Consider the following 144,179-nt stretch of genomic DNA (forward strand, 5'->3'; position numbering starts at 1 on the left):
ATCCATGGCCTGAGTGGTGACAACAGTTGGTTAGAGGTATAGAAAGCAGCAGTCAGCCCTGGGAGAACCGTCCCAGCGGGGCACAGGAAGTCAGCTAATGAAAGGGTGAGCAGCAGAACTGCCTCATAGGCCACGTAAAAAGCCACTATTTTTACTCCTCAAGATATTTTCCACTTCAGGATTGTTGACTTTTCTTCCTTGATCTATCTCTTATTTCCCAGTTCAGTCTCAGGCTTGCTTTCTTCCAGTTTCAAACCAAAATTCCCTCCCCAGAGATATCTCTCCAAACATGGTTTTATGAGGAAGGCTAACAGACCCGGGCTGTGGGCATCTTTGATACGGATGAGAGCACAAACAGCCCTCTCGCCTCCAAGGAGGGCTGCCAAACAGGCTGCCGCTTTAAATAGACAGAACTCCAGCTCTGCCGGCCTTGCCCTCCTCCCGTTCATCAGGCCCCACATCCGAAATCTCTATCCATCATTCACACTCCTGTTTGGTCTGGACAAGGGAGTGACTTTGGCAAGGCTCTGAGAATATTCCTCATGACCTCCGGCATTCCTCTTTGCGGTCTAGCCAACCACAGTGGATTCGTTCAGTTTCCCATTTTAACAGAATTTCAGGAGTTAGTGGACCAATTTCAAGACTCCTGTCTTGAGAGATCAGATTACTTAGAGCGGCAGAATCAAAAGAATAAGGAGAGAAAAGCTCCATGGGGGGGGGAAAGGCATTTGAGCAAGAGCTGAAGGAAGTGGGGAAGACATCCATGGGGACAGGGAGAAGCAGAAACAAGGATAGAGAAGGTGGGAGGTAGCTATGGGCATACCAAGGACCTCAGTTTGAGTAAAGTGTGACAAATATAACTGGGTGAATGAAGATGAGGAAGAAAAAATCATGTTAATAAGTTGGTTGGGGTCAGAGGTGAAGGTGGGAGAAGTACAAAGTTATTTTATGGCAATCCCCAAACCACAACCATTTCACTATCAGCTATGCGCCAAGTTCTACCATAGGCACTGAGGTTACACAATGTCTCAGACACAGCCCTCGAAGTCCCCTCTAGGAACCTACAGTCTACTATCTAGTCAGGAGACTCTTGGGAAACACACATTACAGAATAAGGCTATTTTAACCTGCAAGGAACAAAGTGCCTCAGGAAGCCAGAGGTACAGGGAAAGTGGGCATGGGGGGTGGGGGAGCAAGTTCAATGTCCCTAAAGGAGGAGGTGAATTTTGTTTTGGCTTTTATATTTTGACCGCCTTCACTCATTTTCCCTACCCCCACCAATCTGTTCTCTGTTTCTATGAATTCAGGCTTATTTGTTTGTTTGTTTGTTTGTTTAGATTTCACATATAAGTGAGATCACACAGTCTTTGTCTTTCTCTGCCTGACTTATTTCTCCCAGCATAATGCCCTCAGTGTCCACTCATGTCATTGCAAATGGCAAGTTTTGTTTCTTTTTTATGGCTGAATAATATTTCATTGCATATAGATACCATGTTTTCTTTATTTCTTTATCCATTAATGGACACTTAGGCTGTTTCCATGTCTTGGCTAATATAAATAATGCTGCATTCAATGTGGAGGTGCAGATTTCCCTTCAAGATAGTGATTTTATTTCCTTTGGATATATATCCAGAAGGGGGATTGCTAGCTCATATGATAGTTTTATTGGTAATTTTTTGAGGAACCTCCATACTCTTTTCCATAATGGCTGTACCAACTTACATTTCCACCAATAGGGCAGAGAGTTTCCCTTTTCTCCACATCTTCACCAATACTTACTATCTTGTCTTTTTGATGATAGTCTTCTAAAAGGTGTAAGGTTTTCATGTTGTTTGTGGTTTTGGTTTGCATTTCCCTGATGATTAGTGATGTTGAACACATTTTCATATACCTGTTGAATGTCTTTTTTTTTTTTAAGATTTTATTTATTTATTTGACAGGCAGAGATCACAAGCAGGCGGGGGGGGGGGGGAGCAGGCCCCCCGCTGAGCAAAGAGTCCGATGTGGGACTCCAACCCAGGACCCTGGGATTATGACCTGAGCCAAAGGCAGAGGCTTTAACCCACTGAGCCACCCAGGTACCCCTGTTGAATGTCCTTTAGATAAATGTCTACTCAGTTCCTTTGCCCATTTTAAAATTCAATTATTATTGTTATTAAGTTTTCTGGGATCCTTATATATTTTGGATATGAACCCCTTTCAGACATATGGTTTGAAAATATGTGAGTTCCTTATTTATTTTGGATATTGATCCTTTATAAGATATATGGTGTACAAACATTTTTTTTCTATTCTATAGATTGCTTTTTTATTTTAACAATCATTTCTTTGTTGTGCAGAAGCTTTTTTTTTAAGATTTTATTTATTTATTTGACACAGAGAGAGAGAGATCACAAGTAGGCGGAGAGGCAGGCAGAGAGAGAAGGGGAAGAGAGAGAAGGGGAAGAGAGAGAAGGGGAAGAGAGAGAAGGCTCTCCACTGTGCAGAGAGCCCGATGTAGGTCTCGATCCCAGGATCCTGAGATCATGACCTGAGCCAAAGGCAGAGGTAACCCACTGAGTGACCCAGGTGCCCCCGTGCAGAAACTTTTTAGTTGATATAGTCTCACTCACTTATTTTTGCTTTTGTTGCTTTGTGCTTTCAGTGTCGTAGCCGAAATATCTTTGCCAAGACCCATGTCAAGAAGATTTACTCCTAGGTTTTCCTCTAAGCATTTAATGGTGTCAGGTCTTACATTTAAGTTTTCAATTTGATTTTGAGTTTAATTTAGTGAGTGGTATAAAATAGGGATCCAGTGTCATTCTTTTATATGTGAACATCCCATTTTCCTGCACTATTTACTAAAGAGACTGTCTTTTCTCCATTGAATATTCTTGGATAATATTAGTTGACCATGGGAGGAGATAAATTTGAACAGGGCTTTGGAGAGTGAGATAACCAGAGGTTTGGGAATTAATAGGACACTTAAGTAGGAGAAGAGGTATAGTTAAGGGACAAAGCAACCATGTCTGAATTAGTGGAATACAGGTAAATATTCAACAGCCAGCTGAAAGAGGTGGAAGGTCCTGGTTTACAGCAACAGAAAATTTCTAGTGCAAATGCAGCCATGAAAGCCAATTTCAAACAACCAATGTGAAGTCCATCAACTTGCCAAATCCCTGACAAATTATCACTTGGCTCTGTTGAACCCCTAGAGGCTGGCCCCATCACACCCTTGCCTAGTTTGAACACACTGAATTTGAGATGATTGTCAGACATCTAGATGAAGGTGTCTGGTAAGAACTACAAGTCTTTTGTTCCTCTGAGAAGCTGAGCTAAGGCGGGGTCTTCAAAGTCTCAAGGGTCTGCTATATTTGGGAAAAGGGGTACTGAGAAGTGAAGCTCTAAGCCTCATGTGCCTATTCAAGGAAAGTAGATGTGTTCTAAATCTGTTTTATGCTTAAAGAGTAAGTATCACTTCGCCAATTTAGAGGCACCAAATAGAAGAGTATTTCCGATTATACTCACATGGAAAGCTAACTGCAGATCAGCACCATGTCCAATATGCTTTTGGAATTACCATTCCAAATGCCCTGGCTCCTAAATTCTGTACCTAGATGCCTGTTACAGATTTTCCATGATCACTTACTGCCACCTGGTGGGTGAAGAGGTGCAGCACTCAAGGTCAAATGACCTCAAGCATCTGTTGAACTATCTACATAGTTACAACTTCCGGGCTACACAACGAGGTACTCTAGTGTCATTGCTATTGTTAAAGGGAAAGCCATTTGGAAAAAGATAGTCCCCCGCAGTTCAGAGGAATGTACCCAGTGGCAATTTCAACTATTGCTGGCCGTTCTCAGAATTTTGACATGGCTGGTGAAGATCTCCCCTGATTTGCCCAGACTTCAGTGACCTTTGAGATAAAAGGGAAGGCACTTCTTGCATAGGATGCTCCTGTGAATAGCTCCTCTTAGTGGTCAGTGTTCTGGATGGATACTCAAGCCGACACACCATGGTTCCCAAGGAATTTCTATGGTATCTGTACATTTAGTTCATATGCCCCTAGTATTTCTTAAATTTAAAGATATCCTATGGTGATATATCACTGAGATCTAATGATATTTTTAAAAGTTTGGGGTTTTTTTTTGTTTTGTTTTTTTATTTTTATTTATTTGACAGAGAGAAATCACAACTAGGCAGAGAGGCAGGCAGAGAGAGAGGAGAAAGCAGGCTCCCTGCGGAGCAGAGAGCCTGATGTGGGGCTCGATCCCAGGACCCTGGGATCATGACCTGAGCCGCAGGCAGAGAGGCTTAACCCACTGAGCCACCCAGGCGCCCCTAAAAGTTCGTTTTATCCACTTTATTCTATCAATAAGATGAGAGTCTTTTTTGGCAAAGTCATTATGCAAAATGAAAACAAACAAACAAAACAAAACAAAATAAAAAACCAAAACCAAGAAACAAAACCCCACGCCAATTTTATATATACCTAGTTATAAGGGCCAACTAACCTGTTACTGACTTATTTTATTTTCTTTAATTCATAAGGATGAGAACTTCCTTATGAAAAGAAAAACAAGAGAAGACACAAAAGATATTTCAAGTTAATTGGTTAGGTAACTAAAAATGTAATCACTGCTTTTTATATAATTACTGCAAGGTGAAATTTAAAATTATTTATGAATATGCCCAAATGGTTACTATAAAATCTGACTAGGAATGCCAGTTTACGGTATTATTTATTTTTCCCATTTTTTTAAACTTACTGTTTTTACACACAAAAAATGAATACTCATCTTAAACACAGCAACTAATGTTCATATTTAATTTGAGCAAAATTAAATATCATTTCTTGCATTTTAGATAAATGATTACATATGTTCCTATCAAGAGAAAACACCAACATTTACCAGAAAGACTACAACAAACATCATTGTTAAGGGTAAAAGACAATGTTTCGGGGTGCCTGCGTGGCTCAGTTTGTTAAGCAACTGCTTTTGGCTCAGGTCATGATCCTGGAGTCCCGGGATCGAGTCCCACATCAGGCTCCCTGCTCACCGGGGAGTCCGCTTCTCCCACTGACCTCTCTCCTCTCATGCTCTCTCTCTCTCATTCTCTCTCTCTCAAATAAATAAATAAAATCTTTAAAAAAAAAAAAAAAAGAAGAAGGAAAGAAATACAATGTTTCCCTGCTAGGAATGGGAACAGGTAAAAATTCCACTCACCACTATTACTCCCTGTGATCCTCTAAATTCCAGCCGGTGAAATAGAACAAGAAAGGAAATAAAAGAAAGACAGATTGGATACAAGGAAAAACTGCCCTCATTTGCAGGTGTTATGATGGCCTACATAAAAAACCCCAAGGAATGTGTCCCAAAAGTCAGACACAAATTGTGATGTATTTCTACAAAGTTCCACCAAGTGTACCTGCCTCTCTTGCCTCCCTCCACCTCCTTCTCTGCGGCCTCTGCCACCCCTGAGACAGCAGGACTTCAACTCCTCTTACTCCTTCTTTATGATGTTCCACTTCCACGTAATGAATAGTAAATAATAATCATGCCATATAGTTCAGCAACCCATCTGTTGCATATGTATGAGTGCCTTCATGTGAAAATCTAAGAACTATGGCAAGAACTGAGATGTTTTTGTGTCTTCCTTATTATCAACTAAGTCATTGTATAGAACACTATGTGTAAGACTGGTATGGAAGTGGATAGCCTATCCTCAAGCAGGCATCAGGTGAGTGATATTTAACATAGAATAACTAATGTGAAAGTTTTCTTCCTGTTTTATAACTTTGCTTTTAAAGAATTATCTTGTCGTACGGTATCTTCTCTCATAATTGGAGAAATGGTAGGTCAGCCTCCTATCACACACAAGCTTTTTTTTTTTTTTAAGACCATAACAATGTTTCCAATGACTGTATGGTAAATAGGACTGTAATGTTGTATGCTATGAAATTTTATGATGATCTATTACTGTAGAAGCTAGGCTACTGGGAAGCAATCGTGTTGATTGTACAAGGCTACCATAAAGCAATCATATTGTTACTTCTTCATTTTTGCTGCATGAATCATTACACCTGTAAACAAATATGAATTTCTTCCTCACATTATCTTTTCATTTTTTTATGTCTAGTGTTAGTAGTATGTGTAACATCTACACATATGATACAAATAAGAATATTTACGCCTGGGTGGCTCAGTGGTTAAAGCCTCTGCCTTCGGCTCAGGTCATGATCTCAGGGTCCTGGGATCAAGCCCCGCATCGGGCTCTCTGCTCAGTGGGGAGCCTGCTTCCCCCTCTCTCTCTGCCTGCCTCTCTGCCTACTTGTGATCTGTCAAATAAATAAATAAAATCTTTAAAAAAAAAAAAGAATATTTATGTAGGTAGGGCAGAAATTTATCCTGTAAATGGATGACAAATCCTTGCAGTATGAATAAGTACATACTACCCTGTAAGTGTATATTCTCTTCCTTATGATTTTATTAATAACATTAATAACATTTTCTTTTCTTTCGCTTACTTTATTCCAAGAATACAGTGTGCGATACATAACAGATGAAATATGCATTAACTATTTATGCTTACTGATAAGGCTTCTGGTCAACCGTAGGCTATCAGTAGGTAAGTTTTGGGGAAGTCAAAAGCTTTCTGAGGACTTTTTGATTATACTGGGGTTGGCACCACTAACCCCCACACTGTTCAAGGGTCGACTGTAATTATTTAAAAATAAAAAACTGCTTTAAAAAATCCAACTAAAAAAAAAATCCAACTAAAAAATGGTAATTGACAATTAATATGAATATGTACCAATGTATGGTCTGATAACCTCTTATTACTGAATTCTAAGGGCAAGAATCCAATGTACAAATTATACCTCTGCTGAACTGTTTTACTGCCCTGTTTATGCCCCAATTCTCATACTCCAGTTCACGAGCAACTTCTTAACTCCTTAATGCCTTTGATTTAATGATTCACATGTGTATATCATTCTATTAGGTGTCAAACCCAGGTCCACACCAATGTCATCTTTGAAACCTCAGAGTTTATAGTACAGTGCCTGGCCTGTATTAGGGTTTTATAAAGGTCAGTGAATGAAGGAGCTAGAGCCAAATAAATTGTACGTTAATTTGAAGAAATGGAAGAACGAATGCACGAAAATTTTCAGATAACGGCAACAAGAGTTTACAGGAAATATTGTGGTGAATGGAAAGGTAGACATTTTCACGACAGGAAAATCTTACAGGGAATGTTCCTCACTCTAGCTGCCCTGGTCTTTTCTAAAACGGAACAATTCGAAGATGGCCAGCAGGCGGAGAACTACTCCTTAGTTTAGAGTTAGAATCGGACCCACTTACAGATATCTCCAGCTTTTCGAAAGTTCACATTAGGCAACTTTGCTTTTACAAAATAAACCTACATGAGTACCTGTTTTCGCTAACCAAAAGAAATATGAAGAGGGTCTTTGGCTTAAAAAAAAAAAAAAAAGCAAAAGTAGCATTCAACATTTGTTTTGCAGTGCATCTTTACCAGGGCGGCACCCCCAGCAGCAAGAGGGGCTCACACACACACACACACACACACACACACACACACACACACACACAGACACACCCTGCCCCGCAGGGAGAGGGGCTCACACCTCCCAGCAGCAAGAGGAGCTCAGCCAAGTTCCTTCCCTGGAACTACCTTATCGTCATCAAACTGCCACAGCTTAGAACCGTATGCGAGCATCTGTGTTTTATCCCGATTTATTTTGTGCCTGTTAGCAAGAAGGGTCCTAAGGTATCAGAAAAGCCTAAGAGGGGTCACCTGGATGACTCAGTCGGTTAAGCGTCTGCTTTCAGCTCAGGGCATAATCTGAGGGTCTTTGGACCCAGTCCCATTTCAGGCTCCTTGCTCAGTGGGGAGTCTGCTTCTCCCTCTCCCTGCTTGTGCGCTCTCTCTCTGGCAAATAAATACATAAAATCTTAAAAAAAAAAAAAAAAGAGAGAGAGAGAGAAAGAAAGAAAAGAGAGAAAGAAAAGGAAGGAAGGAAGGAAGGAAGGAAGGAAGGAAGGAAGGAAGGAAGGAAGAAAAGCCTAAGAGAAGATATTTTTGGGGTCGGGCAATGCTAAAAACAATTTCCACATAAGTTAATGGTCATTGCTTCTTGTCTGTATGCCATTTCTACTTAGGAAAAGCTTCATAGGAACGTTCCACTATCAGGGAGTAGGGGAGAGCCAGATTTGTGGCTCTGGTAGTTTCTTATGTTCAGTTTTATCCAATGCCAGCATTTTGGGGCTAACAATGTTTCTAAAGTGGTTCTCTGGTATTTTTACTGCTGTTACACTTACTGCTGTGAAGCATAGTCATAAACTTGCTGATTCCCCCATCTACAATCAGGGCTTACCATCTATTCTGTCATCATGTCCTACTCCTTCCTCATTTTTTAAAAAATTATGGTAAAACAAATAAAAACATATAACACAAAAGTTGCCTTCTTAACCATTTAAGTGCACAGTTTCATAGAGGTAAGTATATTAATACTGCTGTTCAACAGATCTACAGAAATTTTCCATCTTGCAAAATTAAAGCTCTATACCTATTAAATAACTCACATATCCTTCCTCTTCACATCCCCTGGGAACTACCTTCTACCTTCTGTTTCTACGAGTTTGACTGCTCTTGATGGTTCATGTACATAGAACTGTACAATATTGGCTTTTTGTGTTTGTCATATTTTACTTAGCCTAATGTCCTCAAGGTTCATCTATGCTGTAGCATGTGATGGATTTTTCTTCCTTTTTAAGGCTATATAATATTGTATTGCATGTATAGACCACATTTTGTTTATCCATTCATCTGTCAATGTACATTTCAGTTGCTTTCACCTCTTGGCTATTGTGAATAGTTCTGCTACAAACATGGTTTGCATCAACACGGCTTTTTAAATATAACATCGATCCACACACACAAAAGACATGCATCTCAATTTTTAACTCAGCCTTGTTGTTTTCACAAACAACAGAAGATAGATTTTTGAAGCATCCCAACATTTTTAGCACATACTAACATAGGTAGTGCTTTCCTCTGCCTTCAACAGTCTTTGTACCATTTTCCAGCCTCTGCCCACTGCCCGGTCCCAAAGTCAATGCCACACATTTCAAGTTGCACATAGTACCACCTACTCTCAGGTATCAAATCTAATTTGTTGCATAAAAACACTCCAAGACACAGTAGCTTTAAAGAATGATTTAATAATTCTCATGATTCTATGGTTGTGCTCAGCAGGGTGGTTCTTCTGGTGGTTTCACTGGGGTCATTCACACCACTGCAGCCATCAGGCAGCTCTATTAGGGCTGGAGGGATAGAATGGCCTTATCCTCTCATCAGGGGCCTTGGTGCCAGCTGTGAACTGAGCCTCTCTTCCACACTGTCTCTTATCATCCAGTGGGTTGGCCCTGACTTCCTTAACTGGTAGTAGGAACATTTTCAGAGCCCAAAGCATAAGGTACAAGGACCCTTAAGGACAATCTCATAAGTGGAAAAATGTCACTTTGGCCACATTCTATAGGTCAGAGCAAGTGCCAAGGCTAGCCCACATTTGAAGTTTGAAGCAACAAGGTCACACTGAGAAGAAGCATGCAGGATAGAAAGAGCAAACAATGTATTCTGATGGTGAAATGGGGAATGCAAATGAGACTGTTCTAGGAGAAAACCCAGGGACATAGGGAAAAAGTGGTTGACAGAGATGTGCAATCTTTTGAGCATCATGCACTAAGTTGAGGAAATGAACCACAGTCCAAGAGTTTCCAACACAGGAACTGTTTATACCCCAACAAGGTGAACAGTTGTATGAGACACAAACTCAGAAGAGGGAAGGAAACAAAGTATCATAGAAAGTCGAAGATAACTTCAAGTCCTCTTTTCTCCCACCACTACTCTAACCTTGGGCTTCAAAAAAAAAAAAAAAAATGGATAGGAGGCAAAATATTTCTTCCTGAAACCATAGTTTAAAGGAATAAACAAATGACTCTCAGATACAATTGGAAGATGGTCACCAACTCCATCTCTGAGTAAAACAGAATGTTAAATAGGGGTGAGATAAAAAGAAATGGCATTAAACTCAGCAAATATACTCTGGACTAAAACAGGAGGAGGGGGGGAGGGAAGAAAGGAAGGAAGCAGGCAGAGTGGGAGGGGAAGAAGGAAAGTTTATTTCATCTATTCTGCCTAGACAAAAACACATGTCAAACAATAAAAAGAAAATAGACACGTGGATCCAATAAATAAAAAGAAGTTCAAAGAAAATATGATAAAACAATAAAAGATTTTTAAAAAATACTTTATTTATTTGAGAGAGAACACCCCAGCAAAAGTGGCACGGGGTGGGGGGCAGAGGGAGAAGCAGACTTCCCCGCTGAGCAGGGAGCCTGATGTGGAACCCCATCCCAGTACCTCGGGATCATGACCCGAACCAAAGGCAGATGTTTAACTGACTGAGCCACCCACATACTCCTAAAAGGAGATTTTAAAAGAGAGGATAGCATGCCTAAAGAAATAATACACAAATAATAAATTACAAATAGCAAAGAAGAAAATAAACATGCTGAAAAATGGAATCAGGGGTAGACGGGGATGCTTGAGCTAATCACAGTGATTAGAAATATATTTAAGAAAGATTAATGCAATAATAGAGAAGTTAATAAACGGATCCAGGATGTTAACAGTAAGAGGCTGTGTGGGATGATGGTTATTTTGCTCCTTATGCTTTACAGTACATTTTTACATTTCCAAAATAAAAATGAAATCTGTCAGTGAGGAAATCATTGTTCTTTTTTTAAAAAAGAGGTTAATAGAAGACGAGAAGGTGGTCAGAAACCAGATTATTGGAGTTTCAAACAAGGGGAGAAGTTAGTGAGGAAATAACATCAGGGAATGTAAGCCAGGCACCTGTTGGTCCTGTCTCACTGGACCCTGAACTCCAGGGACAGATGCAACAAGGCAGATGCTGTAGGGAAATGGAAGGACCAGGACGTACTCAAAGCAGAAAGATGGCAGCAGCGAGAGGCAGGAATCACAGATGTGTGGCTGAGGAAGAAGGGTTAATAACAAGGAAAACAAATCCCTGGAGGAAGTGAGAATTCAGGTCTGAGAAAATAAAAGGAAATCACACTTTCTCCATGAGAGACAAGAAGGAAGGTATGTAGGTGTGAACACAGAAGCTTGGAAGGGAAAGGAAGATGACAGAAGACAAATGTTTTGTGTAATCTGGAGGAATTCAAGTCCAAATGGGCACTGTGTTAACCTCATCACAGTGCACAGCACTGTGATGAGGGAATATCATTCACAAAGTGTCAATATGCATCTATTGATACCCGAGGTGCTGGACATTTTCTGCTCTTTGGATGCTTATCACATATACAGAAATGGGTGAAGACACTTCAAATACATTATAAGATTCAAGAGTATTTTTTAATCTAAACAAATTCTACTGATTTTTTTGCACATTATAAAAGTAGTGAATTATAGAAGAATAAAAAAAGTGAGAATCACAGTAAGCCCCAGCACTCAGATATAATCCTTATAAATATTTTACTGCATTAACTTCCAGAGACAACAAGAGGGGAGAAACTGAACAGGAAAGATATAGAAGAGGAAGGGAAGGAAGAGGAGATTTTAGTTTTCCTTTCACCAAAATGGATACATTATCATATGCTATTTTAGAAGCTCTCATCGTTGATTCCTGTATTGTGAAGTTTTTCTGCTTTAGTAGACTTAGATAAAGATCACATCTCTGAGAATATTCTATTGTAAGAATACATTATGCTATTACTATTTTCTCCAACAAGAGTCAACCATTTCAACTGAGCATCATTTGAGGTCTTTGTACAATTGTACAATGGCTTCCTCAGAATAATTTGAGGGAACTGATATGTGAGCCATAGTTTATGAACAGTTTTTAGACTTCTGGAGTGCAATTATCAAATTACCTTCATCTGGGCCATAACAACTTGTGTGGCCACCTCAAGGTGCCACTACTGCAGACTAACTGCAGCGCTGGAGATCCGCATCTTTTAAAGTTCCCACATGGTAAGCCCCAAAATAATGTCACTTGCATATTTTTTTTTTAATATTTTATTTATTTGACAGAGAGAAATCACAACTAGGCAGAGAGGCAGGCAGAGAGAGAGGAGGAAGCAGGCTCCCCGCGGAGCAGAGAGCCCGATGGGGGGCTCGATCCCAGGACCCTGGGATCATGACCTGAGCCGAAGGCAGAGGCTTTAACCCACTGAGCCACCCAGGTGCCCCGTCACTTGCATATTTTTAAGAGCTAAAACATTTTTATGTTTTTGTTTTTTACAGCTCTTTTCCTTATGAATGTTTTAATGCAGACTTTTGCCCACTTTTCACTTGAGAGTTAACATTTTTTGGTTTTGCTTTTAAGTGCTCTTTTTATTTATTTATTTTTTAAGATTTTATTTATTTATTTGACAGAGAGAGAGACCACAAGTAGGCAGAGAAGCAGGCAGAGAGAGAGGGGGAAGCAGGCTCCCTACTGAGCAGAGAGCCTGATACAAGACTCGATCCCAGGACCCTGAGATCATGACCTGAGCCAAAGGCAGAGGTTTAATCCACTGAGCCACCCAGACGCCCTTAAGTGCTCTTTTTAAATGGTCAAATTTCATGCTATTAATATGGTACTAATGAATTTAATTCTGACTTGGAATTCAGCTGCTGATGTAGTAGAACTTAACGAATCCGAACATTTTCAACATATTCTTCAAGGAGGCAGTGTGGCCTGCTGTTTAAGTATATGAGCCTAACTAAGACCTGGGCTCTAGTCCCTGCCAGTGATAACCCACCAGCCAGAGCTAGGATTAGTATTTTCACTTTACAGAACTGTTGAGAAAATTTCTATCAATCATTTAGCACAATGTCTGGAACCAAAGAAACACCCAATTAAGTAAGTTATTATTGTAATTATCACCATATTTGATCTAGTTTCAGAGATGTCTTTGTTATCATAATAATGTGACTGACTGATTCATTGGGTAAATGAATAATCAAATTTGTTTACGGTCAACCTTCCATGATGGGAAGGGAGGATTTCACATCACTAATACTTCTTTGTCCGTCACTATGTTAGCCAATGTGAGATACCATGGCCCTGAATTTCAAAGATGATGAGAAGAGGTAGGAAAATCTCTCTCCTCTGGAGTACAGCAAAGTTGCCTCAAAATGTTTGTTCTAGATGCTCCAGCAGGGTTGCTACCATCAGCTTATTTCATCCAGGCTGATGTGTTTTTCCTCACAGCAAAAGCTATTCCCTGACGTTGATGGATGTGAGGACTGAGAGATGCCCCCGTGTGTCTCCACATTTGCCAGTAAACGTTTACAACAGCTCTTTGTGGCTGGAAGGACACTACACACCTTGTAGAGAGGTTCTCATATGAGATGTCAAAACTCTGAGGAGTTCATTCTTCTCCTCTTCAGTTCACCACGCATGACACTTCCCACAGTAAAGTCAATGAAACTGTGAGTCGATGAAACTGTATAGCCCACAAAAGGCATTCTTTTTTTTTTTTTTAAGATTTTATTTATTAATTTGACAGAGATCAGAAGTAGGCAGAGAGGCAGGCAGAGAGAGAGAGGAGGAAGCAGGGTCCCCACGGAGCAGAGAGCCCGACGCGGGGCTCGATCCCAGGACCCTGGGACCATGACCTGAGCCGAAGGCAGAGGCCTCAACCCACTAAGCCACCCAGGTGCCCCCACAAAAGGCATTCTTGATCTTATATGTATTGCATTTTTATTTTTATATTCGTATTAATTTTTAAAATTCTACCTCATGTACTAGGAAGATATCTAGAGATGTACACCTTTTGAAACATACCCCAGGGAAAACACCGTCTGGTATTTAAAAACTGGGACGCAAAGAATAATTAATGTCAGTGTGGTTGTCCTCTAGCTGCATTTCAATAACCTGTGGTTCCTGAGCTGTCTTAAATGGATATTTTGGTAGGATCAGCTTATTGCGTTTTATTCAACTGGACATTGTCCTTATTAACCAACTACTATGTGTCAGGCACTGTTCTAGAAACACTGGCTAAAAGATTAAGTCTGTTCTCAATGACACATGACTTTGGAGACAAGACAAAGAAATTCCTGAAAAGGAATCTATCAATTTAAAAAACATATGCTTAAATGTCAAAAGAGAGTTACAACCACTGGGGGGAAAAAATCCCACAGGACTCAGTTGTGTATCTTATGAAACAGCAAACCCTTGACATAAATCTCATCAAAGTTATAGTTTTAGGGAAGAAACTCGAAGGGTATAGTCTTAGCAAATGTAACAAAAGATCACCTGCTGGAAATGCTTAGATAGTGCAGCTTCTTGGGATTTCTTAATTTCCTTATGAGGTTTGTGTAATGTGCTCTCTTTAGGATAAGATCCTGCCACATCCGGAAGCCCTAGGTGGAAGCAAATGATTCTCTTACACCCATAACCACATCACCCTGAAATGACTTCCTTGTATGGCTGCAGACTACCTTTAGCAAGCCATGTGTCTGGACCGAGTATCAGGGGCTGAGTACAATTTCTTACTAGATCACAGTGCCATCTAATAACATTTTGTGCAGGTTAAAGGACAATAAAATGCATCACACACAGGCAGTTGGTCGCAATTACAGAACAATGACTAGCCTGAAGTCCTGTGCTCTGTCATCCCCAGTGTCTGGGAGGGTCTGATCACATGACCATGCTTCAGGGGTAAAGAGAAGAGAACTAGTGTCAAAAGGATATGGGCCTTGGGCTAGATCTTGAAATCAAGGTAACATGTTGGTCAGTAAGCACCAAGGGGGCAAGGCATCTTGTCTGTTCTGTTCCCCAATTTAACCCTAACGTTCATTTCCTTGACACAGAGTTAACACAGCTTTGAAATCTGTTGTCAATCTTGATCTAATTGAACCTAACCTAGTTGAACGTGATAAAAGTGTCCTATTGAATCAAACAGTGGTGAGATCTTAAGAACACAAGTACACAAAGGCCTCACAGGTTAACCACTCTTTCTGTACCTTTATAAAAGTGAGTAACGCTTCAAAACAGTAACATCGTGTCAAGATCTTGAATAGTTTATGATAGAGAAAGCAAAATTGTAGGCTTCGATCTGAGATTTTTAGAGTGTAAAAATTTGAGCAGGCAGATCTGCTCATTGAACTGAGAAAATTTTGGTCTCATTTATTTAAGATAATCTCTAGTCTCTGTTAACTTATAAACCTTTAGTTCTGAAAGTTTCATTTGCTTTATATTACACTTAGCACAATGTCATTTAAGTGTAGGCATAAAAAATTTTGATAGTGAGAAATACCCAGATGTATTAGGGCAAAATTATTAAGAGATATAAAAACCTCATTATCTGGATATGTATTAAATTGTTTTGTATCTCTATCTGTGAAAGCGGAAGTCTATTCTGGGCCCTGAATTTAATATATAATGAAATTCTGTATGAGTTTTAAGTGAATGTGTTATTTTTATTAAAATCTCTCTCCCTGAGTTCAGGTTTTACGGGCAAGTATGAAGTTAAGCTTAAAACAATGACACTGGGATGGAATGAAAGGCACACTTATTTCTGTTGCTTCCTTTTGACATCTCATGAGGGTAATACAGATTCTTTAATTTCTAGCAGACTACAGTTTCTACCATGGCTACAATTCCTACTAAATATCTTTATTTTTCCTTTAATTGCTGTTTATGGAAAGGATAAGTACAAAAATTTCACGTTGAAATAAAATCTATGGAAGTTACAAATTAGATACTTTCCCTCTGGTTTCAGACCATTCTAAATACTGGAAGGATATTTATACATGCCTTTTTTTTTAACCTATTAGTATGATTGCAAATAATTAAAATGCCAAAAACAAGAATATAGGTCACAGATCAGAAATAGATGTTTACTCTGTGAACCTGACATGAACTTTGGATCTTTTTCCTCTTTCCAACAATACAGTTGTGGTTAATTGTCTACAGTCCCTGCATGCAGTATCATCCCTGGGAAAACACCAGCACCCCGTTCCCTGTCCCCACCCTACACACACACACACACACACACACACACACACACACACAAAAGCAGCAAAGATTCTGTATATAAAATTTTTATTGGTAAATCCACATTTCTTAGCTTAGATACATATTCTACAGACTTCCCCTCTCCCTTATAATATTTAGACTGCCAAAAATCAAGGAAAATGTCATTGGACTGTAGCCATGTTACAATTTTACCTAACGCTTATAAAAGCACCTGTGATAGGCTTTGGCATGAAGTGTAATCACCACATTTAGTTTCAAAGTTCAAATGCCTGTTCCTGATATAGATAAGCAGGTACCCACAGGGCAAGGCAGTACAGTTAATGCAGCTAATGACAGAAAAAAGCCAGTGTTGGGGCTGGTAACAGCCTTTTCTGGAGGACTGGGTGATCTTAGATACAATAATCTCATCCACCTTCTCTCCTGAAACAGGACAGGGCTAGCTGGCCTAACAGCCCTCTACACACTGACCTACCCTGCTGAACATTCGCCTTCCCCCCGCTAAGGTTTGCATTCTTTTCTCTGACACTTCTAAATAATTTTTAAGTTGCACTTGATTCTTTGCTTTGCCATGAATGGGCTGACTTAGCTATGAAATTTTATATGGAAGTTACTTACCTCATTTAAGAAGTACTGATCAGAGGCATGGCAATAAAATTAGGGGAAAATAAAGGTTTTGTGTTGCATATGAAAAGCAAAGAACAGCCTTTATTACAGACAGTAGGTTAAAGACATTTTCATATATAGCCATGTGAATTTACCATTCAAATTGGGGGACTGGAGGCCAGTCACATCTTTTAAATTGATCAAACAGTCAAAGGAGAGATCTGTTTCAAGACAAAAAAAGAAAAAGAACACTGTGTCTGAAGAAAACAAACTAAGTAGGAACAGATGTGGATGCTCTTTACTTTAGAGTCAGCACGGCATTAATAGTCTGGCTTTTAAGAGCAGGAGATGATTATAACAAAGCAGGAAAAATAAAGTAGTTGTATGTCATAAGTTGGTCACAGCAACACTTGTAGAAAATATCAGAAGAGTAAATGGGAAAATGCCAAAAAGTATCCATCCAAAGGATGTTAGGATGTCCTTTCCTTACCTGTTCACCTGAAGAGCTCCAATCCGCACCAAGTTCTAGCCCAAATGTCACCACCTCTGGGAGTCACTGCTGAGACCATCAAGCAAACACCCAGCGTCTCCTCTGTCCTCCCTGGCAGATGGCTCTGCCTATGGCTCCATTAAAACAATTACCACCCCTTAGGGATCATCTATACTTTTGCTCTGTCCTCTCCCTCTCTAGTTTTAGGATTATTAGTAAGGATTATTACTTGTCTTTCTTTGTATTCCTGGTGACTGGCGAAGGGGAGAGCCGTCTACCTATTTAATCAAGATCTGCTAAGAGGCTTTCCATAGAGGCAATCACGTGTCTGCATGCATTTTGAATACATAAAAATCAATGAGACACTTCTATAAAGTAGATAGCTTTCTGCCAAATGCAGATAAAAAGCTTAGATGTTAATATAAAACAAAAGGAAGATTCTGAAAGATGGAGAGAAGTCAGGCAGGCTAGGGACCTTGGGACCCAAGGGACAAAACTGTGATGAGTTCCCTTGTGTTTTCGCTTTTTAGCTCAGATGTCCCAGACTTGGAGCTGAAGAGGTGAAATGGCAAGAGAGCACACGTAAAGAAGTCCTAAAATAGGCCTGTTCTCCAGCCAAAGGATTGGAAGAATAATGGTCTAGCAAGAGAGAAAACAGGAAATGCTCCACTCTAGCAAACACTACTGGAAAGACCACAGACCCAACCAGGCCAGTAAAGGCCAAGTGGGGAGCCTAGACTTCCAGCCTTGACGGGCCGTCATGCAGTACCCTAACTCCCCTGACAGGGTGGGATCTGAGAGGGTTGAGTAAGCAACTGGTCAATTCATCCCCACCTGGTCAAAATGAAGCTTCCCCAGCATTCCTGCCCACAGTATCAGTGGACACCACAGGGGAGCAGTGACAAGGCCCCCTGCACACCCCAGGCAGGAAGGCATCAATGGAGGCCCAGTGGGGAACTGAATTCCCACCCTGCGCAGCAACGACATGGGTCCCATCTCGTTCCAAGTGTCACTGGAGGCTGAGTGGGAAACCTGGACTTGTAGCTACACCTTGGAGGAACTAGACAGTGCCCCTAAGTCCCCCACTAGATTGATGTCAAAGAAAGTCAGCTAAAACAGAAGGTTTAAATAAGATCCACAGTCATGTAACATCTAAAATATTCAGGTTTCCACCAAAAATCATTCATCATGCCAAGAACCAGGAAAATCTTTTTGAATGAAAAAAAGACAACAGATGCCAACCCTGAGACGACACAGATGCTGGCATTATTTGAAAAGAATTTTGCAGCAGCCATTGCAAAAATGCTTCAGTGAGTATCTATGAATTATACAGAATAAATGAAAAAATAAAAAATCTTAGCAAAAAAATAAAAATTCTCAGCAAAGAAATACACGATTTAAAGAAGAACCAAATGGAAATTTTAGGGAGAAAAAATAAAAAATAGAAAACGCAGTGGGGGAGTTCAACAACAAAACGAATTAGAGAAAGAAAATAACCAGTGAACTTAAAGACGGGACAATAGAAATGACCCAAACTGAACAACAGAGAGAAGACAGATAGGAAAAAAGCAATGTACAAACCCCCAGGACCCTATGGAACTAAAACAAAAACCAACAAAACTTCCTAAATTATTAAATAATTTTTAGTACAACTTATATTATCTAAAGGATTTTGTGGCCTATAGTCTGTTCAAGAATGATCATCATAGGAAGGACAAATAAAAAATTTTTGGTGGACTAATATAACACCTAAATCAAACATAGTCTACAAGTGAAGGAAGCCCTTGAAGGTTCACAGGTTATTGCCACTAAAAGGTATAGTCTATGTGAAGGAGAGGTCAGGTTCATTTATCATGACCACAAAGAAGATGTAAAGCAATGGTTATACATTCTTTCCAAACCCAAGAAACTTCAAGATAAACAGCTCAGCCCAGTTCTGCTGCTAGTGGGGTCATTTTGGGGCATAGAAGAAAACATTCCTGCCGTCTTGATGGAAAATGCTGCCGGGCATGCATTGGCAAGTTCTCTGAAGTTCCATGAAGACATTTTTAATAGTCTAAAATAACCACTTTCAAAGCTATTTTCAACCCATGTTTTACCAGTGAATGGGATGGGAATATCTTTCTTTTAGTACAAATACAGAATAAAATTTTATAGCAGGTAGACAGACTGAATTACTCAATTCACAGATCTTCCCTCGAAGTTTAACTTATTAAAAACATTAAATCCAAGGAAGCCCAATCACAATTTACAAAAAACCAAACCCACAGGATTACATATTTTGGTTTTGAATGTGTGTCGGCAAAGACAGAGAGCCTTAGAAATATTTTTGCTTCTGCTAATTTTTTTCAGTTAAAACTAAAATGAATGAAACTCCAAGTTGGAAAGAATCCAGAATCACCTTTAAATCCTTGTGAAAATACTAAGGTAAAACAGGCTATTCCAATCCTATCCATTAAAGCTGAGCTTGCCAGTTCCATAGAAGTTTGTTAGTGAAAACAAAATTCAAATATCGGGCATCCAGACAATGTTCACAGCTACTTTTGCCCTTAAGAGAAGAAGAAGAGCAGTTTTAGGTATGGTGTGTCTTTATTCCCCAAATTGGAACAATTCTTACACATTCAAACATGTGCGAGACTCAGTAAGAGTATTTTCCTACTGCCGGGCTGAGGCCGCGAGGTTCCCTGAGATGGTTGTTATCACAGAGGATTCTCAGCTCTAACTCTGGTCGGCAGTTTCCAAACAAGGCGACAGCGTGAATAGAGGACTGTATAAAACAAAGGTTCTTTCAAAAACATTTATGGTGTGTTTTTGGAATAAAAAAATATCAGTCTTCTTGGTCAAAGTTTGGCAACCGTGTTTTCAACTTTAGAATGTCTGCAACGGGCTCTTTTCGTTCTTGAAGGAAGCTGAGTCCAGTGATGAGCTCAATGTCGGTGATCCGAGCTCTGTGTAACTTCAGTAACTCTTCCACCCACGACGACTCGTGCTTCCCATTCTATGAAATTGGGGGAAAAGAAACGTCACTGGAGAACAATTCGCGTCCCCTAGCAGCACTCCTTCTTCCCATTTCAGTGAGTTCTGACCCTCTGGCTCCCAAATGGCAGATGCTCCGAGCTTTGTCGGCATGATCCCTGTTCTTGAATAGCTCACCATCTAATATATATGATGCGTCTTTGTTGAATTAGACGTGGGAATTCCTAAATTTCCCAGTTTGGGAAAAGGCAAGTATACGTGGAATCAGTGCTCACGTATTGCATTGGTGCAAGAAACGTCAACAGTGCGAGGTTAAAAAAGTGTTGGACAACAAAAGCAATGTGGTGTGGTGGAAAGAATATGGGGATGAGCGGAAAGAAACTCAGACTTAAGTCTGGGTCCTACCATTACTGTACCATGTAAACTGAGGCCATTTATTTAACACCTGAATCCTGATTCTCCTACCTGCTCCTTCCTTACAGGAGTGTTTTGAGGATCCAATGTGATGATGTGTGCAAATGCACTAAAAGAACACCCGTTCTTATCAGAACCAGTTACGTACATGGGTGCAATAAAGAGAGGGTTGGGGGGGTGTGGTAAAACGCAACTCCATTTCTGGGGAGGTAGTGAGGTCTCAGCGAATAGATCAAATGATAAGTAAAGGCACCTGCTCTGACACATGGAAGCAGAGCTGGTAGCTGAGGCAGGGAGCAGAGATGGAAATCATACATTCATGGTAAGTATGCGTTTCTCTGAATATGGCTCCTGGAGAAGGTCAGATGAAGAAGGTATCCACTGGTTGGTGGGCTGCGATTGTACATTAAAGACACCCTCCAATAAAGACTTCTGTACCCTTGGGACATTATTAGTTGGAAATGATAAATATAGACTTTCCACATAAAAGGGGAATGGACCAATAATCTCCCTTTTCCCATTAGCTTCCAATCATCCCTGTATCCAGGGATACTTACTATCCCATTCAGTCTCCTTCTCTGCAATAATCTTCACTCTGGCTCTTGGAGGAATAACCCTGACTCTGTGGACTACTTGGCCAGTAGATATTTTCCATCTGTCCCAACATACAAATGAACAGATAAAAAGTTGGCAAGGCATCTGACGTCTCAGGCCAATGTCCTGCTAATCATTAGTTGCTACTTCAGAGATGAAACAGAAGGAATCAGTCAGGATGTGTGATATACCTTCAAATAATCCTCTCCCTGGTTCACGTCCAATATTTAGTGTCTTCTAGGTACAATGCTATTATAGAATTTGACAAAATGTTTGCATTTAAGATAGTGGCACAATAGCTTCTGGAATGGTAGAGATGGTGAAAAGAACTCAGAGCCTCACTCATGATACCTGGCATCATTTGGGTCAGGGAGACGTAAGCATAAGTCTCTTGGGAAGGAGGGCCCAGAATTCAGACATGATATCTAGAGAAGAAACCATCTTTGGTCCATGTGTGCCATATGCTAAGAATAGTGGAGAAGGAAGACGGGAAAGGTCTGGGTCCCTCATAGTGTTATTGACCCAAGACTGTCTACTTCTGGGCATCCTGTCACCTGAGGTACCCGTTAATTGCTCAAGTCACTGTAAATGGGTTCTCCATTATTTGCTGCAGAACATAACACTAACTGATTACTTTAGTGACGATTCAATCTCTTGAGGAAGAGAAAGCAATGAAGAAGAGAACACTTAATATGTATCCCACAGTGTCCACAACAGTGACCAGCTGGCTGATGTAGATGCCCAAAGGGCATCCAAATAGGTAAAAACCTGTTATTCCTTCCTTAATTCTGAAGCATAAGGAACAAGAACTTAATGAGAAATATGTTCTATGAGGACTGGTCAATTCATTTTCAGTTTATCAGAGAAACAAATAAGTGAAATATCTTCATGAATTTTAATGAATGACACATAGGCTCTTAGATTAGGGATGACAATGGATCTCTGGGCCCACGGCAGGAGCCACTGTCTGCTTTGTTCACTGCTGTGTCCTCTGGACTAAGAGTACCTGGAAATATGTATTTATCAAAGGAATGAACGGCTGGATCCAAGAAGGGATCAGTGAATAAATGCAGGGAGGAATGAATGAGTGATGATAGCACTCTCTCCTGCTGAGCTCAGACTGGGGCCTCAACATCCTTTTGCCCAAAGGACTCCCAACTAAACCACCCATTCAAATGAGGCTGGTGAGAAAGCTACATTGCTTTGCCAACTTAGGTCTACACTTACGTTGTGTAACTTCGATGGACAAAAAAAGAAAAGTGGGAGGAAAAAAAAAACAACTAGGAAAAAACTAGAAAAAAACAACAACTAGAAAATCTGGGAGGTACTCTGAAAGAAAAAAAATTTGGCTCACTATGGGGAAAAAACTTCCCTAAAATTTTAACACGATCTTGATGTTCGAAGACTAGGTTTTTTTTTTTTTTGTTTATTTTTGTTTTGTTTTTTTTTTAAAATTCTGAGCAAGTAAGATAACATGAAACAATTATTTCCAAACACTAAATGACAAAAGAATAAGAAAAGATAATTAGGAACAAACATGACTTTTATAATAAAGTGATATAAAGAAAATTAATCTGAAATACTACCTAACCATAACTTTAGGACTAATTTATAACAGTGCTGACACTTTAGGAATTATAAATCCAGGTTTCAAACAAAAATAAATTCATAGTTCAAATAAACCTAGAATTTAGTGGCTAAGCCGTATGCAGGCACAAAGTTTTTACATTTTGATGTTTTTTGTGTTTTAATAGGCAAGGGTGGTCCTCTCCAAAGATATACCATCTCAGAGTATCAAATTTAAAATCATCTTGCCAAGCACATACATGTAAAAGCACACCCTTTCAAAATACATGCATATTCATATTCCGTTTTCACCTACAGTGATGTCAGACGTGACAAATGCAAATATATTTATATTCATATGGTCGTTTAAGGTGATACATGAACAAAGGCTACTTACCACACAGCTCTCACTATTGTCAGTCCTGTGAGGCAAAATGAAAGCTAAGGTGTCTAACTCATCACACTGGGAGGGAGTCTGGAATGTGTTTTTACAACTTGTCAGCACAATGAAGAAGTGAGTTGGGATCAGAATTTCTTGATTATGGATGAGTCTGCTGTTTCTGGAAAATATGACAATTTCACTTTAAGAAAGAAATAACTCGCTCCTTTTTAGTGAATATTTCGGTGAAGTATATTTTTAATACAATGAATCTAAAAATAAAATTCAGTCGAATAATTAAACATATTGTAAGAAGTTAGTAATCATAATACCTCAACATGTTCTGCTAAATTGAAAACAAATTAGAAGACAGGTAAACACAAGCCAAATAATTTTCATTTTCTACAAAAATTTACTGAACTTCAGATTTTTTTTTGTTGTTTTTTAGTTCTACTTAAGACACTGGAATTGAGACATGAAAGAAAAAAATACATCTTTCTAGAACACCTACAACCAAGATTCTGAAGCATTATTGATAGTCTTCTCAACTCTGTGCAGCTATGCAAAGACAGGAGACAGAAAGGAAAGTGGTGTAGGATTTTTTTCTATTCCAGCCCTTCTAGAGAAGTCATATTTCTGTGAACTCTCCTTTGTTTTAAAGGGATTTTGTTTCTTGGGGTGTCTGGGTGGCTCAGTGGATTAAAGCCTCTGCCTTCAGCTCAGGTCATGGTCCCAGGGTCCTGGGATCGAGCCGTGCAAGGGGGGAGCCTGCTTCCTCCTCTCTCTCTGCCTGCTCCTCTGCCTACTTGTGATCTCTGTCTGTCAAATAAATAAATAAAAATCTTTAAAAAAAAGGGGGGGGGGATTTCCTTGCTCATCCCAGTAACTTCTTTTAAATTGCAGCATATTCTTCAAGATGTCTCAAGTAATATTTTACCTCATCTTAATTCTATTTCCTTTGTTTTGAAATCTAGGTTTATTTATTTGTTTTTCAGCATCTTTCCAAATTTAGGGTAGTGGGAGCCTCATCTTCAATTGTAATCTTATGTGGAACCATAACATAGAAAATGGGTTAAAACGGAGAGCTCTGGTGGAATGCTAAAGATATGAAGCTCTCTCTCTCTCTCTCTTTTAAGATTTTATTTCTTTGAGAGAGAGAGACAGAGAGAGAGAGAGTGAGCAAACACAAGAAGGGAGAGTGTCAGAAGGAGAAGCAGACTCCTAGCTGAGCAGGGAGGTCGATGCAGGACTCGATTCTGGGACTTCAGGATCTTGACCTGAGCAGAAGGTGATCACTTAACCAACTGAGCCACCCAGGCGCCCCTGAAGTTCTCCTCTTTACCTACTCTACTGCTGTGATCTCAGGCAGTTATGGTAGGTCCCTTACGACTCAAGGGATATAGTAAAAAAAAAAAAAACCAAAAGCCTGTCATTTGACAAACTACATTACAAACTAACGTGTCACAGATAAAGGTGTGTGAAGAATCGTCCCTGAGCCTGCCTGAGAGAGAAGTTCTCAGGAACGAGCTGAAGCTCCTCTAACATCTCATTCTCGTTATCCTGTGCCTTAATAGTAATATTGCTTCAAAAAATCATGCTGTTACTGTTTTATGAAAGATCAAATGGTTTCTACAATGTCTGCTGCTGTACTTTACAAAAACAGCACCCACTGGTGGTTTCTTTCAAGATGGTTACTCAGGCTCCCCTTGAAGAAGGATAAAAAAGGGTAGGTCAAAGCTGCGACATTCGCCCAAGGCCCACCCTTGGACACTGGAGCTTTCTAATTCTGCTGATGCTTCCAGGCAGGATGCCTCTAGCCACACCACAAGGTTCCTTATCTTCTAACCAGCAGTAGTTAATGAAGACGGTATCTCAACAATTAGCTGCACACAGAGATTTTAAACACGGATGTTACCTTCTTAACAGATGGCAGAGTTCCGTGTTTAATCTGAGCTTAGGAATTACTCATCTAAGCAGAGTCGAAGAGAAACACTCCTTCTTTCCTCTAAAAAAATTTTTACTGAACACTGAGCAAAACATCATAAAATATTTCAAGGGGCTTCCGGTGTAAACAGAAATGTCTTGTCTGTCAACACTAACAATTTCAGACAGAAAAGGCTCCGCGGACTCAACTCAACTCCGCAGTAATCCCACACGATGGCTGTTTTTAAGAGTAAATGAAATATGTTCTTACTGCTTCAGCGTCTCTGAGGAATCATAACATCCATCGTAATCAGAGTCAAACACAGGCCCGCTGACCACATTGACGCCATTTCTTTCCTCTGCATACCGTTGCAGAAGGGTGCCGTGGAAGTAGCGCCATATTACTGGAACAAGGAGAGCGTCAGTATAGGTTCCAGAGAACAAGGTGCCATGCTGTCATGTGAAATAACTCAACAACCTTATTCAGAGTTAGCATTTGTAATAATTACAGACAAAGTCAAATGTGGCTTCAGGCTTAGTGTGAAGCCAAAACCCCACTGTTCAGCTCTGGCCTTTGGCCAGAAGAGATGAACGTTGAATTCAACACTATTTTAGGCATCCCTGACTATATGCCTCACCATGAATTGGGATCACAGATCATTCTGAGGCATAAAAAACCATGAACATAAAGAAACAAGGCAGGTTATTCAGATTTACTGTTAATATCTGAAATTCCCTTTGAAATACTCACAAGTATTCTACACGTAAATTAGAGTAAAAAATTTCTTTGTATACTCCATATTTTTAAATTCTATATGTCACCTGAAGAATAATTTAAATTTATTTTTGTAAGAGTTCCAAGTACAACGATAGTTAATAATGACACAAAAATCTATTCATTTCAAGGTCAAAAACAATTATCAACAACTCCCAAAAGTTAAATAGGAAAACAAACTGAAAGTTAATGTGTTAGGAGACTATATACACCAGATAACTTAGGAGGAATGTTACATACTTTTTCCATCAAAAATTGTTGTTTACAAACATGTAAATACAGAGTAGAATAATAGGTATTAGAATATATCATAATTCTAATAGCTGTAGAATTTTTGTGTACTGGTATCGTCAAAGTTAAGAATGTGTAAGAATGTATACCTCTAAGAACACACACCAAAAAGAACATGCTTGACAATCATTTAGTTTAAAGGAACAGTCTTAATAATATAAATTATTTCTATAAAATACAGAAATTCATTGAAACTGTGAGATACAGGGTTAAAATGTTTTACCTTGAAAACTCTGGTACATTGGCACTATATTAGTATTAAGCAATGCTTCAGAATATAGTTGATCTGAACCTTTATTTAGTTCTACAAAGAAAGCAAAAAAAGACAACTATTTCATTCTTCATGAATAACATTAGAAATCATACTTTCTCATGGGAGGGCACTTGAAAAATTAGATGAGTATCACCTTAAACATTCCTAAGTACAGGGTCAAGGGAAAGTGCAATGTGTTTGGTCAAGTCCCTTAAAAAAGTAAAATACTTAGATCTTTTCTTCTTCAAGATAAATTTATCAAAGAAACAAAATCTTACAGCCTAAATTAAACATATTCAAATTTTACCTTATTTGCCTATTTCAGCTAACACTGTATTGTTTTGACAACCTTCTTTCCTTAAACTCTTCCTGGCTAAGAAGGAAAAAGAGATTATCTGGCTTCAGAACAACACCTACTACCCAGAAAAAACATCACAGGATTTCTGCCTCGAAATGCTATACAAGGCTTCTTTGTAGGGATTTTCGTCTTAGAGTTGATCTATTTTCATAAAGTAATAGCCAAGTTCTGACTTCAGACACTTACTCTAGGGACTGGGCTGGATATGGAGAATATTTGAGCACCTGGAGCCTTCTGCTCTTTGCCTTTTAAGGACAGCCTGAAAATGTCTTCTCATTAACACACAAATGTGCCACATTTAAAAACAGAACACTTAATTTCAAAAAGGGAAAAAAAAAAGCTCTTCCCTAGAAGCTCCATTTCTGTGAAAGAGCGAGCACCCTTAGGCTCTGCCTATCTCTACTTCTTAGGTGAATTACATTTTTCCTTTTTTAAAAAAATTATTTATTGAGAGAGAGAGAGAGAGAATGACTGAAGAGCAGAGGTGAGGGGCTGGGAAGGGCAGAGCCCAGAGGGAGAAGCAGGCTCCCCGCTGAGCAGGGAGCCCATATCCCTGGACTCTGGGACCATGTCCTGAGCCAAAGGCAGATGCTGAATCATTCATCCAAGCAAAAGCTAAAAAGTTGTCTAAAAGTCAAGCTTCAGGGGTGCTTGGGTGGCTCAGTGGGTTAAAGCCTCTGCCTTCGGCTCCCAGGGTCCTGGAATCGAGCCCGCATGGGGCTCTCTGCTCCGTGGGGACCCTGTTTCCGCCCCCCCTCTGCTTGCCTCTCTGCCTATTTGTGATCTCTGTCAAATAAATAAATAAAATCTTTAAAAAAATTAAAAAAATAAAAAGTCAAGCTTCAGACACTTTAAAATTTTTCCCTAAGAATTATACTTCTCATTCACCATTTTCACCAATAAAAAAATAAGATGATATACCCAGCCTCATAAGGAAAAGAAAAGGAAGAAGAGAAAGAGGCCAAGAGAAAGGCAAGGTCGGGGAGGTAGAAACTTACGTGGTGGGTAGAGGAACCCATAGCTCAGTTCAGCGTTATTTTTATAAAAGGAACACTTATGGACAGGACTAAGAGAAATTCGAAGATCCTGATAAAGACAGTTGGAAAAGTCTTCTGCAGAGAAACTGTCCTGAAAAACAAAATGAAAAGAGCCATTAGGTGTCAGGCATCTAAAAGAAAAGAAGTAGCTTATACGAGTAGCTGAAGATGCATCACACCGTTTGAAAACAGAGCTCTGGCTGTCCACCACTTTCCCATTTTTCTAGTAGTATATTCATTTTTTTCCGAGATGCAAAAACTCTTTTATGATAGTAAGGATATTAGTCTTTATCACATATGTGCAAATATTTTCCTATTATGCTGGGCTAATTTAGTGTATTTTTTTTTTTTTTTTTTTTGGTTAACTGCAAGCTTTTATATACTGAAATACTGATTTGGGGGGATCTGAGCCTATCTATCTTCCAAACACAACTGCACAGACTCCAGCTGGGGGTGGGGAGCCACTGAAACAGTGTAGCACAAAAACCTCAGGAGCACTGAGGACTGAATTTATGCAGCTTTGATTACATAAGTCAATGGAACATTTGAACAGAATCAAAGAACACTGTAATTACAGCATGAAACAACAGTAAATCTGATGGGAACCTACAAAACACTGGGCAGACGCCTACATATCACAAAGTCAAGTAAAAAACGTGTTTACAGTGTTGGGAGACCATCTTCAAAATCAGAACAATCAAATTGATGGTAGAGACTTTACGGAATTATATGAATGTGTATGAGTGCATAATATATATATATTTTTTTAACAAAGAAATTACATATATACACACACATAGCCTTCTCTTTTTATTTGGCATTCTCAGTGACTATTAACAACAGTTTTATTTTTTAAATCCTGCTGCTACCCTCCATTAAGCGCTCTCAGATCCCCTTTCCACCCCTTAAGGGCATCCTGTAGCTTGCCAAACATTCAGTTTCTGAAAATCTGGTTGGTCTAGTTTAAAATTTCAATTTGATTAAAATCTCAATCTCATCCCCTCCCCCACTCTCTCTTTCAAGGTTTATCTTCTGTTTCTCTTTCCACCACAGCAGCCAGGGGGCAGGGGTGAGGGGGAATGGTGGTTTTATCCTGGGGTATTTGCCCCACCCCCAATCCCCAACTCTTTTCAAGGCCTTGTGTTCTGGGAGGTATGTAGATCCCTGGCCTCTCTCTGGTCTGGTCTGGGGTGGGGGCGGGGGGGGGGGGGGTCTTCCCGTAGGTGGTATATGCAGAGAGATGACTAAGCTTTTATGACCTTGCCCATCAGTGAGGACCTCCTAAGGTGAGCGCAGTGGAGGAAAATCCAGACAGGGAAAACACAGCTATGTATTTAGAGAAGAATCATTGCGCCTGACCGCAAAATTGATTTCATAAAATTATAAATTAGAATCCTAAAATATTAAATCAAACATAAAGCAAGGGAGAAACTTTTATTGCACGCACACCCCTCATTTCACACAAGAAGACATCCGCTTGGAGTCTTAGAGTCGCCCAGCGAGTTCGTGGTCAGGCTAGAACAAGAACTTAATCTTCTAACTCACAGTTCAGTGATCTTCTAATTCAGAAACTGATGAGAGAGCCAAGCTTAACTGACCCAAACTAACTCGGCTTTCAATGTTTTGCTTAATGATAATTTGAAATAATCACACATAGCTAAAGAGGCGACCAATACTTGCATTTCTGCGGACGGTGTAAGAGGTCCAAAGGGGCATCAGGATGTCATGGCTGTAAGCACTCACGAACTGGTGCTGGTAGAGGAGACAGACCGAGGTGTTCCTCTGCAGGACTCTGGGTCTTCCGTAAGGTAAAGTGCTGCGCTTAATAACCTTCTCTTGGGTTGTAGGGGAAAAGGACACCACCATTCAAACATACTTACTGTGAATATAACTCATATACATATACAGAATGTATATATATATATATATATATATATATATATAGTGAACATATAAGAACATACTTACTTATATACTCTATGAGAGTATATAAGGATCCATTCATCCAATTCTCCACTTAACCCTACTGAAAAGTTATTTTTAACTGTAAAATAAAACTAAATACAAAGAGCAGAACCATAAACAGTTAACAAAAGGGATTCACTGTAGTTTTTGCCTATGAAGATTCTGAAAGATGAATGTAATATCAAGATATCACAAGAGAACACTATGTGAGATTGCTACAAATTTCAGCATTAGGACTTTAAAAATACTGCTAAAATTCTTCAACAGTATTTTAATGATTAGTCTTCAAGGAAAACTCCAGACAAAGAAGTTTCTGGATGAGATGGGTGTTTGGAAAGCAAAAATTTACAACTAAAATTATGAGACTGAGCTGAATGAAACAGTAATAGTACAGGCCATTTAATGTACTTTTTCCAAGTGCTAAGTGCTTTGTAAAGTCCTTTGTATACATCATCTAATTTAAGTCTTATATAAGCCTACAAATTAAGGTTATATGCCCATTGTACAGATGAGAAAACAGTAGTTTACAGAGAATGAATATTTTTTCCATGGACATACAGTTCCTATGCTCATATTCAAACACAGATCGGTTCCAGAAATGCAATCCTTTACCACAAGGTTTTGTCATCACAAGGCCATCAAAGATATCTCTAAACACTTACAGAGATTTTAATTTTAATTTTATTTTATTTTTGAGAAAGAGAAAGAGGGAGAGCACATGTGAGTGGGGGGAGGAGCAGAAGGAGAGGGAGAGAGAGAGAATCCCAAGCAGACTCCACACCCAGTGTGGAGTTCGATGTGGGGCTCAATCTCAGGCCCCTAAGATCATGACCTGACCCGAAATCAAAGAGTCGGATGCTTAACTGACTGAGCCATCCCAGGTGCCCCACATTTACTGAGATTTTTATACAGGCAATTCAACTTAGGAATTATGCAGAATTTGCCTTCTTATTATAGAAGGAAAAAACTGAGCCAAGTAACAAGGATCAGAGACTATATCAAAGTGTATCAGACATTGTATCAAAGTGAGGCTGAACATCCCAGTCACGACTGAGAAATGTTAGCAGTTTTCTCTATATTAAGCATACTCTTCACTCAAAAGTTATAAAGAAATAACTTTAGATAAACAAGCCAATTTATTCTCTTATAATGAACTAAGAAGCAGATGAGATAGGTGTTTATAATGGAAATCTGAAGGTCTCTTATAAATCTATACAAATCTTCAAGATCTCAAACCACCCCCACTATGTTCATAAAGAGTAATTCAGCTTCCACTAAATATATGATGTGCTGTAAATATCCCTCCCTTCCGTATGATGAACAGTCTAGACCATCAAGCAAAGACATCTCCATGTTTCCTCAGGTGGTCTCCACTACCACCTTTAAGTTACTGATTGTTCTCAACTAATGCCCCCAAACCAATGTTCTGTGGTTAACCTGGCTGAGAAAAAGCCTGCTTTTACATTCCAAACTCAAGGGTAAACATGTCTTACCTTCTGCCACAGTCAAATTCAACTGTATCTCAAAATCCACAACTGGTAAGACCTAAAAAGTTAGTAATACGATTGTAAGCAATGAGAGACACGGTTTCGTTTCATTCTATTTTTGTTTTGAGACATGTTTCAATCTTGTAACAAACAACTTCTGCAGCATAATTATCCCATTATGGGAAGAAGATAAAGCCATCTTGTACAAGTCAAACTTATTTTTTTGACGAAGGGGATAAAAGTTCAGATGACAACTGCAACAAGACAGAACTGCCACCCAAGCACAGCACTATGAATCAAAAACAAGAGTCGCTCCTTTATCATTTTTATCACTGCTCTCAGAGTCTTTCTACGAATCTAGAACAAAATGGAAAGCATATCCCAACTATTCCCCAAATCTCTATCTTTTTTTTTTATTATTTTTTAAAGATTTTATTTATTTATTTGACAGAGAGAGATCACAAGTAGACAGAGAGGCAGGCAGAGAGAGAGAGAGGGAAGCAGACTCGCTGCTGAGCAGAGAGCCCGATGCGGGACTCGATCCCAGGACCCTGAGATCATGACCTGAGCCGAAGGCAGCGGCTTAACCCACTGAGCCACCCAGGCGACCCCCAAATCTCTATCTTTAGGGACACTATCAGTTTGGTTTTTTTTTAAGATTTTATTTATTATTTGAAAGCGAGAGAGAGAAAGAGATCACAAGTAGGCAGAGAAGCAGGCAAAGAGAAGGGGAAGCAGGCACCCTGCTGAGCAGAGAGCCTGATGTGGGACTCGATCCCAGAACCCTGAGATCATGACCTGAGCTGAAGGCAGAGGCTTAACCTACGAAGCCACTCAGGTGCCCCTAGGGTCAGTATCAGTTTTGTTCACTTGTCACATATTTTCATCTTCTTACAACTACATGTTAAGACAGGAATAAAAAAGAAAGAGTGCCATATATCCATTTCATAGCCCCCAAAAATGTGATTTTCCCTCTTAATTTAAAATTAATTGAGAGATATTTTAGAGAAGGAAAACTATGCTTGGTTGATAATCAAGCTCTCACTGCTAGGGTAACAGCACAGACTCCATGATTCAGGATGCTCCAGGACTTGGCTAGATTTCTCCCAACCTGCACCCAAGTCAAGTCACAGCACCAAGGGATAAAGACGGAGGTGAAAATGCAAAAACTAGGAAGAGGAAAAATAAACAATAAGAGGGCAGCATGTGTTCCATCAGAATTAAACATACTAGATATTTATGCCTACTCACAGATTTCAATTTGATCACTAAGTGTTTCTATGGCATAAGCTATGCAGAGGGCACCCTAAGATCCAACTGGGCTATGCTTTGGTCAGTACTTACTGAGGGACGGCATGAGCAGTCAAGGTTACGTCTGGGGCTTCTTGCGAAGGGGCACTGCCCCACAGGGTGGACTTCTCTGGGATTCTCTGGGGTGTAAATGGGATTCTTTAGAAGGTGGTTAAGACTCCCATGAGTTCCATTATTAGGAGCAGGTCTCAAATTCAGTAAATCTGCATGATTCCAAGAATGGTAAATGGTTACTTAGAGGTTCAAAAACAAATAAACAGAAGACTTAGCCCATGATTTTTGTTTTTTTTAAACCCTATCTATGCAAGAGTTCTTTACTTTCCACCTAAAATGAAACTATGAAATGCTCTTGAATTTTAGAGCATTTATGACTATGCTATTCTTAATAATGGGATTTTAATGGGATTATTGATATGTACACTGTACTTCTCTATGGAAACTTGTGAATTTCAGTGTGTATGACTATAGTAACTGCCATGCATGCTTATTATATATGCCAGTCACTGTGCTAATGTATTTTTCTTACTTAATCCTCAAAACAATTTAGTAAGTTACTACCGATATTTGGTAGATGAGTAATTACAGCGTTGTGCCTAAGGCCTCAAAGCTACTAACGGAGTAAGACCCAGGATTCAAAACCAGCTTTGTCTGAGTCTGATTCATGCTCTTGGCAATAACCACAGAAAACACTTCTATAGGAAAGCACTTAGGATATGCCAGGCACTGTTTTAAGTGCTTTAGGACATATGAATTCATTCAAGCATATAGGCTCCCACTAAAAGAATTACACTGAGGACATATTTAAGGTTTGCAAACTTCCAGTACCATTGTCAGGAAAAGGAAGTCATATTTAAAACACAATATCCCCCCCCCAAAAAAACCAAAACCAAAACAAAACAAACAAAAAAACCCCACAATATCCAACCATAGAAGTACTAATGAAGAAAGTACAGGGTAAACAAGGAATATATCTAATGGAACCTCCTCAATTTCTACAACCCCAACATTGTCATCCATGCAAGTATTACTGCCACCAGAGGTTCCGCCTGGTTTGGGTCCCCTTCACGGGGGACCAAACTCTTCCTCAGGCTTCCACCCCAGACCTGTTTCGACTGCCATATAATGAAGCCCATGGCCTGGCAAACTGGTAGGCATGGGTGACGGATGGCCCTCCTTCCTCTGAGTGCCCCACTTTACCTGTGTACAGCCTCGTGGAAGAAATATAAGTCATCAGATTGCACAACCCCATATTTTTTTTCAATGACTCTGGGTCAGTTAGAAGGAGGTCTGGCTCCCCTCCTCATCATCTCTACACAGATGCCCACCATTGAACTACTTTTGATTATCCCATTCCAGCTCTATTTTCAGAAGAAATGAAGGAAGCCTGTTCCCACTTACCACACATTAAATTATAGACTTCGATATTTTCAAAGGAATCAACTTCAAAGCGGTGCTTAAATCCAGGTCCGTAGCCAATAAAGAGGGCCTAGATGGGCCAGAAAAGTAACAGTGTGTCAATTCATTTCCCCTGTGTATGCAGCTGGTGACAAAAAAGTATTTTATATTATCCATGCTGTACATATATAAACTGGTTAACATAATGGGAAAACTACCGTGTCCATGGACTTGGTGGGATACTGACTGAATCCATGTTGTACATCTAATCTAAGGACATGTGGGATACTTCTCTCAGCTTTGACTTGACAGTCAGAATGGAATGGATGATGAAATAATGTTCATCTGTGAAATGTGATATAAATGTCATTCTGCCCATTTCACACAGTGCTACAGGCATCAAATTAAATCATTGTTATGAGTATATTCTGAAATTTTAAATTTATAGGTAACTGTAAGACATTATCTTCATTTAGAACAAAAATATACCTTTTCTCCTATTAAATCACTAGTTTTCATTCACAATGTGGCGATATTCTTAATGGAGCACAAGTATATACAAAATAACTACTGGAAATTTAGTATGAGGTAAAAGTCACATGTTCATGAAACATGAATATAAAATTTTAATGTAATGTAATGCTCAAAGTAAAACAGTTCTATAAAATTATAAGCTACATTAATTCTCATTCAACATATACAATCACACTCTATGTTTCTAAGTGCATAACTTTATATAGTTTTCTTCAGATATAGATAATTTTTTCAAGTATAACACGTTTACTTACTTGCATATTTGAAAATAAATTGTCAGAACCATGGAATCCAATTCCACAATGTTCCTTTTCTGAAGGAGCCCTAATTTTGATATAACATGAATTAATGATGCAAAGTCTACTCACAGTGTCAGATTTATAATCATGACATTATTTCTGTTCATAAAGAATAAGTTACTATTTGGTTAAACCAAAAAAAAAGGTAAAACCACTGGGCTTGGGAAGCATTAAGGGGTCACCCTTATCTTTTATTTTGTAGATAAATCAACTGCATAAGCAGTGTGGCATAGATGGGAAAAATCACTAGCATTAACACAGAACTAGTTCTGAACCCTGACAATGCTATTTACCAGCTGTGACTTTGGCAAGTTAGTTATCTTCTCCTGGTTTCAATTTCATCATGTTGGGTTGTTTGTACAAAATAAATGGCTTAGTCTAAAGAAATCTTTGGAATGAAAAAGATGTCTGTGAAATATTAGTATATTATTAATATGAGGTAAGGACAATCCTTTTTCTTCATATTTTTCTTCTGAACACTAAAAGCACAGCTCTCTAGCAAAAGGAGAGAGACAGTGAAATGTTGTTCACTGCTTAGGTTTTGCTTTACAGCATGGCTTCCTGGCAATCATCAAGAGTTAATTACCATGTTGTGAGATATTAACAATATTAAGCATCCAAATAATTTTCCAACACACCAAAAAACCGAGGTGAAAAAACAACTCTAAGGAAAAAATAATGGCTCGTTATTATAAAGAGCTTTCACCAATTGTTCACTGGATTTAAAAGTATTATTAGGATAGCTATCATGTGCAGAAGAGATACAATGGTTAAATGGTAATGCAAGTGTAGACCGTAAGAAATAATCAATATGGATGTGAGCAGAGCAGCAGTTCCTAGCTGGGGGTGGATGGCCCTCCCCCTAGGGAACTTCTGTCAAAGTCTGGAGCCATTTTGGTTGGCACAACTGTGAGAAGGGTGCTTTTTCATCTAATTGGTAGAAGCCAGGGATTGCTTTCAAACATCCTACAATGCACAGGACAGCTCTCCCCACAACAGAGAATTGGTAGAAGCCAGGGATTGCTTTCAAACATCCTACAATGCACAGGACAGCTCTCCCCACAACAGAGAATTATCTGACCCAAAAGGTCAACAGGCCAAGGTTGAGAAACCCTGGGATAGAGCGGAGAGAATCGCATTTGTACAGTTTTCATATGACAACATTGTTGGAAAGGGTCCAATGGGTACACTGAATTACTAACATATCAGGGCTACGTTTACCTGGAAACCATCAGAACTTACAATGCAAGTTGCCACTTAGGGTCCAAATAGAATGTCAAGGGCTCAATCCTGTCATTTTTGGCAAAGTGCAAACGTTTTGGTAAGAAATATTTCAGGTAAGGTTTGAAGTGCTGGTTTGGTTCCCGGCACTGAAATTATAGAAGGTAAAGAAAAACTCTTATTTCCATATTTTCTTACATGTAAACTTCTCTTGAAATTGCTTAATTCTATGTGAATTTTTTCTGATAAAAATTTTACCAGCCTGCGTAATAAGTCACAGATGCAAAAATAATTGTGTTCTTACTACTTATACAATGTACCAGCTGACCATTCCCAACAAGTTAATACTCACATTTTTTACAGGAAATTAGATCTGATGCATAAAAACCCCAAAACTCTTAGACTATGTTACTCAATTTTATATGATTTACCACTGATGATATTCTTTTCAAACACCTATAACTACGATGTTTAGAATTTTCTTTAACACTTAAAACATATCAAGTAAAAAAAATTGCACTATAGATAATTCATCACCAAGACAAAACTTATTTTTTAAGTGGGCATAAAAAAGACTGGTAGGAAATAGTTAATAATGCTAACAGTACCTATGGTGATGTAGCTATAAATTTTTTTCCTTCTGTTTTCTTCCAATTATTTCTTTATCTTCATAAAAATTAAACTACGACAATAAATGAATTCTTAAAAACTTTTTTTGGAAGATTTATTTATTTATTTGAGAAAGTAGGAGAGAGTGAGGGGGGAAGGGGCAAAGGGAAAGGAAGGAACAGATTCCCTGGTGTGCAGGGAGGCTGACATGGGCTCAATCCCAGGACTCAGATCATAACCTGAGCTGAAAGTGCACTTTAACCCTCTGAGCCACCAGCCATCCCCTTAAAAACTTTCAATGCCAGCTTATTGGGACATGTCTTTAAAGATCTTTAAAAACAACAGTGCATCTAAATTCTGGCCTACATACTCAAAAATTCTAATGCTAAAATCCCAAGAACAGATACTGAACCGCTTTTCTAATATATCTTAAACAAAACTAACAATAACTAGATCGTGAAAACATAAAGGTACTCACAGAAAGATTTCTGGCAAGGTCTTCATAATCAACTGAAGGGGGGCAAAGATAAAAATTAATTGTTGATGGTATGCTCCAATTAAAAATAAAACAAAAAAGCTGAAGTCAAACTCAAACTCTATTCTTTTTTTTTTTTTTTAAAGATTTTATTTATTTGACAGAGCGAGATCACAAATAGACAGAGAGGCAGGCAGAGAGAGAGAGAAGGAAGCAGGCTCCCGCTGAGCAAAGAGCCCGACGTGGGACTCGATCTCAGGACCCTGAGATCATGACCTGAGCCGAAGGCAGTGGCTTAACCCACTGAGCCACCCAGGCACCCTCAAACTCTATTCTTAACACCAAAACAAGTTTCAAACAGCTTATTGAAATCATTACATATTAGTTATTGGCAAGAATGAGAGAGATTGTTGGGAACCACTCCGTGCCTATGAAATTGTGTCATACTGTTAAATGAAAAGGCAAGTTACAGAGTATCTATCTATCCATCCATCTCTTCATCCATATGCGTGTCTATCCATCTGACCATCCATCTATCTGTCCATGCATCTAGATCTAGTATGATGGCCTGGTATAAAAATTAAAAAACAAACACGTCTTATATAAGCATACTAGATATCTGGGAAGAAATATTCCAAGCCTAGCAATGTTTATCTCTAGAAAGAGGAAATGAGTTGTGAATAACAGAGGTTTAGGGAAACTGCTACTTTTTACTTTACATATTTTGATATTCGATAATTCCAGAATTTTCAAATAAAAAGGACACAGGGGACCTTAGAAGAGAGGGCAAACAGACTAGTTTTGAAACTGAATTTGCATAGCAAGACCACAAATGTAGTGTACTCTGGACTACAAATCAATAAGCGTGTAGCTTTCCAAAGATGCTTCTAGCTGTACTTTACGTAAGTTTGAGAAAATTATTCAGATAAAAGAACATGTATTGTATATATATATATCTTTTATCTGCATATTGGTAAATAAATACAGGTACAGTTTTTGCTTTAATTTGGAAGACAGAGGCCTAATGAGGTAAGGGTGTCATCAAAGCTTAGCCATCCCATCCTAAACAGTTCTGGGCACTGACCCCACCTGTATAGTTCTTATGACAGGCTCTGTAACAACCGTATACTACTTTTATAAATTAAAATAAAATACTAATTAAAACTTGTCAGGCATATACAGAGTCTACGCTGAGTGTCACTATGTCAACCTACTGTTTAATATCTGCATGAACACTTTCCTGCAGTAAACTCTATTTCTCCCCGTGAATATTCAATAGTTCTACGGAAACATACAGCATGCAGTGCCCAAACCTAACCAGTTCCAATAAATGTCACACAAGCTTTTTTCTCTTTCTGTTTCAAAGTTAACTGTAACAGAAAGATAAATAAGACTTGCTGGTGGTATCTGAAAGTTACCAAAGACAGCAATCAGAAAGTAGGCAATAACAGAGGTGGAAACAGTTAGGAAATGGACCTCACTTGCAAAAGAATTAGTATTTTTAGAAAATTTCCTGGCAGTTGGGGTTCCATATGTAGTTAAGAAAGAATGTGAAATTTCTTCTTTTCTGTTTTCAAAACACATTCTTACTGTGTTTTGGAATGGTCAAGGAAAGTCATTTCTGAGGACAGAAACCAGTTGTTTATAGAATTTTAAGAACTACAGAAGTGCCAACATTCCTCCTCATAATATTATTCCTCCTCATAATATTATTCCATAACAACTCTAAGCTATTTTAATGGAATGTCATTAATTAAACTTGAATATATGTAGCTGAACTTTCCAGGTGTTTTTTTTTTTTTTTTAGTACAAGTAATCTCAAACCTAACACAAGTAAAACACACACTATAACATAAAATTGTACTAAGCTCATCAAATAATATGCTTAGCAATGAATAACAAAGATAAGTGGTTAGACCTGTGTCTTCACACCCAGTGCCTTTATAAAATCTTTCTGGCTGCAGAAGATCTGCACTGAAGAATTAATCATGAAGAGGAAATTAAGTTTAACTGTTGCAATTTAGTGTAGAGATAGAATAATTTAGAGGAATGTATTCTGAATGTAATCATATTCAAAGTTAGCAACCAAATATACTTACATGAAAAGTACTTATCTGGGACATCAGAGGGTCTCAATCGAGCTGCAGGTCCATATATAATTTTAATATCTTTAACATCTCCCAAATATTTATTCAGATACACAAATTTCTTGCAACTGCCTTGTTCCATGCCTGGGAGAAAAAAAATCTCAAACATGTTGGAACTTTCATAAGGAATTTTACATGTAGAAGACAATTTCTTTCACTTCCAGAATTTAATTCACCATGTGCTGAGTGCTCACATTAGTTAAATATCTAAGAGGTAAGTCACAGAATTTCAGCCATATATACCACTTCACTTCGCCCAACCCCCCAAAAAAACCTTTTTCCCTTCCTTCATCCACAATTAGTTTAGTATTTCTTATTTATGTATTATAGTATCTTTTTATGATGAAGAATATCACAGTTTCAAACTGAAGAGAAACTCCTACTCATTTTCCCCAGATCACCTAGAATATGAATGGTAGCATAAAATTCTCAGTCTCATTCCAGAACTATCGCTTCTTTGGAACAGAACTTCTTACAATCATTTCTAAAAATAGCTTTTAGGAATTATTTCTGAAGCAAACAATAACAACACGAAAAAAAACAAAAAGAAAATTGTTTCCTATTTTCTTATGCACTCATTGCTTTCACACTCCCAAGGCTGTTACACAAACATGTTCTAAAGGTCATAGTCAGAAAAAATGAAATTAACATAGTGCTAGAATTAATTTTATACTGCTTCTAAAATCAGATTTTTCATGCTAAAGAAAATAAGAAAAGCACATAATAATGCATACAAGTTAACTCTAGAACTGTTAGACTAGATTTACCAAAATTTAATATTGAATACTTTTTTTTTTAGCTATCTAAAATTCCTGGTGTAAACCTTCCCCAAATCAGGAGATGGGTCCACTGTTATTGACAGGCTCTTAGGTTTCTGTGAATTCTGTGTTTTACCTGTACTTTACGTTCAATATAATTTTTTCCTAAAAACTTTCCACAAAAAAACTACATAAAAAAATTAACTATAACAATTAAAAGAAATTAGGTCACAATAACTAATCAAGGAAGCTTTTTTGGGAGCACCATTTAACCTGAAGGGTAAATGATGCAAAGTCAGATTACCGTGATCTGAAACAAGGATAAGGTTCAGGCATCGATGCAAGTTCAGCTCTTTCAGACCATCCATCAGCATGCCAACCATGTTGTCAACCCTCTGCAATGCTCTGATGACCTATGAAAAGGAAGCGATTTCATGTGCTGGATTCCATACTAATGACTATTTCTACATAAAGCTATCTCTGTTAATACAGGGAAGGTTCAGTGGATGAAACTATTACGATGAACTGATTTACATTAGGCTAAGCCAGGGCAGGTAAGGCAATGCCCATTAACAGAAGAAGGGCCAAAAAAAGGTGGGGGGGACCCAAATCCCACACATGCTCAGTTATAAGTACTGGGAATGACACCAGGGGATCTGATTGTCTAACCTGTCAAAAATGTTAAAATTATTCATGAAATGATTTTTACAGTTCTTATATTGTATTTGATTTTTAAAATTACAACTAGGAAAACAACTCATTATTTCCTTACAAACTATATGTATTTTGCATATGTTGTATTGCAAGAACACAGAAGAGCAAATGGTTTTAGCAACTTGCATAACTTGCTTTTCTGCTCTCCTTGCAAAACCACCTGAGGAAAATTCTTGGCAGTTCTACGTGTGTTTTCTGTTGTGCATCAAATCTGTCTTGTCTCTATGGTCAATTAATTTCACTGTAATATGAAATAAGCTCCCTCAAGGCGGTCTTTCGTTTGCTCAAAGCTACCCAAGTAATTCAAATTGGAATTTTTAAGTATTAAAATAAAATGGGTTCCAATGTGCCAGTAATATTAGAATTTAACAGAGGTTACAAATTGGTGACTATGACATAAAAAGCAATGGGCTCAGTCTTGAATGCAGATGAATCAGAAAAGTAGTACTCTGGCAAATCTTCAGTGAAATTAGAAAAGGCAACACTGACTTTACAATTCATATGATCTGATAATCAGACAATTACAAAATGATCCTTAGACTTATTTGTAGCCAAACTGACCTGGACAGGTCACTAAGTTCCCTTAGTGAATGAATAAAAATTACACTAGCATCTAGCCAATTGTCAAACCGATGTAACGCTGACAAGAAGCTTTTCCCTTTCACCGATGATAATATGGTTGCGTTGTCCGCCATGCGTCTTCCTTTCCCTACGTCTAAGGAGCATTTGTGCTTAGTTGAAGGACAGAAGCAAAGCAAGGGCACATGGAATTACTAACTACATTAGAGCTGCTAGAGATGGATTTTGATGGAAAGATCTAGAGAGTAAATACAGACCTAGGTTGAAGGTCAACTTCCCTCTCTGTTCACGCTCTTTTAGCTGACAAGATGGCACCCAAAAGAACCTATGCTCTAAGGGTGCAAATCTGGAGTAAACCCAGGGAAAGGGAAACCAGGAGAAGATGGATTAAGCAGGTGTTTTAAACTCAAGTGAGTAAAATGAGCCTATGTTCTCCCCTCCTGCTGTTGCTGAAGCAAGAATTTAGAGCAAGTAGCACTCTCAAAACCAGAGCTCACAACAGACACATGAAGATAGGCTCTGTTCTAGACTCTGCACTAAAGAGTCCTTGAGGCTCACAAACGATCCAGCTTGGGGGTGAAATTCTAGCTATTCCTAGTCTTTTATCTCCTGGAGTCACATGGGGAAAAAGATAACAGAGTCTGAGATTAGGGACCGGCTACACTGATTCTCCTTTCCTTGTGACCAACAATACTCACAGATCCTTCTTGTTTCTTTTCAGATCTCAGGTCACAGATAAAATATACATCATAAGGAAAGTCGGCTTAGAAATACAAAGAAAGAAGCTCAAATCATTTTCTGTTCTAATGCTTCCTCTGCTCCAAGAAACAAAAATCATATGGCCACACAAACACTGAAAGCAGTATTTGATTTTTTAAAGCACTATACTGATTACAACATAGCCAGGAGTGAGCTAAGCGCCTTAAAGAGTGTCAGGTCAAATACACTGACAGCCTTAGTCCATGAGCTGTTTCCCCATCTCTAGCTTCCTAGGAACTGCTCAATAAAACCACAGTAATTTCAAATTCTCTATAGTTTTGACAAAATTTCCTATTTTTTGATGCCCAGGCTCTGTTGTGAACATGAGCTCAGACATTAGAGATATATCTCCTAGGGTAGAGAGGTCATGGGAGGCTTCTTGTGGCATCTGACTAATTCTCTTATATTAAATAGAAAATTAGAGTCTTTCCCATTTATAACATTTCCAAAGACCCCTTACTTTTTAGGTTGATGTAGGGAGAAACGGAGGCTTTGGAATTGAGAATATAGAATTTACCCTCAGTTTGAGTTAGCACTGTTGAAAGTACAGACGAGACAAATTCTCCCTACCATTATTTTTATGAAAGCTCATCCTCTGGTTTAGTAAAATTGTGTTTACTACTCATTCCAGAATCACGGAAACTTAGAGACTGGTCTAGAAACCTGCTTCAAAGCAAGGTGTAGTTAGAAGCAATCACTGATAAAACGATACTTACTTCACTGCTGACTGGTCCATATGAATGACCTGAAGAATCTGGTTCTTCTAAATACAGAGTGTAAAAGTGTGGTCTAAATCAAACAGCATCAAAATGTAATATTTTATAAACACATTGTAAAACAGAATGGAAAAATAACTTAACAATTGATAGTGATGAAATAGTCTACAACTGTGTGCCTGGGTGGCTCAGTGGGTTAAGCCTCTGTCTTCAGCTCAGGTCATGATCTCAGGGTCCTGGGCTTGAGTCCCACACTGGGCTCTCTGCTCAGCAGGGAGCCTTCTTTCCCCCCTTTCTCTGCCTGTCTCTCTGCCTACTGGTGATCTCTCTCTCTCTCTGTCAAATAAATAAATAAAATCTTTTTTTTTAAATAAATAATAAAAAATAAAAAGTCTACAACACTGGGTAACATTTCTAAACTTGCTGAGAAATTATTTACAGGTTTGGAGTTCCTCAAAATGCTCCGTAAAAAGAGTTCATTTGGATACAAAATGCCAGAGACAAGTGCAAAGCTTTCTTGCAGCTCATTTTAAAATATTGTGTAATTTCTATAAAACAAAGGAGTATTTCCCATAGAAATTAGGCCTCTACATACCTTTCATCTTCAGGAAGCTGCAACCACTTAAGAATAGTTAAAATCCTTTCTTCAAAAGGTATTGAACTAAAATTAAGAACAAGCAAAATGAAACAATTTGTGACAATTGTTGAGTTTAAAATATCAGTGATTTTCTTACGCAAAGTAGCACTGAAAGCCTAAAACAATCCCATGCGTTACCTGTGTTTGAAGCAATGCAGAAGTTTTATTTGAAAACTCAATAAAGGAACAAAGGTTAAGCTTTACACATAATTACACAAATTAATTCCTTAGCCCATGTTAATATAAGCTATGCTCAGACTCAACTAAAACAAAGTCTGTTCTACAGAAATGCTTTACTCAGCAATGCAAAAGAAAAATAGGACTTTTTTTTTTTCAGTTGGGGAGGCTGGGGGGCACCTGGGTGACTCAGTCATTAAGCGTCTGCCTTCAGCTCTGGTCATGATCCCAGGGTCCTGGGATCAAGCCCTGCATTGGGCTCCTTGCTCAGCAGGAAGCCTGCTTCTCCCTCTCCCTCTCCCTCTCCCGCTCCCCCTGCTTGTGTTCCCTCTCTTGCTGTGTCTCTGTCAAATAAATAAATAAAATCTTTAAAAAATTTAAAGTGCGCCTGGCTGGCTCAGTGGGTTAAGTCACTGCCTTCAGTTGGGATCATGATCTCAGGGTCCTGGGATTGAGCCCCGCATTGGGCTCTCTGCTCAGCAGGGAGACTACTTCCCCTCTTTCTCTCTCTGCTTGCCTCTCTGCCTATTTGTGATCTCTGTCCATCAAATAAATAAATAAAATCTCTCTAAAAAAAAAAAAAAGAAAGAAAGAAGAATTGGGGAGGCTGTAGGGGCGCCTGGGGGGCGCAGTCTGTTAAGCGTATGACTCTCGATTTCAGCTCAGCCATGATCTCAGAGACCTGAGACCAAGTCCGGTGCTTGGCTCCTCACTGGGTGAGAAGTCTGCTTGCGATTCTCTCTCTCCCTTTCCCTCTGCACCTCCCCCTGCTCACACATTCTCTCTCTCTCAAATAAGTAAATTTTTAAGGAATAAATAAATAAATATTTGCTTCTTCTATCTACTCGAGGATGTTATTCCTATATCTGAGAACAGCAATTGCTACCAGGTGAACAACCCCTGCGTCGATACATTCTATAAAGCGTACCTCTTGGACAGCTCATTTGCTCATGACTCTTAAAAAGCCACAGTCACCACAACTTCCTATTTTATTCCTGCCCAAAGATCTGAATGCAAACTCCAACATGTTACCAGCACTTCTTAGAAAACCTCTAGAAAAAACTCGGTCTAGTTTTGCTGTCCATCATCTATCCAAAACATACGTACCCTACATCTAAAAGGGAGCTGAGATCGAGTTCTTGTTCTGACTGTTCTCATGCTTCAGTCAACACATCACAGCAACGCTGGAGCTTAGCTCTTGATAAAAAGTAGAAGCTGAGATTTAGAACAAATGAGCTGTTCTGAAAAAAGTACGTGTATACATACCCATTATACATTTTATAGATGTCTGGGAAAATTCCATTAATTTCCACATCTGATCCTGGCCAAAAAAAGGTGCCACTTTTCAGGCCTTGATATTTCGTGGTGAGCCAAATCTGGGGAAGAGAGTGAACGCAAGTCAGAAAACTACACAACCGTGCATCTGTTAGGCAAGTATGTGCTCATGGGACATCAGAGCATTCCCCCCAAGTGCTACAGGATTTCTGAAGTGAAGAAGCTTCAGCAGTGAGACTACAGAATAATCAATAGGACACTGGACAGCAGTAACATGAAATGAAATAGAGAGTACTTAACCTAAAAACTATAGACGCCATCAGCTGGAAACCTCTGCAACTTTCAGAGCCCTAGCCTTTGATTTTAACAGGCTCCCCTGGCAAGAAAAAAATACTCCCAAACACACATGTGTTTAATTTGTTGACATTTTTGTTCTGTGACTAACACATATTAAGCACTTCTTGCCAATTACAATTCTAAATAGTATCCCCAGAAGCATCCCAATTATTAATTTGGTTAATCTTCATAATAACCCCCTGAGGTAGTTAACGGTATCATCCACAGGATAAATATAAGAAAACTGAGCCACTGAAAGAATAATTTGCCCAAAGTCACATAGTTTCAAATATCAGCACTAAAATATGAATTTATACCCTGCAAATTAAACATCATGCTTTTTTTTCCTTCTAAGAGGAATACTGAGACTATCCAAAAAGACCCCACAGAATTTTTGTGGCAGTTTTTTAAAAATACAAAGAACACATATAAATTATGTCCAGAAGGAATCTTCTCAGCATATACAAATGAAGTCAGAGTTTACCTCCTTCAGAAACTTAGTTTTGTATGGATCAAAATATGGCCCCCCGACTACGGCTACAAACTATTGGTACAAGAAGGTAGAATTAAGCAGAAAAGAAAAAAAGTTCAGAATTCCCCCAACCCGGCTATGAAATAAAACTACACCCACTGCACAATGATACAAGATTTAGGATTATCAGCATTCTCCTTCATGTACAAAAGGATGGCCACAGACAGGATCAATGATATCAGATATTAAAAGCTCCAGGGAATCTGTTATTTCACTCTGATTGAAAGAGATGAGAATAATTTAAAAAACAAACAATTTTAGTAGCTAAAACAAACAAACAACTCACTGGTTCTCCTTTGTACCATGCAGGATTAAATTTCTCCTTACTTTTAAGTCCAAACAAAGCGTTAATTTTGGGATCATATATTTTATTGTCAATTATGCCATGGGATTCTGGATAAAGTCCCTAAAAAATAGAAAAACAGGTTTTATGCAAGTTGTGAGGGTTTTTTTTATTTTTTATTTTTTATAAACATATAATGTATTATTAGCCCCAGGGATACAGGTCTGTGAATCGTCAGGTTTACACACTTCACAGCACTCACCATAGCACATGCCCTCCCCAGTGTCCATAACCCAACCACCCTCTCAAGTTGTCAGTTTTTTAACATGAAATAAGGTTCAAGAACAAAAGCATCAAAGAGAAAATAGGTAACTGAAGCTGCAAGAAACTTAACGTAGTTTAAGGAGAGAAGAACAAAACAACGCGAGTGTTAAAACACAACCAACCACTCAAGATTTTATAATACAGTATTTGCATTTTAAATTATGTAACAGGAGAAAATAAGTTAGGAATGGTATGGATGAGGAGCTATATAAATAGGCAGCCTCCCCAATTTTTTTAAAAGATTTTATTTTTATGTATTTATTTATTTGAGAAAGACAGAGTGCAAGTGGTGGGGGAGGAGCAGAGGGAGAGGGGCAGGAGGACTCCACACTGAGCCGAGTCCAACATGGCCCAGATTTCATAACCCTGACATCACGACCTGGGCCAAAATCAAGAGTCAAATGCTTAACCAACTGAGCTACCCAGGCACCCCTACAGAGCTACCCAGGCACCCCTACAGCCTCCCCAATTTTTTAAAAAAGTGTCCTATTTTCCTTTTGCATTGCTGAGTAAAGCATTTCTATAGAACAAACTTTTAGTTGAGTCTGAGCATAGCTTGTATTAACACAGGCTAAAGAATTAATTTCCGGGCTTCAACCATAATGCCTAATGAATTTGACTATTTTCCTGGACTCCAATTAAACTGGGAAACTTTGAAACAAAAACAGGGCTGCAATCCTATAGAGAGTCAGGCAAACTGGATTGCTTAAACTTATACATCAAGGTGATTGGAAAGACAAGTTGAGAACCCATAAATGTAGGACAAATTTGTACAAATAGAGCAAACTACAAAACTGTAAGAAGAAACAAGACACAAAAATTGGAGAATCTTAAACTGAAAGGAAACCAAGAAGAGTCTTTAGTCATTTCTTTTCAAGACGGAAAAACTGAGACCAGAAGGTAAAGTGACCTTCCCCAAATTACAGATAATTAGTGGCAAAGACTAAGTTTCCTTGCTTAACCACCTATTGGGAAAGAAGTGATCTAATGTCTATTGCCTCAAAAAATGCAACATTTACACCTCTCTTCTGTGAACATACAAAAGTTGAAACTTGGAGCTTACCGTGACAATGCTGTAGTGATTGGGAAAAGTTTTTGTTGGATATACTGGTCTCATGTTTTTGGCGTATGTTCCACAGTTTTCTATAAGGGAAACAAATTAAAGATTGTTATTAAATGCAACTGACAATCTGTTTACTTCATCTAGCTTTCCTACCAAATAAGTCTAAACAGCTTTAAAAAAATTAACCCAGGAGGGATTTATAACCATATATAAAAATTTAGACTTAATTATAAAGCAACATTGTAGAATCAAATTCAATGTTAAGAGTTAATTTTTCTCAAAAAAAAATTGAACAAAATAATTAAGCCAATGAAAGAATTATCCCATACTTATCAATAACATTAACTTCCAGAAGGAGCATGTACAATAATGACACCTACTATATCTCTGTCTGATATTACTTAATGGTCATATACCTTAGTTATAAGAGGTAATTAAAAAAAAACAAACTGCATTGATGCCAAAATCTGCAAAATTAAAACAAGGCTGAAGCAGCAGCTTGGGGGGTGGGGGGGCGTGTCGCAGTGTGAAAATCCAGAACCAGCTATGTCTGGACAAACTCAACACAGCTCTAAAGACAAAAGGCATCTTCTGGCTTCATGCTGGAGAAAACACAGAAGTCAGACTGCGCTGGATTTAGCCTTGGTGTTGTGCTCACAATGTCATTCTCCTTTTCTCCTGCCTCTACTACTGAGAAAAAAAAACCTCAAAAACTAATGACTCTAGCATTTCAATAAATCACTGCTGAAAACGTTCCTCCAATTAGCAAGTATCTCAATGCCTTCCAAACACTGCGGAATTATAGGGTATGTCCCCTAAGTATCCAAAGCTAGGGCTTAGGCTGATTGTGTGCTGATTTCTTTTAAAACCTCACATATAGTACCCACAACTCCTTAATTCTGAACCCGGGATGCCATGTGTGGTGCCATGGAAACAAACAGACCCCCTAAGGGTCACAAAGGACCAGATTCAGGCCTCAAAGCCCGTGGGCCTAACTGCTAAGAACAGAGCCTTCCTTGACCATGCCTGTTTTTTGGTAAAGATTTTTTTTCATGTCAATGATTACTTATAAAAATTATTTTCTTCGGGGTGCCTGGGTGGCTCAGTGGTTTAAGCCTCTGCCTTCGGCTCAGGTCATGATCTCAGGGTCCTGGGATCGAGCCCCGCATCAGGCTCTCTGCTCAGTGAGGAGCCTGTTTCTCCCTCTCTCTCTGCCTGCCTCTCTGCCTACTTGTGACCTCTCTCTCTGTCAAATAAATAAACAAAATATTTTAAAAAAAATTATTTTCTTCTAGGTAGAAATTAAAAAGAGAAATATTTAAAAAGTCTCCCCCAAATTATTTTGGTTCATCATAAAAGAAGTAAAATAAATGCACATGTTTACTGAGAGTGATTTTCATATTTAAACTAATCTCATATACTCAAGGCTAGTAAATAATATTTTAGAATTCCAGAACACTAAAATCATTGTATTAACTTCTATTTCAGCCTCGTATTACACTGTAACCACTTAACTACTGATCACTGATAATGAGCAAAGTTCTACAGTTTTTATGCCCATATGCAATTTTTTTCCTTTCTCAATAAACAGTGAAGATACAAGTGATACCCATATAACTGGGGCTTAATGTGATTTAAAACTTGAGCTTTAGTATTAAGACCACTCTACTACTGCATCACTAACTTATAGAATAATCATTCAATTAAGACCTTGTATGAGGCAAAAAAATTGGAAGGATGCTACATGATAGTATAGGATAACTAGCAAATATTCTACACTACTAGAATCATATCAGAAATACTTTCAGTTTTGAAAATCCCATTTTAAGATGTAATAAATATCAAATAAATGATTTTTCCACAAAAGGAATCCAAAATTCTAAGAAAAAATACATACATACATACGGGTATCTATTGTGTGTGTGTGTGTGTGTGTGTGTGTGTGTGTGTGTATAAACTGTATTACCTTAGAAGTATTTAAAAGGCAGCTTCAAAGTAATTATAATATTGCAGACTAATTCCTTATCATCAGGTTCAATTACTTCATTGTAGTGATGTTTGGTAAAACACATTCTGCCAGTATTTTTCCAAAGAAAGCCCGCATCCCTAGTCTATCTCACTGAAACAGTGACACTCCCAATAGCGAACTCCGAAGTTACTCACTTAGTTTGCTAATAACAGGAAGAAGGCCACCCCAAGTGTGTAAATATTCTGCCCTGAAGCCATCCAAGGAAAATAAGAGGGTCGGAGGCATTTCAAACCTGGATAATGAGAAAGGGGGGGGGGGGGAATGTTTAAAAAAGCAGATGGAAGACACACATCCAGTGAAGGTTCTTTTCCTTCCTTGGCACAGGTCCAGTGAAGATTTCTCACTTAGGTCAGCATGTGATCTAAAGTAAACTAACAAGTTCAGCAAGCATCCTTATAAAGGAGATTTCACATTGATATGCAATACACATGCTTTTATATTTCATTATCTGTATGATAAATACATATATCATCAAATAAGATTTCTCAAGCACTCAGACCATGTTGAGCCAATGTATGGAGACTAGCATTCATAGTCCCTGCTATTCCAAAAACTGGACCAAATGCTACTAAAATATAATAATATTTTCCCAGTTTGCAGAATGTTAATAAATAGCATTCTCTAAATTACATTTTTGTTTCCAGTAAGTTTTTTCCTGAACAACCACTTTCTGATATCATCTCTATGTGAATCTGCTAGATGGTAGCTCATATCACATAAACTATATATAAAATTTAGTTTTTAAATTTACTATATTGAAAAGACAGTACTATTTAGTAGAGATGTTTGAAATGTATTCATTACTTTTTAATAAATAAACAACAAGGAAATGACCCAAAGCTAGGAATAAACAATGAGGGTATGTGTGCGTGCACACATGCATGCACACACACACACACACACACACACACAGTGTACGTGGTGTGGAAATCCAAAGGAGGAAAAACATTTACAGTGATGTGCTCAGTCAAGGAGAACAACTATGGGCAGCTGTTATATGGCCAAACCAGAACAGGTATGGTTCAGAACTTCTGAACTTCTAATAATACCTGGTGGACAATAGGAGAGTCACAGATCACAGACCAACCATAAAAGAACTTTCCACTTAAAGTTTACTCCGTAATTTAAAATTTGACAGTAAATGCCTAACTTTGCCTTGCCTTTTTTCAATTCTACCTCCTCCTCAGCTTACTCTCACACACAAATGCAAATGGAAAAAGAAAAAAAAAATTGGTATGTAATTTCCACTAACTCGTGTTTGCACCATAGCTCAGAAGATTCCAGAATCAGATGCATAGGGTCTCAATGGTCCATCACTGTATAAAATCATTTGTATTCACTCAACATAAAACATAAACTGCTCATTGTGCCACCAGGTAGATACTTCTAGTATCATAACACAGGTTCCTAATTACCATCTCATTGTAAAGAAAGGAACAGTTACATTTCCATGAAAAGGATCAATATTACAACTGAAAAATCATGATCAGTATGTAGAAGGAAAAGAAAGATTCAAAATTCACTAAATCTAAATTTTCCAATAAGTCTTGGACTTAAAGGACAGCACAAAATATAAGAGAGGTCCCTTTGGAAAAAAGTCTCTTCTACTGTAATTTTTTGGTTTGGGTTTAGTTTTTGCTGCAGCTACTACTGCTGTTTTAAACAAAAAAGTACTCTCTCATCCAAAAGAAAAAAATACACATCCTATAAAGCAAAAATAAATTATACACACAAAAAAATAAGCTAAAGCACAGCTTTAAAAATTTTAATAGTTTGGAAAAAAATGATGACTTTAAAAAGGTAAAAATGTATTTCTGAAGATGAATAATTCAAATTATACAAGGTAAGAGATTTCATGTGGAGCAGAGATAAATGTATGTAACATCTTCATAAAATCTACCCCCCCTTGAATTGCACACAAATTTTTCTGATGGCCTAGCATACATAAGGTACTGTGCAAAATACTTTAAGGGTAAAAAGAACCAAAATGAATCATAAAAATTATGCAACATTCTCTCACAGATACATTGCTTATCCTTCTAATTTATAAGTGAACCAAAATACAAAAAATTAAAAGAAAACTGTAAAGAAATTTGCTACAGATTTAACTCTCAAAGCTACAAATGAAAGTAGAGTCTTCCTTCCTAAGGAGAAAGACAAAAGATTTCCACCCACTGCTCATGAACACTATAGACCAAATAGTCACAACCTCTCTTTTTTCTGTTAGCTTCTGGAAGGGGAGGTCATTCCATAATTAACTCCACACCACCGGTGCCCAACACAAGGCCTGACTAAAAATACCATTTAATGAACCAATGATCTTTTCAATTTGGAAAGAGAAAAAAAAAATAGTACCTCAGAAAAATAGTATTTCAGAACATCATCTTACCCTGCTGGACACTGTGGCTCGTTTATGTTCTCACATGTTTCTTCTACCCAACTTTTCTCTCCTAAAATATTTTCAAGAAATAAAACAAGTTGAACACACTGAACAGTACCAATGATTGTGATGCTGGGGGACATATTATGACAGAGTCCAAAACCAAAATGTTAACAGATATATAGATAATATGGGGCATGATTCTAGGAAAACACAACAAATACAGAAAGTTACTCTGTTTCATAGTAAGAGTTAGTTGATATCAGAAAGAAAAAAAATGTGTAATTGTAAGACTAAAACATATTACTATATTCGCGAGAACTGAGTTCTCGAGTTGTTCACTCTTGAGTTGTTAACATTTTCAGGCAAAATTTACAAGCCTCCTTTTGTCCACCCAACAACATCTTCTAGTACTAAATCCTCGATATCACAGTTCCTCTCATATCAATTGCAAAGAACCCTGGGACAAAACATCAGGATAGCATCAGTTTACATAATATCCCATGACCCTGGACTGTAATTTCACATTTATTCTTTCAACACGTGGCAGACACTGTCCTCATTCACTATGAGGGCACCTGGGACATGGAAGTCAGCCAGGACTGCAAAAGACATCTTTCCACAAGGCAGCATGAAATATGGAGCTGATGTCAAAATAACAGGGGGCGGTAGAGGGAGAGGGAGTGACTATGGCTAGAACAAGATTTGCTGAGCGAAGACAGTAGTAATTCTTTACCCGATGGATGGGTACAAAATTCACTGTGTACTTTCTTTACTCATATGTGTTTGAATCTTTCCTTAGTAAAATGTTTTTTAAATATTTTCTCAGCCAACATAGTTGATCCCTAAGTAAGACTCATAGTGTAAAAAATGACCCCTCTGCAAAACCCCACCGCCACTGAGGAGGATGGTGGGCTGCCGTGGAACAAGATGGATGCGTGGAGAGCTGACCTCGGCACACGGCGCTGTAGTTGATACAGCAGTCGCCCTTGTCCCTGCAGTCATCGGAACAGGAGCAAAGGCTTCTGGACAACCTTTTCTCACCACATCTGAATTTGCTGCAAGTCCATATACGTTCTAGAAACAAACAACAAAATACACATTACGGTCCCAATTCAACACATCTGACATGAACCCAGACTTGCTCTCTTCTGGAGCAGGATCCACATGACACCATGAACATTTTCATAACTTGTAGTTCCTCTGAGAGCCTGCCACCGCAGTGGTCGAGCTGAACTAACAGACAGAAAACGTGCAAGAAACAATTGCTATTATGTTGCTAAAAAGAACAGAATTTCATCATTTTAAAACATGGACAAACATTATTATTGTAGAATTCAGGCTTTTTCCTCCAACCATTTTCAGGGTTCTCAAAATTTAATCTGAACCTAGCCCATTCTCATTTAAATATTAAATATACAAGTCATATGTAGAGAAATCCAAATCAAACCGAGAACATTTCCATATTCTGATGATTTTATTTTGAAGTGTAAGTAGACATGTAAGTACACTGAAACTAATGTAACATTCTGTGTCAACTCTACACTTCAATAAAAAGAAGTAGATGTGGGGCGCCTTGGTGGCTCAGTGGGTTAAAGCCTGTGCCTTCGGCTCAGGTCATGATCCCGGAGTCCAACAATGGGAGCTCGCATCCGGCTCTCTGCTCCGCAGGGAGCCTGCTTCCTCCTCTCTCTCTGCCTAGTTGTGATTTCTCTCTGTCAAATGAATAAAATATTAAAAAAAAAAAAAAAAAAGGAAGTAGATGTCTAAGAACTCTTGTTTTAATGAGCCTACACTGAAAATATTCTAATATTTCAAGCAGCCTTTTGACCTTAGTTTAAGTGAAAATTAGATTATACTGGCTTTCAGCATACATTAAAATGTGGCATGGTTTGGCTAGCCATAAAGGATTGAATAAGGCAAAACTTGAGACATTTTTTTTTCTAAGGAAATACAAAGGCCAAAATTTTTTAAAATCTTAAATGAGTTAGATAAATCACATACCTAAAAGATGCAGAACTTATCTCTGATCTTTTACTAATGTCCATGACCCCTTCTTTTTCCCTGCAATTTTTTATTTACCTGGTTCTATACATGTCTCCTGGTAATCCAGACAGCAGTTTCCAAGGTCAACGCAAGCAACATCACAGCGGCAATTCCCAAATGTTCTCTCAAAGCAGCGACCTTTGCAACTTTTAACTGAAAATAGTGAATACTGGATTAGAGCTTTCAAATCACAAGCACAAAGTAATCAATGGATAGACTTAAGATAGACAGATTCAAATCCTACCTGACAAAACACGGATAGTGTAATAAAGGTACCCAAGAATCTTTTCAGAAATACACACAGAAAGTGGCACAAATAAAAGGCACAGAGTTTTTATCTCCTGTCATAGAGAAATAGAACTTTTAAAACTGATTACAAACCCGACTGGGGCTTATAAGACTTGAATCCTTACAGCACGGTAAAGAAAAGTCAGAAGGAGGACTTGTGCTGAATGTTTTCTGCTCAGAAAAGATTGGCCTAAACAGCCATAATGTTCTCTAATATTTCGTATGTGAGGTAAGATTTTAAAAGTGATTCTCTGAATATTTCAGAAAGAGAAAGAATGCCTGACATACCCCACCCCCAGTCTTGGTTTATAAAAGAAGTAATGTAATGTCCCTATGCAAGCTTTCTGCTGGAGTGACCCTCCCCCATCACCTAAAACACCCATTTAGCCTTCAGGCCCAGCCTGATGCGTGAACTTCCCAGTCAAGAGTCAAGGTCTGACTTCCATTTTTTAAGCTTTTATAAAACCTTGTCTCCCCCCGCCCCCACCCCGCTGCAACTGCCCAGTCACTTCCTTCCATCTGAACTAGGGCATTTGGTTAATAGCCTGGTCTCCCACTAGACACTAGACTCCCAGCTTCCTAAGGACAAAGACCACATGTGGATTTTGCCCAGCATACTGTGTCCCAGCAGCCCCCAAGATGCTGGACTATATTTGGTACTAGCAAGTTTTTGTTAAAACGGATACATGGTGGATATGGAAGGAAGACTTTTTATTAAAAACAATAATTTTATGTTATAACTGTTTACTACATACTTGGAAAAAGCTAAGTCCTCATTAGATTACTAAAATCCACTTGTAAGATAATACAAATCCAACAGAAAAAAGCAATAACCCTAGCTCCTAACCACCAAGGCCCACGATTTTAAAAGCCGTGAGGGCTCGTAACAGTAAGTTTCGGGTTGCCCAGTGACACTGAATGGTTACCTAGTAACTCCGCCAGGACTGCTTCAGAGACTAACTCCCTGGGGAAAAAGAGTGTCCCAGGAGTCCCTGGAGAGAGTCAGGGAGAGGGCTCCATGGGCCCAGCACCAGAATCTTTAGGCCGTATTTGCTTGTTTGTTTGAATTTTTTTGTTGTTGTTTTGGGGTTTTCTCTTTGTTTGGTTGACTTTTTTGGTCTAAGCCCCTCTTTGTTGTTTTAGGATGCAGTTTTGCAAATAAATAAAATTTTACATGCCTAATTCAATGAAAGAGCTTCAAGAAGGCTCAAACCAGCATCAGGTCTGCCATAACTACGGACCACACACAGATTAGGATATAATGCTTTTCTCAATCACATTCTGAAGAAGTCTAAATAGCAACACACATACACACACGTGTGTATGCGTGTGAATTACTCTAGTTATTACCTTCTTTGGCACAGCTTGGCTTCAACCCAAATATACAACCAAGGATTGTTGTTAACACACAGACTGACAATACCTGTAGAGAGAGAAAAAAAATTATATGGCTTCAAACCCTTTTATTTCATCAAATGTTTCTAAAGTTGCTGGTGCTGCTCTGTTTCCTGATGTCAGGTCACACGGATGTCTGTGCTTTGTGAAAATTCGAACTCCACACCTAGGCTTTGTGCATTTTTCTTTATGTATGTTACACTTCAAGAAAAAGTTTACTTAAGTGTTAGCAAACGAATTTATGCCATCGAAGATGAATGCTTCCAGAAACTTCCCAGTGAACGCAAATGAATCCAGTCAGAGAATTTGGAAATAATTAAGGGAAGGAGAGAGGAAAACAATCTATTTAGAGGTTCATTTTCTTAATTCTTTCTCAATTCTTCAGTTTTTCTTAATTCTTTCTTATTTGTTAATCCATAAAAGGCAATATGAGACTAGTAGACGCCTCTTTTACATAATTTAACTACATAAACCTAAACAATATCCTCACATGCCCCATGCCCCACAGTAGCTTGTGGGAACAGGCACTACTAGACAAGACTGGGCACCTGCACTGTGGGCCTGAACGTTACCACAAACTGGTTGTGTAACTTGGGGGAGATCACTTACATGCTCTAGACATCAGATTATTCCCCTATACCACTAAAGGGCTAGACTACATGGATCTCTAAAAATCTTTTCAGCTCTAACATTTTGCCACTTTCTCATTCTCCACTCTTGGGGCCTTTGGCATTTTAAGATAGATAGATATACCAGAAAGAATTTTTACTTGAGAATTAGAAAAGGAGAAAAAAAAAATCCAGAGAACAACCCTCAATATTTTTAGCAGCATGCAGTTTCCTTGACAGATCTCTGGAATCTCTTTGCAGGAAAATCCAACAAACCATGTATTCAGTACCAACTATGTGTAAAGACTGAATTATGCACAGGAAAGAGAAGAAATGCCTTAGGGAGCTTCTATCTCTGTAGAAAAACGTAAATATGATAGCATAAATGGCTCATATTTGGCCAGTGCTAGGAGCAACTCCCATTCCACAGTTGTTTAAAGAAGGAGAAAGGTTGCAGTGGTTGGAGAGAATGAGATCAGAGAAGGCTTCAGGGAGAAAAGCTTTAGCCAGGGTTCTGAAAGGGGGAGATGATGGTATGATATGATAGATGATCTGATAGAGAACACTAGTGGGAGGAAGGACAGCATCAGGACAGTTCTGAAGGAAGAAATGGAAGGCAGCAAATGAACAACGAGCAGCCTACTTTGGCAAGAACAAAGTATATGCAAAGGGGAATGGATGTAGTGACAGGTGGAGTGGTGTTTCCCCAAAGCCAAGCTAAAGAGATAACAGAGACCAGAGGAATGGGTAAATGGGACAGGGTGGATGGTGGGTGCAGGCTTTCATGAACTCGCTCCCTCAAATGGGACATCAAGTTTAACTGTATATGCCAGTTGCCAGGTTAGGTACTGGATACTCAGTAATAAAACAGACATGACCTTTGTCCTTGAGGTGCCTAATGTCAAGTGACTGCAAGAACTAAAGAGAAAGGAAATAATAAGTAAACTGAATTGGCAGGTCTGACTTATTTCAGAAGAAAATGAGGGTGAAGGAAGGAGGAGCAAGAATATAGTGGGTCTCGGGCACCTGGGTGGCTTGGTCAGTTAAGTGCCTGCCTTTGGCTCAGGTCATGATCCCAGGGTCCTGGGTAGAGTCCCACATCAGACTCCTTGCTCAGCAGGGAGGCTGCTCCTCCCTCTGCCTGCCTCTCCCCCATCTGTGCTTGCTTTCTCTCTCTTTCTGACAAAAAAAAAAAAAAAAAATCCTTAAAAAAAAAAAAAAAAGGATATAGTGGGCCTCAAACACAACAGGGTCTAGGTAAAGTCTTTCCCCTAGGAAGTCAAAAACCTAAGTTATGTATATCCACTGAAACAGGGAGTCACCATAGGAAGAGGTTGGACAAACAAGTAAACAATGGCAAACAGAACAAGGTACTAGCAGAGAGCACTAACAGATTCCCCTAAACCTTCGATGGTGGTGTAAGCAGGCACAAACATATGAAAGGTAATTTTTAAGTCTCTATCAAAAACACTAAAAACTCTTTCTGTTGGTTATGAACATATAGGGAAATGAAAAAATTATAAAACTCATCTGTATTTAGTATACTGTAATTTAAAACATGGAGAATTAAAGTCTTCATGATAATAAACTTATGAAGAACATCTGAACAGTGTTTTATCTTCTCATCATACAGCTTACAATACAGAGTAAATATCTTTTCCAGGCCTTGGCAAACCACCACATTCCTTTCCAAGCTTAAATTTTCCATATTTTAACCTTTGGACTTTTAATAACGTGAAGTATCTCCATGAGTTCCTTTAATATTAGTTTTTTTTTTAAGATTTTATTTATTTATTTGACAGAGAGAGAGAGGGAGAGAGAGAGAGACAGAGACAGAGAGATCACAAGTAGGCAGAGAGGCAGACAGGCAGGCAGAGAGGAAGAGGCAGGCTCCCCGCCAAACAGGCTGAGGCTTAACCCACTGAGCCACCCAGGTGCCCCCCTTTAATATGAATTCTTGTGCCAGTGTCTCTTGCTCTAGGACATCCTCATCTTCTCCATCATGACCACGCTCCTCACTATGTCCATAAACTCACCACACTAAGCTCCTCTGGCTGCATAGCTAGCTACAGTCTGTGGAACAGAGGCAGTGTTAACATTCTCACAGTTGGCTTTTTCTTCCAGAACCCCATTTACATGTGAACTGAATTTCACTTCTGGCATTATCACTTTTCTTTCCGTTTCTGAATTTTTACCTTTATCAGCAATTTTCTCTTTCAGTCATCCATCTGTATAAAATGTCATGTACATTTACCACCCATGGACAAGGAAGCAACACAACCACTTGCTTTGCTGTCTGTGAATGACTGACGGATACACAGTAACAATCACTGACAGACTTTAGAAGAAGCCATGTTGGTCACTGGCCACCATATGAGTCTGTTATTTACATGGTGATTTGTGGACTGAAAAGAGCTAGCAGCAAAGACTGTACTCAATGCAACTCCTCACAGTTGGTAAATCTTGGTAAGTGAAACTTGAACCACGTTGTTGGGGGACTGGTGTTCATGAATTAAACTGTGGTAACTGAAAGTGAGCATGCCACAGGGTCATGTAAATCTAGGGTCATCTGTACTCTCATAAGGGGCAAGAGAATTGTCCAAGGATGTTTATTTCAAAATTGTTTGTCTTCACAACAAACACACACAAACAAAAATCAAGAAATAAGCTCATTTTTAGAAACTGGCTTAAAAAGTCAGTTTAATCTACACAATCTCAGGAGGTTAGCCTCAAAGAAAGGCAACGTCAGAAAAAGGCTGAGAGGAAGATACAAAAAAACAACAAAACTGAAATACAGCCAGAGGAAGTTAGAAGCCACTGGTGATGGACATCCTCAATTTTCTTGGGCAAGTAAGAATATCTCCTGGGAGTGAAGAAGTCTAGCCAGGGCCCTATAACGAGGGGCATAAGACAGCCCAAGTGAAGAATGGTTGCAAATCCATGGTGCAAAGGAGACTGAGTCAACAAGAGAAGACTGCAAAGACCTTCATGCTCTGGGAGCCCAGCTGAACTGGGAGCAAGGAATGAGGAAGAATGGAAGTTATGAGCCTAAAAGGAATTTTAGAGTCTGGGTTCTCAGAAGTGGGACAGCTTGGAACAGAGATGAAACTAAAAGGAGAAACCTGAAATTGACATAAAATGCTTGTTGGAAGTAAGAAGACCCGAAAGTTCTACTACTTATGCTAATAATCAGAGTTAAATTTATACCAATAAATAAAAAAATCACAGTAGGAGAACTTTATTTATATTCTGAAACGTATTTGTTTAAAATACACATACCCTCACTGCTATAAGAAATTTAGTCATGGAGTTATATTACCAACAACTGTACTGTTCTCACTAAACATAAAACAGAACGCATGAACGGTTCCGTTACAATGACGTCTCATCTTGAGGAAAACTACAGGACGATCTGGTGGTAAGCAAGCATTTAAATCCCAAGCATTAGGGAGGAGCGCCTGGCTAGCTCCATCTGCAGAGTGCACACCTCCTGATCTTGGGTCAGTGAGTTCAAGGCCCATGATGGGCAAAGAGGCAACTTAAAAAAAAGAAGAAGGAGAAGAAGAAGAACAACAACTAAGTGGGTGATCAAGTCAGACTGTGAGACTGTGAGGGAAAAACCAACGTTCAACAGTCACTACGTGTCACACAGTTAACATCCAATAGAAATACCTTGTGAAAAAATACTGCTTCTAGCAGCCAAATATATCTAAAAATAAATCCAATAACTTAAAAGCCTAGATGATGAAAACTACAAAACTTTACTGAAGAGCAATAAAAAGGTGAATAAAAAGAGAAAAATGAAATACACAGAATTCTCAATCAGGGCGCCTGGGTGGCTCAATCAGTTAAGCATCCGACTTTGGATGTCAAGGTTGGAAGTTAAGCCCCGCAAAATACAAATCAAAATAAGTAAGTAAATGGTAAGCATGGGTTTAAAACACACATGATATATGCAATCTCCACCCTCCTGTTAAGCTGATGGGGCATGATTTTTTTTTTCATGACCTCTTCATTGCTAAAAGATGTTACTTAGATTTATCTTTTTTAAAAGATTTTATTTATTTATTTATTTATTTATTTATTTGAGAGAGTCAGAGAGCACCAGTGGGGAGGAGAGGGAGAAGCAGGCTCCCTGCTGAGTACGGAGCCTGCCCCAGGGCTTGATCCCAGGACCTTGAGATCGTGACCTGAGCCGAAGGCGATACTTAATGGACAGAGCCACCCAGGCGCCCCTAAATTTATCTTTTATAAGATAATGAAAAGCATGGAAAGAAACAAAAATATGACAATAAGGACAATCAATTCTCATCTACAATCACATCCAGAAAAGATGAAACTTAGATCACCTACTACAGTGTTAGACAATTCCCAATCAGAATAGTTTTTAATAGGAAATTTCAGAGCTGTGAAATCTAATTCAATTTTAATTTCTTCTCAAAGTGGTTTAAGAAAGCCATGTCAGGGACACCCAGGTGGCTCAGCTGGACAAATAATTGTTGAGCTGAAAATCAGCCAACTGTGACTTCAGGCAGTTAAGGATCTGCCTTTGGCTCAGGTCATGATCTCAGGGTTCTGGGACAGGGACCCAGCGTGGGAATCCCTGCTGAACAGGAAGTCGGCTTCTCCCTCTGCCCCTCACCCACCCTCCGTTTGTGTGTGTGCTCTCTCTCTCAAACAATTTTTTTTTAAAGCAATGTCAAAATTCACTACTCATTTTTACCTCTGTAACAATTTAGGTAGTTTTCATATTCTCTTAAAAATTAGAGACAAAACATTTTATCTTAGAACACATGGAGCTACCAGACACAGAGGGTAATTATTGGAATGTTTTTCCTCTACATTAGAAGGATACTTATTTGAGAGTTTCCTGCTTGTTTAGTTGGGGTACTTAAATCATTAGGCCTTTCTTGGACATTTAGTTAACCAAAAGAAATAGATACAAAGAAAGCACTCAATTTTATTTTTCTCAGATTCCCTCAAATACAGTGGCATTAATATAACAGATATTATTCTTTATTGAGCATTCATTCATATATGAGTGTCTACTTGTATGCAGTCCCTTTACTAAAGGCCAGAGAGAAAAATGAAAGCAAAGGAAATGAAGCAGGGGAGGGAGGGTGGAGCATGGAAATGAATGATACAATGGAATGGGACAAGAGCTATAGCAGAAATATGTAAAATATGTTAACATGCTAACAGCACAGTGGAGAGAAGAAAAGGAGAGAATGGTGATTAAAAAAACAAAAAATAGGGGCGCCTGGGTGGCTCAGTGGGTTAAAGCCTCTGCCTTCGGCTCAGGTCAGGATCTCAGGGCCCTGGGATCAAGCCCTGCATTAGGCTCTCTGTTCAGCAGGGAGCCTGCTTCCCTTCCTCTCTTTCTGGCTGCCTCTCTGCCTACCTGTGATCTCTGTCTGTCAAATAAATAAATTAAAAAAAAAAACTTAAAAAAAATAAAAATAAAAAATAAAAAACAGAAAACACTTCACAAGAAGAGATTTGGAGAGAAAGGGATATCCCCCTCCATCAATAAACAGGTATTTTGAGAGTCCGCAACACGCGCTGTATTTAGGTTCTGTGGGGAAGCACAAATTAAAACAAAAAATTGTTTGTGGTGAAATCCCTAATCTCAGAGTTTACCATCTAATCAGGCTGAGAACTCTAGTTTATTGATGATAAAGGCAGGAAATGGTGAGAAGCAGCCTAAGAATTAAATCACATGGTAGCAACAACCTGTGCAATCGGCACCTCCTGCAAAGCCAGAGGGGTGGGTACAGAAACTACCACCAGCCTAGCAGACAGAAGGAATGGCGTAATAAGCATCACTTCTCCAGGACCATGCAGGAGACACTGTTCTCAGAGTTTTAGATCAAATCATTTCATCTTCACAATAACACTGAGGCAAATTATTGACATTCACCCTGTTTAAGGAAACTGAGCTGCAGAGAGCTGACAAGTCCCAGAGGCAAGATTTGAACTTGGGCAACCAGGCTGTAAAGCAGTGGGGCAGTGGGGGCATGGGAGTGGCTGAAAGGGGGCCATAGTCTGGGGGGCAGTCAGTGGGGAACTGCTGGGGCATTTAAACATGGAAGTGATATGACTGGATTTATAAATTTTAGAAAAATCCTTTGGCAATGTTGTGGAAGGCTCTGGTATGAGTCCAAGTGTGAAGTAAGAGCCTGGACTCACCCACCTCTCCTTTCTCAGGAGATGCTCTGTCCTCCTCTGTCCTCCTCACTCCCAAGGACTACAGCCTTCTCCATGTTCCATGAGATGGGTCTGTCTCTGACTAGACTGTGAGTTCCAGGGAGGGGTAATTAACTCATTTCTGTACTCTCTGTGTGTAGTATGGTGCCCAGCACACAGTAGGCATTCGACCAATAATTGCTGAGCTGAAAATGAGCAAACTGTGACTTCATTAAACAAAATTTGACAAAAATCCATAAACTTATCCCTTTTCTTCATCTGACTTGACAGAGTCAATCTAAGTGCCTTGATATCTATTCTACATAAATGATGCCTACAATAAATATAAATGAAAAACATTTTTTTATGATATGATAGACTGGTATTTGATAGATCTCGTATTCACATATGACAGATGGACTGTAAATGCTCATCCAAGGTGAAGATGAATTAGCTGACCTATCACATTGCTTATCAGTTTTCTGACCTTTAAGCATAGCTGCATGCTCTCTGACGAAAACTTTGTGAGAACCCAGTTCTACACAGGGCTGAGTCTTCAGGCAAATTTTTTTTTTTCCTAGTGAGTATTAGATCCTCAGAAACTTCCACAGGGCATCTGAAGGGATACCAGAGAAAATGTCATACCCTTGAGGAACTTTTAACTATTACAGAGTTCAAAGTATCCATCAGAACAACTGCTTGAGTGGATTTAGGAACTTTTGAAAAAAATAGTTCTAACTTCTACTTAGCCTTTTACACACTCAGTATTATTTTAGTTATGTTTGACTTAACTGAAGAGTCTCTCAAATGGCAGTGACATTTTACATAAAGCAATTTATATGAATGAGCAAATGAAAATGAGGAAGAAGACACCAAACACTGACCAAGTCCATCTCTCTGGGGCAAACCTCACATTAAAACTCTGAAGAAGTTGATTTCTGCCTGGTAGAAAGAGTTTTATGTTCAAAATGGCTATGGTTCAAATCCCACCTATCTTAATTCATTTTGTCAGCATTCAACAAATATTTCTTGAGAGACTACTACATGTGAAGATTGATCTAATGTTGGGACTACACCAGTGAACAAAATTATTTCAGTGTTCTCACGGAGCTTGTGTTCCAGTGACTTCTAGACAACCACAAACTGTGTGACTTGGAAGCATTTCATATCACCATTAAACCTTATTTTTAAAAACCTCTAAAGGGGTGATAATACCTACCTCTCAAAATTGGCACAAGTTTTGGGCATAAAGTATAGAGAGTGCCCAGATTGATGACTGTGACACAGAAGTGTTCAATAAATGATGGTCCCTACCAGGAATAGCCAATTCACTAAGAGCACTTGAGCCCATTAAAGATTTAGGGACAATATAACCAATGTTTAAGCAAATTACAAGGTATTCTTTTTAATATTCTGGTAAAAGAAATTCCATAAACTAGTATATTAACATTTCCCCTCCCGCTTATTTTTTTGGCAGAAATCTGTTTTCAACAGTTGTTGAAGACCATGCAATGGTTTAAAAAAAATCTACCCAAAAGATACACTAGAGTGAGAAAGAAAGCAAAATGTTGTTTTTCACAGGATGGTGGTACTGGTATTTTTAATTATATCTATACAGCAGCTCTCCAACCCATGTTGATGAAAAAGGGATCCATGTAAACAACAATTTGTATATTAGAGTACTACAGATCCGTGTCTGCACACTTAATAAAGTACAGCCTTTGACTGATCCAAGTATAAGAACATCTTAAAATATTCCTATTCTTTTGCTCAAAAATTACACTTCTTGGAACTTATCCTAAGATAAAAATTTATGTACAAATATTTATTACAAATGTTTACATGTAGCACCACTTACAAGAAAAAAATAGACATATAAACAATCTCCAATAGAAAATGGCTAAAGAAAATATATTTATGTAATTGAATATTATATAGTCATTAACAATGATGATGTAGAAGAAATTTTACAGCATGGCTAAAGATACACTAATGACTACAAGTTGCAAGTAATAAAATAAAATGGGCAGTGTGGTCCTAACTTTCTATTATACATGATATACCTTTTATAAATAGTCTTATCTCTGACTGATAGGCTCACAAGTGATTTTTTTTTTTTCTTCTTGGTACTTTTATTTTCCAAATTTTCCACAATGAACCCATATGCCAGAGGACTAAGAGCACTAGGATGTGGATGGATATTAGTGACCCAGAGTAAAGTTTTCCTATTCTGGCATTTAGGGATCTTCAGCCCAACCAGAAGCTCCTCCCTGTCCATTTTACTCTATGCAAAATCCAATCAACAAATCCTGCCTCCATTCAACCTATCTAATCTTTTTTTTTTTTTTTTTTTTTTTTTTTTTTTTTTAGTATTTACTTGTTTGAGAGAGAGAGAAAGAGAGCAAATGTGTATGAGCAGGAGAAGGGGCAAAGGGAAAGAATCTCAAGCAGACTCCAGGCTGAGCTGAGCATGGAGCACCTGAGATCATGATGTGAGCTGAGATCAAGTTGGACACTTAACCAACTGAGCCACCCAGGAACCACCCCCAATCCCTCATTCTTAACTATCAGTGAACAGCCATGATTCACCACTCATTTGAAGTCACCCTACAATACGAGATAAACAGAAAGTATAAGATCAACACAAAGGGGAAAAAAAGGGGAGAGGAAGAGAAAAATATATTAAAAACAGACACCTAATTAGTATTTTCAGTGGGATTCAAAAAGATATACGCAAATCTTCAAATCAAAGATACTAATATCAAGCATCCAGAATAATAAAAGAAGGCTCATACTTATTCACATCATTTTAAAACTCCAGAACATGAATGACAAAAAGATCTTTAAGCTGTGACAACTTCAAAAAAAAGAAAATAAATTTAAGAAGAGCAATAAAGAGGTATAAGATCAGAGTTAGTTTTTCCTTGGAGGTTTAGTAGAACTCATTGGTGAAGCTCTCTGGGCCTAGAAAGATCTGTATAAGTTTATTAATTTTCAGCATCAATCTCTTCACGGGTTATAAAATTTTTTTTTCTAATTTTTCTTAAGCCAGTTTGGTAAGTTATTTTTCTTCTTGGACTTTTTCACTTCATATACATTTTCAAATATATTGATAGAAAGTGGTTTATAATAGCCTTCTGTTATTTCTTCAGTGTCTATAGATCTGTTTGTGGTCCTTCTTCCATTCCTCCTTTCCTTTTTGTCTTAATGAGGCTCACCAGAAGTAATACTCCTTTTTAAAGAATGTACTTCTTGCTTTGCCAGTCTTCTCTTTTATTGGTTTATTTTTTTATTTTACTGATTTCTGGTCTTATCTTTATTTTTTTCTTTCCTTCAGTAGCCTATATTTAATTTCCATTTTGTTTTGGGTTTTTTGCCAAGTTATTAATATGACTATTTAGGTTATAGCTTTACAGACTTTCTTCTTAATATTACTTTTATTCTAATTTGTAAACTCCTTAAATCATTGTTGTTTTATAAGTTCATTTAGATTTACCCAAGTATTTATGACTTCATTCATTTTAACACATTTTCCTTTGCACCTTTTATCTGGAACCTACTGGAATGTATTTCCTTCTGCCTTTAGTATTTCTTTCACAATTTTCCTGATGGCAGATCCTCTCAGTATTTTACTTTATACATGTCTTTATTTTGTTCTCATTCTTGAAAGATATTTCTTCTGGGTACATAATTGCAGTTTCGCATTTATCTTCCTTCAGCACAGTGAAGATATGGTTACACCACCTTATGCTTTTAATCATTGCTACTGAGAATTCAGCTGTCTGTTGCATTTTTGAAGTAAATGTCTTTTTTTCCAATATCTTTAAAATCTTTTTATTTTTACTTTCGTATTCTGCAATGTTATTCTGTCATTTGCTGATAAGTATTTCTTTTTTTTTTATTTCTTTTTTTGGGGGGTGGGGAGGCAGATGGAGAGAGAGAATCTTAAGCAGGCTCCGAACCCAGCATGGAGCCTGTTACAGGGCTCAATCTCACAATCCTGAGATCATGACTTGAGCAGAAATCAAGAGTTGGACACTTAACTGACTTGAGCCACCCAAGCGCCATACTGGGTAGTCTTCTCTTTGAAGGGCTTGGTACTTTTTGAAACAGAAATGAATGAACAAGTTTTTCTTTTTATGATATCCATGAGATGATCAGTGTTAGTCAAACCTACTGTGGTAATCATTTCACAATATATATCAATCAGACCATCATGTTTTATGCCTTAAACTTATGGTGATGTTTGTCAGTTATTTATTGTTAAAACTGGAAAGATATTAAATGAACATAATAGTAAAAAGAGTTGCTGCCCCAGATAACTCAGTTCTCTGGGTTTTGCAGCATTCCACAAAAAATTTTGGCTATGGCTCAAGTGACTTCTTGACTCCTACTTCTGATTTAATTAACATACTGTGTCATATTAGTTTCAGGAATAGAATTTAGTGATTTATCACTTATAATACCCAGGGCTCATCCCAGGTGTCCCCCTTAAGACCCATCACCCATTTAGACCATCCCCCTGCCCACCTCCCCTCCAGCAACCCTCAGTTTGGATGAGTAAGCAAATCACTTCCCTCAGAGCTCTCCAATTGCTTTCACAGATCATTTCTCTCTAAACTTAAAGGTCAAGGGGTAAAGCAGCAGCCATTTGGTGGTATAAAGTCATGGTTTCAGGAAAGAGACTTAGCTTTAACGGCAATTTCACTCCATGACCTATATTCCCGCCCTGAGTTTTGAGATGTGATCACCTAATCAACAAGATGGGTAACAAAATCCCTCAACACGAAGCAGGATCACTCTTAAAAAGGCTGGAAGGTAACTCCTCAGATACAGTCTCCTGCCACTAAAGCTTCCATTTATATCCACAAATGGAAACTGCCCACAAGGGATCACAGAATTATTAAACAGCCACACTTTGTTCTTGGTTTGATGGTTTCTTTAACTGCGGTTTGTTTTCAGTTAGCAAAATACATTTTTGTGGCTTCTCTTTATGTAATCTTCTCACTTACTGTAGTCTCTTAAGAAATGCAGTCTATTGAGATAAGATCTTGAGGAAAGTGTTTAGTAAACTGGATTTCTATCTCTTGACTTACAATAAAATAAAATGAGGGGGCCCCTCCGTGGCTCAGTTGGCTAAATGTCCTCAAACTCTTGATACTGGTTCAGATCATGATCTCAAGGTCATGAGGGCGTGGAGCTTGCTTTAGAGTCTCTCTCTCTCTCTCTCTGTTTCTCTCCTGCCCCACTCATGCTCTCTCTCCCTCTCTCTAAAGAATAAATAAATAAAGTTTCAGGGGTGCCTGGGTGGCTTAGTCAGTTAAGCGTCTACCTTTAGCTCAGGTCACGATCCCAGGGTCCTGGGACCCAGCCCCGCATAGGGCTCCCTGCTCAACAGGGAGCCGGCTTCTCCCTCTGCCTCTGCCTACTGTTCTCGCTTGTGCTCTCTGTCCATCAGATAAATAAATAAAATCTTAAAAAAAAATAATAATAAATAAAGCTTCAAAATAAAAGGATAGATGGAATAAGTATTTAAAAATTTAACACAGAATCACTAGAAGAAAAATATGAGCAAATATTTTTATAATTTTAGGGTGGTGAACACCATTATAAGATTGGTGCAAAATCCAGAAATTAGAATGGAGAAGTTAATATATTTGATCCATAAAAATAAGGAATGCCTGCAATGCCAAAGAAAAAGAACATCAGCTATAAGAAAAATGTCTATACTGCCTAGAGCAATCTATACTTTTAATGCCATTCCGATCAAAATTCCACCAGTATTTTTCAAAGAGCTGGAGCAAATAATCCTAAAATTTGTATGGAATCAAAAGAGACCCCGAATTGCTAAAGAAATGTTGAAAAACAAAAACAAAATTGGCGGCATCACATTACCCGATTTCAAGCATTACTACAAAGCTGTGATCACCAAGACAGCGTGGTACTGGCATAAAAACAGACACATAGACCAGTGGAACAGAGTGGAGAGCCCAGATATGGACCCTCAACTCTATGGTCAAATAATCTTCGACAAAACAGGAAAAAAAATATACAGTGGAAAAAAGACAGTCTCTTCAATAAATGGTGCTGGGAAAACTGGACAGCGATATGTAGAAGAATGAAACTCGACCATTCTCTTACACCGTACACAAAGACAAACTCGAAATGGATAAAAGACCTCAATGAGACAGGAATCCATCAGAATACTAGAGGAGAACATAGGCAGTAACCTCTTCGATATCAGCCACAGCAACTTCTTTCAAGATATGTCTCCAAAAGCAAAGGAAACAAAAGCGAAAATGAACTTTGGGGACTTCATCAAGATCAAAAGCTTCTGCACAGCAAAGGAAACAGTCAACAAAACAAAGAGGCAACCCACGGAATGGGAGAAGATATTTGCAAATGACAGTACAGACAAAAGGTTGATATCCAGGATCTATAAAGAACTCCTCAAACTCAACACACACAAAACAGAGAATCATATCAAAAAATGGACAGAAGATATGAACAGACACTTCTCCAACAAAGACATACAAATGGCTATCAGACACATGAAAAAATGTTCATCATCACTAGCCATCAGGGAGATTCAAATTAAACCTACATTTGAGATACCACCTGACACCAGTTAGAATGGCCAAAATTAGCAAGACAGGAAACAACGTGTGTTGGAGAGGATGTGGAGAAAGGGGAACCCTCTTACACTGTTGGTGGGAATGCAAGTTAGTGCAACCACTTTGGAGAACAGTGTGGAGATTCCTCAAGAAATTAAGAATAGAGCTTCCCTATGACCCTGCAATTGCACTGCTGGGTATTTACCCCAAAGATACAGATGTAGTGAAAAGAAGAGCCATCTCTACCCCAATGTTTATTGCAGCAATGGCCACGGTCATCAAACTGTGGAAAGAACCAAGACGCCCTTCAATGGATGAATGGATAAGGAAGATGTGGTACATATACACAATGGAGTATTATGCCTCTATCAGAAAGGATGAATACCCAACTTTTGTAGCAACATGGACGGGACTGGAAGAGATTATGCTGAGCGAAATAAGTCAAGCAGAGAGAGTCAAGTATCATATGGTCTCACTTATTTGTGGAGCATAACAAAGAACACGGTGGACATGGGGAGATGGAGAGGAGAGGGAGTTGAGGGAAACTGGAAGGGGAGATGAACCATGAGAGACTATGGACTCTGAAAAACAACCAGAGGGTTTTGAAGGGGCGGGGGAGGGGGGAGGTTGAGGAACCAGGTGGTGGGTAATAGGGAGGGCACGTATTGCATGGAGCACTGGGTGTGGTGCAAAAACAATGAACACTATTATGCTGAAAATAAACAAATAAAAAAAAATAATAATAATTAAAAAGAGAGAAAAGAAAAATGGAGTGAGGGAAACTAGGATAAAATGTTTTCAACAGGGGGAGCCAGGGAGGCTCAGGCAGTTAAACATTTGACTCTTGGTTTCGGCTCACGTCATGATTTCAGGGTGTGGGACCGAGTCCCATGCTGGGCTCTATGATCAGTGCAGAGTCTGCTGTAGATTCTCTCCCGTACCTTCACCTTCTGCCCCTCCACTTCTCCCCTCTCAAATAAATAAATAAAATCATTTGAAAAAAATCAAACATTTTTAACAGGTTTGAACAAACTATCCCTGATAGATTATGAGCATATAACCAAGTAGAGAAAGATAATCTGCAGTTTTAATATACCAAAAGTAATAAACTATTTATCCAAAGTAAAACGGCCAATAAAATTATGACATTCACCGGGGCGCCTGGGTGGCTCAGTGGGTTAAAGCCTCTGCCTTCAGCTCAGGTCATGATCTCAGGGTCCTGGGATCGAGCTCTGCATCGGGCGCTCTGCTCAGCGGAGAGCCTGTTTCCCTCTCTCTCTCTCTGCCTGCCTCTCTGCCTACTTGTGATCTCTGTCAAATAAACAAATAAAATATTTTTTAAAAAATTATGACATTCACCTTCATTACAAGTTGAAGAACTGTCAAGAGTTCTTTTTTAGCCAATGAAATGAACAATTAACAAAAAGATTAATAACTGCAAGTGTTAGCAAGGATGTAAGGAAAAACACGCACTTACTCACTGCCTTCATAGAAGTATATGCTCTTTTCTCAAACGTCATTTAGATTCATCTACCTAAAATCAAAATGTGCATAATCTCAACTCCTATAATTCCAAATTTAATAATGTATCTGATAGAAATTTTCACACAAGCGAAAGTCTATGCAGAGACATTTATTTATTACAGCATTATTTGTAATAGCAAAAGTGTGCAAAGACTCTAAACTTCTGATAATAGACAACTGAATAAATGTAATGCATTATGATAAACCCAAACAATATAAAATACTGATCAATTCTTGGCAAATTATGTAAATCCATCACTGAAATGCTTACACTTAAAGCCTTCAGCCCCCATGTAAGCAGTCTACTCTGAGGCTATCAGGCCGTGAGCTCAAATTACCCTATGCATAGATCTAGACCCTGTGAGGTCCTGAAACTACATGAAATGGGGGTTGAGATGCCCAGCCGGCACCTAGATGCTCCATCTCCAGCTGCCGCAACTCCAGCCACCATCTGACTACAACCACATGACGGACCCTGAGAGAACCACATCTGCTCTGCCAAGCTTCCGCCAAAGTCTTGACTCAACAAATACCACTAGAGGGTTTTGAGTCTATAAAACTGATGATCAGACACTGAGAAGAAAGGAATTTATGAAGCTGGCAGAACCAACTAGTACGCTCTCTGAGCACAGGAGAGCACATGCTTACTTTTCTTTCCCCCAGGATTTTATGCCTCCATCATTCCCAAGGTAAAATGACCCATGGAGGCATTTAAGAGTTGACTCTGCTTAAAGCACACAAATGGTCAGCTTCATTCAGCTTCATTCAGAGGTAACGATCTGATTCTTCATCACTTCACGGAACGAAGGGAAATGCCTGAAAAATACTCCACAGAGCGACATGGGGATGGGAGTGATGTGAGGCGTACTTTGCTTCCTTTGGTAAAGGCACAGAGAATTTAGGCACAAACATTTCTGTAAGTCCACTCCTAATTTTCAAGTGGAAAGCAGACTTTTGGTTATCAAGAATATTAGTAAACATTTAGGAAAAAAGGAGAACAAGATGAGGCTGGAAGTCTGATACATCTTGTAGCACCAGAAAGTAAATGAAGTGCTACACACACACACACACACACACACACACACACTTTTGGTTATCAAGAATATTAGTAAACATTTAGGGGAAAAAAGTAGAACAAGATGAGGCTGGAAGTCTGATACATCTTGTAGCACCAGAAAGTAAATGAAGTGCTACACACACACACACACACACACAGTGATGGGAGGGATGTCAAAAGGTACAACCTTTCAGTTATAAAATAAAAAAGTCCTGGGGATGTAATTAATGCACAGCATGGCAACTATATTAAAAATACTCTGTTATATATTAAAGTTGTTAAGGGCAGGGGCGCCTGGGTGGCTCAGTGGATTAAGCCGCTGCCTTCGGCTCAGGTCATGATCTCAGAGTCCTGGGATCGAGCCCCGCATCGGGCTCTCTGCTCCGCGGGGAGCCTGCTTCCTCCTCTCTCTCTGCCCGCCTCTCTGCCTACTTGTGATCTCTCTCTCTGTCAAATAAATAAATAAAAATCTTAAAAAAAAAAAAGTTGTTAAGGGCACATCTTAGAAGTTCTCATCACAAGACAAAAAAATTTGTAACTATGTGTCATGATGGATTCTAACTAGACTTGCTGTAGTGATCACTTTGTGATATACCTATGTATTGAATCATCATGATGTACAACTGGAACTAATATAAAGTTACATGCCAATTATACCTCAATAAAAAAATTACAATCCAATTACCCAGTGTATGAACATCTCCATTTTACAACAGCATAACCCTCACTATTTTGAAATTAAAGCAACTTTGTCAACTATAATTTTTTAAAAACTCAATTATAATTTAATTTTAAAAAGCTGTTAATCCATAAAGAAAACAATATTAGTAAACATTTAGGAGAGAAAATAGAACAAGATGAGTTTGAAAGTCAGAAACATTCTGTAGTACCAGAAAGGAAGGAAGTGTTAAACACACACACACACACACACACACAGACATACACACATACACACAGAGTGATGGGGTAGGTCAAAGGGACACAAGGGCCACTCCCAATGGCCAAAACCAGAACAATTTGAGTAAAAATACAAAGAACAGATTTTTGGATTATAATCCAAAGGATAAAATAAATATCAGTAAGTACAAACTGAAATAAACAAATGACTAAATAAATAGTAAGTGGAGAACAGACAAATCTCCCATATAGAAGAATTCCAAATAATTTATGTAGATACTCCACCCTCCATGTAGAACTTACTCTAGTCTAATAAAAGTGTTGGCTAGGATTCCAGAGCACAGGATGGAAAAGTACAAAAAGGAATATCTCTAGCAATGAGGAACACTGAAAAACACAACCTCAGTGGTCTGCCTCCCAAAAGTGAACATTCCCACTGTAATCATGAGAAAAATGTCAGACAAATCCCAGTTGCAGGACATTCCACGAAAGACATGACTAGTATTCCTCAAAATTGTCAAGGTCATCAAAACAAGAAAAGTCTGAGAAACACAGCCAAGAGGAACCTACAGAGATGTAACAACCGAAAGTAATATGGTATTCCTGGATGGGATATGGGAACAAACAAAACAGGTCATCAGGGAAAACTAAGGAAATAGGAATAGAGCATGGACTTCAGTTAATAAGGCTTTATCAGCATGGGTTCATTGTTTGGGACAAATGCACCATAGTAATGCGAAATATTAATCATCCCAGCTCTGGTTTCACCAACCTTTTCCCTCTGCCCCTCCTGCCCTCAAGGTGGTAGCAGGTTCTTTCTGTTACCCTTTATGGGACTGCCTCATTGCCACACCAGTCCATTTGGCTTCAGTCCTTCCAACAGCTTTGCAACTTATGTCTTATATTAAATTCTCTCTCCTTTTTTTTAAAAAGATTTTATTTGACAGAGAGTGACACAGTGAGAGAGGGAAACAAGCAAGGGCAATGGGAGAGGGGGAGAAGCAAGCCTCAGGCCGAGCAGAGAGCCTAATGTGAGGCTTGATCCCAGGAACCTGGAATCATGACCTGAGCTGAAGGCAGACACTTAACGACTGAGCCACCCAGGTACCCCTATATTAAATTCTCTTGATGAAATTACCAAGTATGGTCTTTTTTTTCCTGATTGGATGCTGACCATACAGCAAGGGTTCTCTCTCTCTCTCTCTCTCTCTCACACACACACACACACACACACACCCCAAGGCATAATCTAAAGGCACAATCTAAACTAAACTGAATATAGGCAAAGAAGTTTCCATTTTGAGGATTCATTTGTTTTTAATTCTCTATCTCCTAGATACAAAAAAAAATTTTTTTTAATTAAGTCTTGCTTCAGCTGGATTTCAAGAAAAAAAAATCACTCCCAAAATAATCATGAAAAAGGTTTATTTCTTTTGAAGCTACAATCAAGAAAGATATGAGTCATTAAATTAAAAGTACTATTAAATGATTTTAGAAAAAAATCTTTCAAGTTAAGCTCATGAGATAGAAGAGACAGGAAAAGTAGTTCATTTATGGGACAGGAAAGCCCTCTCTATCCCCAGGCCAAGCACAAAACAGATGGGCTAAAAGGTAACGAGCCATGGATTTTATCCAAAAGCCAGTTTTTCTTGCCTAGGCAGGTATCTTGCCTTCGCAGATGGTAGGTCAGAGATAAAACACAAAAGGTGGAGAAAAGACAATGTGCTCAGGTAAATTTCTGTGATTGGTTTCTGCTTCCCCTCCCACCCCAAATAATTTTTGTACCATAATGACGACAGCAACTTGTATTTATTCTTGAAAGATAGTCTGGGCGGGAGGGTAACAGACAACAAAAAAGACAACCATCCAGAGGATTCCTGGCAAGTCTTCCCAAGAACAGGAAATGGGAATAACAAGGAGATAACACCATAGTTACTCAATCACAATTACAGTGGAAACTTAAGACAGAACTTAAGAACTGGTAAGGGATACACGGGTTTATAATTTAGGAAGGAACATAATTTTAGAAATGTGTCACCTTTTAATGCGTATAGTTAGGCTTAAGTCAACTTAATTACACTCAATCATCTGGATTAAAAAAAAATCCTAAAATTACTCTTGTAAGAACATTCACAAAGTAAATCTTTTGAGCAATTTTTTTTGTTCCAACCAATGTTTCCCGAACAAAGAACATTTCTTCTATGTACATGTTCATTATTACCTGCTGGAAAACTATAAAAGTGAAAAAAAAAAACCCAACCCTATAATATCATAACCTTCTAGCAACAGAAGTTTGTAAGATACTAATGTTCTCTTTGTCTCTATTGCCTAGTCTGGTAGTGACTAGCTCTTCACTGTGTAACACTTGAAAAGTGGCTGGTGTGACAGGAACTGAATTCCTTTTTACTTAACCTTAATTAATGTAAATTTTAATTTGAATAGCTACTTGTGGAACTTACAACCTAGCCGAAAAGAGAAAGTAGTTATGAAACAACCAAGCAAAAAAGTAAAAGCATATTCTTTCTTCAGCCGCCATGCTCTTTAATTTGTCCCTACTGATGTAGTTTTGAAATGCCAGTGATCTGGTGTTGGTGGGGTGTGGTCCAGAGCTGATGACTGAGTTCTTGGGATGTCTTTGGGACAACACGGTAGCTTTATTAAATCACACTACCCATGGGCAGAAAGCTGCTGCACCAGTTAAGTGGGGTGACCGATTATACAGTTGGGAGTTTGGAGAGGTAAGGAAAAGGGAGGTTTTCTAAAGAACTTTTGTGTGCTGAAGAAGACCTACAAGATACTGGAATCCATTGTCCAGTTCAGGTTGTTTTTCCCTCTAGTAAAGCATTAACATGAAGATAGTTGCCAGTTTCCTTCTGGAAGTTAGGTTATTGATAAGAATGCATTTTTCTTGTAAATCACTAAGACATTTTGTAAACTGACAGAGGCTCCCGCCATTTTGGACTATGATTTCTATTAGTTAACCATTTGTTTTTTTCCTTCCCTTAGTTTTTCGGCAGGCAGGAGTGTCTGAGGAATGTCACACGGATCCCACCTGCATGCGGGTTGGGGGGGGTCAGCTCCTGCTTAGCCCTCTGCTGGCCCTCTGCTCCCTCATCACTACCACTAAAGCTAAAATGATTGTTCCAAAATGTACATCAGATTTTGTCACTAAGAATGAAAATAGAAATAAAAATAAACAGAAGAATACTTCACTGATTTCCAAGTGCTCTTGAAACAAAAAGCAAAATCCATATGGCAGTCTGTAAGGCCCTGCCTGGACCTGGCCCCAGGCCCCCTCTCTAGCCTAGTCACACATTACACCCCTCTCCTAACCAGCTGCCCTGGTCTCCTCCCAATTCTGGGATGGACCACGCTCCCGGCTATCTCAGGGCCTTCGGACTTGGAGCGGGCCGCCTTGGGAAGCCTCTCCCGCACATCAGTCACTTCCCCCAGGGCACCTTCAACCTCTGTAACTAAGCCACCTTCCCTTCAGGACTCTCCCTCAGGGCCTTGAGTAAGGCTTTGAGGCAGCTCTTATCACTGAAACAATCTTACAGATTCTTTGATAACTGTGGTCTTGAGGAGACGGATCACCAGAACGAGGAGGATGTCTTTCCCTTCCCCAACCACCATTTAGACGCCAACTTCTTGCAGGAGTCTGACTGGTCACACAGCAGGAACTCGAAATAGTTAAATAAGTTACCCACCCTAACAATAACAATTAACCCTAATCTAGCATCTACACTCTCTCACGTACTTTTCTAATTAGTTTACGTATATTAATTCATTTAATCCTTAAACTAATGAGGTAGCTAGCTACTGTTTTTATCCCCATTTTGCTGGTAAGGAAACAAGGCACAGGGAAGCTAAGGGACTTGCCCAAGGGCACACAGAAGGTGAGTTTCCACTCCAGTAGTCTGGCCCTTTAGCGCTCAACTCTATGACCTCTATATGAGTAAGGAGCAACTGAGTGCTTCAGGGACAGGGAGACGGAGGCAATGACCAGCTAAGGAACGCTTCCTCTTGGATCATAGGGAGAGTAGTCAGGTAAGAAAAAGGGAGGTTAAAAAAAAAAAAAAAATTATCACTCTTGGGGTAGGAAACAGAAATAAACAATACAAAATGTATCTGGAAAACAGTGCAATTCTGGACTACAATGGAAGGTATGTTCAGCAGAGCTGGGGCACTGTGGAACAGGCATCTTTGGAGATCTTGGCTAACTCTCAGCTGGCATAGTACCATAAGAGCAGAAGTTGAAAATTATCTGAGTCTTTCAAATATCGAAGTCCAAGTTAGGCATACAATATATGCATGTCCCATACACTACAGAAGGGACACAGAGTCCCACTGACTTGTTGGTCCCAGAACCGGACTTACCAGCCTTTGCGTGTGCTCCCTCTTACATCACACAATGGCGCCAATCCAAGAAGGAAGAGTGCTTCACATCAAGCCTGACAAAGAGTCAACTCCATAGAGGCACTTATAAAAATCACCAAATACTTCAATAGCTCTTACCACACACAAGGGTCAACCCTAAGTGATCAGTGACTGACATAGTATGTCACTGGCCCCCAGCACTGCTGGGAATGGATGAAGCTGTTGGTGCCCAGTCCCCATCTGGTAACACTGTTACTGAAGCAATGAGAAAGGCAGAAAAAAGACTGAGCTTAGAGGTATGCACCTACCCTTGTATGTTACGTTTAGGAAAACTCACCATTCAGCCATAAGAGACCTGAGCAGTGGAGGTGAGGCTCAGGAATGACTAAAAAAAACCAAAAAGTGTTCTAAACATTTTTTTTTTAATTCTTGAGGACTGAGTAAGTCTGAGATGACTGCTTTGAAAGCACAGATGCTTTCAAAGATGACCCCATGAACTAGCAAAATAAAAGTCTTGAAACCCTATTCCTGAAAGATGAAAATCTGTCTAGCAATAACAAAATCTAATAATGGAATATAAATGAAAAAAAGGAAATGGAGCAGTATCTGTTGTATAATCCCATTTTTTGTTTAAAAGTAATGCACACAAAGAAAGTCCTGAGGTAGGAAACAAAAACAAACAAAAAAAACTATTACTAGCAGACAATAAGAATGCAATCTTTATTTTCTTCCTTATGCTTGCCCACATTTTCTGAATTTTCTGTAGTATGCGGTATTTTTATAACAAGGGGAAAACACTACAAGCTCTCTATACTAAATAAAGATTTTAGACCTAGAAGAAAGCCACCTAATCCAAAACCTTTGAACTGTGGTTAAAGAAACTGAGAGTCAGAAAAGCAAAGCCAATGTTCAAAGGTCACACAGCAGCTAATTCTTGTGACTCCAAGTTTCAGACTCTTTATATGCCCATCCCTCAAGACATGCTTGAATCAGCCCAGAAAAATCACTGTTCTCTTTTCCAAGTTTCCAAGAGATAAGAAATGTGTCAATACTCTTATGTATCAACATTCCTCACATTTACTTCTTTGGAGCTGATCAGTAAAGCATTTTAGTGTACCGTAAGGCATTTTAGTGTACGAGTTGTCCCGTAGTTCTCTTGTTAATTCAAGAGCCAAGACCCACATAGTATTCATAATGCTAACCACACCCTTCCCACCTGAATAAACTTCATTCACCTGTTTCCTAGCCTCCAGAAGGTTCTAATCTCAGTGATGCCCGGTGGTTTTCATAGGAAACCAACGTGTTTGGATGACGAAGTATTATGGAATAAACTCTGTGCCAAGGACACTGAACAAGATTCAAAGCCACCTGAAAAAGCCCTGCTCCAAGATTTCTTTGTTTTGGTTTTGTGTCAAGTGGGCTGTGGATGCTTGAGAAGGTGCTGGCAGTGGAAACACTGACATGAAGAGCTCTGTTTGATGGTGCAGTGTAGAAGTGAAATCTGCCTGACACTCTGATAGATGGATGTCTGAATTGGAAGGAAATCTGCATGTTATCAGCAAAGGCAGAAGACTGGCTCTGCAGAGAGCAATAAAGGACAATTAAAGGACAAGCCAGGGCAGAGTAAGGAAGAGGCAGTTAAAGTGCAAGAAGCAAATGAGAGTACAGGTCAGTTCCTGAGACCCAGAAACCGTACAAGTGGAGGAGGGTTAGAGACTCTGTCTGTCATGTCCAGACACACAACAAGGGCGATGGGCTACTTTATATTTTGTTAAGAGTTTATTCATTTATTTGACATAGAGAGAGACACAGTGAGAGAGGGAACACAAGCAGGGGAGAGGGAGAGGGAGAAGCAGGCTTCCTGCTGTGCAGGGAGCTGGATGCGGGGCTCAATCCCAGGACCTGGGATCATGACCTGAGCCTGAGCCAAAGGCAGCCGCCTAACGACTGAGCCACCCAGGCGCCACTCAACAGAAACATTGATCAAGGCACCCTGAGGTCCAAGGAAAGAAAAGGGCCAAAGGCAACCGAGCAGTTGCACCATTTCAACCCAAAGCCAACACAGGGGAGCCCTTTAAGGAACACTGAGTAATTTTTTCTAAAGCACAGCCTCATATATGAAATCTGGGGAAGCACAAAGCTGAATGGACACCCCTAGCTAGAGGAATTCGGGTTGGTGGGCCTTCTGTACCCCTTCATCATCCTTAGGGAGCGCTGCTCCTCAATCTTGAATGTGTAGACAAAAGCCTGGATATGCACACAAGTGCAGATTCTAGTTTGGTGGGTCTGGAGTGGGGCCCAAGAATCTACACTGTGTACAAGCGCCAAGAAGGTGACGCTGATATTCCAGTCTACAGACTACACTTTGGGTAGAAAGGCGGTGCATGCTGTCTGAGTAAGGAAAAATAAATAACTCAGTCACACTGAAGCTTATCGGTAATCACAAGAAAAACGACCACTTATTCAGAGCACATTTTGTGTCCAATTTTTATATGCTACTTAATTCTCCTTATGCCATCCTATGTTTGGATCATCTCTATTTTATTGTTGTGGAAGCTGATAGTCAGGAAACTTAAGTTATGTGCCAACATTCAAACAGCTAATGACAGTTCCAGGATTTAAGCCGAAATATGTCTGACTTCAAAACTATTTATCAATAAAGTACAGGGATAAAATTAATAGAATTTTGAGAAATTCTTAGGAACTCCCCCAAGTTTCTCTGAGCCATGATTTTTCATCTCTAACATGGAAGTCATGGCAGAGCTGTGGTTTAGACCAAAAAGAGGCAGTAGATATAGAAGTATTTTGAAATCTAGAAATGATCTTACATAGAGTAAGTCATAACTAGCTGATTCTTTTTATATCTCTAAGTCTCATTTAAGATTTTATGTATTTATCTGACAGAGCACAAGCAGCGGGATCAGCAGGCAGAGAGAGGAAAGGCAAACTCCCCGCTAAGCAGGGAGTCCAATGTGGGGCTCGATCCCAGCACCCTGGGGATCACATGACTTGAGCCAAAGGCAGACACTTAACTGACTGAGCCACCCAGGAACCCCCCATTTCTTTTTTCTTTTTTTTTTTTTTTTAAGATTTTATTTATTCATTTGACAGAAAGAGGTCACAGTAGACAGAGAGGCAGGCAGAGAGAGAGAGGGAAGCAGGCTTGCTGCTGAGCAGAGAGCCCGATGCGGGACTCGATCCCAAGACCTTGAGATCATGACCTGAGCCGAAGGCAGCGGCTTAACCCACCGAGCCACCCAGGCGCCCCGGAACCCCCCATTTCTTAAAATAGTACTGAATGTATACCTTTCCTTAAAGCCGATATTCTTAAAACTTTTGGTCTCAGATTTCCTTTATATTCTTACAGAGGATCCTAAGAAGCCTTTTTCACACAATTGTGGACATTTGTTAAAACCACACCACAATTCTACAAGTGGTAATCTCTTAAAGGCAAAATGCAACATAAAACTTGAGACAATATTAATCTATTTTTCATATGATGACACTAAAATCCAATAGTCTATCTTGCACTTTGAATGAAACTTGTACCCATTCATAGTTTAATGAATCCTCCATTGGTCCCTTGGAAAATACTGGTTTACCAAGTTATGCAGTTCTTCCAAATGTTGACACAATGTCTTACACCTTATGGAAAAAAACTCACACTCCTTACTATTTCCATCAATTTCTTCAGAAAAGTCTTTTTTTTTTTTTTTAGGTTTTATTTATTTATTCAAGAGCAAGAGTAAGAGAACACAAGCAGAGGGAGTGGCAAAGGGCGAGGGAGAAGCAGGCTTCCCTGATGAGCAGTGAGCCAGCCCCATGCTGGGGTTGGATTCCAGGATCCCAGGATCATGACCTGAGCCGAAGGCAGATGCTTAACTGACTGAGCCACTCAGGCACCCCTTCTTTGGAAAGTCTCTAAAAACTAGGAAGCTATCAGTTGTACAAGAGAAGATACAAGGTTCTCCAAAATTCGAATTTTTGCTGAAGAGACTGGGTTTTATCCTGGGCAACAGATACCTTAATTTGTTTTCCTTGAAGAGACAAGCTAACATTACGTATTTTGAGAAAATGTGTGCCCAATACGAAAGCCTGAATAACAGTGCATCAGTTGTTCTTTCAAATAAAAATGTTCTGTGAAAAAAGGCAGCTAGTTCAGCTCACAGCTCAATCACAGAGTTTCCCGCCAGAAAACCACAGCTCTTCAGTGTGCAGCAGATTGTGGACAAGTACTTCCCATCTCACACCTACTGAAGAGATCTGTCACTCAGGGTTGAGATTTAATAAGACTTGCCTCACTGAGGACATTTTTACTGCTTTTACCTAGTACATTCTTTTAAGCGAAATTGGCTTCTTTGTGGTGTAATCCCAAGTGCAGAACCACTGGTCTAGTCACCCATTGCCTGGATCTAGGCTAAGGGGACAGCAGTGCCATTGCTTTAATCCCACCAGCATAAAGGTCAGCCCCATGAAAAGGGCAAAGGACATCACGCTATTGTTGTTAAATCGCTTGGAATTCATGATCCCCCTGAAAGGCTTAACTTAGGGACACCCCGGGGACCCACACACCACAGTCTGAGAGCTGCTGCCTGAAATATTTTGGCTTTTGAAACTTTGTTCTACCTGTGTTGTCTTTTGCTTATAAAACATATTTTATTCAAAATAAAGGTAATCTGGAGCAACGGGAGACTCTGTGTGGTAACATTTCATAATGACAGTTGTACTTATTTGGCTGCACAACACCACAGTAAAAATGAGTTCCTTTTGTGCAAAAACAATGAATACTGTTACGCTGAAAAAATAAATAAAATGGAAAAAAAAAATGAGTTCCTTGCCACGACTGTCTCTTCATGACACACCACATGCCCCAGATGCTTGCTAATGTCACAAAGCTTTTCAAGGGAGAGAAATCAGCTTTAGGAACAAGCTACCTTCTCTGAATTATTTCCTGAAAACCAAGATAGGATGCTCTTGAAGGATCTCAAACCATACGGGTGATAGAATGTTTGCCACCTAAATCTACATAAAGTCCTGAGACACAGTGAGAAGATGATCCATCCACAAAACAGTATGTTTGTGAAAATCCACTTCCTCCGAAATGACTTTCTATCAGGCCTCTCCATTTTCCTGGTCTAGTACATTTAAAAATGTATTCAGAAGGGCACTCAAAGTAAGAAGATGAAAACCACTTTCCCCCAAATTTGTAGACACTGGAAGCTCTGAGTAACATGTGATATTGACATCACGATGATAAAAAGGCAAACCAATGGGATGCCATCAGTCATTAACCCAGAATAAAAGTCTGTAGTTAAGTCCTTTTAGTTATCAGTTTTCTACTCCCAAATGCTATGACTTTTTTTTTTTTTAAGATTTTATTTATTTATTTGACAGAGAGAAATCACAAGCAGGCAGAGAGGCAAGCAGAGAGGAAGGGAAGCAGGCTCCCCGCTGAGCAGAGAACCCGATGTGGGGCTCGATCCCAGGACCCTGAGATCATGACCTGAGCCGAAGGCAGAGGCTTAACCCATTGAGCCACCCAGGCGCCCCTCAAATGCTATGACTTTCACCTGTAAATCTGACCCACTGTTTCTGGAAGTGGAGTAAATGAACCAAGTCCATCTGAAGAACTCGAGGTACTTAATCTATTACGCAGAGTCTTTGGGTCCATTCCTATCTTGGTCTGCTCAAATTGCTGTGGCAAAATGTCACAGACTCAGCGGCTTAAACCACAAGGATGAAGACTCTTCTTCCCAGCTTCTGTCATTCATGACGTCTTCACAGGACCTTTTCTCAGGGTGTGCCAGAGAGGGGCATGGGGGAAGGGAGAGAAGGAGACAGCTCACATCTCCTCTCCTTCCAGTTCCTGGAAGGCTACTAATCTCATCATGACAGCCCCACCCTCAGGACCTAATCACCTCCCATAGGCCCCACAACCAAATATCGTCACACTGGGGAGTTATGACTTCACCATGTGAATTTGGGAAGGACACAAACATTCAGCACATAACAATTTCAAGCCTCTACACCACAACCTCTGGGAATGGAGCCCAGCAATCTGTTGTCCTTAACAGCTTCCGGCTGTTTTCCTAAGCGTGCTGCAGTTTGAGAAACCTGATTGCACCCCTGTGAGCCTGTTTTCCTAATCTGTCAACAGGGACTGATTGTCACTATACTTTCCCGTTCCGGAATTGCTGACATGCTGAGGATCAATTAAAAATGTACGGGAAAATGCTTTGCAAAACTGCAAAGTGCTTTGTGAATAATAATCATCTAAACTTTTACCACCTACATTTCCACCAAATCTTCTAAAAACTAAAAGTAGGAGTGCCTGGGTGGTTCAGTCAGTTAAATGTCCCTCCCACTCTTGATTTCGGCTCAGGTCGTGATCTCAGGGTTGTGAGATCAGGGAGCCTGCTTAAGATTCTCTCTTTCCCTCTCCCTTGGCCCCTCCCTTTCTCTCTCTCACTAAAAAAAATTAAGAATAAATAAAATTTAAAAAAATTAAAACTAAAAGTGAGGGGCACTTAGGTAGCTCTGTCAATTTAGCATCTGACTCTTGGTTTTGGCTCATGTCATGATCTCAGGGTCCTCACATCAAGCCCAATCTTAGGCTTCCCACTCCGTGGTGAGTCTGGTTGAAATTCTCTCCCTCTCCCTCCACCCCTCCCCTCTCTCTAAAAGAAATAATATAAATGAATAAATAAATAATCTTAAGAAAAACTAAAAATGAAGAATAAAATAAAATTATAGATGTTAATTCTTATAATTAAACCTCAAATAACTAAAATACTCAGGAAATAGAGTGTTCTAGTTAATATGTAGCTGAACATTCTGGTCACTCTTTTGAAAAACCTTTTTAAATATATTATTATACATTATTCCCGTGGTAAATACATACCTTAGATTTTATTTGATGCCAAAGGACTTTTATTTGAGTCAGCTTTCTGAGTATCAGTTTTGGCTGCATAAGACGTGGGCCTGAAAGAGTAATCTATGTTCTGCCTTGAACTCATTATTTACTTTCTGTTGGCAATATTTCATAGTTGATAAAGGCATGTTTATTTTAACCAAAAGTAGATCTCTAATTACAAGCTGTATTCTAAAAGCTTATATATTCCTAAATCATTTGAATCATTTGAAATGTTTCTCTACCAAAATATATATATATATATATATATATATATATATCTCATAATTAAGTTCTTTAGCTTGAAAAGTCCTAATACAGATGAAATACATTTTCTATGAGTCAGAAGTCACAGGGGTATTTCGCAATGAAATTGATCAAACCCAATCTAAATATAAAACTATTTTCATTTACCTTAATGTTGGTATCTGAGAAAAAAAGTTAACTGGAGGAAGATGAGAAGGTGATAGATAAAAATTTCTATAAATAAGGATGCCTGGTGACTCAGCCAGTTAGGCATCTGCCTTCCACTCAGGTCATGATCCCAGGATCCTGGGATCAAGTCCTACATTCGGCTCCTTGCTCAGTGGGGAGACTGCTTCTCCTTCTGCCTACCGCTCTCCCTGCTTGTGCTGTCTCTCTTTCTCTCTGACAAATAAATTAAAAAAAAAAAAAAATTCCGTAACTATTTTAAATGGGTCAATGGTCCTCAGTTCTTGATTATACAGAATGCACAAGGTCTCTCAACACAGCCATTAGGGATTCTCTTCAGAGTCATGAATAGGATATAATGGAGGCAGGAGACAGCAAAACTGTTGTCCAGAGTGAACTGAACAAGCGGAATGCAAGGGAATAAAGGCAGTGTTGAAAGGATGGCTGTGTATCTGTGGAGCGGACACTGCTGAGGTACCAATGTCGAAAGAGAAAGAGACCAGCATGGGACTCAGAGCAGAAAGGAGTAACTAAAGGCAATGCTGAAGGAAACAGTACCCCGCAAAAGCCACGAAGACTGAGCGTGGAGTATGAGAGCAAAGTCACCAACACAGAAGAGGCCTCGGTGCAAGTGAAGCAGACTCATTTGCACCCGCAGGATGACCTAACCTGGGCGAGCTGGATGGCCACACTGGGGCTGGGCTGTCTGTACCTGAAAGGATGGCGGGTGATCAGAGGCTGTGACTGGTCTGTCCTAAGGCATGCTAGCCTTGGCTGGAAACTTTTGTTTATAGCTCCTTCACTGCCTCTTCGATCTCCCAAGGCCCTAACAAAACGCTATCCCAGTTTTGACGTTATCCCTCAATGGCTACCCAAGCGCCGTATGGATTAGCGCATCTATATTTTGATTCCTGACTTTCAACCGGCCATATGGTCTGTGACTGTACAGTCAGTCTTCCCATCTGGCCCTTTCCCAAGGCAAAGTGCCCCTTGGTCTAAGTAAAAATGCAGTGCATTCACTCATTAGACCAAAAGGTGACACTGAGTATCAGGCGCTGTCTGAGGCCCAGCGGTGAACACAACCATCTTGCTTGCCTCCTAGAAACGTTTGATTCATTTTCTCACAACATGTGAAACAAATACCAAAAGGGGTAAGTGGGAGACTTCTCTGGGCTCTAAGATGCTCTGGTCATTTTGAAATATGCTAAACAATGGTTGGATGGATATTAAATTTCAACAACGCAAGAGCAATGCCGATTACTAGTCCCATTAAGAGGAGAGAATTAGGGGCACCTAGTGGCTCGCTGAGTTAAGCAAGCATCTGAACTCTTTGATTTCGACTCAAGTCCTGATTTCAGAGTTGTGAGATGGAGTCCCACATCAGACTCTGCAGGAGATTCTCTCCTATCCTCTCCCTCTGCCCCTCCCACCGCTCAGGCTCTCTAGATAGATAGGTAGGTAGGTAGATAGGTAGATAGATAGATAGATAGATAGATAGATAGATAGATAGATAAAACTCTTTAAAAAAAGAGCAGAGAATTAACTTGAATGTTCTCCATACCCTATTTTAGATATAAGGTAATGTGTTGTAAAAAGGGGAGAAAAGCTTACCGAATTAGTAACTTTAATACCGAAACTTCTGATAAACAAGGGCGACCTCTGCCACTTACAAAGAACTCTTTCACTGAAAGATGAAAGTGGTCTTTAACCACCACCACCACAAAGCCCTTTACACACAGGTGGACCCGTATTCATAAGCACTGCAGAAGGTCACAAACGCAAAATAACGCTGTAGAAGGACACACTCACTAGTCAATGGAAAAAGGTACTGCACTGGGGCTGAGAATTCTCCGCCCTCTAAAATGATACCAGAGAGTAAGGATTATTTCAAATAAATCTTCAAGTCTGACCTCAGTGGAAGTCAAAATTTCAGTTCAGAATTTAATTTGGAACTAAGGAAAGGCATCCAGTATTTACCACATCTGCTGGAGCATCTCCAGAGTAATACTTCTACTTGCCCTCTGAGTTTTCCGCAGTCTGGCTTGCTGCCTGGGCTTGAGCATTTCCAGGGCCCAGGGGCCAAAAGCCACTAGAGCCTGCTGCAATTCTTTCCCTGGACTCAAACACCATACCAAAGAGAAGCAATGGTAGAACAGGATCTTCCCCTCTTCATCCACTCTCACATTACTGCATCATTTAAGATGATCTGAAATATCTTCAGAAAAATGCCAAGCTGCCACTGATTCTCTCTGGAGGGCAACTCATGTAGTTATCCTGCTAGATAGAAACTGTTTGGCTGAGGACCAGATCGGTGGATGGCCTCTAGTAATCTCAACCCCGGTTGTAATCAGTCAATCCATTTCTTCAGCTTTATGAAAATTGTGTGGATGTTTAACTTGAAAAAAGGAATCCCATAATTGTAGCTCCTTTCTAGAAGACTTGTCCCAGAACTCTCTGATGTCAATTGTCAAATTCCTTCTGGAGATTTTTCCCCTTTAAAAGTGCATCATTTGGGGTGGAGGGGGAGGGGAGAAGCAGGGTATTGAAGTAGGGAAGAAAAAGAAGGATGGGTAAAAGGTTCCACACTCACTTGAGTTACTAATTAAGATTTCAAAAACATTGCCATGAGTTTAGGTGTATATTTAATGTCCCACAGTATTTCATCGAAGACATAAGGTAAGAATTCTTTGACGATTCGTGTTACAACAAAGACCCCACCTAGTGGGATAAGAAACATTCATGACTGTACGACTGTGAAAGGAAGACCTCAGACTCAGACACTTCCATGTCCAGTACCCTGGTTACATCATGAGAGCACAATGGAATGCTGTTTGGGAGGTGATGCTGCGTGTCAAAGACCGAAATGCACATTTCAAAGGTAGACCTTTGCTGATACCTATTGGGGAGCTATAAGGAAATGAGTAGGAAAAGGTTTAAAACCTGAATATAGCAATTGGCAATTCAGCAACCTTCCAAGGCTATAGGCATTTAGAAATGATTTCACATTAAAACTGCACACAGAGGGGCGCCTGGGTGGCTCAGTGGGTTAAGCCTCTGCCTTCGGCACAGGTCATGATCCCAGGTTCCTGGGATGGAGCCCCACATCAGGCTCTCTGCTCTGCGGGGAGCCTGCTTCCTCCTCTCCCTCTGCCTGCCTCTCTGTCTACTTGTGAGCTCTGTCTGTCAAATAAATAAATAAAATCTTTATAAATAAATAAATAAACTGCACACAGATTCACTGTACAATTATTGAACACCTGGTAGTGTGCTAAACACCCGAAAATATGGATACTAAATAGTTTTAGTGATCATGTTATAGAAGCGAAGGTTGACCACTAACACAAACAGAAAAGGTGACTCAAAAGACCAAAAGTAAGTTCTCACCCTGATGCAAAAATATATGTCGAGATACAAACATTATGTGGTTTGTGACTCTTTGAACCTTAGCCTTAAGTGTTAATTACTCAGCATATGATACCATCTCTTTAGTCTAGGAATGTTGGTTCCTCAAAGTATTGTAAAATCTCCATGATACCTAAAATACAGTCAAAATGGAAATGCTTATGAAAGGAAAGTAGATTTCAAATATCAGAAAAGATATTCTCTACACATAAGGTAAGTGATATTACTCCCACATGATGCAATAAAAATGATTATGTCTCCTTGTAACTTTCAATTTACTTCCCCACAAACTTCGTTCCCATTGGATCTTCATAATAATCCTATGCAATGGGCAATGGAGGTGATGTCCTCATTTTAACAAATAAGAAATTGAGGTCTGGGAGAGTTATACAAGGCCTCAGCAATTACTGACTAAACCAAGAACCCAGGCTCTGACTGTTAGCACAGCATTTCCTACCATAGGAATGAATCCCACCCCCCCGCCTGCCACATTTCATCAAATTTACCTTGGATCCTGCAACTGTCATAATACAATAGCAGAGGAATAATGGCTACTTTTGTTAGCATGAAAAACCATGTAACCTACTGTTAAGAGTGGACAAAGAATCGTCAGCGTTTCTCCACATTCGCATAACATGAATATTGATGGAATTTCTGTACAGCTGCAAGGAAATTCCTAAGCAGAGCCAAAAGAAAAGGCATTTCCTAAAGCTTCTGATAAAACTTAAAGAACTCTGTTAAATCTTTTCAACTGAAATCAGTTAATGCAAAGAAAGTCATCAACATTACCCCCAGAGTCGCCCCCCCCAAAAAAAAGATTAAAAGAGGGGAAAAAAAACAAATGCTGGTCTTTCCTAAGACCAACAACTTTCGGGCTGGTCATTTTCCCCTTCTACAAACTTCGTATTCTGCTGGGGGACGAGAGGCATTTCTAAAGATGGCCATTTTCACAGCCTGGTTTCCTAAACGGGGCCCTCAGAAGCATCCGTGGCACACGTGAGCTGAACGGCTCCCCCGGAGGCAAAGAGCAGGAACCGGGCAGCGAGCAGGGCTGCGAGCCCGAAGGCGAGCGCGTGCAGGTGAAGAGGAGCGGCCGCAGCGCTGTCTCTCTCCGGGTCCCCGGTGCTGACCGCGCTCGGGGCGCAGGAGCCGGGCGCCGCCCTCCCCGCCCTCCCGGGCGCGGGGCCGGGCCGCGGACCTACCAGCGAGAGCACCTTATAGGTGTTGGGGTCTTTGGCCGTGCGGGCGCTCGCCGCCTTCTCCAGCGGCTCCTCCCCCAGGTCCATGGGGGCCAGCAAGGACTCAGCCGCCTGGACGTCCCCGGGCGCCGCGGCGGCGCGACCGACGCTCTGGTCGCGGCCGTTCCCCGCCGGGCCCTCCCGGGGAGGACGGCCGCCCTCGCCGCCGCTGCTGCTCCCGCCCCCCGCGCAGCTGCCGCGCTCCATCGTGGCCCCCGGCGCTCCGGCCCTGCCGCCCAGCAGCGCCTTTAATAGGCTCCGCGCCGGCCCCGCCCCGCCCGCCGCCGCGCCCGCCCCTCGCCGCCCGACCCCTGGCCCGGCGCCCGTCGCCCAGCGCTAGAAGTGAGGGGAAAGCTGCTCAACGCCCCGGATTATTTGGCTTCCTGTCTGATTTCGGGCACTCTGCGTGTCGGTTATTTTGGGTCCTTTACGTGGGCGCGTCTTTAACTTCCCCCAAAGCCTTCCCCTCCCCGCGCCCCGGGGCACCTTCCGAACACTTGCAGGAATCGCCCTGCGTGGCCTCGCGGCGCGGGCTAGGCTGGAATTGCAGAGTGTGGTCTGCAGAGGGCATGAGATCATGGGGCCCCAAAATAGAGCGGGAGGCGGAGGAGAAGGATGCAGCCGCGGCCGGTGCGGCTTCTCAGCGGGGCGACCTGTGTCTGTGCTGCGACGCGCGGAGAGGCTGGAAGGGTCTGGGGTGGGACGAGGCGACCTCTTTCTCCTGCGTAGAACAAGCGAAAATTGCCTCAGAGTCCTGCTACCCACTGCTCCGCTACTCTGGGAAAGGAATAACCCACCTTAAAATACCTGGTGTAACTAAAGCACTCTTGCATCAGGGATACTCGGTTTTCCGCGGTTTTATGTGGCTTCTGGGTTTTTCTTGCTGATCTTGCCTTCATCTATTTACTTAGTAGTTCCTTTAGTCTTTCTGTGGTGAAGGCTTCAAAGTGTCAATGCTGCCTCATCCTGAGGTTGACGCTGATCCTTGGTTAGCAGTATTGAACATTTTATACTTTGATACTTTATTTTTAAACGAGGACACGAACGGTAAACTATAATTCTTGATGGGTTTTGATTCACCTTTGATTCTACAACTTTCACTTTTCCTTCCTCATCAGAAAAACCACAAGGGTGTAGGGAAGTGATTCTTATTGGTCAAGGGCAAACCAGTGACTTTCAACTGCTTTGCGATGCCAGGGACCGACTTTGGGAACCAAAGAAAGTGATACATTCCAAAGACAATCGTCAATTCATTTTGACTGCCCAGATGTATACAAACATTCTTTAAAAAAAAAAAAAGGTGAGAAGAGAGGGGTGCCTGGGTGGCTCAGGAGTTAAGCATCTGCCTTGGGCTCAGGTCATGATCCCAGGTTCCTGGGGTCCAGCGCCATATTGGGCTCCCTGCTTGCTGGGAAGCCTGCTTCTCCTCTCCCACTCCCCTTGCTTGTGTTCCCTCTCTCGCTGTCTCTCTCTCTCTCTCTCTGTCAAATAAATAAAATCTTAAAACAAACAAACAAAAAACAGGATGGATATTTAACAGATATAAAGTGTGTGTTACTCCCTTTAAAATAGTCAAATTTAAGATGCTTTCTATTTATATTGACTCATTCATTCATTCACTCAATAATGAATCTTTCAATTCACTCTTTGGCTTCCAACTATGTATACCATACCAAGATGAATAAAAGTACACATTTCTCAAGTAGTTGAAGGGAGTGAAGACAATAAACAGCAACAACAAAAAATTAAAACCCAAGTCCTAGATGCATAATAGAGTTACAAATAAGATATTTTCAAAGTTTAGTGAAAAGGTAATTGACATCTGGGAGAGGTAAAAGCCATCCCTCAAAACATGACTGAGCTTTTTTCTTTCTTTCTTTCTTCTTCTTTTTTTTTTTTTTTTTTTTTTTTGGTTTAATTACCTTTGAGTCAGCTTACAAACCACCCAAGAGAAACAGGTTTTCACTATTTCATAGTCACATATTTTTTACCCCAAACTTGGCTCCAAATTTTCCTTTAACTGTTTCCAAAAATCTGATTCAAGGACAAAGATTTGTGCTACGGAGACTGGTCAAATGAGTGTCAAAATGTCTAAAAGAAACTCAACAGAAATTTCCAGCGTGGCTTTGAACCTGACAAAACAAATAGAATCTGTATATTGATCATAGACTTCCCATGGCAAGGAAGGAATCACTCTCCAGGCTTCCCCTGTGGGAAAAGAGAGCACACAGAGTCAGTCTGCAGAGGCACAAACTCAACTTCCATCAGTGAGTGAGGTGCACCCTGCAGGTGACCCGTGGGCTCTTGTGACAAGGGTGAAGGTTCACATAGGATCCTGTCCCTGCCCCTTGTAGTCAGATAGATTTCTCAAGAGAAACAGGAAATTTAGATGTGTGTGTGAATTCTCCAGATTGCAAAATTCTTGTCTAAAAAATTCAGAAAAACAATTTCTTTAAACACTTGAAAGGCCAAACAAAATGTAACACATCTGCAGGGTGGACCTGGCAAACAGGCCACCAGGATGTGGCCTCTGCCTTACACTCTGGCCTCGCTGGGGCCTGTCAGGACTTCCATGGGTAACTATAAAAGTCTCACTGAAATTTTAAAATCAGAGGACTATGAATGGATCGCTTGAGGAGGCCACTTATCTTGCTTCGCTACAGACATCGCCATGCCTATAGAGACATCTTTCCTTGGTCTTGTTTCTACTCCAGATAGTCTGAGGGACAGCTTCACCCTCCAAAGTACAACAGACCTTTCCTGGTTAGTGCAAGGTTAGTAATGACTGTTTCATCCATGGTCCTAAATGACTCTGCTTGAATGATTGAAGACTGTAATTTAGTGCAGCAGTAAAGAGGAAAGTCTAAGAGTTTATAAGATTCATGAGTGGCTGGGTGGCTCAATCATTAAGCCTCTGCCTTTGGCTCAGGTCATGATCTCAGGGTCCTGGGACCGAGCCCTACATGGGGCTCCCTGCTCAGCAGGGAGCCTGCTTCCCCCTCTCCCACTCCCCCAGCTTGTATTCCCTCTCTTGCTGTGTCTCTTTCTGTCAAATAAGTAAAAATAAAACCTTTAAAAAAAAAGAGTTTATAAGATTCCTTAAGTTTTATTCTGCCGAAGTATGTAAACACTTCTCCCTCAGTGCCTGAAACTTGAGACACTGATAAGACCAAAACACCAAATAAAACCAACTTATCTGTGTTTGAAGGATGACTTCTTGACATGAGGGAACAGTTCTTCTTGGCTCTGAAAAATGGAAATTATTTTAGTAATTATTTTACCAGCTGTTCCAGAGCTGGTCCAGCTTTCTCCAATTCCCAGTAAAACACAAAGGACATCTAGACCAGCCTAAAAAGAAAAAAAGAAGAAAAAAAAAAAAAAACACCACATGGCCCTTTAATCTTCCTGAGATATAGAAAAAATTATTTTCCACATGTTAATTTATTTTTAAGGTTTTGTTCGACATCCTTTCTCTTTCCTTTTTGTAAGTACAAACATGACGCTCTCTGGGAGAAGCTTGGATAACTACGTGACCTTGTCCAGATTATAAGAACTCTCTGAGTCTTGGCTTCCTCATTTATAAAATGGTGTTACAAATAATACCAAAAAACTACACAATTTTCTCCAAATGCCAACAAGATGTGTAACATTTCCCCAACTTACACAAAAATGTAAATGTCTCCTTTCATATATATTTTTAAAGATTTTATTTATTTATTTGACAGAGAGAGCAGGAGAGCATAGGCAGGGGGAGTAGCAGAGGGGGAGGGATAAGCAGGCCCCCCGCTGAGCAGGGAGCCTGATATGGGGCTTAATCCCAGGACTCTGGGATCATGATCTGAGCCAAAGGCAGTCACTTAACTGACTGGGCCACCCAGGTGCCCCTCCTTTCCATATTTCAATCACTCAACTCACATCCCTAGCAGAGAGAATAAAACAATTTCATTTTCACATACACAATGCATGATTTATACTTAATTTCTGGAAAGGTTTGAGAGCCACCAGTAAGAATGCATCTGCAAAGGGGGAGCCCATGGGGTCAGGAAGGGATGCTTGCCCCTCTGGGATGGAGGAGAGATGGCAGGCAGATAGCAAAATGAGTGAAGTGTAAAATGCAATTGAGAGTAATAAAAACTGTGGAAACATGGAAAACACATATCCCATCTAGAGGGAGCTGCTGTCCAGGCCTTCACTTTCTGGTTGCCTGCAGTCTCTGCCACTTCCCGTTGTCCCTTATATTTCATTTCCAGCAAAACCTCAGGGTGCCAGTAATCTGCATGTATGTCTGATCTCTAGGCATGTACCCTTATGTCTTCCGAAATGATACTGGTAAATGTCTGACTTGTTTTCTTGGCTCCAACAAATCTCAGAACTTCTTTCAGCTCAGATACATCTCAGTACAGCCACATCCTCCATCCAACCATGGTCTGAGTTCTTTATATTTGACTGTCTGAATTAGGGTCACCTTATCACTAACTGTAAGGTTTACGGCATAACTCCATTGGCTCTCAACTCAGTACTTTCCACATCCCCACAATGTATGCAGGAACTTGTGAATTGTTCCCTCTGTACAGGAAAGTCAACGAAAGCTCCAGAGTACTCCTCAGATTCTGCCTGACTGTATTAGTGAGGGGAACAGTCTGTCAACAGTTCCTCACGCAGGCTCCAACAGGAAGTAGAATAAATGCATCTGTACTTCAGGCTTTCTGCAGGACCTACCAGGTGCTTACCCCCACCCAGGATTTCAGCTTACAAAAGGTAAAGCTTGAGGATGAGGACATGTAATTAGCATAAACATAACTTAAATTTCAGAAGAAGATGGAGTGTGGAGTTTAGAAAAAAACTATTTGAAGAAATAATGGAACAAAATAATTGAATAAATGGAGGCTCCTGGGTGGCTCAGTTGGTTAAACATAGGCCTTCAGCTCAGATTATGATCCCAGAATCCTGGGATCAAGCCCCACATCGGGCTCCCTGCTTGGTGGGGCCTGCTTCTCCCTCTCCCTCTGTCACTCCTTCAATGGACACCACACAAAACTGAGATCTATACAAAGGCATAAGATATATGGGAAATTATAAATATTTGGATAAATATGGGCGCCTGGGTGGCTCAGTGGGTTAAGCCGCTGCCTTCGGCTCAGGTCATGATCTCAGGGTCCTGGGATCGAGTCCCGCATCGGGCTCTCTGCTGAGCAGGGAGCCTGCTTCCTCCTCTCTCTCTCTCTCACTCTCTGCCTGCCTCTCTACCTACTTGTGATCTCTTTCTGTCAAATAAATAAATAAAATCTTAAAAAAAAAATAGAATTCATTTGAGCAAAATTAAGGACAGCTCGTCATGGGGTTGGCAGTATATATAAAAGTAAAAGACATGACAGCAATCGCACACAAGATGGGAGGCTGAGATGGGAATTTACTGTTGTAAAGTTCATACCCTACAGGTGAAGGGATATGAAATTAATGGAGGATAAGTTATGACATGTTCAAAGCTGCAACGTTAGGTCAACTACTTATAAAATAAAAACAAAGAGCTAATATGTCAATATTGGAGAAAAAATGAAATCATAAGTAATTACACAAACTAACCCCCAAATGGGGAAAAGAAGAAAAAAGAAACAAACAAAGGTGAGAAAATAGAAAATAAATAATGTGGCAGATTTAAATCTACTTACATTGACAATAACCTTAAGAACAAATGGGTTAAAATCTACCTTAACTAAAGGGGAAGTTTCCATATTAAATAAAAATGCAAGACCCAGGGGTGCCTGGGTGGCTCAGTGGGTTAAAGCTTCTGCCTTCAGCTCAGGTCATGATCCCAGGGTCCTGGGATCGAGCCCCACATCGGGCTCTCTGCTCGGCAGGGAGCCTGCTTCCTCCTCTCTCTCTGCCTGCTTCTCTGCCTACTTGTGATCTCTCTCTGTCTGTCAAATAAATAAATAAAATCTTAAAAAAAAAAAAAGAGCAAGCCCCAGCTTTATGCAGAAGATACCCACTTTAACAGTAAAGACAGGTAGGATGAAAGGAAAAGATGGAAAAAGATATACCATGAAACACTGATCAAAATAACCTAGCATATTATAATGGTTTTAGACAAAGTACTTTTTAAAAAATTACCGAGGATAAAAGACATTTTCTAATTATAAAGGGGACAGTTTATCAAGAAAATATACTAACCTCGAATGTGCATGCACTTAATCAGAGTATATTAAGCAAAACTGTGTAAATTTGAAAAAAAATAAAAGAAATCTACAGTAATACTTAATGATTTCAACATTCCTCTCAGTAACCGATGGAACAAACAGAACATCAGTAAAGATACAGAAGAATTAAATGACAATATCAACCAAACTGATGAAGCTGGCATATATACAAAACTCCACCCAACAGCCAAATACACGTTTTTTCCATGTGCTACGGTATATGAACCAATATAGATTATAAGATAAGCCTCGGTATATTTAAAGGATGGAAATCTACAAAATGTGTTCTCTAAACATGACAGATTTAACCTAAAAATAAAAACATTCCCAAATATTTGGCGCTTAGATAGCATACTACTCCAAAAAAAACCTTGAGTCAAAGAAGAAATACAAGAGAAAATAGAAAATATTTTTAACTTAATGAAAATGAAAACACAGTGAATCAAAATTTGTCATAAGCAGCTAAATCAATAGTTATAGGAAATGTCATGACATTTAAACTTACGTTAGAAAAGAAGTCTCAGGAGGTTGGATGGCTCAGTCGGTTAAGCGTTCAACTCTTGATTTTGGCTCAGTTTGTGATCTCAGGGTTGTGAGATCAAGCCCCACATTGGGCTCTGTGCTGAGCATGGAGCCTGCTTAAAATTCTCCCTCTTCCTCTCCCTCTGCCCCTCCCCACCTCTCCCTCCCTACAAAAGAAGAAGAAGGAGGAAGAGGAAGAGCAGGAGGAGGAGAAGGCGGGAGAGGGAGGGGGGAGGGAGGAGGAGAAGAAAAGAAGTCCCAAATGAATGATTTATTTTTTTTTTTTTAAGATTTTATTTATTTATTTGACAGAGAGAGAGATCACAAGTAGGCAGAGAGGCAGGCAGAGAGAGAGGAGGAAGCAGGCTCCCTGCAGAGCAGAGAGCCCGATGCGGGGCTCGATCCCAGGACCCTGAGATCATGACCTGAGCCAAAGGCAGCGGCTTAATCCACTGAGCCACCCAGGCGCCCCAAATGAATGATTTAGAATGAGGTGAATGAATTAAATTTAGAGAAGCTGAGGGAAGAAAGTAGTAAGGAGAAGAATAGAAATTAATGAAATTGAAAACAGAAATAAGTGAAGAAAATCAATGACACCAAAAGTGTTTCTTTGAAAAGCTTAATCAAATTGATATAAAACCCTAGTTAGACTTACCAGGGAAAAAAGAGAGAAGTCACAAATTCCCAATATTGCGAATGAATCAGGTGACACAACCACTAGAATCCTCCAAACATTAAAAGGATACAGGAATATTATGAGTAATTGTATGTGAAATCTAGAAAGACAAACCTGTAGTGACAGAAAGCATGTCAGTGTTGACTGTGAGTGGGCACAGAGGACTTTCTGGAGTGATGGAAATGCTTTATATCATGATTGTGGTGGTTACATGACTCCATCCATACATCTGCCAAAACCCATGAAATAGCACACCTATAATCAAAGAATCTTTCTGCATACAAAATAGGCCTCAGTAAGTCCGATTTTTAAAAATTAAAAAATAAAGTAATGCAAACAGGGACTTCTGGGCAAAGGTGATGGATCAAACATATGTATTTTCTTTCACTTTCTCCAAAACCACACTCAAACAACAGAATGACTTGTTACAGGCATATATCCACCCTACAAAGAGAACTGGAGAAGAGATGACCAGAATAGCACAACATTAAATGGAAAAACAAGTGGACACTTGGTAACTGCTTTAGGAGACCAAAGAAAGTGTAACCCTAAGCCAAAAGTAAAGAAAGCCAAGATGTAACTAGATTTATATATAAAATGGGCTGTACTGGGTCCTTCTGTTAGAAGATAGAAAGGTCAGACTTAAAAACGGGACTATTGGTTAAATGTCTGTTCAAGAAGCATGGAGAAGGGGGCGCCTGGGTGGCTTAGTAGGTTAAGTGACTGCCTTCGGCTTGGGTCATGATACCAGGGTCCTCAGATCGAGCCCCGCATCGGGCTCTCTGCTTAGCAGACAGCCTGCTTCTCTCTCTCCCTCTGCCAGCTGCTCTGCCTGCTTGTGCTCTCTCTCTCTATCTCTCTGTCAAATAAATAAATAAAATCTTTTTAAAAAAAAAAGAAGAAGAAGAAGCATGAAGAAGGCCAGAGTCTCACCCTGACCCCATGCAGTTGGTCTGTCTCTTCTCCCTTGTCAACAGAAAACTGGATGTTTATTCTGTGGAGAAAATAAAACATAGTCTTTGGACTCGAGTACTCCAGAACTGAGGGTAAGAAATTACCATATTCATTTATTTAACTAGTTACTACTATCGGGAACACATTTATTGATTATCTACTGTATAGCAAGGGCTGTACTAGAAACACTGGCAATAAAAGCAAACAAAAATACTAAGAATTGTCTATCATCACAAGAAGCTCCTAGTTTGGTGGGAAAGACAGAAATCTTGACAGTTCGTTGTGAAATAGCAGGTTGAAAGCTATGGACAGCACAATGTATTAGGGCCCATAGATAGGATACGGATCCCAAACTGAAGGGCCAGAGACCTGATGATCATTGTCGCTTATGCCCCCTCTAGTCTGCTTTAGAAAACCTGTTGCACGGAGAGCCACCAGAAGGGGCATAGCGCCACCCCTTTAGTCATGAATGATTTGAGGCATAAAACATGCCTCACAAGAAATCTGGCCCATCCACTGATTCTCCTGTGACTGAGGTTGTCTCTAATTTGAGCTGTGAGGTTTTCTGTAGTTGAGAATTTTGCATCAGGCATAGCTGAAAAGTCGTGATGTAGAAAGAGCAGCTAACCTGTGTGCAAGCTGAGTGATCAGGGGAATCTGTTCTCTCCAAGGGAAGCGGAGTCCGGAAGGAACATGATAGAACCTCTGGATTTTCAGCACCCCAGCCCAGGACTTGAACAGCTCAGCTTTACTTTATGTACTATCTTCGGATTTTACCTATTGTTGAGTTCTTTTTTTTTTTTTTTTTAATATTTTATTTATTTGACAGAGAGAAATCACAACTAGGCAGAGAGGCAGGCAGAGAGAGAGAGGAGGAAGCAGACTCCCTGCCGAGCAGAGAGCCCGATGTGGGGCTTGATCCGAGGACCCTGGGATCATGACCCGAGCCGAAGGCAGAGGCTTTAACCCACTGAGCCACCCAGGTGCCCCTATTGTTGAGTTCTTAAAGGAATGCCCCTCCTTTAGTTGTGAGAGAGAGAGAGTGTGTGTGTGTGTGTGTGTGTGTGTGTGTGTGTGTGTGTGTTTTGTTTTGTTTTGTTTTTTTCTTTTTGCCTCCAGTGGATTTCTTTCCTTAGGTACAAAAAGACTAGAAGAGGAATCATGGGAGACCTCCTGAAGAAAAGGATGCCCCGGCAAATCTTGAAAAACTGGTAAGGGTTAAGTCAGGCTAAGAATGGGGAGAATGGGATCCCAGGATGAAGGAGAAGCCCATACAAAGACTCACAGGCCTGAGAAAGTGTGGCTCCTTCCAGAAATTGCACACAAGCAGCTGGGCACCGTGCAGGCATGACAACTGGAGAGAAAGAGACAAGAAATGTGCAGTCGGCATCTGGGTGCTGAATGGATAAGGTGACGAAGTAAACTCTTGGCCTCATTCATGTCCTCATTTCTGCAACTCAGAGAAGATAAATAAGATGACCAGAAAGTTTGGCAAGGCAATTAAAAGACAATGAATTATGTTCTGGTTCCAGGAGAAAATTTTACAGCAGTGTGGTTATGTGTAAATATCCTACTTAGAAAATTAATTCAGGGGAAAAACTTTCAAAATATCTTCTTTTTCTCATGAGCTCTAAGAGAATTCATTTTAATAAATTAAATGTAAGATGAATGGAATGGTAATTATTCACAGGTCTCAAATTTTCCATGTGAATCTAAAACAAAATAATTCTGAGTCTTTGCTATCAATTGAGAATTGAAATTAAGATTTATATTCTTAAAACAGAAAAACTAATTATCCAGAAATCTCCATATTTTTGAGATTATCATACTTCTTTATAAAGAAAAATGAAGGTCTTAAATTTGCAGAATTTTTTTTTTAATTTATTTGAGAGAGAGAATGGGAAACAGCATGAGAGGGGAGAGGGTCAGAGGGAGAAGCAGGCTTCTGGCTGAGCCAGGAGCCCAATGGGATCCCGGGACTCTGGGATCATGACCTGAGCTGAAGGCAGTCACTTAACCAACTGAGCCACCCAGGTGTCCCTAAACATATTAAAGCACGCAAATTAAAGTGGAAAAAGTTGAATTTTCAGGGAAAAAAACTATGAATAATTAATTCTGTTTACTCCTGACCATATATTTCTTGATCTTAGAAGTCCTCCTAGGATTAATAAAACATATACTAAAAATTTAACTGTTTTAGGGGAGCCTGGCTGGCTCAGTCAGTTAAACATCTGCCTTGAGCCCAAATCATGATCTTGGGGTCTTGGGTTGGAGCCCCACATCTTTGGGCTCCCTGCTCAGTGGGAAGCCTGCTTCTCCCTCTCCTTCTGCCCCTCCCCCTGCTTTGCTCTCTGGCTCTTTCTCTCTCTCTATCAAATAAAATCTTTAAAAATAATTTAACTGTTTTAGTAAAATTAAATAAAATCAAGGTGAAGATACACTTTAATATGCATAACTATAAAATAGAAAAAATATTTTACATATTTTTACATCTGAAGATTTGCTGATCTATTCTTTATTATAATGCATTCACATGTACATACACATATATATATCTTTCTATGTTTATACATCCATTCATTGAACAACTATAAGAAACAATTCGACAGTAGGAAACAACATATTTGAAGGAACACGTAACTTTCAGTTTCTGAAGCCATAATCAGGTCTTTGACAAACTGAAATACTCAACAAATTTATTTGATCTGGCATAGAAACTAACGATAATAATATTAACTTATTTTATTGCTTGTCACCATGTACTGGTTATGGTACTGGAGACTTACATCATTTATGCTTTTATTCATTTATTTATTCATTCACTTATTTATTTATTCCTTTAGTCACTTAATATTTATTGAATTCCTACCATAAACCAAGTGTTGGTATAGGTTCGTTCCACAAGGGTAAAAGAACATCAATCTTCTGAAGGAGTTTAAGAGTATAATGAAGGGAGAAGATATTAATCAAATAAATGTTGAGGGTTATATTTAAAAATTGTAATAGACACTATGATGAAAAGGTACAAGGGGCTAGAAGGTAGATACTAGAGTATCTGAACTAATCTGTCGTAGTGGAAGGATGTGGCCAAAGGAATCCCTGAGAAAATGATGCTTGGACCAAAATTTGAAAGATAAGTAGGGCTTAACTACAGGAAGTGAAAATGAGACCATGGACCCAGATGATTTTGAAACATGTTTACACTGGTTTTGTAACATCTGTAGAGAGGAAGAAATGAGATAAATGGACCACGAATTGTAAACTGGAGACCTCTCAGGTATCCGTTCTTTATCTGCCAATTATATGGGTTCCTTTTTATACATGAGAATAACTTAAGATTTCAACATCCCCCCAAAATTGCCAGAAATAGTTTTGGGTTCCAGATGGGGAGACACTAGAATTAACAAGCAAAAAAAACAAAAACAAAAACAAAAACAAAAAACTTGAAAGGGATAATAACAATAATACACCTTGGAAATGTGATTCTAGTATATGCATTTTGAAAATAGGGAGAGAAATAGTAAATTAGGTGAAATATATATTTGAAAATTGATTCAAATATGTATTTTGAAAATAAGGGAGTCACATAAATGAGAAAAGTTATACATCTAAAAGAGGATTCAAAAAGAAAGCAAGTCACAGAATGAGGTTGAGAAAAGAAATCCATAAAGATATTTTTTGTTTTGATTTACCTTGAGTTCTGAAGCACTACAAGTAACAAGTGGTCTCTAGGAGGTTGTAAGAAGAAATTAAACTTCCTGTGCTTTTTTTGCCTCCATCACATAAAGTTATACTTTCAGAGCTATTTCATAGGAATGAATGCTTGGCAAATTAAAAAAAAAAGTAATGTAAAGATTTATTTTGGCTTTTTTTCACTTTGTTCAGAATAGAGATATTTAAACTTTGGAAGTCGCAAATTGTGAACTGTATCAAAATTTTATTTTAGTAAATGACTACATGTCTTTCAAAATAGGAGGCTGTAGACTCTGTGGGTCACAGTGTTAGGTCTTTGGCAGTTGGCTTCCCAGCTCAAAGAGGAGGCTGCCATGTGAGCAGAATAGGCTGGCCCTCCTCTCCAGCAGTTGCTCTATTGTAAACACAAGTGAAGTAATCCCAAGGAGAGGCAAAAAGGACTTTAAGGATTCACTCAGGCATGCTCTTCTGCTCTCTGGAAGTAAGCCACGATTGAGATTGTTTAGAAAGCAGCTGTTGATGACAGACCCATCTGGTAAGCAGCTGAGACACGAAGTTGCTTTTTCTGAGCAAAGGCTTAAAGCCAATGGGATCTCTAACAGGCATTGATACAAACAACCGTGGGCGCCTTGTAGAGCCTTGTTGCTATGTGACTCTATGACAGGGAGAAAATAAATGATGATAAATCAAAAAATAATATTTGTGGGGTTGATGGGGTTTAGGGCAGGCTGCCTCAGAATATGCTATTTGGGCATATTATTTGAATTAAAGTTACTTGAGAAACAGCTAGTACAAGAAGAGGGCTCTGACTCTCTTTTCTGTCTCTCTGAAAGCAGGAAATAAATCTCCCAGGTGAAAGACACCTTCCTTGCACCAGGATATAAAGACATCCTTATTGCTAGAGAGCGGGAATTCAAAGCCAAGTAAGCTTTTTGTAAACAAACTCTGCTTAGTTTCCTCACTAACGAGTACTCAAATCTAAGTTTCCTTGTCCTGCCAGTTCTTCACAAATGTATTGTTTCTTTGTCTAAAAGGTATAAAAGCTTCCTTCATTGGTCACATCTTTGGATCTCTTATTCTTATGGGGCTCAGTATATACAAAATTCAAGGTGTTTTTCTCCCATTAATCTGTGCTATGTTAACATAAGTATTGGACCAGCCAAAAGAACCAAGAGGGGTTGAGGAAACTGTCTGCTCCCTAACAGTCCTTTCACAGTGGGCAGGATACTTATGACATGCTCCAGGGTTATAACTGAAAGATCCTAGGGCCTCTGACTAACACCAGCAGAAAGTAAGAATTCTTACCACATCTGCCTCCCAGGTCTCTGTCTGCAGGGTTCCATGGAAGCAAAAGCGATGAAATCTCTTTCGCCCTTTTTCTAAAACTAGATTATCAGAAGAAAATATTTGTGGAACTAGTTCCTGAGGTATAATGAGTCTGGTAAAGATTTTAGATGGGTGCTGTCATTTTGTATTGGTCTTTTCCCTTCCAGACATGGCTACGATTTCTCTTTGTTCCTATTATATCATTCATCGTAAGGAGGAAAAATCAAAGGGCAAAACTCAGGTAGAGATGCTATAAGCCTGTTGTTTGAGCTGGCCTCACAGACTGATGAGTTTACAGTTCTCATCAGACCAATGTCTGTTTATGAAAATGTTGCTGTGGGTCCCCTGTGTAAAAACTGGATGAGACTTTTCCTTTTGTCTTATTCTATGTCTTGAGAGTATGCTTTTATGACCAATGAGAATATTCTCTCTGGTCTCCACCATCTGGAAGATGGACTCAATAGGGTTCACTCTGGAGGTCAGTCAAACGGACCAGGTTTCCAAGACACAAAACTACAAACAGCATTCCCTTTGTCTAGCAATGCCAGCTCTCAGGGGAATTGTCTTGACAGGTCCCAGTCCATAAGGGGCTTTTGTCATCTCAACCTTTGTTGTCTGCTAGTGCTAAAAAGTCTCATTTCTATAGCACCTGCCCAATCACAGATTAGCAGGTCTGAGACTAGAGAGGCATCTCACTTTCCAATAAGAGACCAAAAACAGCATTTTCACTGCACCACCCGTATTGCCTATGCAATGAAGTCCTTTGCTTTCTTAGGCTGTCAGGATCTGTGAGGGCTGCATCTTTTGTATTCTCTTATAGGATGCCTCTTGCATTTTTGGTGAAGCCGTAAAAATAGCTTGTTGGTTTAAGTCACTCCTTGGATTAGTATAAGATTCTATTCTTCAGGGGCGCCTGGGTGGCTCAGTGGGTTAAGCCTCTGCTTTCGGCTCAGGTCATGATCTCAGGGTCCTGGCATCGAGTCCCGCATCGGGCTCTCTGCTCAGCGGCGAGTCTGCTTCCCTCTCTCTCTCTCTGCCTGCCTCTCTGTCTACTTGTGATCTCTCTCTGTCAAATAAATAAATAAAATTTTAAAAAAATTTAAAAAAAAGATTATATTCATCAACGATTAAAAATGGATCCTTTGAATGGGAAAAACTGCTATATTTTAGAGAACCTAATCAATTGTCTTATGGGTACCTATGGAAAGACCAAATTAAAAAGTGAACACAAGAAATGTGATGGCTAACCTTAAGGACTCCATTAACAAGATAAAAGAATAGAAATTAAACTGAAAATTAAAGTCCATGTCCAACATAAATTCCTCTTCTTAAAATCTCGCCCCATCTCCTCAGACTCTCTTAACTCCTCAAACTCCTCCACTTTCCCCAGAAAATCCCTTAAACCCTCAGCAGCTTGTTTTAACTTCCCTTTCTCTACAAGATTTCCAGAGTACTCCAACCTAATCTGAAGCCCAAGGTCTACAGGTCACTCATGTAAATGCCAAAAGCCAGGAAATGAATTCAGAAACACCCAGGATGAGCAATAAGGTTCATTTTGTTGGGCTTTATAACCAGACATTTCCAGCTTCAGGTCTTCCTAAGTAATGTCTTTTGTGACTCTATCTAAAATGCCCTCCCAAAGAACTCATATTCTCTGAACAAGAGAACATAGAAGTCTTTTGATTTCCATCTTAGTTGGAAATTTTTCAAATGACTGAAAAAGGCAAATTCAAAATAAAGTGGTAGAGTGAATAAATCAACTTCTAAGCACTACAATGGCAAAACCTACCCAATTCTTTGAAGATAGTTTATGGAAATACAGATTTTTCAAAAAGTTAAAATCAATGATTTTTAACTTATGCACGGACTCTTCAGAAAAATAAAAGCATGACTCTGAAAGCAATCAGAATACACTCAGATCCTTTCTTATTTGCCTTCAGACATTTGCAGATATTATAAAGAAACCAAGACATTGAAAACAAAATTGTTCTGTTCTTAAGAAAAAGAAGAGGGATGCCTGGGTGGCTCAGTCAGTTAAGTGCCTGACTTCAGCTTGGGTCATGATCCCAGCATCCTGGGATTGAGTTCCATGTCAGGCTCCTTGCTCAGGGGGGAGCCTGCTTCTCCCTCTGCCTGCCACTCCCCCCTGCTTGTGCTCTCTCCCTCTCTCTGACAAATAAATACAATCTGGAAAAAAAAAGTTTTCAGTTTTTCACTATTAAATAGTGGGAAAAAAAAAGAGAGAGAGGGAGAGAAAGAAAGGAAATGGAGGAAAATTTAAATAGTAATTACTTCAGGTTTCTGGTAACAGACAAATATATCTCAAAACTCTGAGGAAAAAACTTACATTGTTTCTCCGTTCCTTGAAGCTACAGATCTCATCATGCCTTTAACATGTAAATACAGCCCACTAACACCTGAGACTAAGGTGGTGGGGGGTGAGTGTGGGTGGAGGGGGTTTGGGTAGGGGAGAAAGAGGACTTCAAAAAAATACAAATGCTGAAAAGGCATCTTTGCCTAAACGCTAGACCACAGCTCCTTAAGACTGCTTCCAGTGACAAATTGAAATCTGAAGTCTTCTCCACAAATAGTAAAAAGCTTTAGCTATCTGAATGGATACACTTACTCCAGCTCTTTATCCATCGGTAAACTAGTAAATTTTATATTGTTATACCTGATTCATAAATGTTTCAAATTAAAGCTATAGGATCTTTATTTATGTTTGTCTATATGTATGTCTATAATATGTACATTACAAATATGGTATTTTTCTACCTCTGGATGGCATTGCCAAAGTTAATTCATAAAAAAGCTCTGTTTAATTGGCTTAAAATTAAGTGCTTATAAATTATTTATAATTCTCAGAAAAAAAAAAAAGAAAGAAAGAAAGAACCATACTGCTTTTCAAAATCACATGCCCTGGGAAAATATTTGATATTAAAGCAAGTTTAAGTTTGTTGGTTGCATGATTACGGACATGTCTTTAGAGTTCTCAGCATTCAACATAATGCTTTTATTCTACCTCGGTTTACTAAAACTTATAGTAAACTCATGTTATCTCTGTTACAAAATTTGTCAGCAAGAAAAAAACAAACCTAAGATACTGGCTAACTGCTTTAATTTCTCAAGAAATTCTCATGAGGAATCTAAGTATGATTATTAAGAACACATGAGTTAAATAAATGCCAAGTGAAAGGTTTTTTTGTTTTGTTTTTTAAGCTTTTTATTTATTTATTTATTTGACAGAGGGAGAGAGATAGATCACAAGTAGGCAGAGAGGCAGGCACAGAGAGAGGGGGGAGCAGGCTCCCTGCTGAGCAGAGAGCCTGATGTGGGGCTCGATCCCAGGACCCTGAGATCATGACCTGAGCTGTAGCAGAGGCTTTAACCCACTGAGCCACCCAGGTGCCCCAAGTGAAAGGTTTTAAAAAGTGAACTTTCAGCAATGATTGATTGCATTATGAAATGTCTACTCATAGTTTTCTGAATCTACTTGGTAACTTCCAGAACTTCAACCCTTAAGAGTTTGCTAAGTTAAATTAAATTATGGGGACTTATTGAGTGTCTAGATCATTTCCAAGTAAGATGAATACTGAAATATTAATTGCTGAGAAAGTCTAAGTTTACCTACTTTTGACTTCTTTTTACAAAGGAACTAAAGTTATTTGGGTGTATTAGTGAATATGTCTTGTGTTATGTTAAATAAGTTGTGCTATAAGGAAATGAATGCTTCTAGAAATTATGGAATGTATTTATAATTTTGGCAATCTAAGAATACTGATGTATTAGCTCATAATTGTTTACTTTTAAATTTTCATCAGAAATTAAAGTTTCTAAGGCTTACAAATTCTACTTAATATAATTAAGGTTAGTAGAAGTAAGGGAAATAACTCTGTATACAAGAAAAGCAGGATGTATGTTTTTAGAAATCAAATATACAAGGAATAAAGATGCATTTCTGTTGGGGGGGGTATTTTGTCCTAAAGCAAACTGATTATTTCTGAACAGGAAAGATAACAAAGGACAAATTAAAATAAACACAGAAAGTTGTACAAGGTTTATGAAAAAGGAATCTTGGGGAAAGAATTTTATATGTGATCAAATTAGATACAATTGAATTAATTTGTTTTAAGGGTTTTAAAAAATAAGCCTGAATATCAATAGTGTACCTATGTCAAACCAGAATTGAACTTTCTTTCATCTCCTAAACGGACAAATAAGTCCACTTGGACTATTGGTCTGCTCCTCATAAAAGTTTATGCTCCTCCTTAGACTTAATAAAATGTTTTTCTACACCTTTTAAAGTAATCTGATTAGAAAACAAGAGTTCTATGTTTTCCCAAAACAATTTCCTGTATTTATCAGGTCTTTGATTACTAAAGAAAACCTAGTCCTCTTGATATTCAAAGAGCTAAGTTTTGCTTAGAACTATGTAAGCTTCTTCTTCTTCTTTTTTTTAAAAAGATTTTATTTACGTATTTGAGGGGGGAGAGAGAAAGAAAGAGACAGAGAGAAAGAACACAAGCAGGGGGAGGAAGAAGCAGACTCTGTGCTGAGAGAGCACGAAAGGAAGCTCTACCACAGGACCCCAGGATCACGACCCAAGCTGAAGGCAGACAACTGACTGAACCTCCCAGGCACCCTGAGAACTATGTAACCTTCTATATTTGCCTATGAGGTCTGTAATTGGTTAAATAGATCACCAGGGATTGTTTCACAGTGACTTATGATTCTAAAGCCTTTTGATATTTTTGACAAACTTCCCCCAAATCAAATTCTAAATAGTCTTTTCACCTCAAATTTAGAGAATTTTAAGAGGACCCTGGGGCATCTCAAAAGATTTATTCTTTCTTGTTGTAAATGAGAAATGTCACACAAGTTAGGCTTATTTAGTATGTTAAATTACATGGGAAGCATTGTCAAATAAGTGATGATAACCCTTCTTAGGTTATATGGTATAAGTGAATGTAAATAATATGAGTGCTCTAAAAATTATAGGAAATTCCTAGAATTCTGATATGTCCTAGTATAATGTTATCAATCATAATTCCAGTTATTATTATCTTAAAATGTTGTGTGTCACAGAAATAAATAATCTTGTCAAATTCTCTCATCAATTACATTGTAATGAACTCAGATATTTAATTATGGCTACTTTAAGTCTTTTTTTTTTTTTAACTTATAGGCTGTTATTGTTTTATTCAGATGCTTTTACAAAAGCTTCCTGCAAATTTGTTTCATCTTCAGAGAAATTCATGGGAAGGAATCTGCCAAATACTCTAGAACACAGTCTACTGATAACTTTTCAGACCCTATCACTGAACAAAATAAGAATTTATAGATGCCTCACTGGGGAAACCAATGGCTTCCTAAAACTTCTGACAAAAGACAGATCAACAAGAATTAATTACATGGGGCTGACTGAACTGATTATAATTTTTATGATTTTTCCTTTGAAACATTGCTAATCTTTTAATGTTTTGGTCTTCCATATCAAAAGAAACCTTTTTGTCTTTTTTTTTTTTTTTTAGATTTTATTTATTTATTTGACAGACAGAGATCACAAGTAGGCAGAGAGGCCAGCAGAGAGAGAGAGAGGAGGAAGCAGGCTCCCTGCTGAGCAGAGAGCCCGATGAGGGGCTTGATCCCAGGACCCTGAGATCATGACCTGAGCCAAAGGCAGAGGCTTTAACCCACTGAGCCACCCAGGCGGCCCCTTTTTGTCTTTTTCTTAAGCTTCCTAAGATTTAGACCAAAGAGAAAACATTTATATTTTCTTCCCTACCTGATCCCTCCAAATTTGGCAACTCTCAGTGGATATTTTTTATGTATTTACGGCAATATAATTATTTGCATAAGTTCAATAAAAATCCACATTTCACATACTTTGTCATTGTTTTCATTGCATCATTTCTGTGATGTGCCAAAGACATCCTAAGTACTTATGTGGCCATCTGTTTTGTGGAATCCCAGAGTAGTCACAAGATCTACTAAAAAAAAAATACTTCTTTCTCAGACTCCAACATGTTGGGTAAATCTGTCTCCTAAATATATTTACTCATACAACTTCCTCCATTGATTGCAGATATTATTAGAGGATTCTAGTTTGAAGAGTCGAGATTCTCTTTGGCTCATGAGAAGAGAAAGGGGAGCAGGAAGGAAGGAAAGCACATTACTGAGTTGCGCCTGATATCCATCGGTTCCCACTGGACTGCACCAAAATATATTTTGTTGAAGGGTCTGCTGCTGTTTGTAAAGGTAGTTGAAGAAGTATCATTTTGTGGTGAGAAAAGGCTTTGGAATCAGAACACTTTGGTGGGAGCCCTGGTTTCTCTATTTAATGGTTGGAGGACCTAGACAAGTTATCTAACTTCTTTCTGCTTTGGTTTCCACATTTAAAAAATTGGGATAATAATACTATCTGTTCTGCCCATCTCAGAAAGGGTATTTGAAATACAATGAAGATTATGGACATGAAAGCACTTCGTAGGGGCGTCTGGATGGCTCAGTGGGTTAAAGCCTCTGTCTTCAGCTCAGGTCATGATCCCAGGGTCCTGGGATCGAGCCCGCATTGGGGTCACTGCTCAGTGGGGAGCCTGCTCCCTCCACTCTCTCTCTCTGCCTACTTGTGATCTCTGTCTGTCAAATAAATAAATAAAATCTTTAAAAAAAAAAACACTCTGTAAGTTTTAAGGGACAATTAGTGTTGGTGCTGATGTTCCTGTTATAATTACTGTGGAGTAGTTGCAAACTGAAGCCAAACCATTTATTCCTAAAGGGTGAATTTGCCATTTTGGGGTGGTGATTTGTTTACCCAAAAATTCCTAGGATTTCATTTTTTAGTTTCAAATTAAGTATTGGTAAGCCTAACTTGTAGATGGTACATACTTAAAATTAATGCTCATTTTTAATTTCATGCCATGACTACTGAAAAAAAGATTCCTTCCCTGAAGAAAGCTTTACAGGTTCTAACCACAGAGACAAACAGGTTTTTTTCTTAATTGCTCCAAAGAAAAATCTATCCTGAGGTGATAATTGTGTAAATTTGAAGATCTGTGTGAAGATCCAAAGTACATGTCTAAATATACAGAACTCTATGCAAGAAAATAACCTTTTATTTCAAAATAAAATTTGAGTTTAAAAATAAAAGTCAGTGTGCTCTTTTAGAAGATCTATGATAAGATAAACAGACCTGCCTTCCCTTTCCCCAACCCTGACTATAATGAACTTCATTCCTAAAGAAATCACATAAGACTTCTTTGTCGCTTACTGTAACTTCTTTTTGACCCCATCCTGACCTATTTTTACTCCCTTTACACCTCTTATTCCAAGGTGACATCAGCTTTCAGGTAAAAAGGAATATTCAAATATCTTTTCATATGGAAGATTCTGGATGTTCCTTGATGCTTGCCCTACTTTCAATATCCCCTGTGTTTTTCTTTCCAGAGGTATATTATTATTGTATGCTATACATAAGATAGTTTGTATATCATATAATAATTTTGCTGATGTTAAATTACTCTTTGGCTAATAGTAGAAATAAGTATTTGAAAGATATCATACTTTTTTTTAAAAAGTATTTTGCTTTTCTTTTTTATTGAAGTATAATTGGCAGATAATATTGTATTAGTTTTAGGTGTTTAATGTCGTGATTCAACATTTATAGACACTACAAAAATGATCACCATAATAAGTCTAGTTACCATCTGTCACCCTACAGAGTTAATACAATATTATTTTCCATATTCCCTGTGCTGGACATTCCATTCCCATGATTTTATTTTATAACTGAAAATTTGTACCTCTTGATCCTCTTCACCTATCTTGCCCACCCCCAACCTCTTCTCCTCTGGCAATCATCAGTCTGTTCTCTGTATCTGTGAGTCTGGTTTTGTTTTATTTTGTTTATTCATTCCTTTTATTTAATAGTTTCCGCATCTAAGTGAAGCCATATAATATTTTTCTTCCTCTATCTGACTTATTTCACTTAGCATAGTACCCTCTGGATCCATCCATGTTGTCAATAATGGTAAAATTTCTTTCCTTTCCTTTCCTTTCCTTTCCTTTCCTTTCCTTTCCTTTCCTTTCCCTTCCCTTCCTTTCCCTTCCTTTTCTCTTTCTTTCTTTCTTTCTTTTTTTCTTTCTTTCTTTCTTTCTTTCTTTCTTTCTTTCTTTCAGAGAGAGAAAGAGTGCACATGTCCCTTGAGAGGGGGGCAGAGGGGCAGAGGAAGAGGGAGAGAGAGATTCGTAAGCAGGTTCCACACAGGGCTCAATCTCATGACCCTGATACCATGACCTGAGCTGAAATCAAAAGTCAGACACTTAACTGACTGAGCCATTCAAGTGCCCCAAGATCTTCTGCCCCTTTTAAAATCAGATTTGTTGTTTTTCTTTTTACCGAATAGTATGAGTTCTTTATAGTTTTTGGATATTAGCTCCTTATCCAATATATGATTTGCAAATATTTTCTTCCATTCAGTAGGTTGCCTTTCATTTTGTTGATAGGTTCCTTTGCTGTGTAAAGCTTTTTAAGTTTGTTATAGTCCCATTTGTTTAGTGTCACTTTCGTTGCCCTTGTCTGTGGAGTCAGGTCCAAAAAAATCGCACTAACCCCCTTGTTAGAAGAAGCTTACAGCCTATATTTGCTTCTAGGAGTTTTATATTTTCAGGTCTCACATTCAAGTATCGAATCCATTTTGAGCTAATTTTTGTGTATGGTGTAAGAAAATGATTCAGGTTCATTCTTTTGTATGTAGTGGTTTAGTTTTCCCAACACCTCTTATTGAAGACACTGTCTTTTTCCCATCGTGCATTTTTCCCAGCTTTGTCATAGATGAATTGATCATATATGTATAGATTTATTTCTGAGCTCTCAATTCTGAAAAAAAGCCCTTTGAAATGATTTTCCTGCAAACAGAACAATGTTACAGTGGGAAATAATTAAGATCATAAAAAATAATCACTTGGCTTGCATAGCATCCTAGGTTTCTAAATTTTCCACCAATATTAGAACCAGTCTGTGCACAAGTTTTAAATTTGGGAATTATATTTTAAAACTGGAGAACCATGGCTTTATTCCATAAACAGCAGGCAAATTAGAAGGGAAGAAAAAAACATGCTTATCAAATGGAATTAATTCCAGTTGGCTGTTTTTTTAAATTAAATCACCAGAATGACTGCCAGATCTATTCCTTAGGTGGCATGCCACAGACTCCTAATAGAACCAAAATAACCAGAGTATTTATAAAAGTGAACCCCTATAGGGAACAGAACTAAGAAATCTCAGTGGTTCTTTACCCCCATCTTTACCCCCAAGCCTCAGGGTGACCAGGATCCCTGGTGAAATCACCCATACTTGAGACTAAGGATCTTCTGGGGGGTATATTAGACTTTCAGTGAGGCATGTGAATTTTGGGGCAGGGGGAATCGATATTATGATATAATTTTATGTTTAAAAAAGCCAAATAAAAATTTTTACTCTGGGGACACCTGGTGACTCAATTAAACATCTGACTCTTCATCTCGGCTCAGATCATGATCTCAAAGTGATGAGATGAAACCCCACCTCCAGCTCTGTGTTGGGTATGGAGCCTGCTTAATATCCTCTCTCTCCCTCTCCCTCTTCTCCTCCCGCCTCTTCCGACTCATGCACACGCACACACACACACACACACACACACACACACACACACTCTCTCTCTCTCTCTCTCTCTCTTTAAAAAAAAATTCTGAAATTTTGAATCATTTATTATTAACTTGGTTTTCCAAGAGGACATGGATTTTGAAACATTGACTTTTATCCAGACTTTTTTCACTTTTCTGCTTTCTGTGGGAATTTGCCCGACTTTTCATGCCAGGACCAAGATCTGTACTGAGAGTGGGCATCAATGAGACCACCAGTTCCCAGGATGCAAGAGAGAGACAGAGACCCAGCCTCCATAAACTCCCTGACCCAGGACACAGATGTTCTACATCTGCCTCCACTCTTCTCCTTCTCAATAAGCCTTCCTGTAGAAATGTAAACCCAATGCCCAAGGGTCCTACATGAAGCTTGAGTTACATGCTTGGAGAGCTGATGGAGCTCTGGATGAGAATTTGGCTACAAGGCAGGTCGCCATTTCTGACAGAGCAATTTTTCTTCCAAACAATTCTCCTGGGAAAGAAGTAGGATGGAAGGGAAGGAGAGAAAACCTGGCCCACATTTATCAGTATGGGCTTACTTAAGCCTTTTGCTAAGTAACCATAGAAAAATACATTGAAACAACAGAATTCATTACTACAACCAGAAAATATTTTTTCATGATTAATTGCTTCTTAGGTTCCAGTTTTTGAAATACAGCTCTGCTGATGAGAATGTGCTAATAGATCTCAAAAAAAAAAAAAAAAAGAAAAGAAAGAAAGAAAAGAAACAACCAACCAACCAACCAAACAAACAAAAAACCATAAACAAAGTTAAAATGCATATGCTGGAATTATCAGGAGCTATCAACACATACATGTTGTGTATTGATCATTTCTTATGGTAAAATAAAGATGGAAGTGTGTTTACCACACAGAGTAACCAATGAGAATTAACAAAAAGATAGATGAATTGGCTGGCCTTCTTGATCAATGGTGATTCCAGAGGAGCGAAGTCTAAATATTTTGTGGTCTCCGCAAACTGTAATCAAAAATGGAGCACCTGTTGTACATAGATCCGTCTTTCAAGGGCCCCAATGACCCCCAGTCTTAGGAAGCTCCAGTCTGAAGGTGGTGGTCATGCCTGTCTATAGCTCATCCATGCGCTCTGTGACATAGACTCTGATTCCAGAAACCAAAGCCTCCAGGTTCCAGCATCCCAGCATTAACCAGCACTGCTGAAATTACCCAATCATTACATTAGGAATGCTTTCATTGGCTTAATATTTTATCTATCCATAGCAACACTTTAAAAAAAAACATTTTCTTTGTTTATTTGAGAAAGAGTGGAGACAGAGAGCACAAGTGGGGGGAGAGAAGGGAAGAGGGAGTGGGGGAAGCAGACTCCCCACTGAGCAGGGAGCCTAACTTGGGGCTCAGGGCTAGGACCCTGAGATCATGACCTGAGCTGAAGGTGGACGCTTAACTGACTGAACCACCCAGGCGCTCCCTATAGTAACACTTTATTTACCAAAATGCAAATATTCTTGAAAGGAATAACAGAATATGACTTACCTAGAGTTTATAACTCAATGGAGAAAAGTTTATGAAAACCCAGGAGCTGGTTCTGATAGGGAAGGAAGAGAGAGAGGATGAGGGCGAGGACATCTGAAACGACTGTGATAACAAGAGTCACACAAATGGCACCGTGGACTCTGAAATCAGCTCCTTCGTTTGCTAGCCTTGTTTTATTGAGCCTTACCTCAACAGCATGCCCCTTCAGGATAGCTTTGGTTATCAGGTTTAAGAAAGAAGCAGAAACTAGTGAACAAGATCAACCAGAATCTCGTATCTAATGAGGCAGGTGAAAGAAGATGGAGCATCTCTTGGTTAGGAGAGGATTAAAGCATCCACAAGAAGTGGGTAGGCACATCTGGAGAAGGGTGTTCCAGAAAACAGGCATGGAAAAGCTTTAAGATCACGCATGGCCTTGGTATGAATGGATGCTCTGTACTACCGAAGTATTCTGGTTTCGGCTGCATCCCAGTGTCCTCTCTGCCCCCCTACCCACTTGGGGCTGTCACATCCACTCTCTAACAGCTCGTGATGGCCTCCATCCCAGTGACCCTTGGGTTCCTAGGTTGTTCTCCGAGTTCTGTTTTCGGAAAACAGTGCTCTTAATCAATATCAGCGACATGATTGCCCAGAAGTCCTCACCAGAGGCCTAAACTACTTCCAATGCAGAGCTAGCAGGTCAGAAATAGGTTTCATCTCATCAGGCCCATGGAGTCCTCTCAGAACCTCAATCTGCCTGCTTTGCTAATTCGTGAACCATTTTCATCTCCACTATAGCCACTGTCACCGCCATCAAGGCCCCTACACCCATTTCTTACACACATCCATCTGTGAGACAAGTATTGGGAGCCTACTACCTGCCTGGCACTGGGAACACAGCAATGGTGGGAAGAGACACGAATCCCAGCCTTCCTGGCCCTTCCAGGTTCCTAGGGAGGGATGCAGACAACAGGGATAATAAAAATAAATTATATAGTGTGTCAGAGAGTGCTAGCTTCTATGGAGAAGCGTAAGTGGGGGGGGGGGTAGTATTTGGGAGAGGTGACTGCAACTTTAACCGTGGTGGCCAAGGAAGGCCTCGCTGAGAAGGTGACATCTAAGTAAAGACAGGAAGGAGGTGATGAAGGGCATCTGGGGCAGGAGTGCTGCAGGCAAAGGAAGCTGGAGAGAGCACAGCCCTGAGACCAGAGCCTGTCTGGCCTTCCTGAGGACTGCCACCCGGAGGCCACCCGGAGGCCCTGTGGTTGGAGCAGAGCTGGGAAGATGAGAGCCCATGAAGTGAAAAAAGTCAGGAGGCCGGGTCTTGGAGGTGAGAAACTCCAAATCCCACAAACACTGACTACCATTGTGAGACGCTCCCCTAGAGAGCTTCTTTCGGGATTTCGTATCTTTTATATCCAAGTGCAGTCAGAGGATTTACCGTCCATATGTACATGTTCTGCCCTCTGTTTGGAGCTTCTGACGATTTAAGGCAATATTCTCATATATTTCATGGTTCCTTCGATGGCAATTAGCTTAATAGGTTTTTATCCAGATACCCTGTGTTGGCTCTCAGTTGCTACAGAGATGCAAATCTGCAGAGATTTTTTTTTTCTGTTGACTTTTCTGCCAATCAATTCAAGAGCAGAGGAAGTACACAGGAGGGTTCACAATCAGGGATATGGGCGTTTCTGAGCCGTGACACTAAGAATACGGAGATAAGGTAATGACCCGCAGAAGGTGGGAGAGGAGGTTATGAGTTCTGAGGGAGACATACTGGCCTACACCTGTTGCAAGGTGTCCTCACTGCTGAGATCAGCTCATCATTCCTCCCTCCCATGGAATAAATGCCTGCTTTTCAACCAACTAATAGTACTTTGATGGTTAAGACTTGCCATCTTTTAAACTATTTTCAACGATTTTGTATATTTCATAGTACCCAGTGTCATTGTAATTTTTTAATGAGAAGAAGTCTTTTTTTTTTAAAAGCCCAATATTGAATCCAAGGAAGCATACAGCAGTGAATACAGATGAATTGACTCTGGAGTCTAACCCCGCCCTGCATTTTTTATAACCATAATGATGTTTCGCACAAATGTTCTGTATAAAAAGCAATTACTTAGAACTTATTCTGTACCAGACCCTATCTTGAGCACATATTGACTCTTTACATGTATTAACCCATAAAAATTTTTCTGATATATTCTATTGTTATACCATTTTATAGATTTAAGAAGTTGATGCTTAGAGAGTTTAAGAAATCTGCACAGTGTTGCTATGTGTAGTTGCCAAAGACACCTATCTTCATCTACCAGCAAGAACTGGGAAAATATATTCAAACCTTAAGAAGCAATAAGCAGACCTGATACCATTAGATCTGCTTGTGCTGTTTAATACAGTGTATTCCTTGATGGATTTTTCTGATGGACGAGGGATATACTCCTTTTAGGATCTTTAGGTAGAGATCAGGAACGTCATAGGAAATCTTGGCTTATTCAGATTTTACAGGCTCACCAATCGACCTAAAAACATGGTAAAAATAGATGTAGACACATTATCTCACTTTTCCTATATCTGAGCCCAGTTTCAACTGAGGAAGTCAGAATTATGTGTTTAGGGAAAAATCATGGAAATAAACTAACTGAACACTGTCAGTCCTGCTGGAGCTCATGCACATTGCTACTCTGTGACTTAGTCGTCCTTTCTTTATCTCGGGGTTAAGAATACAGAAATATCTCCAAGAAATGAATTAAGTAGAAAGTACATGAAGAGTCTTGGCCATTCCTCTTTTTAACCATATCAGACAGGGGAGTAATGACACTAAGACTCAAGAAGAGCTCCCCCTGGGAACACTGATGAACCCCAGGACACATGGTTTACTGTCCTTGAGGTCAGGTCACTCCAAAGCACACAGAGTGTCAAGTGTCTCAAAATCCAAAGTCCCCATGGTTTTTGCATTAAGATCTTCTACCCACTGCCCCCCCCATTTCCTTGTTCTCATTTCATTGCCATCAACTTAAATCCATAACATTGACATAAAGTGAGTCTCTCTTTATAAGCTTGTACCATTCTAGAAAAGTTCTAATTGACATTCGTGCAATTTTTATAAAACTCATTAATGCTGTTTCTTGGGGCACATCGTCATTTCACAAATGCCATCTCACTCGAAGAGCACCATCCATGCATATAAATTTGTATTTTAAATTTACAAATTTACATATATTTAATATACATATATTATTTTATAAGCCACATTAACAGTCACATGAGGCACATATCATGATGCCTCAAACTTTTTGAAATGTCACATTTAAGAAGAATATAATTTCTGATAAAATCATTTTTTAGTCCTGAATTAAAGTGGGTGGATATTTATGATAAAACAGCATGGTAATAACATTTGAAAAATTCCAAAAAATTTTTTTCTTACCTCTCAATATTTTCAAATCAACATTCCTCTTCTAAACTTAAAAAAAAATCCAAATAAAGTCAATGTATTTAATAAATATGTATTGAGTAGTTGACATGTGCCTTGAGCCCCTACCACCTGACAGAAACATTTGCTGGGCGATGGAAACACAATGAAGAAATGAGCACCACAAAGATGACCCTTGCCCTCATGGAGTTTAGCATCTAACGGTAGTGCTAATCACACCAAGGAATATAACTATAAGCAAATAAAGATGAGGGCAAGATAGTTAGGACTTACCAATAATCCAAACCCTTTTATGATAAGTCATTTTATCAATAAACGACATGAGGATGCATAGCAATTGTTTGGGAAGTATCCAGCTGGTTGCCCAGCAACAGCACTTAGAGATCTAGTCAGTACGTAAACTTCAATATGGAAGAAGTAAGCTCTGTATCTTTTCCCCAGACTTTCTTTTTGAGTTGGTATCCTCTTTATCCTTTCAGTTGCTTAGGACAAAACCTTGGTGTCATCTTGACTAATCCGTCAGCAAATCTGTGGCTCTAACTTCAAAATCCATATGGAATCTGACCACCACTTCTTACTCCCACCACTGATCTCACTGAGGTCTGATTAGCCAAATAGAAGTGATATCGAATCTTGCCTGGAATTTTACAAATATCCCCAAATGGCTTGTCTTCTACATTGTCCCTGGAGACAGAGAAACGTAGGAGATGTAGTGTCACTTGAGGATTAAGGCTAAGTCACTCCTCTGCTCAAAATGTTCCAGTCCATACTACCCACCCATTAAATGCACAACTCTACAGGGGCCATTTTCCCTCTGACCTCTCCTTCTGCTCCCTTGCCCCTCACTCCCTTACTCTACCATCCTGGCCTTTTGCTGATTCCCGGACTGGCCAAGAACATTCCCCTTCTAGAGCCTTTGATCCCCCTGTTCCTCCTGCCTGGAATGCTTCTCCTCATAGATCTGTATAGCTCACTTACTCACTCACCTCCTTCAACTCTTTGCTTGAATGACATCTTTCTAATGAAGAAGCAGAATATTAGTGTGGTCCTGTCTCAGCTGCAAAGCAGGGTGTTAGTGCTATTTTATTTTAGCTGTCCTGACTATGTATTTTCTCGTTGGGGACATTGGCCCTGACTAACTGTCTTCGCAGCTGAAAGACACAATTATCTAACACCAAGCTTCTACAGTCAGAAACACCTAAGCACAACAAAATGGACCCATTAATAGTATACAAAGTTATAAAACCAGAAAAGACAGGCTCATTTCTTGTGGCAAGTAGTGTAATATTGACAAACGACCGAAAGAAACAGGAATAAAAATGTATTCAATTTTGCTTTTTGGTTATCTTTTGTGAAGAAAAGACTTCAGACCAAGAATGGTGGAACAAGCATTACCATTAACAAACATTACTTATAAAATAAAATATTTGAGATATGTGAAGCAGTGAGAGAAAGGGATGCTACTCTGAACCAGTTTATCCCCACAAATTAAAGTGGTAGGCTCTTAAAATTTCTAAGCCATTTCTAGTTACTTTTAAAAGCAAACTGTGGGGTGCCTGGGTGGCTTAGTGGGTTAAAGCCTCTGCTTTGGGCTAAGGTCATGATGCCAGGGTCTGGGATCGAGCCCCGCTTTGGGCTCTCTGCTCAGCGGGGAGCCTGCTTCCCTTCCTCTCTCTCTGCCTACCTCTCTGCCTACTTGTGATCTCTGTCTGTCAAATAAATTAAAAAAAGAAGAAGCAAACTGGAAAATATTTGCTGAGCGACAGATGAGAGCAGAGCCGCTATAACTACAATTTCCTAAAGTAAATCACACAAGCCATAGCTACCTTTAAAACATGTATGTCCAGATACTGGCACAAAAACAGACACATAGATCAATGGAACAGAATAGAGAGCCCAAAAATAGACCCTCAACTCTATGGTCAACTAATCTTCAACAAAGCAGGGAAGAATGTCCAATGGAAAAAAGACAGTCTCTTCAACAAATGGTGCTGGGAAAATTGGACAGCCACATGCAGAAAATGAAATTGGACCACTTCCTTACACCACACACAAAAATACACTCAAAATGGATGAAGGACCTCAATGTGAGAGAAGAATCTATCAAAATCCTTGAGGAGAATGCAGGCAGCAACCTTTTCGACCTCAGCTGCAGCAACTCCTTCCTAGGAACATCGCCAAAGGCAAGGGAATCAAGAGCAAAAATGAACTATTGAGACTTAATCAAGACCAAAAGCTTTTGCACAGCAAAGGAAACAGTTAACAAAACCAAAAGACAACTGACAGAATGGGAGAAGATATTTGCAAAGGACATATCAGATAAAGGGCTAGTATCCAAATCTATAAAGAGCTTAGCAAACTCAACACCCGAAGAACAAATAATCCAATCAAGAAATGGGCAGAGGACAAGAACAGACATTTCTGCAAAGAAGACATGCAGATGGCCAACAGACACATGAAAAAGTGCTCCACATCACTTGGCATCAGGGAAATACAAATCAAAACCACAATGAGATACCACCTCACACCCGTCAGAATGGCTAAAATTAACAAGTCAGGAAATGACAGATGCTGGCGAGGATGCGGAGAAAGGGGAACCCTCCTACACTATTGGTGGGAATGCAAGCCGGTGCAACCACTCTGGAAAACAGCATGGAGGTTCCACAAAATGTTGAAAATAAAGCTACCTTTCGACCCAGCAATTGCACTACTGGCTATTTATCCTAAAGATACAAACATAGTGATCTGAAGGGGCACGTGCACCGGAATGTTTATAGCAGCAATGTCCACAATAGCCAAACTATGGAAAGAACCTAGATGTCCATCAACGGATAAATGGATAAAGAAGATGTGGTGTATATATATAATGGAATACTATGCAGCCATCAAAAGAAATGAAGTCTTGCCATTTGCAATGACATGGATGGAACTAGAGGGTATTATGCTTAGTGAAATAAGTCAATTGGAGAAGGACAACTATCATATGATCTTCCTGATATGAGGAAGTGGAAATGCAATGTGTGGGGTTTAGGGGGTAGGAAAAGAATAAATGAAACAAGATGGGATTGGGAGGGAGACAAACCATAAGAGACTCTTAATCTCACAAAACAAACTGAGAGTTGCCGGGGGGAAGGAGGTAGGGAGAGGGTGGTGGGGTTATGGACACTGGGGAGGATATGTGCTACGGTGAGTGCTGTGAAGTGTGTAAACCTGGCGGTTCGCAGACCTGTACCCCTGGGGCTAATAATACATTATATGTTTATTAAAAAATTAAAAAAAAATTTAAAAAGTACATCCAATTAAGTAAGGAAAGTGTTAAGGTCTAGGCAGGAGAGAGAGAAGGCCCCTACCTCCTCTTGACTTGGCTCATGCAGGGGGCTAGTGACCAGGCTCACAGAAATCCCAGATGCGGAGAAATGCTGAGGCATACAGAACCAGAGATAAGGGAACATAACGAGACTAACAAGATCTCGTTTGTCCTAAATGTCAGAGACGAGATATCTCTATGACAGTTACAGCTGGACCCTTGAAAGTTATCAAATGTCAAAGAGAAAGTAAACATGGTACTATCAGCAGTAGAGACATCAAGAAGATTTCTGTTCCCTGGTCTGTTCTCCATAAAAGACTGCCAGTGAAATCCCACAGTGGCAACCCATTCGGGACCCTTCTCAGTCTGGAGAGTTTTTCTCTTTTATTTCTGCTCCCTCCTTCACTTAATAAGCTTTCACTTCACTTCATCCTTTCGTGTCCGTAAGATGCATTCTTGGACTCCATGAGACCAGAACCCCACAATCCTGTGCCCCAAGGGAATAACAGGAGCCAATTAATTCATGAAGTACAGATTCATTCATTTATTCAAAAGTCACTGAATGCCCATCACATGCCAGGCATTCAGGAAATGTCTTCTCAATGAAAAAAATCCCCACCCTCATGGAAAAATAACACCATGGATTTTTGTGTTTGTTCCTTGGTTTGTTTTTGGTAACCAGGGAATCAAGGCAATGCCAGAGTCAGAGCACCCCTGGACCTCCAGAAAGCATCAGACAAAGCCTTTCATGGGCCCTGCACAGCCGATTGCATGGCAGGTCCCTGAGCGATGAACGGTGAATAGGTAGGACACTCTGCAAACTTGTTACAGATGAATAACCCATTGAGGGAACTCAGAAGGTGACATGGGTCTGATCTGAGTGAGAAGTCCTGTGCAGAGAAGCTATAAAGGCCACTCCCTTCAGGGGAGCTCACCTCACCTGGAGGAAGGAGTTCAGTTCCATGCACCGCAATGGAATGGAATATCATTAAACCAAGGACAACACAAGTATGTTGAGGAGATGCACAGACTCTCATGTGAGGAGCTATGGAAGAGAAACACACACTCACACACACATACACAGAGGTGTTTGCCCTCAGAGAAAAGAAGATTCGGGGGATATGTAACAGCGATCTCCATTGTAGAAAGGATGCTACAGGGTGGATGAAATCTAGGAAAAGACTGAACATCTTTGAGTCAGACCCTCCTCTGGGGCATTAGACCATTTTGTTAGGCATTAGTTGGACATTAGTCAGGACCAGGATCCCCAACAAGAAAATATGGAGTCAGGACAGCTAAGATCCAATGGCACCGACATCCTGTTTTTGCCGATTAGACAGGACACACTAATTCTCTGCTTTGCAGCCCTTGCAGAAATGACTTCTGCAAAACGTCCTAAAATAAGACAAACAACCACAAAGCATTTGTCACTACCACGGGCAAGGGGCAGTTAAGACATAAGGCCCTGGGTGGCTCAGTGGGTTAAAGCCTCTGCCTTCGGCTCAGGTCATGATCCCAGGGTTCTGGGATAGAGCCCAGCATTAGGCTCTCTGCTCCGTGGGGAGCTGCTTTCCTATCTCTCTCTCTGCCTGCCTCTCTGCCTACTTGTGATCTCTGTCTGTCAAATAAATAATAAATAAAATCTTTAAAAGAGAGAGAGAGAAAAAAAAAAGACTTAAGGCCCCAGATGTCAGCAAAAAACGACTATCAGCACAGAGACAGTAACGTCATAAGTAGGTACGATACGTGACCAAAGTCCTGATGGCACGACTCAGCACACCCTGATTGCTGAAGAGAGTCCCGCAAAAGAGCTCATAACAACCCCTAATCTGAGAAACCCCATGCCTTCTGAGGGCAACCCTCTCCAGCCTCCCTTCCTCTCCGGGAGCTTAATACCCTCAGTAAACTCTGCTCTGCTGCCCACCAGTCTTTGTCTGGCCGACCTCTTCATTCTTCTAAGTGGCAGGACCAAGAACCGCAGGCACGAACGGGACACAAAACCTGTAACAATTTAACCCTCACCTTTAGCTTTAAAGCGCCTGATCCCTGATGGACACAAGCACCTCACATCTCTCCCTGAGCACAGGTAGAACAGTGAAAGGCATCCCTTCTGGTAGCCAGTCCTATCTTCCCAGGGTCTGAATGATGGCTTTGGTATTATAGCTGATTGTCATTGTTTGTAGAAGTTCCAAGCAGTTACCATCAGGGATGATTCAGAAAGGGAAAAACTGTATTTGACCTTGGAGGTGGGGGCAAATGTTTAATTAAGGGATAGAGGTAGAGGAACCACTCCAGGAATCCTAAGTGACTTTGCAATCTGAAAGGACATGGGGAGTACAGCCCGAAAGGCCACAGCAGCCTAATTCCACAGAAAATCCCACAGGGCACTCAGGGGCCTGCACAGACACAGCTGTTGGCTGCCTTCCTAAAAGGGACATGGGGCCTTTGGAAGTGTCTACTTGGAAAATGAGAGAATGCCTGGGTGGGAGAGTCTGCTGGACTTCTGCACTTCAACAAACATTTCTGAATCAGGCTTCTATTCCTTCAAGAACCAGGCTTACCTTCAAATTCATTTTGGCTTATGGAGGCCCTTCTTACCCGCTATGCTCACAAAGAAAGGAGTCCTTTCAGGGAGACCTCAGAAAATATATGAAAAGGGTCTTTGAAAGCTGTCGCATTTTGAAACCGACTTTCAATGAGCCACTGCTGACTGCTGTGATCGGTTTAAGTAGATTCGGTGGTTTTTCTTTATTTTCAGTATTTAACAGTTTATTTTTTTCCTACTCTTCTCAAATAACCTACATATTCTGAGCCTCCCGATGATCCATTCACAAGGAAACTGACAACATAAGGAGAAGCATTCGTTTTCCCTGGTAATGTTCCCGGCAGATTTCCGCACTGACAGCAGACCACGGTTAATGGTCGTACATTTATAGGCATAATTTCAGGCACTATTCAAGAAAACGGACTTTTTACTACTTTTTACTGAAGTAGTCGCCTAGATGATTCTGGGTGGGTGGGGATCACATCCCCAGTGTGGCCCATTCTATTCATAAACTCCTCTCAAACCAGAAGCAGGTCTATTCTTAGCTCCCCAAACTGTTCTGTGCTTGTGTTAATTTTTTTTTAAGATTTTATTTATTTATTTGACAGAGAGAGATCACAGTAGGCAGAGAGGCAGGCAGAGAGAGAGAGGAGAAAGCAGGCTCCCTGTCAAGGAGAGAGCCCGATGCGGGGCTTGATCCCAAGACTCTGGGATCATGACCTGAGCGGAAGGCAGAGGCTTTAACCCTCTGAGCCACCCAGGAGCCCCTGTGTTAACTTTTATTAAATATTTACTACACGCCAAGCATTGAGAGTGTGAAAGGCGAAGTAAAATAGAGTCACTTAAGTCAAGGAACTTTTTTTTTTTTAAAGATTTTTTTTTTTTTTTGACAGATAGAGATTACAAGTAGGCAGAGAGGCAGGCAGAGAGAGAGAGAGAGGAGGAAGCAGGCTCCCAGCCAAGCAGAGAGCCCGATGCGGGGCTCGATCCCAGGACGCTGGGATCATGACCTGAGCCGAATGCAGAGGCTTTAACCCGCTGAGCCACCCAGGCGCCCCAGAACTTTTTTTTTTTTTTAGTCAAGGAACTTTAAAACGGAGCCAGGAGGCCATTAAAAAGTGGGCTGTGGGGGCGCCTGGGTGGCTCAGTGGGTTAAGCCTCTGCCTTCAGCTCAGGTCATGATCTCAGGGTCCTGGGATCGAGCCCCGTATTGGGCTCTCTGCTTGGCAGGGAGCCTGCTTCCTCCCCTCTCTGGCTGCTGCTCTGCCTACTTGTAATCTCTCTCTCTCTCTCTCTCAATCTGTAAAAAAGAAAAAAAAATTAAAAAAAAAAAAAAGTGGGCTGTGAGCACGTCCTCACCAGATGGAACCATGAACTTTTAACCTGGACCAGACCACAAATACTCCAAGGACTCCGCTTGAACACCTGCAGATCACTACAGGAAGGGACTTTTGCTTAGTGATAGCCTTAGCAACCAATTATATTTAGCTCAGACAAGTGTTGTCGCCAACCTGATCAAAATTCTTTGTAAACAATGTATACGAGTCTTCCTTTTTTTTCTTTAAAAACCCTTGACTTTTGCTCCTTAATTGGGACACTATGACCCCGAATTGTAATTCTTTGATCCCAGATGAATGGTTTTATTCATTATGGCCTCCCGAAAATTTTAGGTGGACAGAGAACACAATGCAATTTAATTGGCACAGGAACCGCTCGAATGGGTACGATTTGTATTCCTGCTTTACAAAGACAGAGGCTGAAGCTCGTATCTTCTGCTTAAAGAATTGGCTGGTAAGTGGTGCCTCGGGCTCAGAACCCTCTTCCATCAGGCTGCCCTGAAACACTTCTCTCGCCCAGTTCCTTCCACCTGGGATGGGTCCCCAAGTGCCTACATTTAATTGGAAGTGTTCGAATGAGAAGGATAATCCCAGGTAGGAAGTGAGTTAGTAGGACCCAGAATCTCTGGCCACTGGAAACGAAAAGGAGCAGGAAACAACAGTGGGCATGAGGTGTGTGATTTGTTCTTCTGGCTCGTTCACCTCCAGCTGTGCAACAGCCTCAGCCTGGAAGAAGAGGTCAAGACTGGCCACATAAAGCACAGAGGGGAGAATCTAATGCTTTATTGTTCCTCTTCTATTTCTACCTTTTCAGACTTGTGGGCCTTGGAAATCCATCAGAAAAGCCTGAGAACAGCCTTAGGAGAACTGTTGGCAACACCCCTAGGAGTTATTAGCCAAAAGCTTCAACCTCCCCTCCTCATCACTGAGAGAGAGAGAGAGAGACAAGAGAGACCTGTCTGTTGGGAGTAGTTCAAAGATATTCTTTCCACCAAGATAATTAGTTTAACAAAAGGGAGCCATTGTGGTTTAGAGAGCTCACCATTGATTACTAGGTCAAGATAAGGATTATTCTCTCCTTTTTCCCTCAGAGACCTTAGATAGTAAAGTACTTTTGACCTTGTGCAATAGAGATTTCTCTGTCCCCATTGAGAATAATGTGGGGAGGAGGGAAGAAGCCACTGTACCACTTCTCTGTGCTCCTGTGTACACCGTCCTCCTTCACGCAACCCACAACCCTGTGGCCCTCACCAGCGGAATCGGGACAAAAACATAACATTCCTAAGACCAGCAATGGCCCTGAAGGGGTCAGAACACGCCACCCTGAGCTCTGCTGCTTTGGCATATGGACTCTTTTGAGCTGAAGGCACTTGACAGACAGGAGGTGCAGGAAGCTCCCCCTCCCCCTTTCTACCTGAAAGCATGTCATAAAATTTGTCATGAGAAAGATGTCCTCCCTGCACCAGGAAGAGAACATTCTTATCGATGAATATACAAGCAAACTTACTAAAATAATTCTTATCTTCCATTAGTTTCTTCCATATATTTATTTTCTCATTACTGCCTCTCAGTTTACTGACCTGAGCCCAAACTCCTTTGTCTTCTCACATCCTCACAACTTATCATTCATTGTTTTAAAAAATAATCTAAGCTTCGGGACCTAATGGTTTCTTTTGGACACCATTTTCATTTTAAAGACTCATGTTACATATAAAAATATTAAATAAAATTTTATGCTGTTCTCCTGTTGATCTGTCTTCTGTCGGCTCATTTCTTAGACCCAGCCACAGAACGCAGGAAGGCGGCAGAAATTTTCCCCTTCCTGAGAGCCCTCTCAGAAAGCACGGAAACTCGTTTTTCCAAATAACTTGATGACAAAACGAGGCAAACTGGTGAAATGCCTCTTCAAAATACTTTTCCTTCTTTTTTGTTCTCACACATGCTATTCACAATCACTGAAAAAAGTCTAGAAAATACAAACAAAAAGAAAATGGGTAAATCAAAACAACTCAAAATACCACTGTGCAAAGGTAATTACCATTAATACTTTAGTGCAGATTCTCCCAAGCTTCTTCTGTTTGAGTAAAAACATACACTCCCTCATATACACGACATCATTCGTACATTTTTGAGTACTTGCCCACCATTATCTCCAAATCAATCACCAGAGCTGAAACCAGCATGTTCGTTAAGGTTTCCAAGACACTGTCCTCCAGAAAGATGGTATCCAGCAACATTTTCTGGAACCCACTGTTCCCTAAGGCCCTCAGCACACCAAATCACCAGGCTCCAAGGATAATGCCAGAAGAGGGAAGAGACAGTTTTACTATTCAGCCAGGCGGCCCCTCCCCTGAGGCTCTTAGGCTTCACTAAGATAATGTAAACGATTGTCTTTCTGTTGCCCCATCTCAAACATGTAAAATGAGACAGCATCAAATTGGTATCCCAGAACGCTGGAGAGTCCCAGGGCCTTTGGAGAAGGCAGTGATGTGCAGCGTTGTCAAGAAAACAGAGCAAAAGCCAGCCTTGAGTGTAAGGGGCTCCTCTGCAGCAGCCGGTAAAAGCTGCTTTTTCAGAGGAGCAGAACTTACTTCTTAATCCAATATTACACAGCACTTACTAGGTGCCAGCTGCTCTAGGTGCTTTTGATTCTTCTAACAATCCTGTATGAAGGCAAATAGCACCATTAGCCTCATTTTTACATGGAGGTTCAGTAACTTCTTGAGATTAGTTCTAGAGTATGTGTGTCGAACCACAGAGCAATGTTGTCCATCAGGGAATGTCCTTGATCAAACTAAGAGCATCCCCATCCTCTCCCACATATACAGCATAGTAAATGCTCATTTTTTTCCAGTCATGCAGAAAGCACCATTTAATTGGTATTGGAAAAGTAAAAACAATGAAAATGGAAATTTGCACACAAAAAGCTACATAACACCTAAAATAACTAAAATGACTTTAGATAGTAACATGCTCCCTGCCCCTGATTTAGCCCTGGTTTCATCTGTCATTCATTAATTTTAACTTTTTCTTTTCTGGGGCAGAGTCCATTTTTTTCCTGAATAAATCAAAATTGGACTATTTAAGGCTGTATTTTTCCAAAGGCCTGTGACATATCTCATCTTATTGACTTCCCAAACAACCAGTTGGGAAGGTATCAAGGCTTAGAAAGGCTAAATGATTTATGTTGTGGTAACAGGGGCAGGTCACGAATACACCTTCCAACTATTTCCCCAACTATTTCCATCTTGTGTCCTGCCCTCTGTAATCCTATAACGGGCATTGAAACCAAGCAAAAATGTGAAGAAGTGTGTGATATGTTAACAGACATAGGTAGTTAGGTAGACAAATAAATATCTAGACACACGTACAACCGTAATATTTCATGTATCTTGAATTCAACCATCTGGTGAATTCACCTCTTAGAACTCAAAATCACCTAATCATTTTATCTGTACATGCATGGATGGATGGATGGATGGAGTATGTATGGATTTGCTCACTTCTAGTCCTCTTCCTCTTGCATACCTCACAGAATGGATTTTTTTTCTTTTCTTTTTTTTTAATCATGGTAAGTGTACTCTTTAATCCCCATTACCTATTTCATCCATCACCAAACTCACCTTTCTTCTCATAACCATCAGTTTGCTCTCTATCCTTAAGAGTCTGTTTTTGGGTTTGTCTCTCTCTTTTTTCCCCTTTGCTTGTTTCGTTTCTTAAATTCCTCATATGAGTGAGATCATATGGTGTTTGTCTTTCTCTGACTTATTTTGCCTAGCATTATACTCTCTTGCTCTATCCATGTTGTTGCAAATGGCAAGATATTATTTTTTATGGCTGAATAATATCTATATACCTATATATCTATATCCATATGTATATCTATATCTATCTCTATCTATATATCCATAGTTTGGCTATTGTAAATAATACTACAATAAACATAGAGGTGCATGTATCCCTCTGAATTAATGTATTTATATTTTGGGGTAAATAAGCAGTAGTGCAATTACTAATCTTAAGACAGTTCTATTTTTGATTTTTTGAGGAACCCCTATGCTCTTTTTCACAATGACTGCCCCAGTTTGCATTCCCGGTGACAGCGCATGAGCGTTCCTTTTTCTCCACGTCCTCAACAACTCTTATTGTTTCTTGTTTTTTATTTTAGCCCTTTTGACAGGTATGGGTGACCGCAGAACTGATTCTTAAATTCCACATGTCAAGCCCTCCGGCTTCTTTTGTCTCTGCAGCTGACAGAGAAAACTAAGGCCATCTTTCATTTATTTATTCATTTGTTCACTCATATGCGGGAAACTGCCCTGGGACCTTCCACATGACTTATAAAAACACGCTTGGTCTCTACCGATATAAACAAACACGCAAACACACACACACCCGGGTACGCACGCCTACACATGCACACTCACATGTGTACCCGTGAACACACTATGTCCTGCAGTCTTGAATTCCCTCTGGTTTCTAGAGCTTATAGATAAGATGTCAAATTCTCCTTTCATTCATTAAATATTCTATTATTTCAAGCAAACTCCAAGGCCCCATATACTAATTACCTAGGTTTGACAAACCTTAACATTGTACCTTATTTTTCTCTTTTACTGAAGGAATACAACATTATCAATACTACACAAGCTCATCCATGCCTCTCCTTGACCCCTTTTCCTTCTCTTCCTCATTGAAGGCAATCACTAACATGACTATGTCCTATAGAGGGTGCGCCTTTTATTACTGATCCATGCATTAATTAACACTATTTAATCTTTTGTATTCTTAAAATTTCCTTTAAAGGCAACACTGTAGAATCATTCTGCTTTGGAAATGTATCCTCAGTGATACATGTACTCATAGTTGGTTGTAATTGCTTTTAGTCGTGTGCTACTGGATGTACGTGTCACAATTTGTTCATGCTGTTGCCTCTTCATGAATACGTAAGTTACTTCTAATTTTTTCTTAATTATAAAGTCTCATCTCCTGCTCCTTCATGGAAATGAAGATCCTGGTCCCAACGCTCGTAACCTCCCTCAAGACCGCTACAGACCCAGTTTACATGCTCCATACCCCCATGTTGAGTTATTCTTTGGTGTATGGGCTCTGGGGTTATCTCTTATTTTTTGCAAATTTAGCTACACATTTAAAGCCTGTGTGTCATATTTTATCCAGCATATTAGGTGTGACTTGGCAAGGGTGTTTTCTGGTTAGCAGTTCCTTCTCATTACCTGAAAGGGGAAAGCCACTCTTTTCTTTTCTAAACTTTCCTTTTCATCAGTGTCATCACATTCTATTTCTTCTCTCTCTTTTTTCCTCTTCCCACTTCTTGTCCTTTAGATAACAGAATTATCATAAGGTTTGTCCTGACTCTTCTCACTCTAATGTGATTATGTTCACAAACATAACTGACGCCTGTGTACTGATGACTCACAAATCAGGAACCCAGAATTCTGCAACCAGAATCTTCCTGACTTTCAGATCTGTATGTCCAATTACCTTCTGTTTATTTTCACCTGAATGGGCCACTGGCATGTCAAATTCAGTACTTCCAAAACTTAACTCCTTCCTCTCCCCAAATCTTCTCTGTTTTTTATCTCTAAGAGACAAACAATGTCATCCACCCCAGCCATAAAACTTAGTCACTCTCAACTCCTCCCTTTACCTCAAATCTTAGTTTCCTACATCCCACCAGAATCATTAACCACCAAATCCACTCACGTCCACCTCCTTTCTCCTCTACTCCGCCCTCCACTTTTTCTTTCTTTTTTTTTTTTTCCCCCTTTTTGGGCCTTTGTCATCTCTCTTTGAGCACTCATAAGAGCCATTTATTTCTGCCCTTATGTTTTCCAGCTAGGGTTGTCAAATTTAATACAGAATGGTCAGTCAAATTCGAATTTCAGGTAAACAACAAATACTATTTTGGTGTAAATATTTCCAAAATATGGATGGGAACCATAATTTATCTGGTAGCCCTACAAACACATCTTTAACATTGCTGTCAAAATGAGCAAAAAATTTTACCATAGTATTTCTGGCTTCATGTCGTCAACACTTCCTTGTTGTCCACAGACCGTCTTTGGACAAATCTTGACCTGGCACACAAAGCCTTCCATGACTGGGTTACTCTATAAGTCTCAATTTTCCTTACATCTCTCTCCCCTCATACACCGTGTTGCAGGCACACTAGCTCTTCTCCTGGAATACATGGAGCTCTTTTCTCTCTCGGAATGTGCAGGCCCATCTACCTGAATCACTGTTTCCCAGACTCTCATTTTTCAGAACTTAGCTAACTGTTACTTTTTCAGATAGCAGTGCCTGGTTACTCTTTACCTCATTCTTCCCCCTCTTCTTCTTCCTCTTCTTCTCCTTCTTCACCTCCTCTTCCTCTTCCTCCTCCTCCTTCTTCTTTTTAAGATTTTATATTTATTTATTTGTCAGAGAGAGAAAGTGAGCACAAGCAGGGGGAGTGGCAGGCAGAGGAAGAAGCAGGCTCCCCACCAAGCAAGGAGCCTGAAGTGAGACTTAATCCCAGGACCCTGGGATCCTGACCTGAGCCGAAGCCAGACGCTTAACCGACTGAGTCATCCAGGCATCCCTCTTCATCTCATTCTTGTTTCTTTTTTTTTTTTTAAGATTTTATTTATTTACTTGATGGACAGGGATCACAAGTAGGCAGAGTGGCAGGCAGAGAGAGAGGAGGAAGCAGGCTCCCCACTGAGCAGAGAGCCCAACTCAGAGCTCCATCCCAGGACCCTGGGATCATGACATGAGCCGAAGGCCGAGGCTTTAACCCACTGAGCCACCCAGGCGCCCCTCTTGTTTCTTTTCTTAATAACACTTTCACAATCTGAGATTATCTTGTTTATTTGCTCATCAGTTTATTATCTAACTTTTCATTAGATCAAAAACTTAACTTGTTCACCACTGTACTTCCAAGGCTTAGTAGAGTTCCTAACACATGGTTGGCACCCAATTAAATATTTATAGAACAAATAAACAAATGAATAGGTGAATGAATGAATCAATGAATGAACAAGCAAGTGGAAAAATGAACGAATAGTTAAGCCCTCTAGCCATGAGTTCCTTTTGAGTCTTTACTTATGCCCTATGCTTCGTGCCCTATCTTAGTTTGGGTTTCCATAACAAAATACCCTAGAGTGAGTGGTTTAAACAATAGATATTAATATTCCCACATTCTGGAGGCTAGAAGTTGAAGATCAAGGTGTTAGCATGGCCAGTTTCTGGTGAGGACTCTCTTTATGGCTTATAGAGTGTTTGCCTTCTCGCTGAATCCTCTCACAGTAGAGAGAAAGAGATAAGCAAGTTCTCTAGAATCTCTTCTTATAAAGGCACAAATCCCATCATAAAGGTCCCACCCTCATGACCTCATCTAAATCTAGTATCTTCCAAAGGCCCCAATTCCAAATACCATCTCATGGGGTTAAGAGCTACAATATCTGAATTTGGGGAGACACGATTCAGTCCATAGCATGCCACAGTGTAGTGCCCACTCTTCCCTTCTGTGTCCTCAAGAATCACCATCTCTATACAGAGATTCCAGGTGAAATAAATCACTCCTTCCTTTGAACCTCACCAACATCCTATGTACCTGTTGTACTTTATTGTAACTGTTTCCCTCTCTGAGACTGTAAGTTCCCTGGAAGCTGTACCAACCTTTCAATGTGCCATGTCTGGCATAATGTCTGGTACTATACTCCCAAATTTTAATACAACTCAACAAATATTCATTAACTGCATAGATAATTGGATGAATGAACAGTAGCATCTAGGAAGGCAGTATAAAGTAACTAAGGTTGGATAGCCAATATTCATACTATAAAGCTCATAAAAAAACTGTTCATAGAAAATACGGTCTTGGACTCTCAAAGTCTATTTATAGTTAGTTTTCATGGTATTCATTAATTTGGTTACATGATTTTCAAGTCAACTTGCATTAGTTTGCTGGGGTAGCCATAACAAAGTACCACAGACTGGGTGGCTTTAACAACAGAAATTTATTTTCTCACAGTTTTGGAAATTAGAAATTCTAGATCAGGTGTTGGCAGGGTTGGCTACTTTTGGGGGCTCTGAGGGAGGAATCTGTTTCAGACTCTCTTCTTGGCTTATACATCCTCCCTGTGTCTTCACATTCTCTTTCCTCTATACGTTTCTGTGTCCATATTTTCTCTTCTTCTAAGGACTCTAGTCGTTTGGATTAAGCCTACCCTAATGACCTCATCTTAACTTGATCACCCTTGCAAAGCCTCTATTTCCAAGTAGAGTCACATTCTGAAGTACTGGGGGTTAGAACTTCAACATATAACTTTGTGGGGAACATAATTCTGCCCACAACACAATCTCTGTAATGCAAATGAGGAAAGTGGCAGGCAGTGCTGGTCTAAGTGGTCACATATCTTCAGAGAAAGACGTGACAACCAATCACCTGAAACCAAAAGACAGAACATGGTGGAAAGGGGGTGAGTGAGAAGTGGCAGTGGAAAACACATCGAAAAGTAGCACAAACTATATTTAAACTATATTTAAAACAAATATTAAACTATTAAACTATATTTAAAACAAAAAAAAAAATAAAAGAAAGAAAGGCTGACCAAAGGGCAGAGTGTATAACTGTTCAGGATAATAGAGTCTGTAGGACAATATCTGGTTCTGTATAGAACTTAAAGGGGTTGGGGTGCCTGGGTGGCTCAGTGGATTAAGCCACTGCCTTCGGCTCAGGTCATGATCTCAGGATCCTGAGATCGAGCCCCGCGTCTGGCTCTCTGCTCCTCAGGGAGCCTGCTTCCTCCTCTCTCTCTGCCTGCCTCTCCGCCTACTTGTGATCTCTCTCTCTGTCAAAGAAATAAAATAAAATCTTAAAAAAAAAAAAAAGAAAGGGGCAGGAAGGGCTGTAATATATTTTATAAATTGGTCTTTCAAGCCCAGTTACATTGTTTTAAATACTGCTTCTTAAATGTAAACCTCCAGGCACATAAAAAGTTTCATTATTCAGCCCTCCAGTGATCCCAGTGGTTCCTAATAACTCCCAACTCCAGGTGAATCACCATAGATCGTAGAGTACAAATGAGATAACAAAATATCAAGTAGTTCCCCAAAATGGGTTAAAATACAGGAATATGCATTCAGACAAGAAACATCATGTGTAAAATAAGACACTTTCTATCATTTAATTCTTATGCTTGCTCTTAATTTCTCCTTTGCCACCCACCTTCTAGAGGATCCTGGAAGAATGAATCACCATGTGTGAAGGAAACTCAGGAGTATTGGTTTCTTGGAAGTCTGGCAGGTGACTCATATTTCATAGATTTTGTCTTAAACAATTTCATTTGGAAAAAAGCTTTCACATTTCCCAAATATACAGTATGTCCGTTAAAAAATTTAAATATAAAATAAATACAGATAAAATAATACCTAGCTTGTTAAAGCTGGAAAGTATTGTATACTTTCTGTAGTGTAAGATAGTCTCATTTCATTATGTTGTCTTCTACACTATTGATTTTAACCATAACTACAATCAATAATTATATTAATTAAAGTAATTCTAATTGCTTTGGCAAGTACATGACCAAAATTATGTTTCTGTTTAAACACAGCCACCTTGAATATTTTACTGGGGACAACTCAGCTCTGTCTTTGGTGATTCTAGCACTTCTATATTTGAAAAGAAGTCAAGTATGAGGATACTTTCTATTATATTTCAATCAATAGAGAGAGAACTCTGTACATTGGATATTCCTGAATTCTTTCTTTTCTAAATTAGAAGGTTTTGTTTTGGTCTGGATTTCTCTTTATTTCTGAAATCTCCCGATGGAATTTTTCAACTTAGGCCAGTGTCTGGACTGAAGTAACAGTGGAGCTTACCAATTTAATGCATCACATGCCATAAATAGAGTGTTTTTGTAGCACTCCCAAAGGAATTAATTTCTACTTCTTTAAGCAGCCAAGTATATTCACAAAAATGAGATAGCATTGATCTCCTGGTATAAAAAGAGGTTTAATGAAATACCGTATGTAGAGCATTTAGCACAGTACTATCATCTGCAGGAAACAGCAAATAGGCAAGGTACAGAATATGACCTTATACGAGTAGCACTTAGAAGGATATGTATCCAGATATCAGCAGTGATCTGCTCTGCTTGTTCTTATTTTGAGTGTTATTTCTTTTTCCTATCTGTATTTCTCTATTATAAAAGCATTTACAGCTTTGTAATAAGATTAATAAGTGATTTTTTTCATTTTAAAGATAATATTTTAAATTCAGTGCAAGTATTTATTTATTAATTTTTCTACATCAGAAATTCCCCTGTCGATTGGTGAGTCCAAACAACCCATTTGCAAAATGGGTCTTATTTCTCCATCGAGAGTCATGTATTTAAATTTTTGTTAGTAGCATAAAGATACAATTGTAAGCATATATGAAAGGAAATGTTTTCTTGCCTACGAAAGCAGTCATCTTTTTCCTTTGTGAGGCTATACTTGGAGGAAAAGTATTAACACCAGATAACCTGATAATCATAACAGCATTTCCAATTAAGATGAGCTGAATCACTGCCTCAAAGTCAAAATAACCAGATGTGCCTAAAATTCTGTGATGGCTCCCATTCTCATCCTGTGTCTACTCTGAAGCCAAACTCAGCTTTTTGCCACATCCTCAAAATAAATCCAACACTACAATGCATTCATAAGTAATACCAATTTTACTGGTGATTTCTAGGGGAAATGAGGAAAAGAAATTACATCACATATCGCCAAGAAAAACTCAAGGGAAGTTAGTCTTCACTCTTTGTTCCCCTTTGTTTCCTTACCTGCCAATCAAAAAATTCTGTTGTCTTAACATTCAACTCCAGCCTTTGGCTTGAATTCTTGATTATCAGAAAGAAACCCAAGCAGCTGACCAGCAAGGCCCTCCACGGACTATAGCCATCACCACCACAGTCAAAAAACAGATCAATAGTGTTAGTGAAGTCTCCCCCCAGGGAGGGTTTCATGCTCCATCCCAAGCACTTTATCAATATATTTACCCAACAAAGCAGGTGTGTGTGTGTGTGTGTGTGTGTGTGTGTGTGTGGTGGAAGTAGTCGTCAAATTCTGTGGGCAAGAGAATATTGTTTCCACCAGGTAAATAAATATGCAATATTGTCATAGATCCATAAACACAGTATGAAAGTGACAAGAATGCTTTTAGTTTTGCTCCCGGCCTGTCTTTGCCCCCCAGCTTTGGCATCTAATGAGAATGAGCTGGCCAATCCAGAGCTCCTAGTGCTAGGATGAGGACTCTTTGAATATAAGTTCCCTCTGTGTTGGGAGCTTTCTGGATGCCCTTTCAGAAAGAACATAGCAGTGACTTCTGAGGACACATGGAGCCTCCAAGGGCAAGTACTTTTTAAGAAAACTTTTTTAAAACCTAAAAAAAAGTTTTCTCTATACTTTTATATAACACACTTGACTGATCAACATGAATTTCAATTTGACATACCCAGCAAACTTCTACTTCAATAGTCATGTGTCCTGTTGGAATACAAATCTATCTATAACATAAGAGTACGAAATCTTACCTTGATAACTGTCATGAATCCAAATTCAAGCCTTTTTCCAACTATTGATGCCATCACTCAGCAGCCATTTACTAATTGCCTAGTTACTGTTTCCAAGTATGTGGGCTTTGGCTTGTAAAGTCACAGTGGGAAAAGAGGAAAACTCAGCCTACAAAGTTTCCATCAAATAAGTCTAAACTCCAGACATGTCTTGAGTCACTCTGACTCTACTTGGTTATTGAAATTATATGGAAACTTTTTCTACCCATTGGCACCGCTAAAACCTCCAGACAACTGGTTTCCAGCCTTATGGTACACTGTGCTGTTTTTCCCTAATTACTTTTTTAAACGTAAGAGAGTCTAATTCATCCACTTTCTTCCTTGCTGTTTTGAGGTTTCCAAACTTATGCTTGCATATTATCTAAGCTATTCTTATTTTGAAGTAAAGGTGACTGTAATTTTAGGTTTTAATGTTTCACTTCTTCATTTGGTGTTGCTTCTCAAAATCCAAGTCACCTGCCAGTCTAAGGCGGCCACATTTCATGGTTGTCTCAGACATCCCTGATGAACACAGCTTTCCCGCAGCGATCTGGGAATGGAAGTGCATTTTCCCTGCCTGGCCCCAGGCTCTCCTTTTACGGATCCTTCCCCATCATCAGCATCTTACTCTCCAAGTTTTACCTAGAGATCTCAGGCAACTGTCATCTCTAGAGATCCCCCCAAAAATACAATTCAAAATAAAGCCCATAGATTTAGGATGAATTTAACAAATATTTGGTAGGAACAGTTCAGATTACAAAAGGACACTTCAGAGCATTCTTTTCAGGGGGGGACATCATACTGGAAGAGGAACAGTACTCTAAATTCTCTGAATTTCACTTGCTGCACCTGTACCTACTCTCAGGAGTGTGTAGAGAAGTGAGTTGGTGTAAATAGAAATAAGTAGTATTGTGTAAATTCGTGTAAAAAGTTGTAAGATCTGAATATGGCCAATAGGCTAGTTAACAGTATTATACAATGACATTTCCTGATTTTGATATTTTACTACAGTCATGTGAGATGTTATCACTGGGGAAAGCCGGGTGAAGGATATACTGGACTCACTGTTCTAATTTTTCAACTTCCTGTGAATCTCTAATTATTTCAAAAATACTTTGAAAAAAGGTGATAAAGAAATTTAAAGTCTTCCTAGAAAGGTACTATGCACTAAAGAAATAATACTAAAATCATACCTTACTTTCAGTTATCTTTTATATCCTGAAGTGCAATGCGTATCATTTTAAAGTAACTAATACCTGGGAAACCTGGGTGGCTCAATGCGTTGAACGAGATTGACTCTTGGTTTCAGCTTAGGGCGTGATGTCATGGGTCCTGAGATGGAGTCCCAGGGCCCGCTCTGTGCTCAGCGGGGAGTCTGCTTGAAGATTTGCTCCCTCTGCCCCTGCCCCAACTTGTACATGGGGGCCCTCTGTCTCTCTCTATCAAATCAATCAATCAATCTTTAAAGTAACCAATAACTACCCCCTCAATACAATTTATTCAACAAGAAGCATCTTCAATCCTCAAAAAAATTTTTTTGGAAAAGCATTACTGTGGTTCTTCTCTTTTGCCTGTTTTGAGCACAAGTATTCATCCTGACTTGCCCAAAGATGGAAGAGAGTAAAGTGAGGGAAACCAATATGTTTTTTTCATTCATTCACAAATATCAAATGAAACACTGAGGTTCTGATGTTCAAAAATAGGACTTTTCCCAGAGACTGGGGTCTTTCACCACAGAATATTATTTGGGGAAATGAGCACCTACATTCCTTGATCTCCTCTTCAACACACTTAGGAACTGACCTGACTGCCAAGACACAGAGTTTTCAGTGCAGGGGATCCAGAAGAAGTTTGCTCTTTATTGGCCTCCTCAGACTGTGGAAAGAAGGAGAAAACAGAAAGTGGTGGCAGTCAGATGTACATATCAGTTTTTACATCACTGGGCTACTGACCAAATGTGTTAGGTTCATGACGAAATAGCTTTCAAAGGTACAGGGCAGGTGGCCAGGTACTGTGGCCCCAGGGAGGAAGCTGCCCGGAGCCCAGGTAAGGCAATAGGGCAAGGTCACCGAGACAGGGAGGAGAGGGAGTTCCTGAAGCTCACTTTCCTGAGCCGCTCAGTTTTCCTGTGACATGGATCCTGGTTTGGAGGCAGCTTGTGTGGGAAAGGAAATCCCACATTCAGGGGTGGGATTGGATTTCCAGGCCAACTAGATGGAGAAGATGTGGTAAGAGACTCAGAGGCTGAGGTGTCTAAGCCAAATGGAAGGACCTCAAGCTCAGCACTGCTAGAGTTCAACACTGGGGACCAGTAGGGCAATTTCACGGCAAGGCAGAGAGGAAGGTACATCTCAGCGCAGAAGATGTCAGCCAGAGCACACTCATGGATGATGGGAAGCCAGGGTTCTCCCCCCATAACACCACAAGGCCACCAAGCCCACCTTTCTTTTGTTTAAACCTTGACATCATCCGAGAGGAAAAGATAATGAAATATTTTCATCCTAGAGTGTCTCAACACCACCCAAAAAGATTGCTTCTACATTATAAGGTCACACAAAGCTTTCAACAGGATGAGGCTTGGGTTCAAGTTTTTCCCCTGTCAGTCAGCAGATGGTGACTTCTCTGCACAATGAATTAGAGCATAGTGAGTTATGAGTTAGATTTTTTTTAGTCTGCTATATGCCTTGTCAACAACAGGCACTCTACAGGGTATCTTGGAAAGTAAAGAAAAGAAGGAAGACTAAAGCTGAGCAGAATTTGTTCTCACTGGGATTTAACTATAGGGCAGGCCAAATCATGTTATTGCATCCTTATGTGTAAGGTTTCTCTTAAACATAGCTTAGTACAGCCAAAGTGGTTAACGCTTTCCTAACAAGTCTAAATGGGCGCCGACTGTTTTGCTTAGCATTTCACGAGCCCCTTCTCGATCAGACAGCCTGATCCTGTACCAGTTGCTGGTACAAAGGTGAACGAGGTAAGATTTCTACTCACAACTCACTCACAAGCATATAAGTAAATAATTGTGATATCATGAATGTCTGGGCTCAAATTACTTTTACGAGCAATGATGCCAACAGAAGTTCTCAAGTGAACAAAGATCAATCAGCCAGCCTTTCACCAAGACTCCAGTCAGCCATGTTATTGAATCACTAATATGCCTAGTAATAGCACCATCCCTAGTGGTTGAAAGAATTACATTTTAAAATGTGCTGACATGTATATTTTCCAAAAAAATGTGTTATTTTCCTGCAAGCTAATATTTAAGACTGTACTAAGTTCTTTCACATGGGGGTCTATAGTCCCAGGGTAATTTTCAGAACAAGTAACAGAGTATATTAACGGCAGTTTTCCCTTTTCTAAGCATGTTTCATGTGTTAGCTCACTTAATCTTTACAGCAGGTATTAAACTGTCCAGTTTTAGCAACAAAAATGAACCGCACAGAGTTCGTGCCGCATGCTACAGGGGCTCCGCCTTTTAACTGGCGAGCTGTACTTCCCGTTCCCTGTCCTTTCTCCAAAGCACTTGGCAGGCCCTTCCCTGTACTACTCGTTTTACAAATTGGCTCCATCGCTACACATTTACTAAGGATATTCTTCAGAACGCTAGCACTTTATGCAGAGGTTGCTGGCCACCTTTTGTTTTAGTTACAAAGTTTTGTTTCTGTTTTTTTTTTTTTTTCTTTTACTGAAAAAAATCCTTGGAGCCTTTGATCTATTAATGAGCATGTACAGACTTCCAAAGGACATAATCGTGTTTAGTGCTTCCCAAACATATAGACCATCTGGTAATAGAGCATCCGTGTAAACCAGGTTTCACCAGAGATATAGAATCAAGAAGATACACATACCAATACACACACACGAACACACACACACACTATATATTATATGTACAATAAGATTTATTTTTAGAAACTGGCTCACACGGGGCACCTGGGTAGCTAAGTCTGTTAAGCGTCTGACTCTTGATTTCAGCTTAGGTCATAATTCAGGGTCATGCGATTGAGCCCTGGATTGGCCTCCCTACCAGGTGGGGAGCCTACTTAAGATTCTCTCTCTCCCTCTCCCTCTGCCCCCAGTCCCTTTCCTCTTCCCCTTCCCCTCCCCAAGCTCTCTCTCTGTCTAAAAAAAAAAAAAGAAAGAAAGAAAGAAAGAAAGAAAGAAAAAGAAAAACTGGCTCGTGCAGTTAAGGAAGCTAGAGAATCCAAAATCTACAGGGTGTTTCTGGAAACCCAGGGAGGAGCAAGTTTGCAGTTCAAATACAAAGAACTAACGTTGTAGATGAAGTCTGAAGACAGTCTTTTGGAGAATTCCCTCTTGCTTGGAGATGTTTCTGTTCTACTTCTGTTCAACTGATTGGATGAGGCCCACCCACATTACAAAGGGCAATGTGCTTTCCTCAAAGTCCACCTATGTAATGCAAATTTTTTTTTTTAAAGATTTTATTTATTTATTTGACAGACAGAGATTTCAAGTAGGCAGAGAGGCAGGTAGAGAGAGAGAGGAGGAAACAGGCTCCCTGCTGAGCAGAGAACCTGATGTGGGGCTCAATCCCAGGACCCTGGGATCATGACCTGAGCCGAAGGCAGAGGCTTTAACCCACTGAGCCACCCAGGCGCCCCTGTAATGCAAATTTTATTCGAAAACACCTACACAGAAACATCCAGAATAGATCCAGCCATGTTAACACATACAGTGAGACATCATACCTGAGTAGGATTCCATAGATGTTACATTAGAAAACCCTGCCTCAGCTAGATTATCAGCTAGAAGGCAAGACCTGAGTTTTGAGATTCTTGTATCTTTCATGATTAATTGATAGTAATAGACTGTAATTATGGTAAAAATGGAATAAGCACTGAACTTGGAGCCATAAAAAAAAATGGTGTCCAATCCTTAATTAGCATTCTAGTAAATTTGAGGTCTTGAGTAAGTAATTCCAACTCCATTCTTACTAGGTTTGTTATATGTGAACTGGGAACAATCACAACTGTGTCAAAAGATTGTGGATTTAAATAGTAAGACAGGTAAAAGTGTGTGGTGCTTTTTATGAATTGGAAAGTGTTTCATAAAGCAAACAATTATAGCTCATGACAAAAGACTATGTCAAAATATGGCAATGCCAAAGCACATCTCTGAAAATCAAAACATTCCATCTTACTTAATTTCAGTGTCACCAAAGCAGGGAAGGGGTTAAACGATGTGAAATTGTCAATGTTTAGCAGTTTTTTAAATTGAATGGTAATTTCTTAAGGCTTATTCTGATACCATAATATGAATAGAGTGTAAAATGCAGAGTTATACTTGGGGTGATTGCTAACAGACTTGTTATTGCAAACTAGAACTTGATACACCCTATTCATTATTGTCACTGCCTATAAGGAGATTTTACTCTGGAACAACATGACTTAGAGTACCTATTAAACACAATAAAAAGAAAAAAAAAACTCGATCACTTTTTTTAGTTGGTTGCAACTTTAAAAATAATTTTCTTTATCTTTTTTTTTTTTTTTTTTTTGGTAAGGTGGATCCCAGGAAATGGTGAAGAGAGATTGTGGAGGACAATAAAGTTTTCCCAACAGCCACACTGGATTCCTACAGCTCCTCGAGCACACCAGTCATGTGCCTTTGCAACTTCCCCTAAGAATCTGCCTGGTTAACACCTTATCTCATTCAAGTCTGATTATATCTCACCTTCTCAAGGAAGGGTACCCTGACCACCTTATTTTAGGTTTTTAGCAACCTGCCACCACAACCTATTTTCCTGATGCTTTTTCCTCTGATTTACTTTTTCTGTTTTTTCTTTTATAGCACATATCACTTCCTCACACATATAATTTAATTTTCTTATCTGTTGTATCTATTATTTCTTGTCTTCTTTGCTAGAATATAAATTTCTCAAGGGCAAGGGTCTTTGTCAAGTTTGTTCATTGATTATACAAAGCCCCTGGAACAGTGCCTGGAACATAGGAACTGAATTAATGTTGGTTGAATTAATAGATTTAATGAGAAGATCTTGAATAGGCAAGACATGTTGTCAAATGACTAGAAAAAGGTAGTTGGTTCCAGATTCAAAAGAACAGTCAAGAGAGGAAGGTACTTAGTATCAAAGTAATCCATTAAAGATTTGATTCTAAATTTCTTTTTTTAATTTTTGAAAAATTTGCTTAAATGCCATAAGAGGTGGAGTTTGGAATCTGAGGGGATTCTTGATGAAATCTCTGTAGAATAAGCTTATTTTCTGAGATGAGATCCACAGAAATCTGGCAGAAACTCATGAAACTACCGCCAAGGCCAGTTGATCTGAGCCACTGTGGTCAATCCATTTCCGTTTTTTGTTTTTTGTTTCTTCCCCTTTCCAATATCCCAGAGCAACAGGATTAACTATGCCATTGGGTCTTCTTCTCTCCCCTTAAATTCCTCAAGTGGCCATAACTTATAAAAGTATTCTTGGACTTACCCAATGGATAGGGATTGTAATAAAAGCAGGCCAAATTTAAAGATCAGGGCAACCACTAACCATGATGGGGGATGCTATTCATGTGACTAACTCATTCTGGCAGGAAATAGAGGAGTCAAACTTGCAAATCCCAGCGCAAAGAACAACCTGACACAATCCACAGATCTGAGTCACTGAGGCTATGCCTAAACCCAAGTGAAGCAGAAGCAATTGCCTGGTTAGTTCAAAATGAGTGCTTTATATTTCCTTAGGAGACTAACAAACCTCCTAAGCACCACATTAAATAGACAAGACACTTGTAATCGTTAGGCAAATGTTCTTAGTTTCAAGAAACGGGAGAACTTTTTTATATCTTTGTTCATCCCTTGGAGACACAGAACATTATTCTTTAATTGAGTACACCTTAAAAGAGGGACTAACTGGCCTCTCCAGGTGACTTCTCGATCCACAAGTCTTTAATTTATCCATGGACAAACATAATATTGTAGGAGAATTGAAGGAGCATAGCTCTAAGTCTTGGTCCTGCTTTATTAGTCATCATTCAGCTACCTTTATACCGTGGATCTGGGAGGCACAGTTGTACGAATTCACTGTCATTGGAAGACTGAGGTTTGTTCCTGTCTGGAAGTTTGTTCAAGCGTGAGTCCACTGATTGAGGCAGTGATTGTGGTCTGCCAAGGGTGCTGTGTAAAAAGGAAGTCGTTTCTTCCAACAGCCTTGTTTGTGTTTTCAAAACTGTTTCAGTTTATGTTCTGTTTCCATTCCCATGCTCAGCCCTCCCAAAGTAAACAGATGACAAGTAGTGGTGGTGGGATGGTGGTGAGGCAGGGGTGGGGATGGAGGTGGAGGAAGGAAAGAGATGTCCCCAGGGCAAGAGGATTTTCAAAGAACCCAAATGTAATTTGGAAATAAACTCAAGTGCCAAAAACCAGATGGGATTTATAGCCTCGAGATCAACCCAATCTACAGGCACAAATACAGACTCCTAGAAATTCCATTTATTTATTCTAAAATGACCAAACCCTCCATAACATTATTATACTAAACTCCAGCTAAACTGGTGGCTGTAGATTAATCTTTGACATAGCACTAGGTATACCTCTTTCTTCCATTCATCCCACCCATCCACTTCTGCTAGTCCAGAAAACTCATTTCTTTCTCAGATTTTCTAGAAGAATAGACCATGAACTCCCTTAATTCCAACTATGGCACTACAAATTCTGAAAGTTTAAAAAAAAGAAAAGCAAAGAATAGAAAAGAAAAAAAAAGAGAGAGAAACAAATGCACTGAGAAAATAAACTTCCCAAATTTTAACTAATTCTGAAAAATAAGCCAACATTTAGAATTTTCTTTCTTTCCAAGTCTACTCCCAAGACCTTAACTGACCTCACTTGGATTAGAAATCTCTCTTTCTGCAAATGAAACTAATTGTAAACCTTGATTCAGTAGCACTGGAACTGACAAAAATCTCCCTTTAACGTACCTGTCTACCAAAATACATACAACTAAAAATAGCAGTAATATGTGGTTCCTCTGTTTAAAGGCAAATAATTCTATTGTATTAAATTATAACTCACATAGAAAGCACTTGTCAAAAATTAGTTGATCATGTATTTCTACGTCAGCAGAATAAAAAGAAAAGACAATTACATAACGTGAGATGACATAGTTCTTTTGTCCAAAAGTAAAAAAAAAAAACTATATATATTTATAGTTATACAATTTATATAGTGTTACAATGAGCATGTGTTACTTTCATGATTCAGAAAGCATAAATTATTTCCATTTTGGTGAGGGAGAACTATATCTCATTAAACGTGGATTTTGAATATACCAATCTAGAAATCAAAGTTGTGCCGATATAGTACATTTGATTTTAGAAAATAAAACTGCCAAATATATGTTTGCCCACCTCCAGGAATTTTCCCAAAAGATCTACTTCCGAAAAATTGCATGTGCATAAGATTATTCATTGCTGTATATTTATAACTACAAAATATTGGAAAAATCTAAGAGCTCTTACATAGGAGATTGGTTTAATAAACTATGGTAGCCCACAAATTTGATGACCTGGATGAAACAGAGCAATTCTTTGAAAGACAAAATCTGCTAAAACCCACACAAGAAGAAATAAATGATCGAACTAGACCTATATCTATTTTAAAAATTGAATCAATAGTTAATGACCCTTTAAAACATCAAGCACCAGGCTTAGATAGCTCACTGGTAAATTCTGCTTAAAGAAGGTTTATACCAATTCTC

The 144,179-nt window shown here is 39.6% G+C and overlaps 1 protein-coding gene across 1 annotated transcript; it reads right to left on the reverse strand.

Annotated features, from left to right (window-relative positions):
* Positions 1–16,106: 16,106 nt before the first annotated feature.
* Positions 16,107–88,912, reverse strand: ENPP1 (ectonucleotide pyrophosphatase/phosphodiesterase 1). Its single transcript, XM_046005844.1, has 25 exons — positions 88,660–88,912; positions 55,406–55,478; positions 53,804–53,920; positions 52,673–52,798; positions 51,731–51,791; positions 49,476–49,573; positions 47,313–47,392; positions 45,929–46,048; positions 44,766–44,875; positions 43,281–43,346; positions 42,686–42,758; positions 40,222–40,330; positions 39,112–39,243; positions 37,016–37,047; positions 35,950–36,077; positions 34,663–34,732; positions 33,878–33,965; positions 32,513–32,682; positions 31,175–31,226; positions 29,397–29,551; positions 27,678–27,807; positions 26,292–26,372; positions 25,274–25,406; positions 23,098–23,260; positions 16,107–20,148 (listed from the first exon to the last, which is right to left on the reverse strand). The coding sequence occupies exons 1-25, from the start codon at positions 88,900–88,902 to the stop codon at positions 19,978–19,980; spliced, it is 2,781 nt and encodes a 926-aa protein (XP_045861800.1). The 5' UTR covers positions 88,903–88,912; the 3' UTR covers positions 16,107–19,977.
* Positions 88,913–144,179: the final 55,267 nt, after the last annotated feature.

This window comes from Meles meles, chromosome 5 (assembly GCF_922984935.1).
Source record: "Meles meles chromosome 5, mMelMel3.1 paternal haplotype, whole genome shotgun sequence".
In the NCBI taxonomy this organism is placed as follows: Eukaryota; Metazoa; Chordata; class Mammalia; order Carnivora; family Mustelidae; genus Meles; species Meles meles.

Excerpts from the sequence above, each read along its gene's own strand:
- ENPP1 (XM_046005844.1), bottom strand. The coding sequence starts at position 88,902 with ATGGAGCGCGGCAGCTGCGCGGGGGGCGGGAGCAGCAGCGGCGGCGAG. Across the intron at positions 53,921-55,405 it reads GCCAAGCTGTGCCAAAGAAG|TTAAAAGTTGCAAAGGTCGC; the intron begins GTAATAACTAGA and ends CACTATTTTCAG. Across the intron at positions 36,078-37,015 it reads ACCTTGCCAGAAATCTTTCT|TGCCGGGAACCAAACCAGCA; the intron begins GTGAGTACCTTT and ends CTATAATTTCAG.